The sequence below is a fragment of the Micromys minutus genome (assembly GCF_963924665.1).
Source record: "Micromys minutus genome assembly, chromosome: 11".
NCBI classification, from domain to species: Eukaryota; Metazoa; Chordata; class Mammalia; order Rodentia; family Muridae; genus Micromys; species Micromys minutus.
In genome coordinates this window covers 9535618-9679796 of record NC_137980.1, presented here as the reverse complement: position 1 = coordinate 9679796, position 144179 = coordinate 9535618, and the positions used below count along the sequence as shown (strand labels likewise).

The 144179-nt window shown below is 35.7% G+C and overlaps 1 protein-coding gene and 2 pseudogenes across 3 annotated transcripts; 1 reads left to right on the top strand and 2 right to left on the bottom strand.

The window, feature by feature from the left end:
* Positions 1–47715: 47715 nt before the first annotated feature.
* On the bottom strand, positions 47716–92937 carry LOC308427086 (3-hydroxyacyl-CoA dehydrogenase type-2-like; the record flags this gene model as incomplete). The annotated part of the gene is made up of 2 exons (XM_080925103.1): positions 47716–48501; positions 92788–92937. The coding sequence occupies 2 exons, from the start codon at positions 92935–92937 to the stop codon at positions 47716–47718; spliced, it is 936 nt and encodes a 311-aa protein (XP_080781229.1).
* Positions 92938–93026: 89 nt separating this feature from the next.
* Positions 93027–100445, top strand: LOC308427085 (UDP-N-acetylglucosamine--dolichyl-phosphate N-acetylglucosaminephosphotransferase-like; annotated as a pseudogene). Its single transcript has 3 exons — positions 93027–93060; positions 98486–98545; positions 99475–100445. The product of its transcript is annotated as a UDP-N-acetylglucosamine--dolichyl-phosphate N-acetylglucosaminephosphotransferase-like (transcript).
* A 9046-nt stretch (positions 100446–109491) lies between these two features.
* On the bottom strand, positions 109492–110499 carry LOC308427084 (glyceraldehyde-3-phosphate dehydrogenase-like; annotated as a pseudogene). The gene has a single exon. The product of its transcript is annotated as a glyceraldehyde-3-phosphate dehydrogenase-like (transcript).
* Positions 110500–144179: the final 33680 nt, after the last annotated feature.

The following is a 144179-nucleotide window of genomic DNA, read 5'->3' as shown; positions in this document are numbered from 1 at the left end:
GAAAGTCTTGGTGGAGTTCATCTGTAAATAGGGAAACAGAAACCATAATCCATAGCCTTTCTCCACCCCACTGGAGAAGAGCTTCACACAGGACAACAGTTTGACTGATCCTCTAAAGACCTGAACAGTCTGAAGCCCTCCCAGGGGATCTACTATAGCCAGGGCAACAAATCAGCAGCTTCTCTGCTCCCTTTGAAGACCCTCCAGGTGGAAGGTTTCACTGGAGGTCTGCTACAGATTGGGCTACAAGGCTACCAGAAGGCCTGTAACAACCAAGGTACAAAAGAGGCAGACTCCAGACAGAATCACCCAGACCAGCAAACGCCAGGGATAACCAGATGGTCAGAGGCAAGTGCAAGACCATAAGCAACAGAAACCGATCTATGTGGCCATCAGAACCCAGTTCTCACACCACAGCAAACCCCGAATATACCAACATGCCTGAAAATCAGGAAGCTGACTGAAAATCCTATCTCATGAAGATAGAGTCCTTTAAAGAGGATATAAATAACTCACTGAAAGAAATACAAGAAAACTTGAGTAAACAGGTAGAAGATCTAAACAGAGAAACAAATTATTTAAAGAAATACAGGAAAACACAATTAATAGGTGAAGGAATTGCATAAAGTGGTCCAAGACCTAAAAATGGAAGTAGAAACAAAAAGAAAAAAAGAAGCACAAATGGAGGCAAAACTAAAAATGGAAAACCAAGAAAACAGGTCACAAATTACAGGTGTAAGTGTCAACTACAGAAATAGAGGAGATAAAAGATAAAAGAATCTTGAGGGTAGAAGATACCATAGAAGAGATTGACACAACTCTCAAAGAAAATTCAAAACAAAAAATACTCCTGACCCAAAACATCCAGGAAATTCAGGACACAATGAAAAGATCAAGTCTGAGAATAACTGGAATAGAGAAGAATGAAGATTCTTAAGTTAAAGTACCTTAAATTGTCTTCAACAAAATCATAGAAGGAGAATCCCCTAACCTAAAGAAAGAGATGGCCATAAAAGTATAAGAAGCCAATAGAACACCAAAAAAAATAGGACCAGAAAAAAATAATTCTATTGTCAAACAATCAAATCACTAAACCCACAGGGAAAAAAAAAAACGAAAGAATATTAAAAGCTGCAAGGAAAAAGGGCCAAGTCACATACAAAGATAGATTTTTTTTTTAAGAATTACACCAGACATCTCAACAGCGACAATGAAAGCCAGAAGAGCCTGGTCAGAGGTCATGCAGACTCTACTATACTCAGCAAAACTCTTAATCAACACAGATGGAGAAACCAAAATATTCCAGAACAAAATTCAACCAGTATCTATATCTATCTACCAATCCAGCCCTACAGAGGATCCTAGAAGAAAAACTCCAACACAAGGGGACATACAACAAAGAAAAGACAAGATATTAAATATCTCACAACAAAGCCAAAAGAAGAGAACCACAAGCACATTAAGCCCCCTTTAAAAACAAACACAAAAGAAGCCAACTGTCATCTGTCTTTAATACCCCTCCATATTAATGGACTCACCACACCTATAAAAAGACATAAGCTAACAGACTGGATATACAAAAAAGATCCAGCATTTTGGAAACACACTTCAATAACAAAGACAGGCATTATCTCAGAGTAAAAGGATGGAAAACAGTCTTCCAACCAAATGGTCACAAGAAACAAGTTGGAGTTGCTATCCTAATATCTGATAAAAAACACTTTCAACCAAAAGATGATAAGCATTATGGGGAAGGACACTTCATACTCATCAAAGGGAAAATCCACCAAGGGAAAGTCTCAATTCTGAACATCTATGCCTCAAATGCAAAGGCATCCACATTCATAAACAAAACTTTACTAAAGCTCAAAATACACATTAAAACACACACAATAATAGTAGGAGACTTCAACATCCCACTCTCATTAATGGACAGATCATTGAAACAGGAATTAAACAGAGACACAATGAAACTAGCAGAGGTTATTAACCAGATGTATTTAACAAGTATCTACAGAATATTTTACCCTGAAACAAAATAATGCACATGCAAGTTCAAATATTTAAATAATTTCTGAACCAAAAGAAAAATAGAACACGTTGTTGAGAAAAGAAAAACTATACTTTCAGTAACATGTTGGTTAAGTCTCTCATAATAAATGTAGCCATAACTACATGTGAAACTTAGTATTTGACTCATTATTTCCACAGCATGTCTTCTAATTTAACATGTAACCAAGTGAGATTTATATTTCAAATGGAGACAAATTTCACCCCAGAGATGGATCTACTGGTTTTTCCATTTTAAATATGTTCTACAGATATTTTTCATTTATATTAAATAAAAATTCCCATCCCTAAATGTCTTTATGTATTTACAATTAATTACATTCATAGTGAAAAACATTTAGGACATTTTGAGTTCTAGAAAATTTGAGGAGGAAACATGTTCGCAGAAGAATGACTTAAAGTCTGATACAGGAGTTATACTGATGTCTTAAATCCATTGGTCCTGTTTATAAGGTTTCCTGTTTCTTTGTGTTCTTTGATGGCTCATCCTCTGAGCTGCTAACTGTATTTGTAGAGCTGCTACATGGGACTGGGGATTCAAGTAAGAGTTAGGAAGAGGAACAGGCCAAGGAGGAGGCTGAAGAGAGTGAGTAGTAGAAGCTTGGATCATTGGTCTTCCTGTGCTTTTGGGAGACAGTGACAGACTCTTCCCTCTGCTGAAGACGCATTGGGTGTTGGTGAATGGCAGAACTACTGAACCTATTTCCACTCCTAGAGTTTTTCTCATGATCTTTTTCTTTTCATTAGTTTATTTCATGCTTTGTCATAAAAAATAATTCATCTTTTTGTTCTTTTAAAGTTTTATTCAACTCTATTTTCTTATTTACTGATCATTTATAAAGGGCATTTTATTTATTATGTGAAGTCAATATTCCAAGCATTTCTGACACCTTATGTTTTGCTTTTTTGGTTCACCTTGTTTTCAGACAATGGACCAATGCATTGGATTTACTAAAATCTTTCTTCATGATAATGAATTATGAATGGTTTGCTCTTCAAATAAAGAGAACAAATGAGGATCAGAAATAATTAGCTTACAAAGGTCACATCATACTGAACAAATTATTAAAAAGCTTTGTTGAAAATCTTCCATCACAGCGATTTCTACTATTACTCTTACATTATTTAAAAAAAGGCTGATAATAATCAGGATATAAAACTCAGTGGTTCAGGAGTTTGAGTGACATTATGGTTCTGCAGGATGATGTTCCGAATTGAAAAATGATTAAACTATTCAACTACATGTAAAATAAACACATTAAAAAATCTGTAATATGGTTTGATGAGGTTGTTCCTAATTATAAAATGTTATTAAAAATAAAGTAATGACTGAAATGTTTTATAGTGATCTTCAGAAAGATAAATTATGTGAATAAAGTGAGTATGACTAGAAGTTCTAAGTAGTCCTCCCTGAATCTAATTCATTTGACTTATTGACTACTCATTGTACATACTGATATCCATGCTTTATAGAAAATACATAGAAGCATCCCTACAGCAAATTAATGAATAATGGACATCAATCTAATGCATATATATTGATTTAGAATGTTTCTTTTTATATATTAATTTTAAGGTTGTGGCATTAACAAACAGATAAAAAGCAAACAAATGACATATTAGGGTCAAATAATGACATATTGATAGAACACATCATGTTCCAATGTGAATTAATTTAGTTTTCCTTTGGAAATCATCTTAAAATCTTCTGACAATGGCCAGATGGCTTCCATATCTAAATATATGTTGTCATCTATTTACTGAAAAAAGTCACACTATTTCCTACTAAAAATTGTGAAATTATTATGGTTCGTGACAGTAAATTTTATTATTTACCTAAAATAATCCTCATAAATATTAAGGCTGATTTATCATCCAATAAATGATTGGCTTGTACTATTTTTGAAAAGTGATATGAAAAATAGGGCCATAAATTTTAGGGATAGCTGAGAGGGATTTGAAGGTAATCTAAACTTTAAATTTAGAATTATAATAATTGTTCTCTGGGCTCTCATTAACCCTCCTTTTTCTTGTGGTTATATACCACATTGTTTTCCTTCATATATTCTTTATTTTCCATAATATGAATAGCTTAAATAAATATCTATTTTAATAAGCCAATTTATTTTAATAAGACAATTAAACAAATTTTAGCTTTTAGTTATAATTTTCTGGTCCTTATTATTTTCTTCTTTAAAGACTTTTGTCTCTAATCTCATGAGTGTCTAAATAGTAACATTGTAATCTCAATTAAAATTTCCTCATTTATTTTGCTTCATTTTTTGTAATTATTATTATTATTATTTTACATTCCAGATTTTGCCTTCTCTTGGTCACCCTTCCTTCAATTCTTTATCTCATTCCCCCTCCTTTTTGCCTCTGAGAGTCTGTCTCCACCCCACATCCCCTTTTCTTGAGGCCTCATGTCTCTGCAAGATTAATGGTCAGATAAGACAGTCTTATGCTACAAATTTGCCATGGAACTCAAACTAGTTGATGTATGTTCTTTGTTTGGTGGTTATTCTCTGAGATTCAAAGCTTCCAGGTAGGTTAAGACTGTTGGTATTCCTATGGGTTTGCTATTCTATTCAGTCTTTTCCCTAATTCTTCCACTTGGGTCCTTGACCTCAGTTTTATGGTTTGCTGAAAATATTACATCTATCTCAGTCAGCTGTTGGTAGGGCCTCTCAGAAGACAACCATGCTATACTTCTGTCTATAACCACAACATAACATCAGCAATAGTGTCAGGCTTGGTGCACCCTCAATGAGATGGTCCCAAATTGGGCCAGTCACTAGATGACCTTTCCATCTGACTCTGCTCCATTTTTGTTGCAGCATTTCCTTTAGACATGAACAATTCTGGTTCGCAAATATTGATTGTGGGTTGGTAATTTAATCCCTCTACATGGGGCCCTGTCTGTCTGCCAGAAGTGGTCTCTCCAAGTTTCCTCTCCGCATTGTTGGGCATTTAAACTAAGGTCTCCTCCATTAGGTTTTAGAGGTCTCTCACATCCCAGGTCTCTATGACTTTCTAGAGGGTTCATTACATCCCCCACCCCAGAAGTTGCATATTTCGATTCATTGTCCTGGTTCTCTGGTCTTCTATCATGTTCCTCCCCATACCTGGAAACAGAATTCTTGTTGGGTTTAAATTAAGCATAATAATCTTTGAATACCAAAAACTGCCACAAGTCTATTATCATAGCTCTTGAATTATTAGTGATTTAAGGTCCAGGTGTTCCACACTTTGAGAGGGTGCCATACATTTTTTTTTTTCCTAAGAAGAACTGACGCTTTCATTTTTTTTTTTTTTTTTTTTTTTTTTTTTTTTGGCCTTTGTTTTTCTTGAGCTTCATTTGGCCTGTGAGTGTTCAGAGCTTTCTGGGGTTAGTATCCAATTATCAGTAACTGCATATTATGTCTGTGCTTTTGTGACTGGGTTACCTCACTCAGGATGATATTCTCTAGATGCATCCATTTTCTTAAGAATTTCATAAAGTCAGTGTTTCTGATAGCTGAGTAGTACTCCATTGTGTAAATAGACCACAATTTTTATATCCATTCATCTATTGAAGGACATCTGGGTTCTTTCCACCTTCTGGCTATTATAAATAGGGCTGCTATAAACGTTGTGGTGCATGAGTCTTTTTGTATATTGGAGCATCTCTGGGGTATAGTCTTCAAGTAGGACTATGTTCAATTTTCTGAGTAACCACCAGACTGATTTCCATCATTTATAATCATTCCCTAAAATAACAAAGTAACTATAATTCATGCAATGACAGAATCATCCACCTGAATTTATTGGACTGGGATAACAATAATCTTCTTTTTTTGTATGTTTTTTTAAACGACTTTATTTTACAAAACAAAGATAAATGTACAGATTTTAAACATTTTTTGCTTAAAATTATACTTTTTTGTCAGTACTGTTTTTTCAGACATTAAAATAATTTTTCACATAAAACCATGTGAATATACTTTTTTTAGTCAGTACTTGAATTTTTCAAGGGCCCGACAGTACGCATTGAAAACCCAATAGTTACAATAAGCATAAAGTACATGCAAAACAAAACGAAACATGGAAACAGTCAAAGTCTTCTTGTTTGTAAATATATGTATATTTTTTTTGTTTTCTTTATTTCTTGGACTTCATACAGTCTGTGAGTTGTTTCTGGGGGAGTGCAAGCCTCTGGGGTTAGCATCCCACTATCAGTGACTGCATATTATGTCTGTTCTTTTGTGACTGGGTTATCTCACTCAGGATGATATTCTCTAGATGCAGCCATCTGAAATTCAGTTTTGTAGACTGGGCTGGCCTCAGTCTGTTTCATTTATCTCCTGACTGCTGGGATTAAGGCTTATGCCACCACTGCCTGGCTTGTGCTGCATTTTAAAAATTTTTATATATGTGTGTATGTGCCATGTGTGTGCAGGTATGGAAGGCCAGAAGAGGGTATCAGATCTCCTAACTATTCACAGGTGGCTGTGAGCCACGCAATGCTGATGCTGGGAACTCGGGTCTTCTAGAAGAGAAGTGCTCTCAACTAAAGTCTCTCCATCCCCAGGACTTTTTAAGGGGTGGGGGTCAGTAATGAGGAAGCTGTCAGGTAAAGCACCAGGTAAGCCAGGTCCAGAGCCCTTGGAACTACGTAGAAGTGGAAGGAAAAGCTTAATCCACAGAGTTGTCCTCTGACTTCCTGTGCTGTGGCATGCATGCCCACGTGAACTTCATACATACAGGAACAATAAATATTTAACAATTCAACAAGTTAGTGTTACTTGTATTTAGTCCTATAAATCACCTAGAGACTGGGAAGGTTGTATGTAATCCCAGCATGTACTTATTTCTGAAAGAATATTTAAAGCTGTATCTAAAAAGAATTTGGTTAAGTCATTGTTTCTGGTGGCTGAGTAGTATTCCATTGTGTATATGTACCACAATTTTTGTATCCATTCATCTTCTGAAGGACATCTGGGTTCCTTCCAGCTTCTGGCTATTATAAATAGAGCCGCTATGAACATTGTGGTGCATATATCTTTGTTGTGTATTAAAGTGTCTCTGGGGTATATGCCCAGAAGTGGAATAGCTGGGTCTTCAGGTAGTACTATATCCAATTTTCTGAGGTATCGCCAGACAGATTTCCAGAGTGGTTGTATTAGCTTGCAACCCCACCAACAGTGGAGAAGTGTTCCTCTTTCTCTGCAGCCTCGCCAGCATCTGCTGTCATCTGAGTTTTGGATCTTGGCCAATCTGACTGGTGTGAGGTGGAATCTCAGGGTTGTTTTGATTTGCATTTCCCTGATGGCTAAGGATGTCGAGCACTTCCTCAGATGTTTTTCGGCCACTCGGTGTTCCTAAAATGAGAATGTTTTGTTTAGCTCTGTACCCCATTTTTTAATAGGGTTATTTGATTCTCTGGTGTCTAGCTTTTTGAGTTCCTTGTACACCTTGGATATTAGGCCTCTATCTGATGTGGTGTTGGTAAAGATCTTTTCCCATTCTGTTGGTTGCCGTTTTGTTTTCTTGACGATGTCTTTAGCCTTACAGAAACTTTGCAATCTCATTAAGTCCCAACAATAATCTTATAATTGCTTCTTGCTGAACTGGAGAGAAAAAATCCTTTGGGAGGCCCAAAGAATATTGGGAAAACAGATAAGGATAAAAAAGCAAGGTGGTATCATTTCTTGTCCAGTCTCTGCCTGCTGAGAAAGTTCAGGCTTAAGTGAAGTCCTGACTGGATCATTGTGTAAGGCTAGATGACCTGGGGTCATGTTCAGTCAGCAACCCTTACTGAAGCTCTTTTGCAACTAATTCTTACTTGAGGAATGGCATTGAAGCAAACTGAGGCAGGATCAAGCATCCCAGCATCCTTGATGGTGGATTGTCTTAGGGCTGCTTCCTTTCTTGTTATTTTTTGAAAACATTATTTTTTATAAGTAGTACATAGCTCTCTACCAGCAACATATAGAATGTTCGAGGTGCACAATTTAGCCAAAGATGACCTTCTGTTCTCTGAGCAGGTTAAAGCCATCTGTCTTCCTTTTTGAACTAGTTTGACTATATAACCAAACTGAAATGTGTCTATTCGTGCCACCTGAAAGCATAGTATGTACTAATAATAAGTTATGAAAAATGTGTAGCCAACAAGATTTCCTACCCATGTAAGCTGAGGTTATGACTGAAGACAAATACATGTCCTAATCACATTCAGAACCTCATCAGTTAATTTGATCCTTGGATTCTTTTTCCCTTTCTTTCTGTAGCCAAGACCTTCAGGAGGTCTCCAGCTCTCAAATCAATTTTGTCAATTTTGGGGAAATCACTGGTTGTTCTTTCGTTTGTTGTATATGTTAGCAGCTGTGCTATTTGTCTTATTTAACCTTTAACATTATAAAGTCAACAAAGTACACCATCTTTGGAAAATACTATATCCCTGTCCTGTTCTAGGAGCATTTCCTTTAAACTCTTGTTAGGTCTTTATTGTCTTGACCTCTAGGGTGATAGGCTATATTCAAAATAGGCTTAATGCCATAGTGTCCATAAAATCACTGTATTTTATTGGACATACGTGTCAGAACATCTTAAGTTTTAATCTGAAAAGGCATCTCCAAGATATTTATCATCTCTAAAAAATGTGCACTCAGAATCATCCTCCTCAGAACTCAAAGCCATTGGAATTCTAAATAAATATATCAAGTGTATGGTGTATCAACCTATCTCAAGTCTCCAAAATCTATAAAATGAAATACATTCCATCTCGTGGCATTTCTTTAAGTGAGTTGGCCACCATTTATAGAAGTTATGACCAGTTCTTCATCCCAGCCTTATGCTCCCAGAAATAAGACTCAGAATCAAATATATTTATAATTACCTAAGCCGTATAGGTGGACTTTTATCTGATTAGATCATATATATATATAGAGAGAGAGAGATAGATAGATAGATAGATGATAGATAGATAGATAGAGATAGAGCATTTTAATATATTAGATTTAAATTTTAACACGTTTAAACTTTAAGTCCGTGTAGAAACTTCACTCTAGAACTGAGTTTTGTTGTTGTTGTTGTTGTTGTTGTTGTTGTTATTTGTATATTATATTGAAGTTAGAATTTGGATTCCTTTGAGAGTTTTATATTTTGATTTAAAGGTTCTTTCAACTTCTGTTTTTATATTAACTACTCTAGTATCTGTAGGAGGAAGTTCTGATGCTAACAGTTTCTTTAATTGATTCTTGATTGGCCAATGAAGACAGCCTAGGGCCAATTACTCAGCTCAGGGTACAGATGGGACATCCGGGTCCCAGGAAAAAAAATAGATGCAAGGGAAGGGAAGGGGATTTTCTGCCATGTTTTGAAGGAAAAAAAAAAGAACACAGACATCATGTAAGGCTTCAGGGTAGCTGGGGCTGTGTCTTCTGCTATGAGCAGGTGGCCAAAGATGTTTGGGAGGAGGGGTTAAGTGGAACAAGAAACTAAGTTTAGGGCAGGTGTCAAAACAGAGATAATAAATTGGTAATGACATCCATTTCAAGGCTGGAGATATCTGGACCAAGTAATTGTGCCTAGTAGGCAAGTTAAAGTAACAAGGCTGTCTGTGTGCCTTTTATCTAAGAATTCAAGTATCTCAGGAGGGGGCTGATAGCATGAATTCCCCTCCAGGAGCAAAGGTGGATAGAAAAGAAAGCCAGGTAGAAAGGAAGCCAGGTTAGTGGTGGTTGAGAACATTACAGAGCTAAGCTGGTGGAACAAAAGAAAAGAGTGTGGCCCAGTTCCAGGTAAAGGCTGGAGTTAATTTTAAATCTGTGCACAACATATATCTAATTTGTAAGTCTCTTCTTTCTTCAAGTCTATGTTATTCTGCTCTTTTCTAAGGAGGACATGTAAAAAATAATCATAAAAAAATCAGCCATTCATATGCTGACGAGTAAAGCAATTTTCTTTTTTTTTTGTTTTTAAACTTTATTTTAAAAAACAAAGTTAAAAGAAAAAAAATTTTAAATATTTTTGCATAAATGCATACAAATACAATTGTGTCTGTGCTTGGCTTTTTTGTTTTTTTTTTTTAAGGTTTGATACTCTGCATTAAGGTCTTACTATTTACAATGAGCAAAAAGTACAAGTAAAACAGGATGTAACCCAGAATTAGTCAACGTGTTCTTGGTGTGTAAGGATTTAGCATGACTTTTTTGTTTTGTTTTGTTTTCTTTTATTTTCTTTTCTTTTTTCTTGAACTTCACACAGTCTGTGAGTTGTTTCTGGGGCATTCCGAGCCTCTGGGGTTAGCATCCCACTATCAGTGACTGCATATTATGTCTGTTCTTTTGTGACTGGGTTATTTCACTCAGGATGATATTCTCTAGATACAGCCATTTTCTTAAGAATTTGGTTAAGTCATTGTTTCTGATGGCTGAGTAGTACTCCATTGTGTAAATGTACCCCAATTTTTGTATCCATTCATCTAGTGAAGGACATCTGGGTTCTTTCCAGCTTCTAGCTATTATAAATAGAGCTGCTATGAACATTGTGGTGCATGTAACTTTGTTGTATATTAAAGTGTCTCTGGGGTATATGCCCAGAAGCAGCAGAGCTGGATCTTCAGGTAGTACTATGTTCAATTTTCTGAGTAATCGCCAGACTGATTTAGTGTACTTAAGTGACCACAAAAATTCCACCAGAGAACTCCTACAGCTGGTAAACAAGTTCAGCAAAGTGGTGGATACAAAATTAACTCAAACAAATCAGTAGCCTACCTATATTCAAAGGACAAATGTGGAGAAAGAAATTAGGGAAAAGATACCCTTCACAATAGTCACAAAAACTATGAAATACCTTGGTGTGACTCTAACTATGCAAGTGAAGGACATGTATGACAAGAACTTCAAGCCTCTAAAGAAGGAAATTGAGAAAGATCTCAGAAAATGGAAAGATCTCCCATGCTCATGGATTGAAAGATCAACATTTTAAAAATGGCCATCTTACCAAAAGCAATGTACAGATTCAATGCAATCCCCATCAAAATTCCAACCCAGTTCTTCATTGAGCAATTTTCTATGACGCCCATATCCACGGAATTACTATGTATCCCTTGCATTCCAAATATAGGAACTGTTTTACCCTTTTAGTCTCAACACCTCTTTCTAAGTAGTCAGGTTACCAAGTTTACATTTGATGCCAGTTCAAACCCCTGTGGACTTTTATTATGTACTTTGTGTTGCTGCTAGTCCAGCCCTGGCTACTCAGCTCATGGCTATGGGTTTCTCCTTATTTGCAGGCCTTTCCAACCCATAGGACTTCTGCACTGGTCAGGGCTGCCTGGCTTCATACAAAGCATTTTTAAGTGTGCCTTTGATCTTGCTACAGTTAGAATGCTTTGGTCTTTATATATATATAAATAATAAATATAATATATATGCTGTTTTTTCTTTGTTTTTGTTTATGTCTCTTTGTCCTTGCTTTGTTGTTCTTGACTTTCTTTCAAATAAACTAGATTTTTGTCTAGCCAGCCTGATGTTTCTCTGCTTTTCACCCAAGACATTTTAGGCTATAAACTTGGATTCTAATTGCCTTAATTTGGCCACCATTTATAGAAGTTATGACCAATTCTTCGTCCCAGCCCTACGCTCTCAGAAATAAGACTCATGATCAGATATATTTACAATTAGCTAAACCATATAGGTCGGCTTTTCTCTGATTAAATCATAACCTAAACTATCCAATTTATTTTAACTTACATTTTTTCATATTATCTGATTATCTGTGCTCAAATACTATGCATCTATCTGGTCACAATTTACTAGGCAATTATTCCGACCAGTCTCTATACTAGAATATTTCCTGCCTCCCAGATGTCCCAAATTCTATTCTACCATCTGCTATAGACCATAGGTTTTTTAGTTGACAGGTGATGAGTCCATACAATATACAAGATGTTCACTCTATAAAATGTAGTTAACTCATAGAAACTAATTAACAGGATTCTACTCATCCAGCATTTAGAAAGATCTTATACATTATCTAAGTGGTTCATTTCCTTTAAAAAATAAAGCAGATGAAATACTCATGCATTCTATAATAAAATTTGAATTTTTAAAAAAAGAACTGATTTATCAGATGGTACAATTATGAACACAAATAATTTTCTCAATCAATTTGACACTGTGTTTTTAAATTGTTATGTGTACTCATTATAGTTAACACCATAATTAAGACTTTATGGTTGAGCCATCAAAAATTCCTGAATTTTGTTTAAAACAGCACAGAACAGGACAGAGGCTGTAAAATCAAGAGAACGCCTACAATGATCTATATATTGCCATTTTATTATTTGCTAAAATTTTCAACACCAAGCATCTTCTCAATGAATTCCTGAGGCTGTATATTTCAGTCATATATTTAGTGGAGTACTACCTCTGCTTCAGAATTGAGTAAATTAATAATGTACTTTTATATAAGGTGTGTAACAGTCATAAGCAGCCTAGTACTCAGCTTTCAAAGATGCAGTTGAAATCATTGGCTACCTGTTTAGATTAGGCCCCTCTATGAGATTTTAATCAGTGCCCCTCATTATTTAATTGATCAAGAATTTAAGTTTAAGTCGGATAATTCTATTGTTCCACTAAAAGAACACAGTAAAAAAATTACTTATAGCAACTTTCTGCTACATACTTAGATACTCTTCCATCACTGGAAACTTCAGTTTTTAGTAGATGGGAACTAACAGAGAGATCCACATGGAAATAGCAGAGGATGAAATACTTTGGAAAACTCATTTTAATTGAGATATCCTACCAAACTCTTCCCCATGGGTCTGTGAGCTCTGGAGAACAAGAAAAAGAAGGAGTGTAACAGCCATGGGGAATCCATGACAGGCAAAGGAAGTGTCTCCTACATACAATAGGACTCCCGCACACCTCTGTTTATGGAGAAGTTGGCAGCATGTACGGTTCTAAGCCAGATGGAGTCCCAGTGCTAAGGAGGGGGAGGGAAGAGAATATAAACTCCTGTTTCTAAGAATGAAGTTCTTTCTAACTATGAATCGCTTGCAAATAAAAACTCTTATTAGTTTTTTCTAATGAAGGTTCATATTTGAGAGTAGGCAAATAAACCATACTTAAGAGTAAGTCCCATGCACAGCAGCAATTAAATCCCACATTACTTTTTTTTAAAAAAAAAAACAATGCATTGGTCTTTTGTTTATTTATTATGACTTTGTATTTTCTATTTCTGTGTTGTGTGTGGTTCTTGTGCTTTTAATTTCATTTTGATTTGAATATGTTTTGGAGAGATAAACAAAAAAGAGAGAAAGTTGGATGGGTGTAGAAATAGTGAGAATCTGGGAGGAAATGGAGAACAAAAACTGTAATGTAATACAATATATGGAAAAGTAGTTTTTAGTAAAAGTGAGGAAAATAACTTGTATATTATGGAGTGAAAGAAAGTATCTCTTGACATCAAGGCCAAAAGTCCATCTTTATGTTCTTCCTTAGCCCTTTAGTAATACCTGTGAACTGCAAATTAACCTGTGTGACTTCCTCCCTTGTCAAAGTAACAATGACACAGTATTTAAGTAAAAAAATATAAGATAAAAGATATAGAGCTTAAGAGATGGAAAATGGGAAACATAAATAATGTTATTAAACCTCAATTAAACATTAAAATCAGATTACAGAGACGTAAGGGAGAGTGGATACATCCTATCCCTAAACATCAGGCTAACTCTAGCTGATGACAACTTGCATGCTGGTAACAGGTCTCTAACCCTAGCACTTTGTGAGATAGAAAGACTATAAGAAAGTCAAACCAAACGCAATAATGGGAGATACTTTCATATTCAGTGTAAGACGTCAGTTGCGCAGTGAATTGAAAAATGTCTATGCTACAGAGATGGTGTCTCAGGAAAGCAGCAATTGTTTTATACTGTTAAATGAGTAAAACTTTATGATTCACAGTTATGAGTCAATAAGTCTGAAGTCTAATTTATACTTACAAAACAGCTTTGGTTTTTTTAAGATCTTTTTTTTTAACCTAAAATTTTGGGAAATGTTGTTGAAAAATATATTATCATTTCTAAAATATCTCAGTGGGCTCTTATTATTTATGCATTGAAGGAAATTAAGTCTAATGACATCATTCACATGTTTACATTTATTGTTCTACTCAACACAATAACCAAGAATTAAGAAAATAATTTAAGTGTCATCACTGATGAGTGAAAACAGAAAATTGATAAATACGGTGGGAAATTTCCCGTTTATGAGAACATGGGATAGGATCTCTAATGACAGTCTGGACTGAACTGCTGATCTTTGTTTATTTAAGAGCTACAAAGCGAGCAGAGAGATCTCTGCGGAGTGCACATGGAAAGTTTAAAAAAAATACACACAAATGAGGAAATACTTCCAATACAAAAGGCAAATGAAAAAAAAAAAAACATTTTTTGCTTAAAATTATACATTTTGTCAGTACTTTTTTTCAGATTTTAACAATTTTTACATAAAACTATATGAATATATTTTTTAGTCAGTACTTAATTTTTTTTCAAGGCTTGATAGTATGCCTTGAAAACTTAATAGTTACAATGAGCATAAAGTACATGTAAAACAAAATGTAACATGGAAATAGTTAAAGTTTTCTTGTTTTGTAAATATTTTTTTGTTTTGTTTTGTTTTCTTTATTTCTTGGACTTCATATAGTCTGTGAGTTGTTTCTGGGGGAGTGCAAGCCTCAGTTTATTTTTAATTTACAATAAAAATGTGTTGAAATCGCCGAACAATTAACAGCTCTGTAATGAAAATTAACTACATACATGAAATTTTAAAAGATTTTTTTCCCAAAATAGTGACATTGTCCATAAATATACAGGAGAGGTGGATTTAATAGTAATATATAAGTTCCAGAAATTATTTCATGTTAAGAACTAATTAGCAACACCAGAACCCAGCTCTCCGATAGTAGCAAACATCGGAATTCCAAACACTCCAGAGAAAGAAGACACAGACCTGAAATCATGGCTCAAGACACTGATAGAGTTACTTAAACAAGAAAGGGAGGAAAAGCAAAAAGATTCAGAAGCTTTTAAAGAAGAAACAAGAAAAACACTCAAAGAACTCAAAGAACGAGACGAAAACAGAACCAAGGAAATAAAGGAATGGAAGAGGGAAATTAAAACAGAAATTGACACAATAAAAAAAGCGCTAAAAGAGATAACCCTAGAGTCAGAACACCAAAAAAAGAAATCAGGAGTCACAGAAGCAAGCATTTCCAACAGATTACAAGAGATCGAGGAGAGAATCTCGGGGGCAGAAGACAACATTGCAAACATAGACAAAACAGCCAGAGAAGATGCAAAAAACAAAAAGCTCCTAACCCAAAATGTCCAGGAAATACAAGACACAATGAGAAGACCGAACCTAAGGATAATAGGAATAGAAGAGGGAGAAGAGTATCAACTAAGAGGCACAGTAAATATCTTCAACAAAATCATAGAAGAAAACTTCCCTACCCTCAAGAATGAGATGACCACGAGCATAAAAGAAGCCTTCAGAACTCCAAATAGGTTGGACCAGAAAAGAAATACCTCCCGACACATAATAGTAAAAACATCAAGTGCCCAAAGTAAAGAAAGAATACTAAAAGCAGTAAGGGAAAAAGGTCAGGTAACTTATAAAGGCAGACCAATCAGACTCACACCCGATTTCTCAGCAGAGACTATGAAAGCTAGAAGAGCCTGGACAGACATCATGCACTCCTTAAGAGAGCACAAGTGCCAGCCCAAGCTGCTATACCCAGCAAAACTATCAATCACCATCGATGGAGAGACAAAGATATTTCAAGACAAATCAAAATTCACACAATTTATGACCACAAACCCAGCACTACAACGAATTACAGGTGGAAAACCCAATACAAGGAGGGAAAATACAGCCTAGTAAAAACAAGAAAACTCCTAAACAAGAAAACTAAAAAAAGAAAAAAAACACGGACACAACTCAACCCAAAAAAGCAAAAATAGCAGGATACAGAAGCAATTATTCCTTGATATCTATTAACATAAATGGGCTCAACTCCCCAATAAAGAGACACAGACTATCAGACTGGATACATAAACAAAATCCAGCCTTTTGCTGCATACAGGAAACTCATCTCAGAGACAGAGACAGACACTATCTCACAGTAAAAGGGTGGGAAAAAAACTTCCAAGCAAACAGCTCCAAGAAGAAAGCTGGAGTGGCTATTCTAATATCGAATAAAGTAAATTTCCAACCAAAAGTTATCAAAAAAGATAAAGAAGGACACTTTTTACTCATTACCGGGGAAATCTGTCAGGAGGAACTCTCAATCCTTAACATATATGCTCCAAATAAAAAATCACCCACATTCATAAAAGAAACTCTACTAAAGCTCAAAAAATACATTTCACCCCACACAATAATAGTGGGAGACTTTAACACCCCACTCTCACCAATGGACAGATCAGGGAAACAAAAACTGAACAAGGACACTGCAAAACTAGCAGAGACTTTGAACCAACTAGAATTAATAGATATATACAGAACATACTATCCTAAAGTAAAAGAATACACCTTCTTCTCACCACCCCATGGCACCTTCTCGAAAATTGACCACATAATTGGACACAGAACGAGCCTTCATCGATATAAGAAGATTGAAATACTCCCATGCATCCTCTCAGATCACCATGGTCTACGGCTGGTCTTTAACAACAACAAAGACAACAAAATGCCCACATACACATGGAAACTAAACAACACTCTGCTAAAGGATAGCAGGGTCAAAGAAGAAATAAAGAAAGAAATTAAGGATTTTCTAGAATTCAACGAAAATGAAAACACAACATACCCAAACCTATGGGATGCAATGAAAGCAGTATTGAGAGGAAAACTCATTGCTCTAAGTGCTTCCAAGAAGAAACTGGAGAGAGCTCACATCAGCAACCTGACAGCACAGCTAAAAGCCCTAGAAAAAAAGGAAGCAGAATTACCCAAAAAGAGTAGACGGCAAGAAATAATCAAAATTAGGGCAGAAATAGACCAAATAGAAACAAAAAAAACCATTGAAAAAATCAACAAAACCAAGAGTTGGTTCTTTGAGAAAATCAACAAGATTGATAAACCCCTAGCCAGACTAAAGGGCAAAGAGAGAGTATCCAAATTAACAAAATCAGAAAGGAAAGTGGTGACATAACAACTGAAACTAAGGAAATTCAAGAAATCATCAGATCCTACTACAAAAACTTATACTCCACAAAATTGGAAAATCTGGAGGAAATGGACGAATTCCTAGACAGATACAAGGTACCAAAGTTGAACCAGGACCAAGTAAACCATCTAAATAACCCTATAACACCTAAAGAAATAGAAGAAGTCATCAAAAGCCTCCCAACCAAAAAAATCCCAGGTCCAGACGGGTTCAGTGCAGAATATTATCAGACATTTATTGGGGATATAACACCAATATTCGCCAAACTATTCCAAAAGATAGAATCAGATGGAATATTACCCAACTCATTTTTTGAGGCTACAATAACCCTCGTACCTAAGCCACACAAAGACCCTACAAGGAAAGAGAACTTCAGACCAATCTCACTTATGAACATTGATGCAAAAATACTCAACAAAATCCTTGCAAACCGAATCCAAGAACACATCAAAACCATCATTAATCATGACCAAGTAGGCTTCATCCCTGGGATGCAGGGATGGTTTAACATAAGGAAATCCATCAATGTAATCCACCATATAAACAAACTTAAAGACCAAAATCACATGGTCATCTCACTAGACGCTGAGAAAGCATTTGACAAAATCCAACACCCCTTCATGTTAAAAGTCCTGGAAAGAACAGGAATCCAAGGCCCATATTTAAACATAATAAAAGCAATATACAGCAAACCAACAGCCAACATCAAACTTAATGGCGAGAAACTTGAAGCAATCCCACTAAAATCAGGGACTCGACAAGGCTGCCCACTCTCTCCCTACCTATTCAACATAGTACTGGAAGTCCTGGCTGGAGCAATTAGACAGCAAAAGGAGATCAAGGGGATACAAATCGGAAAGGAAGAGATAAAAACATCACTCTTTGCCGATGACATGATAGTGTACTTGAGTGACCCCAAAAATTCCACCAGAGAACTCCTACAGCTGATAAACAAGTTCAGCAAAGTGGCCGGATACAAAATTAACTCAAACAAATCAGTAGCATTCCTATACTCAAAAAACAAACATGTGGAGAAAGAAATTGGGGAAAAGGTACCCTTCACAATAGTTACAAAAACTATGAAATACCTTGGTGTGACTCTAACTAAGGAAGTGAAGGACCTGTATGACAAGAACTTCAAACCTCTGAAGAAAGAAATTGAGGAGGATCTCAGAAAATGGAAAGATCTCCCATGCTCATGGATTGGAAAGATCAACATCTTAAAAATGGCCATCCTACCACAAGCAATCTACAGATTCAATGCAATCCCCATCAAAATCCCAACCCAGTTCTTCATGGAATTGGAAAGATCAATGTGCAATTTCATCTGGAATAACAAAAGACCTAGAATAGCGAAAACCATCCTCAACAACAAAAAAACATCAGCGGGAATCACTATCCCTGACCTCAAGCTATATTACAAGGCAATTGTGCTGAAAACTGCATGGTACTGGTACAGAAATAGGCAAGTGGATCAATGGAATAGAATAGAAGATTCAGAAATGAGCCCTCATGTATATGGTCACCTGATTTTTGACAAAGGAGCAGTAAACATTCAATGGAAAAAGGACAGCCTATTCAACAAATGGTGCTGGTCCAACTGGCACTCAACATGCAAAAGAATGAAAATAGACCCGTTCTTATCTCCTTGTACAAAGCTCAAGTGTAAGTGGATTAAAGATCTCCACATTAAACCTGATACACTGGAATTATTAGATGAGAAAGTAGGGAAAACCTTAGAACACATAGGCACAGGAGAAATTTTCCTAAACAAAACACCAATGGCTCAAGCTCTAAGGTGAAAGATTAACAAATGGGACTTAATGAGATTGCAAAGTTTCTGTAAGGCTAAGGACATCGTCAAGAAAACAAAACGGCAACCAACAGAATGGGAAAAGATCTTTACCAACACCACATCAGATAGAGGCCTAATATCTAAGGTGTACAAGGAACTCAAAAAGCTCGACACCAGAGAATCAAATAACCCTATTAAAAAATGGGGTACAGAGCTAAACAAATCTTTTTCAGTTGAGGAACTCCGAATGGCCGAAAAACATCTGAGGAAATGCTCGACATCCTTAGCCATCAGGGAAATGCAAATCAAAACAACCCTAAGATTCCACCTCACTCCAGTCAGATTGGCCAAGATCCAAAACTCAGATGACAGCAGATGCTGGCGAGGCTGCGGAGAAATAGGGACACTTCTCCACTGTTGGTGGGGTTGCAAGCTAATACAACCACTCTGGAAATCGGTCTGGCGATACCTCAGAAAATTGGATATAGTACTACCTGAAGACCCAGCTATTCCACTTCTGGGCATATACCCCAGAGACACTTTAATACACAACAAAGATATATGCACCACAATGTTCATAGTGGCTCTATTTATAATAGCCAGAAGCTGGAAGGAACCCAGATGTCCTTCAGAAGACGAATGGATACAAAAATTGTGGTACATATACACAATGGAATACTACTCAGCCACCAGAAACAATGACTTAACCAAATTCTTAAGAAAATGGCTGCATCTAGAGAAGATCATCCTGAGTGTGATAACCCAGTCACAAAAGAACAGACATAATATGCAGTCACTGATAGTGGGATGCTAACCCCAGAGGCTTGCACTCCCCCAGAAACAACTCACAGACTGTATGAAGTCCAAGAAATAAAGAAAACAAAAACTATACATATATTCACAAAACAAGAAGACTTTGACTATTTCCATGTTGCGTTTTGTTTTGCATGTACTTTACGCTTATTGCAACTAGTACGTTTTCAATGCATACTGTCAAGCCCTTGAAAAAAATCAAGTACCGACTAAAAAACATATTCACATGGTTTTATGTAAAATTTATATTAATGTCTGAAAAAACAGTACTGACAAAAATGTATAATTTTAAGCAAAAAATGTTTAAAATCTTTACATCTATCTTTGTTTTGAAAAATAAAATCGTTTAAAAAAAAAAAAAAAAGTTGAGAACCATGAAAAGGCACAAGACTTAGGACTTCGGTGTTTGACACTTGTCGTTCATCAAAGTTGAAATCTCTTTGCACAGACATTCAGAGATGGGTCCTTTTTTGTTGATGACAGCTCCTGAAGACAGCGGATAGTTCTTGAGAAACCTGTTCTTAGGTTGCAGAAGTCGCAAGAGGCTTGCAGAATGTTTATAGGTAATAGGGGCAGTTTAAGAATTTACAACTGTGTTTTCTAAAACAAATTTTCTAAGCATAGTCAAAGCACATGGTGATGAAGACACTTATGGAACGTCAGCCAAGCTGAGGATAACTTAAGATTGCCTGAGTCGGACACCTTCTGCCCATATACTCAAAATGGACATTAAAGTCATATCCTCAAGAAGTGCAAAGGCATTGTTAGAATTTGATTTCAGTGATTGAATTTGAAAATTTAATTTGAGAAGAAGCAATTTCTTTTTATGAAGTAAAATTATACTTACAGTTTAAAACCCCCTTCCATATATTCTGGGAATTCTTGATTCTATTTTTATCAGTATTCTATACAATTCTAATAAATGATTCTAGCATATTGGAAAGTTACTAATTTTTATGTTGTGTTTACTAATATATTATTTTTAGTTATTCTGAAAAATAACTGACAATAACAACCAGCACTCTAGTGTTAGTCAAACAATAGATTTAAATAAAAAATGTTTAAATTTATTAACTGAATAATTTATTTCATAAGCATTTGTGTGTTGTCTGAATGTGTGTCCATGTGGCTTTTGCATGCCTGTGCAGACCAGAATATGTTAATAAACCTCCTGGAACTGGAGCTACAGATGTTTCGGGGCTATACTCTGAGTGCCAGAAATTGAACCCCAGGTCTTCTGGAAAAGCAACCAGGGCTCTTGATCATTGAATTATCTTTCAAATCTCTATGCAACGAATTATGTCTAGTTTGTGACAAGCTTTAAAGGTTAAGCATCAAAGCAACAGTATATATGTTTTACTGACTCTTCAGTTTTACTTTATAGGTTATTTTCTTAAAATTTTGACTGGTAGAGAAAGTACTATACAGTTTTTATTTTAGACGCAACATAGTCATATATTTTTCTGAAGATACAAGAAAAACTATAGATGCTAGTCTATGAATTCTGATATTTAAATAAATGCAATAAAAAAGAAAGATATGGTTGTTTTTGAGATTAAAAAAAAAGAACTAATTATTTAACAACTGTACATATTTTAAATCAGAACCATTTCATGTAATGAAAAAGAGCAAAGCTACAAGATTTATTAAGTAATGGATATATCTAACTGATTGTGGTTCCCTTTTCAATGGCTTCTTTTGTTAGTGTGGTGACCTTAGTTAAATGGTTATCAAGTTTTACTGGGTTATGTCCTAAAGTTATATTCTATATCTTTCTTGAGTATTTATACTCTGTAATTGTGTGTATTATTAATGGCCTTTTTTCAGTATAGTAAATTCAAGTCCTTGGATTGTAAAGCTTTGAACTTTTAATTTTACATTTTATTCCTATCATCTGACACCAGTGTAAGAAAAATGACAGTTTTAAAAGGCACTTGTTTCAAGCATCTCTTCTTGTTTCAGCTCCTTTTCTTAACTGTATCTACATCAGAGAAAAAGGAAGAATTATCAATTGTAGGATTTTGAAAACCATAAAATATATTCTGAGAAACTTGGTCATTTTTCAGTAGCTGAAGTAGAACTACCAGAGACATTTAATATACCAAATAAAAGTGCAGATAAAGTGAAAGCAGTATCATGGTAATATATAACTAGAGACTAATATCTCCATGATTTCTTCATGTACTGAACCTAACATCAATGGAAGAAAAACGATCTTAACACCTCATCAGGCAGCTAGGAAAGGGAAATTTTAAAAATAATCTTGTACATCATTCTCCGGCATTGGGCTATTAATAAAATCACAAACCTATCTCAGAATGAAAGAGATTCAGAAAATGATGTATTTAAAAGCAAATTGGTATTCAGGTTTCATTATTAACTATTTTCTGCCCCACTCTCAGCCTGCACACTTTATAGTATGTTATAAAACTTGTATCTTTAAAGGCTCTTACTCCAATTTTTTAGAATGTGTGGGGGGTAAGACAGAGACAGAGAGAGAAACAGATAATTTAATTACTTATGTATAAAATTTGGGAACCATATTTTCTTTAATAAAGTAATAAAATTGTGAGTATATTTTAATTAAAGCTATTATTACATTAGATTATGATATATTTTGTGACTAGATTTTGAATTTATAATCCTAAATTATTTATTGAAACACTGATAAAACAATGCAATATTTTATTCTCATCCAAATAAATGCAGATTACTTAATTATTAGCTTATAAAGAAAATTTTTATACATGTTTATCACTTGTTTTTCTCCAATTTTTTCCAAATATTTACCAGCTGCCTATGCAACTTCACTTTCTCTCTCTCTCTCTCTCTCTCTCTCTCTCTCTCTCTCTCTCTCTCTCTCTCTCTCTCTCTCTCTCTCTCTGTCTCTCTCTCTCTGTCCCTCTCCCTCTCCCCCTCCCCCTCTCCCCCTCAACCTCCCCCTCTCACTCTCCCTCTCCGTCCCTCTCTCTCTAGATAAAAATAATTTCAAAAATTAGAACAATGGCAAAAAAAAAAAAAAAACAGGGCATACATACAAAAAAATCAAGATGGTTTGAATTAAGCAGTAATAACAGAACATGTGGGTTTCCTTGATGATTAACATCCTCATGTTGACTTCTGTCTCCATCTACACCTTAGAGCTAAGTCTGTCCCATAGCTCTTGATACCCAAAGCCTGTAGAGAGAGAGCTGGTCTCCCAAGAGTGCTCTCACTCCTAAGATCACGCAGTCACAAACCCTTATGAGATACAAGCTCTAGTTATAGACAGCAAGTCCAACTAACACCAGAAATAACCTGATGGCAAAAGGCAAACACAAGCTCCAAAGCAACAGAAACCAAGGCTACTTGTCACAATCAGTACTCAATTCTCCCACCTCAGTAATTCCTGGATACCCCAATACACTAGAAAATCAAGATCTAGATTTAAATTCATATTTAATATGTACTTCAAAAAGGACATAAATGATTCCCTTAAAGAAACACAGTGGAACACAGGTAAACAGGTTGAAACACTTAGAGAGAAAACACAAAAATTCCTTAAAGAAATACAGGAAAACAAAACAAAACAGAGGAAAGAAATGAAAAAAAAAACTTTCAGGATATAAAAATGGAAAGAGAAACAATAAAGAGGTAAAAAAAAAAAAAAAGAAGACAAACTGGAAGGTATATAGTAACTTGATCTTTAACACAAAGCTAAAACCATCCAGTGGATAAAAGCCAGCATTTTCAACAAAATGGTGTTGGTTCAACTGGATGTCAGCATGTAGAAGAATGCAAATTGACCCATTTTTTACTCTTTATACAAAACTCAAGCCCAAGTGGATTAAAGACCTCCAAATAAAACAGGACACACTAAAACTAATAGAAGAGAATGTGGGGAAGAGCTTGAACACAAATGCACAAAAGAAAGTTTCCTGAACAGAATACCAATGCCTTATTCTCTAAGATCAAACATTAAAAATCTGAAATTGAAAGTTTCTGTAAAGCAAAGAACACTGCCCATAAGAAAAGACAGCAACCAACAAATTGGGAAAAGCTCTTTACCAATCCTTTATTCAATTATGGGCTAATATTGAATATATACAAAGAACTCAAAAAATTAGACACTGGAGAGCCAAATAGCCCCCTTAAAAATGGGGTACAGAGCTCAACAAAGAATTATCACCTGAGGAATATCAAATGGACTTGAAGCACCTAAAGAAATGTTCAACATACTTACTCATCAGGGAAATTCAAATCAAAACGACTCTGAGTTTCCTCCTCAAACCAGACAGAATGGCTAAGATCAAAAACTCACATGACAGCAGATGTAGAGGATGCAGAGAAAGAGGAACTCTCCTCCACTGTTGGTGGGGTTATAAGCTAGTACAACCACTCTAGAATTCAGTCTGGCAGTTCCTCAGAAGATTGTACATAGTGCTACCTAACGACACAACTATACCACTTCTAAGCATAAGCCCAAAAGATGCTCTAACATATAACAAGAGCACATGCCTTCCTTCAGTGATGATCAAGCATCATTGTGGAAATGTAAACTGAAAACAGCCCTGTCCTCCTGTCCTGTGTGGGAAAGGCTGTGTCATTGTCATCACTCACTACTTCTCGCTCTTAGACTCCAACTTTCTGTGCTACATAAATGCCCAAGCTTTGCAGGCAAGAGTATAATAAAGACATACGATTTATGGATGAATCCTCCAATATCTCTCCCTGTCTTCTCAGTATCCATGTTTTAGCTTCTGTGTTAATTACCAACAACTGGAAGAGGAGGCTTCTTTTATGAGTTTGGATCAATAAACTGATCTATGCACATTGCAATATGCCATCAGAAGTCATTGCATTTCTATTTTTAGTTGCAGAATAATAACAGGAGATTTTAGTTTGGAGTCCATGGACTATCTAGCCTCAGGTTTTGGCTTTGGTGGCAAGGTCGGGTATAGATTTCATCTTCTGTAATGGGCTTTAAATATTAAAAAGTGATTGGTTACTTCCATTGTTCTGAATAACTATGGTGTCAGTACATGTTATAGGTGGTTTGCTATGTTACATCATGAATTTGAAAGCTGAGTGATATTAATGATTATTTTTCTCCTCTAGTAGAGTTAAAAGGGCCTTACAGCACTCAAAATGCTAATAAGTAGCATTAGTGAACCTTATTTGACACCAGTTTTCTTCATGTTTGAGAACATATGTAGTTAATGTCTTTAGCAACAGCATCTTAGCATCATGCTGCGGAGGGTAACTAATAGCTTTGACAAATCCTATAATGCTGAGTAGGAATTTATGTGATGCATTTGCTCATAGCACTGTAGTTTATTCCCCCCTGTTTTGGAGTCTCCTCATAATCCCTAATCACAGTGATTAACCTAAATGAAACATGCATGTGTAAAACCTAACATCAATACACAAGAGAAATCACAGAATTTGTATATTTTGGAATCTGAGTTACCTCACTCATGATGATTTATTTTCTATTTATATCTATTTATTAACAAATTTATTTATTTTTTATTCAGGGGTGGACCAGGTTTTCATAGATCAGACTAACCTTGAACTTCCAGAGATCCTCCTTTGCCACCTGACTGCTGAAAATAAAGATTTATGTCACAATCACCAAGCTTATTTCATATTTTTCTTAAGAGATGAATAATATTCAATGTGTAAATATAGCATATTTTATCTAATTATTCACTGTTGGGCATACATGCTCTTTCCATTCTCTAGCTATTATTAATGAAGCAATCAAGGACCGTGATAAGTATATGTTTCTTTAGGAAAAAAAAAAAGATTCCTTTGAGTATATGTCTAAGAATAGTATCTTTTCACCTAGTGATAGATGTGTTTTCTGCCTTTAAGGAGACATCCACACATGTATCAGATTTTACCCCTATAGAAATGAATACATCTTCTTTTTCCCCTTCAATTTCACTGTTTTTCTTTCTTTTTAAAAGTACTCTTGGCTATTCTGACTAGAATAAGATGAACTCTCAAAGAAATTTTTATTTGCATTTCCATAGTTGCTAAGGATGTTGTACATTTTAACGTTTGGCTCAGATTCTCATGCTTTAGAGAACTCTGTTTATTTATATATCCTGTTTTAAATGAGGATTAGATTAGATTCCACACTATCTCAATGTTCTTTTGGTTTTGGTATATTGTCTTGCTTTTATGTTTAGTAGTATAGTCCTGTGCCTGATGTATAATTGGTTAAAAATTCGATTTTATGGGCTGCCACTTTGTTCAGATGATAAAGTACTTTGCTCTAACAAAAAATTTTAGCTTCATAAGACCCCATTCTTTGATGGTTGTTCTTAATGATTTAACTCTTGGGTTTTTATCATTTATATTTTTTATTAGACACTCTCTATATTTACATTTCAAATGTTATTCCATTTGCTTCCTCACATCCCCCAGCCCCATCCACTTGTCTCCACAAAGGTGCACTTTCTCCCAATAACCCACTCCACCTCAATGACTTGGCATTCCCCTACGTTGAGATAATACTAGACCAAATGCATCTTCTTACATTGATACCAGACACTGTTATCTTTAACTACATATACTACTGGAGCCATACATTTTTCCATGTGTGCTCAATGGTTGGTGTTTTAGTCCATGGGTGTTATTGAGGGTGTGGTTGGTTGATCTTCCCATGAGGTTGGAATCCCTTTCAGCTCCTTCAGTCCTTTCATTATCACCTTCATTGGGGTCCCCGTTTTCAGTTCGATAGTTTGGTGCAAGCATGCTCAGCTGTGCCTGTATGACTCTGGCAGAGCCCCGGAGGAGACAGACATATCTACTTCCTACCAGTAAGTACTTCTTGGCATCAACAATAGTGCTTGGGTTTAGTGACTGCATACTGGGTAGATCCCAAGGTGAGGCAGACTGAATGATCTTCAATATCTGATCCTCTATTTGACATTGTATTTCTTCTTGTGAGTGTTTGGTTTTCCCTTCTAAGAGTACTGAGGCATTCCACATTTTAGTCTTCCTTCTTTTTGAGCTTCATAAGGCCTGTGAGTTGTTTATTGGCTGTCCAGAGCTTCTTGGGTCTAGTATCATCTTATCAGTGAGTATATACAATGTGTGTTCTTTTTGTGATTGGGTTACCTCACTGAAGATGATAGCTTCTAGTTTCATCAATTTGCCTATAAAATTTCATAAAGTCATTGTTTCTAATAGCTGAGTAGTAGTATGTTGTGAAAATGTACAACAAATTTTGTACTCATTCCTTTGTTGATAGACATCTGGGTTCCTTCCAGCTTCTGTCTATTAAAAATAAGGCAGCTATGAACATGGTGGAGTATATGTCCTTGTTATATGTTGGAGCATCTTTGGGATATATGCCCAGGAGTGGAATATACTGAGTCTTCAGGTAGCATTTTGTCCAATTTTCTGAGGAACCCCCAGACTTATTTCCAGAGTTGTTGTACCAGTTTACAACCCCACCAACAATGGCAGAATGTTTATCTTTCTCCACATCTTCGCTAGCCTCTGCTGTCATTTGAGTTTTTCATCTTAGCCATTCTGACTAGTATAAGGTGTAATCTCAGGGTTGTTTTGATTTCCATTTTCCTGATGACTAGAGATGTTCAGGATTTCTTTAGGTGCTTCTCGGCCATCTGTTATTCCTCAGTTGAGAATTCAAATACCTTGATGTGAACCCAACTAAGCAAGTGCAAGATCTGTATGACAAGAACTTCAAATCTCTGAAGAAGGACATCAAAGAGGATCTCAGTAGATCAAAAGATTGTTAGTACTCATAGATTGGACAGATCAACAATGAAAAATGGGCATCTTGCCAAAAGCAATGTACAGACTCAATGCAATCCCCATCAAGATTTCAACTCAATTCTTGGTAGAGTTAGGAAGAGCAATGTGCAAATTCATTTAGAACAACTATAAAGCCCAGGATAGTGAAAACTATTCTAAACAATAAAATAACATCCTTGGAAATCACCATCCCAAACCTAAAGTTATATTACAGATCAATCATGATAAAAACTGCATGGTATTGGTACAGAGATAGGAAGGTAGAACAACAAAACAGAACTAAAAACCCAGATATGAAATCACATCCCTATGGTCACTTAATCTTTGACAAAAAGTTAAAAGTATTCAATGGAAAAAAGACAACATCTTCAACAAATTGTGTTGGTTCAACTGGTAGTAAGCATGCAGAATGATGCAAATTGATCTATTCTTATCTTCTTGTACAAAACTCAAGGACAAGTGGATCAAAGACCTCCACGTTAAACCAGGTACACTGAAACAAATAAAAGAGAAAGTGGGGAAGATCTTAGAACACTTAGGCACAGATGAAATTTCCTGAACAGAACTTCAATGTCTTATGCTCTAAGATCAAGAATTGTCAAATGGGACTTCATGAAATTGCAAGGCATCTGTTAGGCTAAGGATACTGTCAAAAAGACAAAACAGCAGCCAACAGATTGGGAAATGATTTTTATCAATCCTACATCTGATAGAGGGCTAATACCCAATTTATGCAAAAAACTCAAGAAGTTAAACTCCAGAGAATCAAATAATTTTATTAAAGTGTGGGGTACAGAGCTAAACAAAGAATTCTCCACAGAGGAATACCAAATGGCTGAGAAGGATCTAAAAAATTCTTCACATCCCTCATCAGGGAAATGTAAATCAAAACAACCTTGAGATTCTATTTTATACTAGTCAGAATGGCTAAGAACAAAAACTCAGGTGACAGCAGATGCTGGTGAGGATGTGCAGAAAGAGTAACACTTCTCTATTGTCAAAGGGACTGCAAGCTGGTACAACCATTCTGGAAATCAGTCTGGTGGTTCCTCAGAAAACTGAACATTGTACTAGCTGAGGACCCACCTATTTCACCCCTGAGCATGTAACCAAAAGATGTTCAAACCTATAACCAGTATATATGTTCCACCATGTTCATAGCAGCCTTATTTATAATAGACAGAAGCTAGAAAGTACTCAGATGTTTTTCAAGAGAGGCATGAATACAGAAATTGTGCTACATTTTCACAATGGAGTACTACTCAACTATTAGAAACAATGACTTTAAGAAATTTTATAGGCAAATGGATGGAACTCAAACCTATCATCCTGAGTGTGGTAACCCATTCACAAAAGAACACATATGTTATATACTTACTGATAAGAGGATACTAGCCCTCTTAATCTTAGAATACCCAATCAACAATCCACAGATCTTATGAAGCTCAAAAAGAAGGATGGCCAGAATGTGGATGCCTCAGTCCTTCTTAGAAGAAAGAACAAACACTCACTGGAGGAAATGCAAGGTCAAATAGAGGATCAGGAATTGAAGAAAAGATCATTCAGAGGCTGCCTCACCTTGGGATCCACCCAGTATGCAGCCACCAAACCCAAGCACTATTGTTGACATCAAGTAGTGCTTACTGGCAGGAACCAGATATGGATTCCTTCTATGAGGTTGTGCCAGAATCATACAGATTGAATAGAGGATGTTTGCAGCTAACCATCAGACTGAACAGAGAGACCACAATAAAAAAGCCAGAGAAAGGACTGAAGCACTGAAAACATTTGCGACCCAATGGGAAAAACAACATTATCAACCAAGCAAATCCTTCAGAACTCCCAGGGACTAAAACACCAACCACTGAACACACATGATGAGACCTCTGTCTTCAGCTGCATATGTAGCAGAAGATAGCACTGTTTGGCATCAATGTAAGAAGATGCATTTGATCCAGTAAAGGCTTGATTTTCCAGTGTAGGGAAAGCCAAATCATTGATGTGGTGAGGGTGACTGGGACAGGGAGTATCTTCATGGAAGCAAATGGAAGGGGACAAGGGGATGGGAGTAGGCAGAAAGGAGATAACATTTGAAATTAAATACAGTGAATGTCTAATAAAATTGTAAATTAAAAATGTATGAAAAGTTTGCTTTTAAGAGTATGTTAAATTAATCATTATTTTCTTAATCTACCTCAAATGTTTACAAACTGCCACTCTTCAAAAAATTTACACCTATTGCAGATATATGCAAAGTGTTATAATTTAAGTATCCATATTTTTCAGAAAAAAAGATTGGAATTATTTAGGAACATTTCTATTTGGTCAAGATAGTTACTGTCGCATAATTTCAGAATCTCTATCTAGTCATTTTTATTTTCCTTGTAGTTCTGCACAGTTCGACACTTGGATATCTACCACTTTTCCTAAAACGCATTCTCCAGGGACCCTTGCACAAAGAGATAAGTTACATATAAGGATAGTCTATACCCACACAAGGAGGATCACTTTTTATTGAAACAGAATATTTTGAACTATCTAGATGTTTACTAATTGGAATTGCCATTATAATTGTTTTACATGAGTATAAATATAAATTTACTTATAAAATCAAAAGTGAAAATGTCCTTCATATTAGAAAATAACATGATTAAAGAAATAAATTGTTCATAATTACCTACAATATAAAGTACAGATCCTTATAAAAATGGATTTCAGACCCTCTTATAAATCTTTGTTACCTTTCAAATTTGTGATTGCCAAATTTGTAAGTTTGTTGGGAAATATAATCATTAACTGAGAAATGACATTATAAGTTGGTCACATGTTACCTATATAAAGTTCCGTGTAACTATATTAAGAATTCAAGATGTTTGTCCAGTAAAATTTGTGATGCATACATATTTATGTATTTTATGAAAATTCTGTATGATGAAACTGCTATTTTTTATGTTTTTAAATTCTAAAATAAGTTAAATATGAATCTAAAATAGTTTGCATTCCAAAAATTATTGTTTCCTGCCTGTATATGTAAATAAATTTCCCTTTTTTTAACCAAGCCTAGCAGAGTAGTCATCAAGATATCCTAGTAAGGCAAAATTAGTAAGCAGTTTTTTCTCATTTAAGGTTTATCCTGATATACTCTAAAACCTGAATAAAGGAACTTAATTATGTAGGTGGGTCACATATTTTCCTTTATGTTCTCATATTCAAATTTTTGCACTAAATGTTTAAGCAAAACTCAAATACATTAGAATTTTCAGAAATTTTAGCACCCACATAATGAATAATATAAATTTAGTGGATTGAATTCATCATAATTTATATTTCCATTCACGGTTGCTTGGAATTAATGCCAGTTTGGTGATGTGAGAGCCCAACTTTTAATTTCTATGGCGTGCATTTTCACCTAGTGAAGGGGTAGCTATACTACCTGATTCTTCTTTATGAAGGTCCTAAATCTCTTTAAGGTTTTCTTTCATACTGGGAATCTAGTTTTCTTCCAAAGTCCCTACCCCCAGGGTATTGAAATTTTAACATATGAATCTTAAGATCCTAAGGTGATATAGTGGCTTACACATACCATGAAAATAGCAACTTATATTTATCAGCTTCTCATACTAAGAAATGTGAGTGGAAGAATAATGGGTGAGTTCTGATTCTGATAAGTTTATTCTGATGCCTCCCATATCATTTTTTTATGCATACACCCTTCTTGGCTATAAAAAAATTCAATTTAGAAAGACTCTATCTCATATTTTAATGAAAAATGTGAGCCAGGGCTTATAGTTGCTTTATTCAAAAAATTATCTGCTAGCTTCTTAATAAGAAAGGTTAATTGACTTATAGCCATCAATGTCACCAAGACTAGTAATGATAAATAAATTAGGAAAAGGAGAATATTTATTTTAAATTATAAAACAAGTAGCAAGAAGTATAAATAAGGTTATTACTGGACAAAACATTCCTCAAATGCTTTGTTACCTTGATTTATTCTACAGTGTCCTAGGTAATTTTAAGTAATTCTTTAAGTTAATTGAAATGCTTAACGAGAAGTACACATGCATAAATTATTTTACTTGTAATGATGAGGCTCAAATACCTAAGATGCAAAATTAGTATAATAGCTACTAAATTTTTGTCTACAATCAGAATAAAATTAAATATGAACTTTGAAGTACTTTTAGGGTAAGTTATGATAACAAAACTGCCAGGAAACCTTATACATCACAATTTTGTATATAAAAACATAAATTATAAGCATTTACATTATGCTTCTTAAACTTAAAATGAAAAATACATCACATAAATCCAGTATTTCTACTACAATATCCATGGAGGAAGGGGAGACTGGGTTGGGATGTAATCACATGAGAGAAAAATAAATTTGTAAAATTAGTTTGTAAATAAATATTTCAAAGTTCAAAACATTCTTCATTTTCTTGTAAGCATAAAAGGGTCTCTTGTAATTCAGACTTTCCTCAAACTCAAATATACAAAAATATTAGCTTGAACTGATTGTCTTGTCTCTATTTCCAGGTTCTTGGATTAATGAAGTATATTAACATACATTGTTAGCAAAAAGGCCTGTTATCAGGAATCTACTAACTGCCTATGCTATTACTGAACCCCACACTGTGACTGTCTCTTTGTCTCTGAATCTCTGTCTCTCTGTCTCAGACCTACCTCCCTGATTTTTCCAGTGTTTGGTGCTTCTCTCTCTCCCCTGTCTCCCTGCCCTCTCTGCCTTCTCTCCTTTGTTTCTTCCTTCTATTTCTCTCTACCTGTCCTTTTGCCCACCTGTCTGCCAAACTGTCTACCTCTATCCCTCCCTCTTGTGTTCACTCTGAGATAACTTTTGTTTTCTCCTCTACCAACAAACCTCTTACAAAAGATCTGTTTATGACATAATTTCTCAGGAGTACATCTTGTCATGACCTGTCACTCCATTCCTCCCTCATTCTCATTTTTATCCTATTATATATAGTATTAATTGTTAATTTTACAAACATTTTTATTATAAAATAATTATTTTTGAGCATATATTGGCAACCACTGGTTCTATGGTTTAGCAATGGTAAGTGGAAAAAAATGAGCATATGTTTGATAGCATAATGGTTTAGAAGTAAGGAAATGATTCTTTTTGCTTCCTACTATCAGTATAGAATACTATGAAAAATACACAGACAAAAAAAAACATGAGGGAAAAATAAATTTTGTCTCCTAGTTCATCATGGCAAGCAGGTCGTGGCACATGATATTTAGGTTTTGGTCCCATTTCATTTAAAATCAAGACACAAAGTTTGATGAGTTCTTAAACTCAGCTAGCTTTTTTCTTATTATAAGTCTTTGGAATGCTGCTGCTTTTCCAACTCAATCTAACTGAGAAAATTCTTCTTGGGCAAGCTTAAGAGCAAATCTGATTTAGATCCTCTTCATAGGCATGCATGAGACTAGCCTGATCTAAACAGTCTATCATCGGCTATATATGCCCAGAAGTCAGTTGACAATGACTATTAGCCTTCAACATGATTATCCTTCATTCCCAGTTTTGGTCCCAAAATAATATAAAGATATAGTACCTTTAGTTTCAAGGAAATAAGAAAAAAATATGATGGCTGTAACCAACAGCTCTCTAGTTGGTGTGAAGTCTTCCTCAACAAATGGGAAATAATGTTTTATACTGGCAGATGAGCGAATGGCTGAGTATTAGTGAAGTTATATTATTGGAGGAGAATACATAACCACTAATTTACAAAACCAGCATAATTCCCTAAAGCAATCTAGTCAAAGGTTTTTCAATACCAACCGATTGATGTAGTCTTTACCCAATATCAAAAACTTTGTTTTTACAACAGAGAATATTAGCAAAAACCAACACATTATAATGCTGAGATGTGGAACCCAATCCAAACTGATACATCTGCACAACACTCTTGTATCTAATGCTCAAGAAACATTGTAAAAGAGGAAACGTGCAAAAAGACAATAAGAACCAAGGGATCAAGGACTTTGGTGTGAGATAATGTCTCCCAATAGCATCAGAAGCTACAAAAAATTCTCACCAGCATGTATGTCAGTGTGTGCTAAGCAAGGATCAAAGCAACAAAGATGTGGAACTGACTGGGGGGGAAACACACCCATGAGGGCTCAACTCTACACAAAGAATGACTGTTAACTGAAGAAATGCAAAACAAGAGGGGTGACTGTTCCCAGAAAAGAGCAAATCATTTTGTTGGCCAGCACCAAACAGTCATTCCTGAAAACATACCTAAGTTGAAAGTAAACCAATCTAAAGGAGAAAAACATTTTGTATATCTTGAAAAATAAATTTCTAAAAATATAAAATATATGTTCAATATATGTCATCACTAGATGTGATAAAGGGATGATTAAATGTTCATTATGTCATAATATGTTCAATACAATAATACTATAACACACTAAGAAAATTCTGTGTGCTACAAAAGTTACTTCATCTACTTAGATCATTTGCCAATACTACATTTTGATTTTATAATCAGAAAAGGAAACATCTTAAGGTACAAATTTAATTATTCTCATTTTGCTTTGAAGGAAAATTGAATACATTAGCCATATAATACCTTACAAGGACATGACTAGGCAAAATAAAAGATTTTATATTAAGTTCTCATTATTTCTAGTATTTGAAGTTTGCTTTTAAAATATGTACAAAGAATTACAAGTGTATTTTAATGGGAATGGTCAGCCTGCAATATCTTAAGACCATTACAGCTCCTGAGGTTATTATCACTGCTCAAATCACCACAGATAACAGGATAATGTTCTATTTGTGCAGATACAAGAAATTATTAAATAAAAAAAAATAACTCAAAGTAACTCAAAATGCTTTTTAAACATTTAAGTAACTAATCAATTACAGGTGTAAGGGACAGGTGAGATGACAAGTAGGTAAGAGTTGTGGGAGTGTGACTCCTTGAGGACAGATCTCAGCATCCACATAAAGTGCTACCAATGGAATCAAGCACTTATAACACTAGTGCTCTATGGCATAGAGAAAAGAGAATCACTAGGGATCTTTGATGGCTGCTAGCTTAGCTCTAATTTTACTGGGTGACCCAAAGTAGGAACTATATGATGCAAATACTGAAGAGCCGTCCTCCACACACACTGACATGTACACACACACACACACACACACACACACCACAAACATGCATACACATAGCTACATGTATAGGCACAAACATACACAGAGGGAGAAGAAAGAGAAAGGAGACTCACAGAGAAACAGAGACAGAGAGACAGAAGCACTAAACTTTGTGTCAAGAATCAGACTGTTGTGATATTTTAACCCAGCAACATTGCTGCTCTGCATCACATCCAAAGACCTTCTTTATCTATGTGACCTGGCTGAAATGCAGACATGCTCTAGATGCGGAATGATCTAGTTAATACGCCCATAGTGTATACACAAACAATACTTCCACACAATGATGATTAATTGAGGAGCAAAGTAATGAATCACAGAATGGTTTGATAAATCGAGTAAGAGATATGATACAGCCAACTCTCACAAGAAACTGTGTAAGCCACACAAGGAAAGACAGTTATCTAGAAATCATCTGAGTTCAGTGCAGTGAAGGTGAGCCAGTTCAGTGCAATCAGTTGAGATCTGGTGATTTCAGTTCAAATGCAGGTTTACTAATAAATAATAAATAAATAAATAATAGTAATAATAATAATAGAATTTATTTACTCTCCAGCAATTACACCCTACCAGTCTCCCCTCCCACAGTTCCTCATTCATTTCCTCCTCCCCATTACCTCTGAGAGGCTGTAACTCCCCAACAGACCTCCCCATTTACTAGGGCCTCAAGTGTCTCAAGGTTTAGGTACATCTTCTCCCACTAAGGCCAGACTAGTTAGATTTCTAAAACATATGTGCCTGGGGCTTCAGACCAGCCCATGTATGCTACCAGGTGGGTGGCTCAGGCTCTGGGAGCTCCCTGGGGTTCAGATTAATAGACAGTGGTGGTCTTCTTATAGGGCTGCTCTCCCCTTCAGCTTCTTTCATCCCTCCCTTAATTCAGCTATAGGAGTCCCCAACTTCAGACCAACAGTTGGGTGTAAGTATCTGCATTTGTCTCAGTCACCTGCTGGTAGGACCTCTCAGAGAACAGACATGCTAGGCTCCTATATGGAAGTAGATCATAGCATCATTGACAATGTAAGACTTCTAAATGGGATTTAAGTATCTTCACTTGGGCCCTTCTGCTTGTTAAACTTCCTAAAGTACGTCAATTGTACTCAAGGCATTCTCTATTGTAATGTGTATGTATTAGTGAATATATGTCACATGCATGTCCTTATGGGTCTGTGTTACCTCACTCAGTATGATATGTTCTAATTCTGTCCATTTGCCTCCAAAATTCATAATGTTCTCAATTTTTAGACCACATGGTATAGGGACAGATATAGATAGGTTGAACAATGGAAATGAAGTCCCTCAAATAAACCCATACATGGACACTTGATCCTTGACACAGAAACCAAAAGCATACAGTTGAAAAAAAAAGCATTTTAATAAAATGTGCTGATAAATACTGGTCAGTATACAGAAGAATGAAAATAGGACCATGATTATCACACGGTACAAAGCTCAAGTCCAAGTAGATCAAGGACTTCAAAATAAATCACTGAATAAAACACTGAATCTAATAGAAGAGAAAGTTAAAGAGAGCCTCAAAGTAGAAAGTGCAACAATTTTCCATAGGAAAATACAATCAAACAGAAACTGAACAAAATGGTCCAAGTCCTGAAAATGGAAATAGAAACAAAAAGAAATGGAGGCATCCCTGGAGATGGGAAAGCTAGGAAAGAAATTAGCAGTTACAGATGTAAAAACCACGAACAAAACACAAGAGGTGGAAGAGAGAATCTTAGGCATAGAAGATACCATAAAAGTTATTAATTCACTGATAAAAGACAATACAAAGTCTGAAAGTTCCTAATCCAAAACATTCAGAAAGTTGAGACACAGTGAAAAGACTAAACCTAAGAATAACAGGAAAAGAAGAGGAGGAAAATACCCAGTTCAAATGGACAGAAAACATCTTCAACAAAATCATAGAAGAAAATTTTCTTAACCTAAAAAATGGAGATATTCATAACTATACAAGAAATCTAGAAAACATTAGAAATATTTCTGACTGAAGACCCAGCTATACCATTTCTGAGCATATGCACAAAAATGCCTCATCATATCACAAGGACTCATGTTCCACTATGTTCATAGCAACTGTATCTGTAATAGCCAGAAGCTAGAAACAGACCAGATATCCCTCAATGGGAGAATAGATACAAAAAATGTGGTTCAATTATACAACAGAACACTATCCAGCTAATAAAAATGAGGACATTATTAATTTTGCAGGCAAATAGATGGAACTAGAAAATATCCTGGGGAAGGTAACTCAGACTCAAAAGAACATTCATATGTATTCACTAATACATGGATTTAATGCAAAAGTACAGAATAGCCATAATATACCCCACAGATCCTAATTAGTTAAATAAGATAAAAGGCCCAAGTGAGGATGCTTCCAACACACATAGAAGGGGAAACAAAATAATAATTGCAGGCAGAGAGAGGGAGAAAAATGGGTCGGAGAGAAAGTGGGGGCAGAAGCAGGTATGAGGAGAATTTAGAGAAGCTCAAATAATTGGGAAAGTAAATGAAAATATGCTGCATCTTGAGGTGGTGGGAGTGAGGGCAACCTATAGAAAGTCTCAGGGACCTAGGATTTAAGAGGTTCCAAGGTACAACCTTAGCCGAAATGCCCAATGTTGGGGATGGAACCTGAAGAGATCACCACTAGTAGATAGGAGCCCCACTGGAGGGATAGTAAACTGAACCCACCTGCAAAATTTTTGGCACAGAATTGTTTCTGTCTAAAAGAAATGCAGCAGCCAAACAGAACAGCAGAAGCAAAGGCCATCTAGCAACTGGCCCAACTTTGGATCCACTCCATGGGCAGGCACACAACACTGACACTATTATTGATTGATGTTGTGTTGTACTTATAGAAAGGAGCTTAGCATAGCTGTCCTCTGAGAGGTTCCACTAGAAGTTGACTGAGACTGAGGCAAATATTTACAGCCAACCATTAGACTGAGGCACAGGATCCCTATGAAAGGATTAGGGAAGATATAACAAGGATGGTAACTTATAGAAAAACAATGTCAACTAACCTGGACTCCTGTAACCTCCCAGAGACTAACTCTAACCAAAGAGCATATCTGGGTTTGTCTGAGGTCCCAGGAGCATTCTCAGTAGAGGAATGCCCTTTCTCGTCCCAGTGGGAGAAGATGTGCCTATTACTGTAGAGACTTGATGTTCAAGGCATAAGAAATCCTTCAGGGAAGAGGTAAGGGAAGAGCATCCTCTCAGATGCAAAGTGTTAGGGTAATGGAGTGAAGAATTTTAAGAGTGGGTCCTGAGAGGGATGCAAAAATCTTTATGTAAATAAGTAAAATAGTTCATTAAAAATAAAATAAAACTGCATTCCCATGTCTATTATAATATAATTATAGTAGAAAGCATTAATAGTCAACCTAACACTAGTGATATATACATTGTTAAAATATGATCTATGAACACATATTTATAAATAACTGTTTTTTTAAGTAGAGAATCAGATTATTTATAAAATTCATTCTTGCATGTAGAAAACAGGTCCAGTGACATGAATAAAATGCAGAACACAAATACCATGTGTCTTCATGAGAATAAAATAACAATTACCAGAGGTAGGTGGGAATGGAGAAGAGTTATTAGTAAAATAACACAAACATGATTAGATAAAATAAGAATGAGTTCTGAAGATCAATCATACAACATAGTGACTGTGCTTAAGCCCTTGATTCTGTAAAGGCTCGTTTCCCCAGTGTACCTGAATACCAGAGTGGTGAGGTGGGAGATGGTGGGTGGGAGGGGGAGTACCCTCACAGAAGCAGGGGAAAGGGGATTAGAGTGAAAGAAGAGAAAACAGGGATAGAGGATAACATTTGAAATGTAAATACATAAAATATTGATAAAATGCAAAGCATAAAATTTTAACAATAGGTTTTAGATATATGATGATTTGCATATGCTCAGCCCAGGGAGTGGCACTATTAGCAGGTATGGCCTTGTTGGAGAAAGTGTGTCACTGTGGGGGTGAGCTTGGAGACTCTCCTCCATGTTGTCTACTGATGCTCAGTCTATTCCTCGCTTCCTTCAGCTGAAGATGTAGAACTTTCAGCTCCTCCTTTTCTATACCTGGATGCTGCCATATTCCTGCCTTGATGATATTGGACTGAACCTGTGTGCCTGTAAGACTTTCCCAGTTAAATGTTTTCCTTTATAAAACTTGCATTAGCCATGATCTCTGTTCACGGCAGTAAAACCCCAACTAAGACAACATATATTCAGCAGAAAATATTAAAGAAATTTGTGAGTAAAGCCTGTGATATTAATTAGGTTATATTATAAAATGAGTACACATTCCAGAATTTGTGATATATGGTATAATTGTACAATCTATCAATAAAAATCAAAATATAGTTAGATTATCCTGTTATATCTACTAATATGTTAAATAGATAACATTTTCTAAAATAGGTAAAATCATTTTGTTGATTTTTGAAACAAATATTTTCTGATGATTCATCAAATGACAAATACAATGTTCTTGCATTAACATAACTAAAATGAAGTTGGGTTAACTATCATGAGTATAAAAACATTTATCCTGATATTTTTAATGTCACAAAGATTGAACAAGTGAAGTTATTTACATATCTTGCAATTTATTTACCAAAACAATCATTTGGCATTTCTTTGTGGCTTCAGTTTCTGTTATCTTTCTTTTGTGTGAAATATGTGACATTGCTTAATATTTTCTTGTGGTAAACACATAACTTGCTGTGTTTTATTAGTTAAATATGGTAATTCCTAAACCAATTAACAAGCTCTGAGTCATTTTTGCTGCTGAAAACTGCAGCTGAGTCCACAGTGTTTTGGAAAATAGAAGTATAATAATCATCAATCAAGAAGATCAGTGTTCACATTGTTGCTTGGCTGTTTTATGCATTTCTGAAAACTTGGCAAGCATTATTTTTTTTTAAATATCATGAACTGTATTTTTGAAGCAATGTGAAATGTGCATTACCATTTGCTCCTCAAATCCACAGGGTCAACCAGAGGAGAATTACATTGAACAACTCATTGATATCAGGGAAGGATCGCAATTCCTCTTGTGTCTCATAAGTCAAGATTCAGCAAATGATGACAGTATATATATATATCCAAGTTCACAATACAAATTAGTGCATATGGTAGGGTCAACAACTTTGTTTCCGATGGCTGGTCTGTGCTATTTCTCTCACATTGTAACCAACAGGATGATAAGTTAATCACGATGAATATGAAATTTGTAACATTTTTTTTCTTTTTCCTATATTTGTGATATAAAATTTACAATCTGTTTTAGCCATATACTACAATTTTAAGTTCAACTTTAGACTTCAAGTTGTGTATAATTTGAATATTTCATTTAGAATATGTTACCTGCAATATTTTTACAAAGTATACCAACTGAATAGATTATCAAAGATAAATGGCAGATTCTGAGTCTCTATCATATTTCATTCTGTGTGAAAACAACAAGAATCACTTTTACTCTATTATCTAATGGCAGTATGTGTGTGTGTGTGTGTGTGTGTGTGTGTGTGTGTGTGTGTGTGTATGTGTGTGTGTGTAAGTGAATTAATTACATACAAAATGCTGTCTAATCTCTCCATCCTTCCCCCAAGAGCTGAGAAAATATTTTTAGTCCTTTTGTTTTAATCAGTTTTTTGTTCCTTTTATAATTCCTGGCCCATAAAAGGGCATAATTGTATGACATTTCAAGATCTCAGTACTTGGAGTTTCTGATATGCTTGTAAGGATCTGACCTAAAAGTCAGCTATATGGGTAGTTAAGCATGTCTACATGACTGAGTTTTAACTAATTTCCAAACAACAAAATTTTTATAACCTTCTCAGTTTGTAAACACTGACCAAATATTGCCATACGTCATGTTGAGAAATGTGAACCCAGTTCTCAACAACACTGGAAAGTAAAAACCAGGACTGGAATGTTTGAATAATAACATTCCTCCTGAATCATTTTGTTTTTGTTGGATTTAATCTGTGTCCTCTAACACTGGAGCCGTGTATGTAATCGTTCCCAATGAGTCCTGTGAATTTAAACCGGCAGATGTTAATTGAGATAGTTAAACTCGCAGTTCCTATCAGAAGTGAATGAAATCTTGTATACTGCTCAGTAACAATAAAACAATATGGCCAAATGTATGTACATGCATTTCAATAATATGAATGTTAAATTCACAGAGAAGAATTGCACCTAGCTATCTGTTTATATCATTTTCAGCACTAGGGGTGGAACTAAAGTCAATGTGAAATATCAACAGTTATTCTGTTCTGAAAATAAATTCTCACATCATTGAGGAGGATGTTTACATCAAATTTGCTTATTTTTATCATGGAGAGAGATTTTAAATTACAGGATTTAGACTGTCTTCTAAATATGTTATGTTTTTACCTTCTAAGGGGTAAATTCTACCCAGGTTTTTTTTTTAACTTTTCTCTTTTCACATTAATTAATTAATGTACCGACAGTTCATTACCTTCCTCTCCCTCCTCTTATCTCTGTTCTTTCCTCTCCCCTCCCCTACCTCTATCTCTCGCTTTCTTTCTCCTCAGAAAATGGGAGGCCTCCCGTGGACATCAACCCTCCTTGGCATATTAAGTTTCAGTAGAACTAGGTGCATCTTCTACTGAGATTAAGCAAGGCAGCCCAGTTAAGGAAAATGGATTCAAAGGAAGACAACGGAGGCACAGACAGCCCATCTTCTCCTGCTGTAAGACCAAGCTATGCATCTGTTATATATGTGCAGGGGGCCCAGATTCATCCTATGCATGCTATCTGGTTGGTTCAGTCTCAGTGAACCCTTATAGACTCAAGTTAGATGATTCTATGCCTTTGTTTGTTTGTTTGCTTGCTTGTTTGTTTTGCTTTGCTTGGTGTCCTCTCTCTCTCTCTCTCTCTCTCTCTCTCTCTCTTCATGTGTGTGTGTGTGTGTGTGTGTGTGTGTGTGTGTATGCCCTTGAGCTCTATGTCTCCTTCAAACCTTCCTTCCTTCTCCAGAAAACTTCTCTGAGCACCATATAATGCTTGGTTGTGGAATTCTCCATCTGTTTCCATCAGCATCTGGGTGAAGGCTCCTTAGAGGACAGTTATACACTAGGCTTCTGTTTCACATTACAGCAGGATATCATTAACAATGTCAGGAGGTGGTGCTCTCTAAAGGGATGGGTCCCAAGTTGGCCATTATTGGCCATTTCTCTCAATTTCTACTCCACCTTTACCATGGCACATCTGATAGGCACCATAAATTGAGAAACTAGGGTCATATTGGCTGGGCTGGAGTTCCATCCCTCAACTGGACATTTTTCTTGGGTACAGAAGGTGGCCATTTCAGTTTCCATATCCCCTCATTGCTAAGAATCTTTGCTAGAGATATTACAGAATGCTTATGCAAATCACAAGTGTCAAGTATTCAGTCCTCAGAATTACAAAAAAAAAAAAAAAAAAAAAAAAAAAAAAAAAAAAAAAAAAAAGCTAAACTAACTGTGGGTACCATAGAATAAATATAATCTTTCAAGGAGAGAAAGTTGATATAAGATTTCAGTTGAGGTGGTAATCATTTCTGAAAACAGTAGTTTTTTTGTTTTTATTTTTGTTTTCTAGAAAAATAATGATAGCAAGACAAGTGCTTTAAATGAAAATTTTCAATACTATGTGAAATTTTTAATCAAGGCAAAGCTGTAAGCATTCATCTGGCAACTTGAAAAAGATTTTAGGACATCTATATTCTGCTTCATTTTCTTGGTGTGAAAGCTACGGATAGTAAACATAGTTTATAATCAATTTTAACCCTTCATATGTATATCTTAATTCCTTTAGTATAAACTATGCTTATAACATTTTATGAAATATGTATTGCATTATATTTCAAATAATTATAAAGGCTTTAAATTTAAAGCATATGCAAAATATAAAGGTATTCATGCTTCCATTTTGAAATTAAATCAAACTTTTTAATGAATAAACCACAACCTGTTCTTTCACCTGTTATTTTCTTGGATCACGATTTTAGCTCCTTTGTTCATCACAATAGTCACATAAGTCATTTTAGTTTAAGAACTAGAAATCTAGAAAATATCATCCTGAGTGAGGTATCCCAGTCACAAAAGAACAGACATAATATGCAGTCACTGATAATTGGATACTAACTCCAGAAAGCTCTGAACACCCCAGAAACAACTCACAGACTATATGAAGTTCAAGAAAAAACAAAGGCCAAAAAAAAAAAAAAAAAAAAAAGAAAATGAAAAACCATTATGCTTAATCTTTACACACTAAGAAAACTTTCACTAATTCCAGGTTACACCTTGTCTTACATGTACTTTATGCTCAATGTAACTAGTAAGATTTTAATGCACACTATCAATCCTTTAAAAAAATCAAGTACTGACAAAAATGTATTAATATACTTTTATGCAAAAATGCTTAAAATCTGTACATTTATCTTTGTTTTTTTTTTAAATAAAGTTGTTCAATTTTAAAAAAGAAAGCAAAAGTATGGCTAGGGAGGTGTTTGTCAAACAACATAAAAATTTATGAAACTTACAAAATAAATACAGGCATGAACTTTACAATAAAAAAAAAAAAAACTATAAATGTGGAGGTTTCTATGTCCAAAATAAATTTATCAGTTTATTGTCAGGTAGAAACAAACTTTCTTGTAAAGCTGTAAACTTTGTAATGACAAATGGCTATGAGGTGACCATTTACATATTCATTAATCTAGATCTAGGCATGAGGTGTAGTTTCTGTATTAATACTACAGGCATATTCTTGGAATTTATTGTTTCTTAGAAAAAACAGCATAGTTATGACCTAGGTGACAAAATAATTGTCATAATTGAATAATGAATATGTTTCTGTGATATTAATAATCTTGGTCACAATCTTAACATTATATTATTAACTCTGTCAGCATTTATCAGAACCCTTTTTGTCATTATTGCTGTCAGTTTTGACCTTATAATATGAAGTTTAGTTTTAGAAAATGGTAATTAGCTTAAACACATTTATTTTTAAATCAGTGACAAAAAGCTTCCTATAAACAACTACTTTTTTTGTATGGCCTCCTTATTGTACGTGCGACCCCATAATAATAATAAGTATTTCATTTGGTTTAAAGTCACAAAGTACATAGCACCCAAATTACACGTAAACTATCGAAATGCTTATCCAATAAGTTAGAGAAAAATTACTGAAAAATACATTTGGTTAAAAAGAAATCAAAGATTATTGTTCTTATATCCAAAATATTTGCTTGTGATTATAAGATTTTGGTGTTCCCTACATTATAAAATAAAAATCACAAAATATACATTTTTAATTACTTAAGCTCAGAAGATTCATTTTAGTTTTGTATATTTCATGTATTTACATCACATTTTACAGTAGCCCAATAAAAATGTGTCAAGCAATGGTGTTTTCAAAGGAATATCATTATTTCAGGCCAAGCGGGTGTCAGTGTGTTTTACGATGCATAATTCTACCACTTCATCCTTGATTGAAGAGTCTCAAAACTTACCTGTTTGGCAACCCTATTCCAGGAGATAGTTTACATTATTCAAGAGGGGCAATTGCATTCTGAAATGACTTGGAAGTGATACCTAAAAATGTGCTGCCTACAGCTCATTATCTTTATACATTCTGTTGTTACAAATACTTACATTTGTATATGCATAGTATTTTTCCCTCTATAATTTGGTAGATTATCTTTCTTTCCTCTAGCATATTCATTTTTAATTGATATTACATAAGTTTTAGTTGAATAAGACATTCTGAACTTCTGAATATACTATGTTTAGATTCCATTTCATTTTGGCATTCTAAACAAAAAAAAAAATATTTACCAAAGCAAAATAGTACTGGCTTAAATAGGAAAATATACGAGAGATATAAAGTTTTCTTTATTAAATATTCTTTTTAACGTCATCAGAAATCATTTATTGAAAATCAAAATATTATTAAATATATATAATTATTAGTTATTTATTTGCAAAATTTTAATAATGCTTGTATATTTATCAAGGAAACATAGAACAATAATTCAAGCCATCCTCTATTTTGATTAGAGAAAATATCTATGTTCTGAGTCACTTTTTACTTTAAAATGTCTGCATTGAAAATTAAAGTCAAAGTGAATTAGTACTATAACAGCACTGAGCCAATTTGTGTGGTGAAGACAGAATCAAATGACCAGGGCCATTGGTCTGTGAAAATATGAACTCTAACAGGAAAGTACTATACTAGCTCAGTTTTTCACAAATTCAATATATAACTTATTATAAACAAAATTTTATAGAAATCCATATATGAAAAGTCGTATGAAACAATTATTGAATTAGTCTGACTTGAGGAAATTATAAAACTAAATAAAGATACAGATCCTATAACAGCAGCTAATTTTAAAATAATATTAATGGTGCAAAGAGTGTAATACTCTAAAATAGGTTTTATTTATAAAATTGTAATTGTGTCATGTCCACATTCTCTTTCTTCTCTCCAAATATATGACCCATGCACTTTAGTACATACTCACACACACACACACACACATATATATACATATATATATATACATATATATACATCATATATATAAATATATATATATATACATACAAAAACATGTGCATACACATCATGGCTGACATTATGGTATTAAATACAATTTAGAAGACATAACAATTCAGGGGAGACCTCTTTTCTCCTGTTCTCAGCATTCTTCATAGTTCTTTGTCTAAGGTTGACACCACACTATCTTTCACACTATATTCCCCATGTTTTATTGTCCACTGGTGTAGCTGTTATTCAGAACTTGTTTATGTAGCCATGTTAATGACATTTTATGGGACTAGCCTCTGTTAACATTTCTAGGTGATCAAATTTTACAGAACCTTTCCTGTTCTCATGTTCTTGCCATCCCCCCCCCCAACACTGTGATTCTTTATATTTAGGTATAGGAGTTGTGATTTACATTTATCAGCTGAAAGTAGACACCCCAAGCTGTCTAGAGATTTGGATTTGTTGTATTTTCTAAAATTGTCTCCATTAAAATAAGAAGGTTCTATGGAGGAAGAATATACTTATTTTTGAACATAAAGACAAATATTTAGAATTCAATATAGGACTGGGATTAGTTTAATAAAGTTCAATGTGGAGGTTCTTTTCCAAAATATATTACTCACTAACCCCAGGTGATTAGACTTCCAGTACTAAGAATGGTTTCCCTATTGTTGAGTGGTTCTTAAATGCAATTATAGAGCGATGGGTTCCTATCTCGGTTAATCTTATGTCAACTGGACACAAGCTCAAGTCTGTGTCCTTATGAGGGGTGTGAAGTATAAATAAAAACAGACCTGTATAAATGGGGCCACGAGTAAACCTGCAAGGCATTTACCTAATTAGTGATTAATCAGTGACTGCCCAGCCTACTGTGAATGGTGACACACCTGGGTGTTGGTCATGGGTTCAAAACAAAAAACAAAACACAAAAAACAAATAGAGCAAGCCATATTCAACAAGCTAGCATTTTTTCTTTTTTTAACTTTATTTTAAAAAACAAAGATAAAAGAAAAATTTAAACATTTTTACATAGATGTATACAAATACATTTTTGTCAATGCTTGGGTTTTTTTTTTTTTTTTTAAGGTTTGATACTCTGTACTCAGGTCTTCCTAGTTACAATGAGCAAAAAGTACATGTAAAACACGATGTAAACCGGAATTAGTCAAAATTTTCTTGGTGTGTAAGGATTGAGCATAATGTTTATTTTTTGTTTGTTTTGTTTTCTTTTTTTTTTTTCCTGAGCTTAACAAAGTCTGAGAGTTGTTACTGCGGCAGTCCAAGCCTCTGGGGTTAGCATCCCACTATCAGTGGTTGCATAATATGTCTGATCTTTTGTGACTGGATTATCTCACTCAGGATGATATTCTCTAGATGCATCCATTTTCTTAAGAATTAAGTTAAGTCATTGTTTCTGATTACTGAGTAGTACTCCATTGTGTAAATGTACCAAAATTTTTTATCCATTCATCTACTGAAGGACATCTGGGTTCTTTCAACCTTCTGACTATTATAAATAGAGCTACGATGAACATTGAGGTACATGTATCTTTGTTGTATATTGGAGTGTCACTGGGGTATATGCCCAGAAGTGGAATAGCTGGATCTTCAGGTAGTACTATGTCCAATTTTCTGAGGAATCGCCAGACTGATTTCCAGAGTGGTTGTATCAGTTTCAACCACACCAACAGTGGAGAAGTGTTCCTCTTTCTCCACAACCTCCCCAGCATCTTCTGGCAGCCTAGTTTTGGATCTTGGCCAATCTGACTGGTGTGAAGTGGAATCTCAGTGTTGTTTTGATTTGCATTTCCCTGATGGCTAAGAATGTCAAGCACTTTCTTAGATGTTTCTCAGCCATTTCATATTCCTCAATTGAGAACGCTTTGTATAGCTCTGTACCCCATTTTTAAATAGGGTTGTTTGATTCTCTGGTGTCTAGCTTTTTGAGTTCTTTAGTACTTTGGATATTAGGCCTCTATCTGATGTGGAGTTGGTAAAGATCTTTTCCCATTCTGTTGGCTGCCGTTTTGTTTTCTTCACAATTTCCTTAGCCTTACAGAAATTTGCAATCTCATTAAGTCCCATTTGTTAATCTTTGACCTTAGTGCTTAAGCCATTGGTGGTTTTTTTTTTTTTTTAGGTTTGAGAATTTATTAGGCACAGAGGGTGAGCAGAGTTACAAAGTGGCTGCTAGGTTTCCTTCAAACTGAAAAGGAGCTGGTGGTTTTCCTGCCTTGGCCCTTTAAGGCTGCATTCGAATGGCCCCATCAAGCCGGATGACTTCTCCATTCAAGAATGGGTTCTCGATTACAGTCTGCACCAGATGAGCGTATTCAGCAGGGTCACCTAGTCGGCTGGGAAAGGGTACCTGGCTGGCCAAGAAGTTGCGTACTTTGTCTGGCAGGGTCGTAATCAGTGGGGTGGCAAACAGACCTGGAGCAATAGTCACCACACAGATACCTATAGGAGCCAGATCTCGAGCAATGGGCAGTGTCATGCCCACTATGCCCCCTTTGGATGCAGAGTATGCAGCTTGCCCAACCTGGCCCTCAAAGGCAGCCACACTGGCAGTGTTAATGATAACTCCATACTGGCCTCCTTGGTCTGGTTCATTCTGGCCCATCTCACCAGCAACCAGGCAGATCACGTTGAAAGTGCCTATGAGATTCACATTGATAACCCGCTGGAAGTCCTCCAAGGTATGGACCTTGTTCTTCTTTTGGTGGTATGTCTTAATGGCCACTGCAATACCTGCACAGTTGACAGCCACATCTATAAGACCAAATTTTTCTTTTGCTAGAGTCAAAGCTGCTTGTACCTCCTTCTCAGAGGTCACATTTGCTGGGGTAAATATGCAGCTTTCTCCTAAGTTCTTGGCTTGGGCTTCACACTCTGAGTTAGGTACGTCCAGAAGTACAGTTGTGGCCCCTTGTCCCACCAGTCTTTTTGCTGTAGCCAGGCCAAGGCCGGAGGCTCCTCCAGTTATTACTGCGACCAGGCCCTTCACGCTCCGACAAGCCGCAGCCACCTTGTATTTTGTTCAGAAAATTTCATCCTGTGCCTATGTGTTCTAAGGTTTCCCCTACTTTCTCATCTAATAGTTTCAGTGTATCTGGTTTAATGTGGAGATCTTTGATCCACTTACACTTGAGCTTTGTACAAGGATATAAGAAAGGGTCTATTCTTATTCTTTTGCATGCTGAGTGCCAGTTGGACCAGCACCATTTGTTGAATAGGCTGTCCTTTTTCCATTAAATGTTTACAGCTCCTTTGTCAAAAATCAGGTGACTAGATATGTGAGGGCTCATTTCTGGATCTTCGATGCTATTCCATTGATCCATGTGCCTATTTCTGTACCAGTACCATGCAGTTTTCAGCACAGTTGCCTTGTAATATAGCTTGAGGTCAGGGATAGTGATTCCCGCAGATGTTTTCTTGTTCTTGAGGATGGATTTTGCTATTCTAGGTTTTTGTTATTCCAGATGAAATTGTGCATTGATCTTTCCAACTCAATGAAGAACTGAGTTGGAATTTTGATGAGGATTGCATTGATTCTGTAGATTGCTTTTGGTAGAATGGCCATTTATAAAATGTTGATCCTTCCAATCCATGGGCATGGGAGATCTTTCCATTTTCTGAGATCTTCCTAGATTTCCTTCTTTAGAGGTTTGAAGGTCTTGACATACAGGTCCTTTAATTGCTTAGTTAGAGTCACACCAAGGAATTTCATAGATTTTGTGATGATTGTGAAGGGTATCTATTCCCAAATTTCGTTCTCCACATGTTTATCCTTTGAATATAGGAAGGCTACTGATTTGTTTGAGTTAATTTTATATCCAGCCACTTTGCTGAACTTGTTTATCAGCTGTAGGAGTTCTCTGGTGGAATTTGTGGGTACACTTAAGTACACTATCTTGTTATCTTCAAAGAATGATGTTTTTACTTCTTCCTTTCTGATTTGTATCCCTTTGATTTCCTTTTCCTGTCTAATTGCTCCACCCCGGATTTCCAGTACTAAGTTGAATCGGTAGGGGGGGATTGGGAAAACTTTTCAAGTCCCTGATTTTAGTGGGATTGCATCAATTTGCTCACTGTTAAATTTGATGTTACCTGTTGATTTGCTGTATATTGCTTTTATTATGTTTAGGTATGGACCTTGGATTCCTGTTCTTTCCAGGACTTTTAACATGAAAGGGTTTTGGATTTTGTTAAATGCTTTTTCAGCATCTAGTGAGATGACCATGTGATTTTGTTCTTTGAGTTTGTTTATATGGTGGATTACATTGATGGATTTCCTTATATTAAAACAATCCCTATATCCTAGGGATGAAGCCTACTTTGTCATGGTGAATGATCGTTTTGATGTGTTCTTTGACTAGGTTTGCAAGGATTTTGTTGAGTATTTTTGCATCAATGTTCATAAGTGAGATTGTTCTGAAGTTCTCTTTCCTTGTAGGATCTTTGTGTGGTTTAGGAATGAGGGTTATTGTAGCCTCAAAAAATGAGTTAGGTAGTATTCCATCTGATTCTATTTGTGGAATAGTTTGAAGAGTATTGGTGTTATTTGTGCAATAAATGTTTGATAAAATTCTGCACTGAACCCGTCTGGACCTGGGCTTTTTTAGGTTGGGAGGCTTTTGATGACTTCTCCTATTTCTTTAGGTGTTATGGGATTATTTATATGGTTTACCTGGTCCTGGTTTTGCTTTAGGATCTTGTATCTGTCTAGGAATTTATCCATTTCCTCAGATTTTCCAACTTTGTGGAGTATAGGTTTTTGTAGTAGGGTCTGATGATTTCTTGAATTTCCTCACTTTCAGTTGTTATGTCCCCAATTTCCTTTCTGATTTTGTTAATTAGTATAGTCTCTCTTTGCCCTCTAGTTATTCTGGCTAATGATTTATCAATCGTGTTGATTTTCTCAAAGAACCAGCTCTTGGTTTTGTTGATTCTTTCAATGGTTCTTTTTTGTTTCTACATGATATATTTATGCCCTAAGTTTAATTATTTTTTGCCCTATACTCCTCTTGGGTGTATCTGCTTCCTTATGTTCTACAGCATCTAGCTGTGCTGTCAAGTTGCTGATGTATGCTCTCTCTAGTTTCTTTTTGGAAGTGCTCAGAGCTATGAGTTTTCCCCTCAGTATAGTTTTCATTGCATCCCATAGGTTTGGGTATGTTGTGTTTTCATTTTCATTGAATTCTAGAAAATCCTTAATTTCTTTCCTTATTTCTTCTTTGACCCTGCTATTATTTAACAGAGCATTTTTGAGTTTTCATGTCTATGTGTGCCTTTTTTGTTTTATTTGTTGTTGTTAAAGACCAGCCATAGACCATGGTGATCTGAGAGGATGCATGGGAGTATTTCAATCTTCTTATATTGATTGAGGGTTGCTCTGTGTCCAATTATGTGATCAATTTTCGAAAAGGTGCCATGGAGTGCTGAGAAGAAGGTATATTCTTTTACTTTAGGATGATATGTTCTGTAGATATCTTTTAATTCCAGTTGGTTCCTAGTCTCTGCTAGTTTTACAGTGTCCTTGTTCAGTTTCTGTTTCCATGATCTGTCCATTGGAGAGAGTAGGGTATTAAAGTCTCCCACTATTATTGTGTGGGGTGCAATGTATTTTTTGAGCTTTAGTAGGGTTTCTTTTATGAATGTGGGTGCTTATGTTAAGGACTAAGAGTTCCTCCTGCCAGATTTGCCCTGTAATGAGTAAAATGTGTCCTACTTTAACTTTTTTTGATAACTTTTGTTTGGAAATATGCTTTATTCGATATTAGAATAGCCACTCCAGCTTGTTCTTGGGGCTATTTGCTTGGAAGTTTTTTTCCCACCCTTTTACTCTGAGATAGTGTCTGTCTTTGTCTCTGAGATGAGTTTCCTGTATGCAGCAAAAGGCTGGATTTTGTTTATGTAACCAGTCTGATAGCCTCTGTCTCATTATTGGGGAGTTGAGTCCATTTATGTTAATAGATATCAAGGAATAGTGGTTGCTGTTTCCTGTATTATTGCTTTTGTAGGTTGAGTTGTGTCTGTGTCTCTTTCTTTTTTGGTTTTCTTGCTTAGGAGTTTTCTTGTTTTTACTAGGATGTAATTCCCCTCATTGTATTGGGTTTTCCACCTATACTTCCTTGTAGTGCTGGGTTTCTGGTCAGATATTGTGTAATTTAGATTTGTCTTGAAATATCTTCATCTCTCCATCTATGTTGATTGATAGTTTTGCTGGGTATAGCAGCTTGGGCTGGCACTTGTGCTCTCTTATACTCTGCATGATGTTTCACCAGGCTCTCTAGCTTTCATAGTCTCTGTTGAGAAATCAGGTGTGATTCTGATTGGTCTGCCTTTATATGTTACCTGACCTTTTCCCTTACTGCTTTTAGTATTCTTTCTTTGGTTTGTGTACTTGCTGTTTTGACTATTATGTGTCGGGAGAAATTTCTTTTCTGGTCCAACCTATTTAGAGTTCTGAAGTCTTCTTTTATGCTCGTGGTCATCTCATTCTTAAGTGTAGGGAAGTTTTCTTCTACAATTTTGTTGAAGATATATACTGTGCCTCTTAGTTGATATTCTTCTCCCTCTTCTATTCCTATTATCCTTAGGTGTGGTCTTCTCATTGTGTCCTGGATTTCCTGGACATTTTGGGTTAGGAGCTCTTTTGGTTTTTGCATCTTCTCTGCCTGATTGTCTATGTTTACAATGTAGTATTCGTTCCACTGAGATTCTCTCTTCCATCTCTTGTAGTCTATTGGAAATGCTTGCATCTGTGACTCCTGATTTCTTTTTTAGGTGTTCTACCTCTAGGGTTATCTCTTTTAGTGTTTTCTTTATTGTGTCTATTTCCGTTTCAAATTCCTTCTTCCATTCCTTCATCTCTTTGGTTCTGTTTTTCTCTAGTTCTTTGAGTGATTTTCTTGTTTCCTCTTTAAAAGGTTCTGATTCTTTTTGCTTTTCCTCCCGTTCTTGTTTAAGGATCTCTATCATCGTCTGAGGTAGGATTTTAGGTCTGTTTCTTCTTTTTCTGTAGTGTTTGGCATTCCAGTGTTTGCTGTGATGGGAGATCTGTGTACTGGTGTTGCCAGGTTGTCTTGGTTTCCTTGGGATATGCGCTTTTGCTTTCCTCTTGCCATCTTGTTTTCAGTGATATGTTTTTGCCTTTCTCTTGTACCTGGTCTGTGTCCCTAGATCTCCACAGTTCCAGGTGGCTGATGGTTCAAGCCCTGTTCTGGGCTCCAAAGCAGCCAGGTGGAAACAAAGTTCCCAATGCTGGTGTCCTGGTCCCTGGATCAGGCAGGGCAGGGGAATGCTTTCCGTGTGCACTTGACAGAGATCTCTCTGCCCCCTGGCTACTCAGATCAACTTCTCACTAGGCCTGTACCTTTGGGAACCTGATAACATTTTTCAATGCCCTCTGCATTAGCTTCTGTCTGCAGATTCCTTCCTGCCCTTGTTCTCTTTTCCCAACACTGACATTGTCCTTTGGGTTTGGTTAAACAATTGAGAATATTAATTTTTAAATTATTATTGAAATATATGCACTGGTTATAGTCATTATTGTGCTTATTTTCTTGTTATGTTCTCAGTAGTAATTTATTTTATTATATCTTTATTTTTCTTTCCATGGTCTCTCTCTTTTCTACACTTGTTCCACTATTCTCTCCAAAATAAATAATTCTTACTATATTTTATTTAGGATTGTTGATTGGATATAAATTTTTATGCCGTTTTTATGATAAAAAGAATTTTCCTCTTCCCCTTCCTCTTCCCCTTCCCCTTCCCCTTCTTCTTCTTCCTCTTCCTCTTTTTCTTCTTCTTCCTCTTCCTCTTCCTCTTCCTCCTCTTCCTCTTCCTCTTCCTCTTCCTCTTCCTCTTCCTCTTCCTCTTCTTCTTCTTCTTCTTCTTCTTCTTCTTCTTCTTCTTCTTTTCTTCTCCCCCCACAGAGTGTTCCTAAGTTGATTAATTAAAGTTGGATGCTATCTCAGAGACTTGCTTCTAGAACAGCTTCAGGAGTGGCTTCTAATCCCAGGTGGCCTGGGTTCATCCAGCCCTTCAGATGATTCCATTCAAGACTTCAGTTAAGCCCTGAACTTTCTCCACATACAGAAATTGCACACACACACATACACACACACCCACACACACACACACAATGCTACTGTTAGCATTTTCCCCTAATTTTATTGCCCTTCCCCACCCACCTCATGAAGACATTTGAGACTGTGTACTAATTATTTAGTTTATAATTTTTCTTTTCTACTTGAATATAAATATAAACTGATTAACTTAAAACTAGCTATATCACTGCTGAAAAAAGAGAGGTGAAGTTCTGTTATATCTTGAAAACAAGTGTAAAAAATGTTTTAAGATGCTATCTAAAATATTCATTTGAATATTAGGTGTTTTATGATTTAAATATTTAAAAAGTACTTTATTCCTTCAAAATAAAAGTTGCAATAAATGTGAAGTAACAATGCTTTTCTAAAACAACTGTCAGGATATAGATAGAAATGAATAAGTATTTATTTATGTACCTTATGAGAAAAGGCACTTTTGTTTTGCAAGTGTACTTAAGTACAATATAAAATTTAGCTTTTCAACATAGTTCATTCAAATTTATATATTTATTATATCTGAGTTTATAATTCAAATAAAGGCTTCTTCTATAACTAAATCAAGTTAATGATTTTTAGAAATGCTGAACACTCTTATGTGGTTATATAGGGTGAATTAGAAAAACATATAAAACTACACTGTCAATAATTCTCATCTTACAGTAAAAAAACAAAGTAAATACCTTTTAATGTACTTATATTTTCCCAAAGAAGTCTTTGTTATTGCTGACATAAATTTTAAAGCATGAATTTTTATGAAATAATTAAATTTATAAACATGTTTGAGAGCTGCAAATTACACAGTGCTGTAGAAATACTCTAGAATCTGACTCAGTTGTCCATGTAACAGGTACTTTAAGTTAGCTTTAATTGGCTTACATCACAAAATTGTGAGGAATTTTTTCCACAGACATATTTTCAAATTTGAATCTGCCATCAAATATTTAAAAATAATTAGTTTACCTTTGCTTAATATTTTTCAATTACTTTTTAAAAATATATTTTGATAAAATTGGACTACCAAAATTCTTATTATAGTGATTTATAACAAATTTTAAAAGATATTTTTAACTTTTCCACAAATTTTACTTGCAAAACTTACCATATTTTCTTCGTAGAATATTAAATTACTCTTAGCTCTCATTTTCATAAATTTACCTATACCAGTTAATAATTTTTGTGATGTATTGTAGAAATATTTAAGTCAGTGAGCCTTTGACCATTTAGTTCCCGGATAAAAGACATACAGAATTTATATTTATAATAAGCATTATTCATGTCTATTTTACAGCTGACTTGCAGTGTCTCATTTTGGTTACCCTTAATTTCAATTTTAATTAACTAATACATACCACATGACACCTTCTTCTATCTTTAATTTCCTTCTCTTTTTTTTTTCTTTTCACCTTGTGCTTCTCCTCAAAGCCTGAGAAAGCTAAACACTGCCTGTGTCTCTTCTGCCTAGCTATTGGCTGTCAGCATGTTTACTCACCAATCTCTGCAACTTGGGGGAAAGGGTGCAAAGCCACAGCATTATGTAGATCTACATGTGGTCTCTGGGAGCAATTGGTATTTAGGATAACAAAAGAACAAACCACAAGAGTGAAGTGCCTCTTAATCTCTTTCCCTGAGGAAGTGTCTCAGAATTTAGTGTTAAATATTTTTGTATAATAAAAATATGTTTAATATACTAAGAATTCCCTACCACCTTACTGTAAGTTATATATTGATGTAATTTATACATTAAATCAATGGGTCTATGTAGAAACATCCATATGTATTCAAAAAATACAAGATCAATTTATCCAAATAAAAATTCAAAAATAAATAAAAATACATTAAAACATGAACATCAAAATGCACATATGTATATTGTATACATCTGTGTATAATATTGTGTACACATGCATATATGATCATGTTTCAGTAATATAAAAACTACATATTAATAAAATCAGTGTGTTTAATATAATACCCAAGAAAAGGGTTTTTGCTACTGATTTAAATACTATATAAATTTTTCTTTTATATACTCTACAAATAAGACAATGAAATAAATATTCTCTGCTGAGAACTTCATATTATACAAGGCCCAGTACAGCAGGAAGCAATCTGTATTTACTAAGCCTTCCAGCATCATAAAAGGACAGAATGTGGATGCTTTACTGACTGTAGAGTTTACATTGCATTAATTCTAAAGGGCTATGTGGATTGCAATTGGACTATGTTCATAGTCATTCATTTTCATGTTTATCTATTTACCTACATCAAGCTTAGAAGCTTTAGGATGAGTAGTGATTTATATCTGATTGTCAAGTGGAAAAAATAATGTTACTCAGGAGTGTGTTTGTGTCCAGTTAGTGTTTAAGGCAGAATTATCTCTAGTTTTGTTTCAAATTTAAATATCTAAAAATTTCAGTAAATTTGTTGATTTCCTTAAGATGGTTTGTGTTAACTGACATCAGAAAACAACATTTTGATAAATATATAAATATAAGTATATGATCAAGGACAACAAGGATAGACATCTTTGCTATGTTCTAACTTTTCAAAAGATAAACAAAATCATTTTTCATTAACTATTTATGGGTTTAAGAAGCATTATATTTTCAGATGGGTATCTTTTAATAAAATATCCATAGGTATTTAGAAGTTATACTGTACTACTATGGTAATAAGAACAACTCTGTATTAGAACTGAACATAAGACTAATATTCTGAAGCTGCTAGAGGGAACTACAGAGAGTCACCTTTAACTTAGAAGCACTAGTAAAGAATTTTGAAATAAGAATGATGGTACAGGAATAAGAACAACAATCTGCAAATGATATGCTATGAAATTAAAATTTCCATGTATGAGAAACTGTGATGTGAGTCAATAAATACATAATCCCTACGATGAGAAAAAGGAAATCTTTGCTGGCTACTCATTTGGCAGAGTATTAGTGCCTAGAATATGCAAGAAACAACAAAAACAAATATAAACTTTAAAACCAACTCCCTGAAATCTCACTCAATATTAAGAAAATAAGCAAACTGAAAAGAAAATACTTAAGAAAAGATATACAAATGACTATTGAAAAATGTTTTAGAACCTGGTCAGCATTTAGTCAGAAGGAAATGCAGATTGAAACCACTTTAGATTCCATTTCAGATTAATCATAATAAAAACTGCATGGTACTGGTAATAAGACAGGCAGGTAGATCAATGGAATAAAATCAAAGACCCAGAAATGAACCCACTCACCTATGGTCACTTAATCTTTGACAGATGAGCTAAAAACATTCAATGGAAAAAGGACAGCCTCTTCAACAAATGATGTTGTTTCAACTGGCAGTCAGCATGCAAAAGAATGCAAATCAATCCCTTCTTATCTACTTGTACAAAGCTCAAGTCCAAGTGGATCAAAGACCTCCACATATAACCAGGTACAATGAAACTAATAGAACATAAATTGGGGAAGAGCTTAGAACACATAAGCACAGGGGGAAATTTCCAGATCAGAACACCTATGGCTTATGCTCTAAGATCAAGAATCAACAAATGGGACCTCATAAAATTGCAATGCTTCTGTAAGGCAAAGGACACTGCCAAAAAGAGAGAATTGCAATGTCCAGATTTAGAAAAGATCTTTACCAATCCTACGTCTGATAGACGGATAATATCCAATAAATATAAAGAACTCAAGAAGTTAGATTCCAGAGAATCAAATAATTCTACTAAAAATGGGTTACAGACCTAAACAAAGAATTCACAACTGAGGAATACCAAACGATTGAAAAGTACCTAAAGAAATGTGAAACATCCCTAGTCAGGGAAATACAAATCAAAACAACCCTGAGATTCCACCTCATATCATTCAGAATGACTAAGTTCAAAAGCTCAGTTAACAGCAATTGCTAGCAAGAATCTGGAGATAAAGGAACATTCCTCCATTGTTCGTGTGATTGTAAACTGGTACAACCACTCTGGATACCAGTCTGGAGGTTCCCCAGAAAATTGGACATAGTACTACATGAAGACCCAGCTACACCACCCTGGGAAATATACCCAAAAGTCACTCCAACATATACCCAAATGTCGCTCCAACATATAATAATGACACATGTTCCATCATGTTCATAGCAGCCTTATTTATAATAGTCAGAAGCTGGAAGGAACCCAGATGTTCCTCAACAGAAGAATGGATACAGAAAATGTGGTGCATTTATACAACAAACCATTAGAAATGATGTCTTTATGAAATGCCAAGCAAATGGATGGAACTTGAGGCTATCATCCTGAGTGAGGTAACCCAGTTACAAAAGAACACTCATGTATGTACTCTGAGAATAGGATAATAGCCCCATAGAGCTCTGAATACCCATGAAAAATTTCACAAACCTTATGAAGGTCAAAAAGAAGTATGGCCATAATGTGGATGCCTCACTCTTTTGTAGAAGGGAGAATAAAACACCCATGGGAGGAAATACGGGGATATAAAGAGGAGCAGGAATTGAAGAAAAGATCACTCAGAGGCTGCCTCATCTGGGGATTCACCCTATATGCAGCCACAAAATCCAAGCACCATTGCTCATGCCAAGAAGTGCTTACTGACAGGAGTCTGATATAGATGTCTCCTTGGAGGTTAGCAGCTAAGCTTCAGACAAAAAATGGGGACCCCAATGAAGGAGATAGAGAAAGAAATGGAGGAGCCTAAAGGGTTTGCAACCCATGGGAAGAACATTATCAGCCAACAAAACTCCCCAAAGCTCCCAGGGAATAAACACCAACCAATGAGTACACATGGAGAGACCCATAGCTCCAGTTGCATATGTAGCAGAGAATAGCATTTTCTGGCATCAGTGGAGGAAGATACCTCTGGTCCAGTGAAGGCAGATTTTCACAGTGCAGGGGAATTCCAAGGCACTGAGGTGGAGAAGGTGGTTGGGACAAAGCACACCTTCATGGAAGCAAAGGGATTGGGAGGGCAGATGGAAGTGGGGGGGGATAATATTTGTAATGTAAATACAGAGAATATCCAATTAAGAAAGAAATATTATATTGACATATTTAAAAAAATAAAAAAAAAAGATTCCATTTCATCCACATTTATCCTATAATAGCCATCACTAGATTTAAAAAGGACAGAAAACATTGGCATGGATTTGGTGAAAAACAAACTCTTATACTGTCTTGGTGGGACTGTAAACTCATGCAGTTAACATGGACCAGCAGCTACTTCAACAGTGTGAGAGATGTAGGGAAAGTATAGGGGTGCGACAGATAATGAGACATTAAAGAAAATAGAAAGTTGGCATCAGAAAAATCTTGCAAAAGCTGTCTGCTATTCCAAGCAAATTCACTCAGAGTATAACATCTTGTACAGAGTTTCAGGGTTATAAATGGAAAAGTCAGAAGAAAACTATCAAAGTAGAACAACATAAAACAAAGTGTAATCACACAATCTTGTACAAGGCAACCCAGTATATTTTATGGGTACACAGACAGAGCACACGAAATCATCAGGACTTATAAACAAGGTACTTTACAAGAGAAAGGTCAGTTTTGTTAGGATAATCATAAGCCACAGTTAGCCTAATTTGATGGCCTTAAAAGCATGTTCCTACTTTTAGAAATGACACCCCATTTCTTCTCTGTATATTAGGACCACAGGGAAAGATTTGGACCAGCCTTGCTCTCAACAGCAGCCATTTTCAAATTCATTGTGGAAATTTCTTGAAACAAAAAAAATTACAAATAAAACTGCCATATGATACAGTTATGTATATGCCATTCCTGGGTATGTACAGAGAGGGTTTTATGAAGTACGAAAATGAGACTTACATATTCATTTGATTTTCTTCATTTCACAAAAGCTAATAGAATCTACTTAGCCTTTTTTTTTATTCAATAGATGAAAGCATAAGAAAAAAGTAACACCGTGTTTACAATGTTATTTTACCCACGTTAAGGAAAAGTGAAATGTGTAGATCAAGGGATGGAACCCTACAAAGTCAAATATTATACACTCTTTCTCATATGGGTACTAGATTCAATGTTTTTGTTCTGTTTCTTTAACTTAGAGTACAAGTGAAAACCAGAAAGATAAAATCCTGACCCTCTTTGAAGGGATATATTAGGGGGAAAGGCAGTCCACTGACAAGTAAGGTACATTCAGAATAAAACATTTCAAAATGTTTCAAGAGATGTAAGCAAAAATAGGTGGACAACGTTGATCCACAATACAAGCATTGTTAAATAAAAATCAAAATACAAGTCATAAGATATGCGGTCCCTCCTACTAGCTGTCTGTAAATGCTGATTCTTCTCCTAACTGACCGTGATAAAGATTTAGAAATCTCAGCACCTTTTCCATCATCACCTTCCTGTCCACTGCCATGCTTCCTGCCATGATGATAATGGGCTGAACAACTGACCCCGTAAACCAGTTCCAATTAAATGTTATCTCTTATAAGAGTTTCCTTGTTCATGATGTCTCTTCTAAGCAATGGAAACCATAACCAAGACAACGACCCTATTGCTTTAGATACCACAAACTTTGGCTGAAGCCATATATAATCATATTTCGTTATGTAACTTTGAAATTCTTAAGAAGAAAGGAAAAATAAGGAATATATAATTTTATTATTTAAAATACTAATCTCAACAAATATCTAAATGAATTTGTATACCACCAAGTAACCCATGTTTATCTCTATTATAAACTCTTTTCTGCTAGATTTTTATAACTCTTTATGAATAAGGAATATGAGAGTGATGATTTGTGTGTGTGTGTGTGTGTGTGTGTGTGTGTGTGTGTGTGTTTTCTATTTACACAGTACCCTCTCCCTCTTTCTTGGGGCCTCATTGTTCTCTGAACCCTCTAACAACACTGCCCCTCTCAGAATCTATCAGGAACAGATCTGTGGGCCACTGGGCAGCTGATCCTCCCCATACCTAAAATGAAAGAGGGAAACTCTGAGGAGGGGAACACACAAAGGGCTGGTGGCAGCTGCTACACTATTTCTAATAGCTTACAATTGAAAGAAACTTAGAGATAAATGATAACAAAGCTACACTCTTAGAACCACAGAGAGTAGGTATAGAAAGGGACTAGAGGGAACAAATAGAACTTGTGTTTAGCAAAGGAAGAGATAGCTGTGGATGGTGGTGGTGACTGGCATGGGAGGATCAATGAAGAAGGGAAGAGAGATTGTAGGAAGAAATACATGGAGAAACAACTAATATCAAGGGAGGAAATCTACCACAGCATAATTTATAGACATAGAAACAGATAGGAAGAGAGGATCCGAATGAGATCACCACGTAATGGGTAGACAGAGCCCCGGGTAGAGATCTTTTTTTACCAAATGAAAATACCTTGCAACAAAATGAAGCTCCTAATACTGGAATTGGCTTATTTCCAGTTGAACTGTTTACCAAAGTGAACGACAGGAATCACCAAACTACCCAGAGTATTGCCAAGAATGTAAGTTGGTCTTGACATACTGACCACAAGGTATCACTGCTGAAGACAACACACACACAAGCTCGGTAAATAAGGAGATTTAATTTGGTGCCTATATTGAGTCTTTACGCTTATGTTCCAGGATCTTTGGTACACAATGATACTCTGCATGCTCTCAAAAGGGAAACATAAACACCAAGCTAACTGCAGCTCCATTATATGTAATGAAATGCTGACTGTAATATATAAGCCAACGATGGCCCAAATATTGTGGGAGTAACCAATAAATGACTGATGTCTTTTATTTAAGTCACACTATTGATAATGCTTTGGTTATCACAAACATGAGATTAAATATCCCATGCACTTAGGGTAAAACTGAATACCACTATTTGAAAAATAGAAACAAATTGGTAATAAATGACTCCTAACAACATTCCGCTATACTCATAGGCAAGTTCCTTGTTCAGCTATTATGAGAGAATCTTGCTCCTACACCAAGATGGGAACAAATTTAGAAACATAGAGCAGATTTTATGCACTGGATAAAAGATCTTGCAACACTCATTCCTACGTGGGATATCTCCATCATAATACCTCCTCTTTCCCAGATCTCAAAAAACCCCACAGAAGAAAAGATAAAAAGAATATAAAAGTCAGAGTGGATAAAGGGCACACACACACACACACACACACACACACACACACACACACACACACAAACCCTAAAACAAAACAAACAAATAACAACAACAAGAAATGACCAAGGCCTCCTAAATCCATATTAGCAAAGCTCATATAAACTCAGGGTCTGAGGCAGATACAACACCTCCACATGGTCCTGTATTATGACTTCCAGTTCAGTGTTTTAATGGGATCCATGAGTACACGTGAGTGGGTCTCTGATTCCTTTTGCTTCACTTAGATGTTTTTTTTTTTCTTTCTCTTAGATTGTCTTACCCAACTTTGATGTGATATTTGGTTTTATCTCATTATATTTACTTCAATAAATATTTTTGAAAATGAATCAATAAATGAATGAATGAAAACATAGGCATTGCAGTAATGTTTTCAATTCCCACAGACTCTACATCTAGATTTGTCCTATTTCAGTTAGCACACCACTCAAATTAAAACATAATATCTATTAGGGAAATATTATTGTGAAAATAATCATGTAAAGATGGCCTTTACATTATTCACATTCAGATTTCTGTGCTGGCAGAGAGTTAAGTGTGGCTGTACTTTAGTATTATTATTCCCTAGGCCACATCATGCTTTGTAAATACTCCTCTCACCTTCTGGAAGTTGCAATAAAAGTTTGACGGCTTATAGCAGAGGATGAGAGAATAACTGGGACTTCAGCAAAGATAGAAACTGTGGGAAAGAGTCAGGCATGGAGAATTTTACCAGTAGACAAAGAGAAAGAAGAAGACAGTGACTTCAGGGGAAGTAACTGATGAGACACATGACAGTACTTAGATTAGAATAAACAAGTTAATTAAATTATATAAGCTATTTGGGACAAGCCTAGTTATAAGGCCTGGGCATTACTGAATAAATATAAGGCTGTGTATATTCATTCCAGAACTGGTGGTCACAAAGAACTTCCTGATATAAATACCTAAGACAAGTAGTATATTCATAAAATTCTATTTCTGGAACTGGAGTACATCCAGGTGTATCATCTGTCATTACTGGTTTATAGTCATTAGTCAAAGAAGACTTCCTGCCTTTTCATAAACATAATAGCCACAAGACTAGGCTATCTCAAAATCTGAGATTATGATTTGCACTGGAGAAACAGCTCAGCTAATATATGGCACCTACTGTTGGGATTCTGTAAACCCCACCCCTCAGTTAACTGGCAGTAGTCAGGTTTGCTCTGTCCCAGTGACCTGACACTATAAAAGGGACTGCTTGCCCCTTCCTCTCTCTCTTGTCTCTTGCCTCTCTAGGCCTCTTGCTCTCTTGCAGCCTCACTCTCCCACCCCTACTGCTCCTCTTCCCCTTCCCTTCCCTTCTCTCCCTCCACATGCTCATGGACAGCCTCTACTCCTCTCTCTCTCTCTCTCTCTCTCTCTCTCTCTCTCTCTCTCTCTCTCTCTCTCTCTCTCTCTCTCTCTCTCCCTCTACTACCCTCTTGATTCTCCCATGACCTGAATAAACTCTATTCTGTACTATACTGTTGTGGGGCTGGTCCCTCAGGGGGAAGGGATTCCCAACATGGGCCCCTCAGAGGCATCTCCCTTGCCCACAGGTCTCACCACACCTCCATGGGCCATATGCCTCCACTCTCGCCATCCTTCCCTTAACATTGGTCCCGAAACCCGGGACGTCTTTTTACAACACTGGTGCCCGGTGATTTCTTTCAGTGACTTTTCCTTTCAGTGGTGCCCCGTCATCTTTTCTTTCACCAACTATCACAGTGAGCTAATTTTCCAATTCTGTTGCAAGTCAAAATCAAAACAATAAACAAACAAAAAGAAAAACAAACAAAAAACAATAAAACACAAAACAAAACCAAAAAAAAAAAAAAAGTTTTTTTTGTTTTTTTCTGGTCCAAATGCTTCATTTATACCAGATCTGGGTAGTACAGGTTTTAGGACAGTCCTAATACCAAGTTTCCCTAACCTGGCAATAAGTTGTATACTAAATTTCCATAGTTTTTAAGGGAGTGGGGTTTTGCTTCATTCTATATTATTTAAGTTTGGGGTAGTGTTTATAAAAACTATCTCATGGTTGCTTAAACATATGATAGGGTGCCTGAATCTAATAGCATGAATAACCTTCATGATTTCACAATCACAGAGAGACCCATCTGAATCTCTAAATGATCACTTCATGTGATTGATGTCTTGGGCCCTGTCTTGTACAAGGGCAAGCATCAAGATCTTTCAAGTCGCAGTGCACCAGTAAAAATGTGTTATTATGAGAAATAAAAAAAAACCTAGATGAGTCATTCCTTGGTCATCAAGTTAGATTATAAACTGTATAACATCTATGTCCAACTTCATGGATTTATACAATGTTAAGAGAAGGTAGGCATGAATCCAAAGATAATGATATGCATTGGTTATTTCAAGGGGAAAAAGATATGTGACAAGGTATGGCAGTATGTTTGGTGATATCTGAACATGGAGTGGGTGTGGGGCCAAGGATTGCAATATGGATGCTGACATCAGAATCCAACATGGGTGGGGCATTGGATGATAATCTCAGTCTCTGCTACCAGATGAAAGATCCCTGGCAGATGCTGGGAATAGTGGAGAACAGTGGTTCTCAGCCTTTCTAAAGCTAAAAACCTGGAATAAATTTCTTCATGTTGTAGTGACACCAACCATAAAATCATTTTCGATCCCATTTTCCAATCTCCAACCCAAATAAGCCTGTGCAAGGAAAACACAACTTATTTATGTAAATACAAGCTGTGCGCCTAGACTGGGCAGATCTATCCTTACACTACTGTAAACACCTTCTCTGAAGGTGAATTCCCTTCCTTAGTTTTCCTTCTATTTCCTTTTCTGCTTTCTCTCTCTCCTTCCTCTCCTCATCTCCCCTCCTATCTCCACCTCTCCCCAAAACCTTATAGCTCCACTTTCCCTTCCACTGCCCAATCACCAGCTCTAACATTTATTTTTACAAATTACAATGGGGAGGTTTATGTGAAGTCACCAGAGTATGTGTCTCACTCCACAACAGAGGCAGCCCTCTTGGAGAAGCAGAATTTGCATTAAAATACAAACAGCTCTGTAAATATCTATTAATTCCAGTAGGTTCATAGTCTCTGCTACTTTTACAGTGTCCTTGTTCAGTTTCTGTTTCCATGATCTGTCTATTGGTGAAAGTGGGGTATTAAAGTCTCCCACTATTATTGTGTGGGGTGAAATGTATTTTTTGAGCTTTATTAGGGTTTCTTTTATGAATAAGGGTGCTTTTGTATTTGGAGTATATATGTTAAGGATTGAGAATTCATCCTGACATATTTTCCCTGTAATGTGTAGAAAGTGTCCTTCCTTATCTTTTTGATAACTTTCGGTTGGAAATATTACTTTATTCGATATTAGAATAGCCACCCCAGCTTGCTTCATGGGGCCGTTTGTTTGGAAGTTTTCTTCCCAACCTTTTACTCTGAGATAGTACCTGTCTTTTTCTCTGAGATGAGTTTCCTATATGCAGAAAATGCTGGATTTTGTTTATGTATCCAGTTTGATAGCCTACATCTTTTTATTGGGGAGTTGAGTCCATGTATGTTAATAGATATCAAGGAATAGTGGATGCTATTTCCTGCTATTATTGCTTTTGTAGGTTGAATTGTGTCTGTGTCTCTTTCTTATTTTAGTTTTCTTGCTTAGGAATTTTCTTGTTTTTACTAGGATATAGTTCCCCTCATTGTATTGAACAAAATCACATGGTCATCTCCCTAGATGCTGAGAAAGCATTTGACAAAATTCAACACCACTTCATGTTAAAAGTCCTGGAAAGAACAGGAATCCAAGGCCCATACCTAAACATAATAAAAGCAATATACAGCAACCAACAGCCAACATCAATCTTAACGGTGGGAAACTTGAAGCAATCCCACTAAAATCAGTGACTCGACAAGGCTGCCCACTCTTCCCCTACCTATTCAACATAGTACTGGAAGTCCTGGCTGGAGCAATTAGACAGCAAAAGGAGATCAAGGGGATACAAATCGGAAAGGAAGAAGTAAAAACATCACTCTTTACAGATGTCATGATAGTGTACTTAAGTGACCCCCACAAATTCCACCAGAGAACTCCTACAGCTGAAAAACAAGTTCAGCAAAGTGGCTGAATATAAGATTAACTCAAACAAATCTGTAGCCTTCCTATATTCAAAGGACAAACATGTGGAGAAAGAAATTAGGGAAGAGATATTCTTCACAATAGTCACAACAACTATGAAATACCTTGGTGTGACTCTAACTAACCAAGTGAAGGAACCGTATGTCAAGAACTTCAAACCTCTAAAGAAGGAAATTGAGGAAGACCTCAGAAAATGGAAAGATCTCCCATGCTCATGGATTGGAAGAATCAAAATTTTAAAAATGGCCATCTTACCAAAAGCAATCTACAGATTCAATGCAATCCCCATCAGAATTCCAACACAGTTCTTCATTGAGTTGGAAAGAGCAATGGGCAATTTCATCTGGTATAACAAAAGACCTAGAATAGGGAAATCCATCCTCAACAACAAGAAAACATCTGCTGAAATCACTATCCCTGACCTCAAGCTATATTACAAAAAAAAAAAAACAAAAAAACAAAAACAAATTAACTCTTTTGAGAGTGGAATTCCCAGGCATTGCATCATCAAGAGCTTGCATGCCAGTCCTTAGCCTAAGAGTGTCAGTAGCCTGGGGAAGGAAAGGGGCGCACCAGGAGCTCTGCATTCTTTAAGTGCCAAATAAAAAATAAAAATCACACATCTGCTCTATGGTAATGGAGAATATGTATGCACTTGTGTTTTTACCAGACACCATAAATATATCACTTTCAAAGAGCTGAGAAACCCCAGTTCAGTCTAGACAAGTCCAAGGTAGTGCAAGCAGGTAAGGCTATTTAGGAAATCCTGGAAGTGTGGTCTCCCAGCTTAAATCTAGAGTTAACAGGCACAGACAGGTGTGTCTCTGACTGTGGAAGCCATTCCATTTGGATGTAATTTTGTGTATTTTACATGGTTGGCTGGAAATGGAATGGGTCAATTCTGTGTTTAATGGGAACATTCATTATTATTGACTAGGTACTACATCCAAGTTCTTGGCAGTGCCAGACTGTTAGGATCTTGTTGCTCTGATGTTGTTCTATACTCTGCTGATCCGGGGAGACCTCCGTGAAGAACAGACTTCAAGAGCTGATGTAATCCTTTGAATGAAAATGGCTCTCATAGGTTCACAGTGAGTAGCACTATTGGGAAGTTTGGACTTTTTGAATTGATGTGATCTTATTGGAGCAAGTGCATCACTGGGGCTATGCTTTTGATATTGCAGAAAACTCTAGCCAAGCTCAGTGGGTCACTCTCTCTTCCTCCTGCCTGATAATCAAGATGTGGAGCTCTCAATAACCTCATCAGAACCATATTTGTCTGTGTGATGCCATGTTACCTGACACAATGAGAATGCATTAAATCTCTGAAATATATATAAAAATAAAATAAAATAATAAAAAAGGACAGTAACCTAGCATGACACTTAATGTCAACTTCTGAGTTCATGAATATGCCCATTATCGTGCACATTCATATGTATATGCACAAACACACACATACACACACACACACACACACACACACACACACATACACACACACATATACACTATCTAAATAATGCTCTTTTGAGGAAAATTTAAGAATTCTATATTACCTAAGGCTTCAGTTGAATGAATTATTAGTATATCTATAACATAATAGTTTGGAAAATATTTCTTAATTTACTTTATTTAGTTAGTGACTTTTATTTCTTCAAGAAATAGAATCCTCATTTTATGGCACTACAGGCACTCCTGCAGTTCTTCTAGCGAAGCTCCTTAAGAGAAAAAAATATCTCTTCATACAGAGAAGCACATGCTATTTCTAGTAATTGGACTACAAAGCAAACATGATACTATTAAAAGCAGGACCAAGTACACTTAAACCACAAATCAGATTTCTATTTCAAAAGTTAATGAAAAGCCATACAGATAAATCACATAAGTATATTCAAGAAAAACTAATCCTTTTAATGTCCTAGATGGACCATTCTGTTTGAATTAAAGAAATAAGCAAGATGCCCAAAGACAACTTTGCCACTTGCTTTAAGGAGTTCTGAGGTTTATTTCAGCCTAAAGATATTGCAAGTAACTTGGCTTTGTGAGCAATCTTCCTATATAAAGGAATAAATTTCAGAGGTTACTTCTGGCTTTTATTTCTAATCAGATGCATTGCCTGTTGCTTTCCAGTGATTCAAATAATAAGAAGAAAGATTATGCTCATTTATCTTCCTAATGACATTTGCCTTCTGGGCCATACCCTGCATCTCTAAGTTGATTTTTTTCAAATAGCAAACAATTCAATATGGAAGTGACCTTTCTAAAGGAATATTCCTATGCAAGATAAGTTGTGAGATATTAATTTCTGATATCTCACTATATCTTTATGATTTCTAGCTTTCTCTGCTGTTTGCCTTCTGAAAGATGTGCAATACATTTCAAGATTTTTACTCTTAAGTAAGATTTACTGATGCCAATTGAAAAGAATAGATTTTTTTTTGAAGTAAAGAAAAGCCAGTGAGAATAAGGAAGAAGCGAACAATACATATGGGAAGAAATTCTTTCATCATATTAATAAATATTAGTATAGATGATAACCATGCCATACTTCATGCCTTAAGCAATAGAGAATTAAGAAGTGTATGTAAAGATATTTTTCCACTGAGGTAGAATGGAGTAGTGTGGACTTGCAAGAAAAGCTTACAAGTTTCATGATAGATATAACAGATGTAAGTATAAATCTTCAGAGATAAAGAATTCTAATTGGCTATAGCTATATATCGATGTGTAAAATGTGTATATGTGCAAAAGGCAGACATGAACTGAATATTGTGTGTGGATGAAATAACTTTATAAAATATATCATCAATGTCTCCAGAAGTTTAATCACTCTAGTACACAAGATAAAATACACATTGAAAATCTAAAGGTCATTCCTTTATTAATTCTGTTAATCTCCCCCCTTTCTCACTCTGTGTGTGGGTGTATGTGTGTGTGTGTGTGTGTGTGTGAGAGAGAGAGAGAGAAAGAGAGAGAGAGAGAGAGAGAGAGAGAGAGAGAGAGAGAGAGAGAGAGAGTGTATTTGAACTTGTCTTTCAAAGCAGCATCAATTTATCCATCTTTGACTATTCTGACTAACTTACATTATTATTCTTCTAATTTATGTCATATTAGTAAAATTATCCAGCAAATACTCCTAAAACTAGAAATCAAAATTTAGAGAATAAGAAAATATTGAAATTTTGTATAAGGACAAAGTTATCAACACAAGAAGGATATTGCTAAATATTCTGCCTGTGACTATACTGCTAATAAATCTTGAAACTAGATGTTCGGAGGATTAGAAATGCCAATATACAAGAGCCTGCTATGGCTGTTTTATGAGAGATTCTGAAAACTCATGACCATTACAGATGCAGATACTCATAGCTAAACATCAAAATGAGCCAGAGAACCCCAATGGAAGAGCTAAGGGAAGATTTAAAGGAGCTGAAGGGGATTGCAATCCCAGAAGGAAAATCGTATCAACTAACTAGACCACTCAGAGCTCCCAGCCACTAAATTACTAACCAAAGATTATACATAGAAGGAGCCAGGACTACAGATACATATGTTGCCAAAGATAGCCTTATCTGAGCTCAATGGGAGGGAAGGATGCTTGAGGGTTGAGGTAGGAGTGAGTGAGTGGGTGGCAGAGCACCCTCACTGAGGCAAAATGGAGAGGGAGATAGGGGATGGGTTGGTTACAGAAGGGGTAAATGGGAAGAGGTATATAAAAATGATTAATAAAAAGAATAATAAAAACTGTACATTTTGGTTATTTTCAAAAATATATTTACCACTCCATCAAATCTCTATGTTTATCAAACAACACAAACAATGAGATTGAAAGCTATCCTAGCATTTTGATTTAGTTCTGAATAAGTGAATAAAGCTATTAACTGTAAATTCAATAAAAGAAGAAAGCATGAACTGTATAAATCATAGCTTTGGTAAGTGGCTGGATTGTAGAAAAACAAAAACTATGTTGTTGATTATAGAAAAACAATTGCTAAGATATGATAGACTCAGTATAAAGTTTTGACCACAAGAAAAGTCAATCAGTTGAATTTACTTGGCAGAGGTACAGTGGCAGACTGGGGGGGACATGTGCACCTAGCTAATAAAAAGAAAGAAGATGGCATAAGATTAAAAGCCAGGGTTTTGAGACCTCATATGTACAAAAGATTTTTTTCTTTGATATAAAGGGAGTAGTGTGTACTTGAGAGAAAAGATTACAAGTTTCATACTGGATATGGTAATAAATCTGTAGCATATATAAATTTAAATTGTCAGACATAAAGAATTCTAACTGGCTATGGTCATATGTTGATTAAGTGATTAAAATAAAATAGAAAGTATTAATTCAAAGAAGAAATTTGGAGAGTCAAAAATGTAAAGCATCTTTAACTGGCATAGTATTTTAAACATTACATTATTTATTCTTAGTTTGATTTTTATTATAAAATGTCATAATTATAACAGCTTTACTAACATAAAATTCATGGTACTATGTTTTGCATTTCTTTCATTTCATGGAGGCCAGTGTTTTGGTACTGAACACACCATTTTTCAGGAGCCTGAGATTGGTTGTTGGTGGCACCTAGCTGTAATTCTTCGTCGGTGTAATCAGTCTTTACATATCTCAGTGCATCTTGAATTCTTTCATTCACATTCACTTCTTATCAGTTTCAGTCCAAGTCAAGCTACCATCAGTCCATATCTCTTCACCCAGGTATGCAGATGAATAAAACATTTTAATATAACCCTGATAACTATTTCATTAATATGAAAATGCAAATCCATCTGTAATCACATTTAATATTTCCAAGTTATTTTAAAATTTATCATTCGAAATTAGAAGAGGCTCATACTGCCATAAATAATGTTGCCATCTAATGTCTTGTATTTTTATTGAAGATAGATTATTTTTTCATTGAGCACACTCTGAAGGTTTCCTCTCCCTTCACTTGCCCCTGCTCCCTTCTACCTGCATCCCCTCTTCCCCAGACCAACTACCCCTTTTGCCTCTACTCAGAAGAGAGCAATTCTCAAGAGACTACAAAACAAGATAAAACATAATTGTCATGGCAAGTCTCATACCCAAGTTGAACAAGGCCACCCATTAGAAAGAAAAGAGTCCCAAAAGCAACCATAATGGTTACACTCCCAATTCACACAGTTAGGTAGAAGTCCCACAGGAAACTTCAAGCTAACAGCCACAAAATATATACAAAGATCCTTATGCAGATCATTGCCTGCTGCCACAGTCTGTGAGCCCATATGTTCCTGCTTAGTTGATCCACTGGTTATGTTTCCAATACACTGGTAATGTATTCCATCCCCTCTGTCTCCTACAAACTCTCTTTATCCTCTTCTGTGGGATTCTGGAAGCTTTAAGGAAAGGTATATTATGGAAGCATTCAGTTTAGAATCCCTTCCCACATAATATCTGGCCATGAGTCTCTGTATCCTCTCTCATTTGCTGCCAGAAGAAACCTCTCTGATGATTACTGGACATAGAATAAATCTCTGAATATAGCAAAATATTAATAGAATTTATCTCATTTTTAAACATCAGTTGTGTTTTGTTTTACTGTAGGTGTCTGAGCTTCCCAATCTCTGGTTCCTGGGCATCCAAGCGGGGACTTGAATGGGTTCCCTCTTAAGGTGTTGTCCTCAAGCCAAATCAAACAGTGGTTATCCACTCCCAGAATTTTGTGCCATTGTTTCCCCAGCACATCTTGCAGGGCTGACAAATTGTAAGTCCAGGAGTTTGTGTCTGGGTTAGTATTAACATTTATTTTTCAGCATCCTTCACAATACCTTTTAGCATTAAGAAACTGGAACAGAAGGGTTGGAGGCTTCAAGCATGCACCAGATCAACTTCTCTACATTCAGTGAGTGGCGTGGATATTGTCCATGGAAATGGGCCTGTGCTCAGTTTGCAGAGAGTGATATCTTACCCAGCATTAGTCAAGGTTCTGGGGGCCTAAGTCTTACTTTTAGCCTTAGGAAACCGAGTGTTACTACACATAGATGATGATTTCCTCATAATTGTCAGTGCCTATGGTAATAAGCACACATTTTCTGACATTCCTGATTATAATGGTAGATTATTCTATTTCCAGAAAGGTGAGTATTTACATCTGGAAACACTTAATAATGGTCAGAATTGCATGTTAAGATTCATAGATTTTCTTTGTGAGAAGAAAAAATTAATTGGACAAAATTTAATCTGAGTAGACCATCATTAGTTAAATTTGTTATTTCTCCAAATGAATGGTACCTATTATTCCAATTATGGATAACATTTTATCCATGGTACTTTAGTCTATATTATGTGCTTTCTGGGCTTTTTTTGGCAAAAATGATAAAAAAAGAAAGAAAGAAACTAGTTCATTTTCAAAGAGGCAACCTCAGTTTCGAAAATGCCCTAATAATTAGGCTTCACAAGTACATGGTGAAACTTTTTTTGATTGATGACTGAAATGGGCGAGCCCAGCTCAATGTGGGCAGTATCACCCCTCAGTGGATGATACAGAATGCTATAAGAAATAAGGCTGGTCCAGCCAAGCCAACATCCCAGCCTGCATCACTCACTCATGTCCTCTGCATCTGTTCTCACCTCCTAGTCTTTCCCTTGATTTCTTTTTTATCCTGATTTCCTTAATTTAGGACTGTTACCTGAGATGTGAGAACTGTATGCTAGAACAAACCTATATCTCCTCAAATAGTATTTAGTTATAGTGTTTTATCACAGCAATAGAAACACTAACTAAATTATAAATTAAAAATCAACATTTTAAAATATAAATATCAGACCCTGCTGGGAGAGAGCCTCTCACAGGAGAGGTGACCTATCTGAGAACACAGGTGAGACCACCACCTCCAGTGCTACAGCTCTCTTTATCCAGACACCACTGAGAGAAAGATGTTCCCCCAGAAGTGCCAACACACCAAAGAGCACAGGTAAGACCAGCACTGCTGCTCTGAGAGACCCGCCCTGAGCATTCAAGACAAAGAAATTGAGATGGTTGGACAGAATCCTTCTGGTTTCTGTCTGCACCCTGTGCTGACCCTACGTTACAGCTCTATCTACCCAGTTGGACCTTCATAGAAGACTTAATTTCTTTTATGAAGCAACAATTATACTTATACCTAAACCACACAAACACCCATTAAAAGGAAGAAAACTTATACCAATTTATCTTTAAAATATAGAAGGAAAAATACTTAATAAAATTCTTGCAAATCAAATCCAAGAATATATCAAAATGATCATCCATCACAATCAAGTATGCTTCATATATACAGAAATCTACCAAAGTAATCTACTATACAAATAAATTTAAAAAAATAACAAAGACAAAAAAACAAAAAAAAAACAAAAAAAAAAAAAAACTTCACGATCATCTCATTAAATGTTGAGAAATCATTTGACAAAATCTGCAGCCATTCAAGTTAAAAGTCTTAGAAAAATCAAGAATTCAAGGACCATACCTAGACATAATTAAAACAATACACAACAAACCAGTAGCCAACATCAAACTAAATGGAGAGAAACTTGAAGAAATCCCACTAAAATCAGGAACTAGACAAGGATACTCACTCTGTACCTTCGTCCTATTCAATATAGTAATTGAAGTCCTGCCCAGAGAAATTAGACAGCAAAATAATTTCAAAGGAATACAAACTGGAAAGGAAGAAGTCAAATATCACTATTTGCAGATGAAACGGTAGTATATTTAAGTGACCTTAAAAATTCCACCGGAGAACTCCTACAGCTGATAAATAACTTCAGCAATGTGGTTGGATATAAAATTAACTTAAACAAGTCAGTAGCCTTTTTTTACTCAAAGGATAAACAGAATGAGAAAGAAATTAGAAAAATAATACCCTTCATAATAGTCATAAATAATATAAAATACCTGGGTGTGACTATAACCAAGCAAAAGAAAAATGTGTATGACAAAAACTTAGTCTCTGAAGAAATTATTCAAATATCTCAGAAGATAGAAAGATTTCCATGCTAATGTATTAGCAAGATTAATAAATTAAAAATGTCCATTTTGCCAAAAGCAATCTACAGATTCAATCTAATACCCATCAAAATTCCAACTCAATTCTTGGTAGAGTTAGAAAGAGCAATTTGCATTTTGAATAACAAAACCCAGGATAGCAAAATCTATTCTCATCAATAAAAGAACTTCTGGGATAATCACCATCCCTGATTTCAAGCTGTATTACATAGAAATAGTGATAGAAACTGTGTGGTACTGGTGCAGAGAAAGGAATGTAGAATAATGAAATAGAATTGATGACCCAGAAATGAACCCAGAGATCTATGGTCACTTGATCTTTGACAAATGAGTTAAAACCATCAGGTGAAAAAAGAAAAAAGAAAAAAGAGTGATAGAAAGAGAGAGAGAACGAGAGAGAGAGAGAGAGAGAGAGAGAGAGAGAGAGAGAGATTTTAAACAAATGGTGCTGGTCCTACTGGTGGTCAACATGTAGAAGAATGCAAGTTGATTCATTCGTATCTCCCTGTACAAAGCTCAAGTCAAATTGATCAAGGACCTACACGTAATACCAGATATACTCAAACCAATAGAAGAGAAAGTGGGAAAGAGCCTCAAACACATGGACTCTTGGGAAAATTTCCTTAACAGAACACCAATGTTTTATGCCCTAAGATCAAGAATAGACAAATAGAAACTGAAAATTGCAAAATTTCGGTAAGGTAAAGGCAACTATCAATAGGACAAAACAGCAAACAACAGACTGAGAAATGATCTTTGCCAATCCCTTATCTGATAGAGGATTAATATCCAATATATACAAATAACTCAAGAAGTTAGATTCCAGAGAATCAAAAAAACCTTATGCAAAAGTGGGGGGTGAAGCTAAACAAAGACTTCTCAAGTGAGGAATATCCAATAGCTGAAGAGCTTCTAAAGAAATGTTCAACATCCTTAGTAATCAGGAAATTACAATCAAAACAACCCTAAGGTTCCACCTCAAATTAGTCAGAACGGCTAAGTTTGAAAACACAGGTGACAGAAGATGTTCTGGAGGATGTGTAGAAAGAGCAACACTTCTCCATTTTTGGTGGGATTGCAAGCTGGTATAACAACTGAAAATGTATTTGGAAGTTCTTTAGAAAACTAGACATAGTACTTCCTGAGAACTCAACTATACCACTACTGGTATATACCTAAAAGGTGGCATATACCTAAAAGGTGGTCCAACATGTAATAAGGACACATGCTCCACTATGTTCATAGCAGCCTTATTTATAATAGCTAGAAGCTGGAAAGAATCCAGATGTCCTTCAACAGAGGAATGGATAAAGAAAACATGGTACATTTACACAATGGAATACTACTCAGCTGTTAAAAACAATTACTTAATGAAATTCTTAGTCAAATGGATGGTACTAGAAAATATCCTGAGTAAATTAACCCAATCACAAATAGACACACATGGTATGTACTCACTGATAATTGGATATTATCCAAAAAAGCTTGGTTTACCAAAGATATAATTCACAGACCACATGAAGTTTAAGAATTAAAACCAACATGCAGTTTCTTTAGTCATCTTTAGAAGAGGGAACAAAAATATTCACAGTAAGAAATAAGCAAACAAATCTTGAAGCAGAGTATAAAGCAATGTCTATACATAAACTACTCCACCTGGAGATCCAGCCCATATACAGCCACCAAACCTAGACAATATTGCTAATGCCAAAGAAGTTTATGCTGACAAGAGCCTGATACAGTTGTCTCCTTAGAGACTTTGCCTGAGCATGACAAATATAGATGTGGATGCTTGTAGCCAACTATTGAACTGAGAATGGGGTCCCCAATGGAGTAGTTTGAGAAAGGATTGAAGGAGTTGAATTGTTTTGCCACCTGATAAGAACAACCCCAGATCCCCCAGGGTCTAAACTACTATCCAAAGCGTACACATGGACAGACCCATGGCTCCAGCTGCACATGGAGCAGAGGCTAGCCTTGCTGGGCATTATTGGGAATAGAAGTCCTTGGTCCTGTCAAGGCTTGATGCCCCAGTGAAGGGGAATATCATAGTGCATGGTGGGAGGATGTGCAGGGGGAACCCTCATAGAAGCAGGGGAAGGGAACAGGATAGGGATAGGGGAGTTACAGTTGGAAAATGGGGAAAGGGGATAACATTTGAAATGTAAATAAAATATATCTAATTAAAAAGGAGTTATAAATAAATAAATAGATAAATAAATAAATAAATAAACAAATAAAATTTAAATATACCCTGGTTATTTGATATGACATGAGATGAAAGGAACTTAAGTCAGAAAGGTGGTACTTGAGATCTAAGCTTGGCAGACTGTTTATTGGCCTGGAGAAAACATTTTAATAGAATGTAAAGGCAATTTAATATATGACAGCTACAATGATAAGTACAGAGATGTGTATGGTAGTTTATTACCTCCTTTCTACTTTTTTTCTGTTAGAAACTTCAGTCATGGAATGACATCACCCACATTGGGGTAGCATGTCCCCACTTATTTACATCCTCATATACACACCTAGATGTATGATTCTAAATTCAGCAACATTGAGGGTGGATATTATCCATCATACATGTGCCTGTTGCATATTGTCATCAAAATATATCTTTTTCAGTGCTAAGAATTGACTCCGGGTGTCTAAAGTTTAATTATCAGTCCTCGATGCAAAATACATGTCCAAAACTCCAGAGGTTTTCCTGAGGTCCAAGTTATTCTTTTTGTTTTGTGTCCCCCACACACTTTAATTATACAAGTCCAATGTATGTTTATTAAGTAAATGATCTTATTATAAAAGTAATCATTAGGAACAGATAAGAAAGGATCAAACAGATATGATACTAAATCCAAGCAGGAAAAGAATGGTAAAACACAAACAGTGCAGATCCAGAATAATGACCTGTTGTTCATAATGCAGCTATGTCACCTTGTCAGCTTCAACATACTTGTTCTTGTAGATCTGCTATGTGCAGCGTACACCCCTTCTCTTCTATACTGCTGTACTCTTGGCTTTCAGCTTTCTTCAAAAGATCCTAAAGTATTCACAACTGCATGGACTCTCCATTTCACCTTAACTTTTCCCTTCAAGCATCTTTCTGTGTTACACATGTCCTCTCTATTGTGGCATTCTAGAGTCTTGGTACAGGCTACGCAACTATTTCACTCTTGCACCTTTCTTGTTTGCTAAATTAGCACAAAAATAATTAATGATGTCAGATATTTGGCCTTCTCAAGAAGGAGCCCTCAGATTACCGTTTCAGAGGTCGTCATGTGCTAATCCTTGGAGACTGCATCCCTGACTGTTTGTGAGATAAAATGCTATTAATTGATATTCTCAGTTATGGCTTTCTCCTTTCCAATCAAGTCCATAGGTTTTCTAAAGATTGAACATTCTTTGCATTTGGTCTTACCACCATGGTACCTGTTCTATCAATCCAGAGAAGAGCATGATATTTCTATTTAGTGTTGGTAATGTCTTTAAAAATTACAGTAACCATTGTCTACACTCTTGCCTTAGTTAAGAGTTTTACTGCTGTGAACAGATATCATGACCAAGGCAAGTCTTATAAATGGCAACATTTAATTTGAGTGGTCTTACAGGTTGGAAGGTTCCGTCCATTATTCTCAAGTCATGAATATGGCAGCATCCAGGCAGTTATGGTTCAGAAGGAGCTGAGAATTCTACATCTTCATCATAAGGCTGTGAGCAGAATACTCACTCTCAGGCAACTATGATGAGGGTTTGAAAGTCCACACTTACAGTGACACACATACTCCAAAAGGGCCACACTTTCTAATAGGGCTGCTCCCTGGGCCAAGCATATACACACCATCACAACTCTCTTTACCTGCAAATTAAATTTTTATGCCTATGCTCTTCAAAGCCCTAAATTTTCACATCTTAACTTTTATTCAGTGTATATCAGAATAAGATCATTTATAAACTTCCACATCATAGCTGAATACTCCACTAAATAACTTACCTACATTCAATTTACATACATTCTCAGAACACAGGGATAATTATGCCAGATTCTTTCCCATGAATGTCCTCTAGCCTATTTCATTGGAGAGTCCTGTTTGTCAAGACACCAGGTTTCTGTTGTGAGCTTTTAAGTCTTGTTAATAAAAACATTTAGAAAAAGAGTCAGAAGGTGGCTAGCAATTGCTGCTGGATTTTCAGAAAAGCAGAGCAAGCAAGTCTTAGATTTCAGCAGTTGCTAGGAAGATGAAGGGAGAAGAAATAGACAAAGTGTAATCTTTTGGATAAGAATCCAAGAAAGCATACAGGTGCAGCCATTAAAGCTGGCAAGCAGTTGCTGAAATTGAAAAAGTGGAAATTGTCTTTAGGAACCAATGAGACATCTACAGGTATTAGGAAAAGGAGGCTTGGGTTTTGGGCCAGTATCCAAAATTGTGATAGAAAGAAGGAACAAAATGTTTTACTTTTTAAGTCATATATAAAAAGGGACAGGGTTATTACTGCTGAGATTAAAACAGTCCAGGAAACTGTATGAAGCCCCCATCATCTTAGAATATACCCATTTAAATCAGCTGTGGAGTGACTTCCCAGCTAGAAGACTGATGTTCTCAGTGGGGTTGATGATTAATGGAGACACTTAATACAATATTCTAATCTTAGGGCATTAGAATGTAATGTCTCCACTGAAGGCCAAATTCTATTCTCTTGACCAAGAGATGGTAGCTTTCCACAAAGGGGATTTGATGAAGAAAGTCAGGACATTCCCCACTTTTTCACATGCTATGTTAAATCATAAGGTAAGACAGAGATTATGTCCAGGGAAATGGGAGAGAGGGTAGAAGCTAACAATGAGGGCATGGTCTATCCCATATAGCATCCCAGTAGTCTGATCCCTGTCTAAATAACCAATGCCCATTTTTTTCTTTTTTTATTTTATTACTTTTTAATTATTTCTTACTGATTCATTATAAAAAGAGGGATACATTTACAGATTCTAAAGACATTTTGGCATAACATTATATGAATAATTTTGTCAGTACTTAATTCTTTTAGAGTTTTGATAGCATGCATAGAAATCCCACTAGTTATCATAAGGATGAAGTACATGTAGGAGAGAATGTAACATGGAAACAGTTTTCTTGTTGGGTATAGATTAAGCATAATATGCACCTGGACCCAATGCCCATTTCTTAAGAAAAAATAATCATAAGCCTCCTACATTTATTTCAGCATTTCGATCTTTGATGCTGTGACTTGAATGATGGCTTAGCTCTTTTCATAGTAGTTTGTCTTCTGTAACTTGCACATTTATATGGAACAGTTTCAAAGACATATGAACCCAGGAGTGACCAGGTTTAGAACCAGCTATATAGACAATTGGCCATTCAAGTACTTCTGGTGACCAGGTGGCAACTATTTATATTAGCTACAGTTCTCACTAGTGCAGGAAAAGCCAGAATAGAACAAACTGGGTTAGAATATTAGGAGAGGTATGTCTCAGACCAAGAGCAAAATCCAATCTATTTTGCTGAGAAAAGCAGAGTAACAGAAGAGCACTGTGGGTGATCACAATCTGTCTGCAAGTCAGAGAGCACAGACATGTTCATGGAGCTGTCGGCCATTCTTTTGTGTTCTGTTCCAGTCACGGGATGATTTTACCCTTATTGAGAGTGGGTATATTCTCTTTATTTAAACTTTCTCTAAGTAGCCTTATGCTTCCATGACATAATATTCTGGGAATACCCTGTTTTTTCATGACAATATAAATTCAATTAAATTAACCATTAACATTACCCAACATACTTACATTAAAACCAACATGTTTACAATAATAATCACATTTGAAAACTTATATCACCTTCTTTTTTCTTCTTTGCTCTAAAGATGGTCTCAGATGTAGCTATGAAGCATAACATACTGAAATCTTTTGATGATACTGTAAATTATTATAGCCATTAAAGAGTATATTATGGTAGTTTCTCAATAGAATTAATAGACTATCTAGCTATCCAATTACTTGTCATATCTATATATCTATATATCTATTTACTTATCTATATCTATATATCTGTATCTATATCTATATCTAATCCATATCCATATTTATATCTATATCTATATACTCTTTTATACTATAAACAGTCCCATGTCTACTAAAATATATTATGCATTGCTTTTTTATTATTATGCTCCAAATGACTTCAAAGAAAGAATTATTTATCTGGGCTCAGAGTTTCAAATTCTGGACAGGCAAAATTCCAGGAGAGTGAAATTGTTGTACATTTACACAATGGATTTACACATTTACTCAGCCATCAGAAACAATGACTTTATGAAATTCTTAAAAAATGAATGCATCTATAGAATATCATCCTGAGTGAGGTAACCCAGTCACAAAAGAACAGACATAATATGCAGTCACTGTTAATTGGATACTATCCCCAGAAAGCTCTGAACACCCCAGAAACAACTCACAGACTATATGAAGTTCAAGAAAAGAAAGAAAATAAAAGAAAAAGAATATTGTGCTAATCTTTACACACCATGAAAACTGATTAATTCCAGGTTACATCTTGTTTTCCATGTACTTTATGCTCATTGTAACTAGTAAGATCTTAATGCACACTATCAAACCTTAAAAAAAAAACAAGCACTGACAAAAATCTATTCATATACTTTTATTCAGACATCTTAAAATTTGTACATTTATCTTTGTTTTTTAGAATAAAGATGTTCAAAAAAATTTTAAAGAATTAAAAAAAAAAACCTGTGGGGGAATCAAAGGGAGGGACATCAAATGAAATGACGTACAGTGGGGAGGAACTACCTCCAGTGGGGACAGTGCCTGCCTCCAGCAGAAACACAGCACATCAAGTGAGCAGTTGGGTTGCAATCTCACAGTCAAAACTCTGACCCATAGTTGTTCTTGCCAGAAGAACTGCAGGTACTGAAATGGAGAAGAGCCTGAGGAAAAGGAAGTCCAATGGCTGGCCAAAAGTAGGATCCATCTCAATGGGAGACCCCAAAGTCTGACGCTATTACTGAGCCTTGGGAGCACTCACAAAAACGGTCCTATTATGGCTGCCCAGAAAGACACAACAAGCAGATGAAAGAGTCAAATACAGATATCCGTACCCAATTAATGGACAGAAGCTGCTGACCAATGTGGTTAAATTAGGAAAGAAGATAGAAATAACTGAGAAGCAGGACAACCCTGCAGGAGGACCAGCGGCCTCAACCTGAACCCCTGAGATCTCTTAGACAATGGATCACCAACCAGACAGCACACACCAGCTGATACGAAGCACATACACATGTACAGCAGAGGACTGCTGGGTCTGGACTCAGTCAGAGAAGATGCACCTAACCCTCAAGAGAGTGTAGGACCCAGGGGGCTTAGGAGGGTATAGGAGAGGGGTGAGAGGCCATCCTCGTGGAGACAGGGCGTGGGGAGGACGTATGGAATGGAGAACAATTAGAGGGTGGGCCAGGAGGGGCATAAATTCTGGAGATAAAAAAAGTAAAAAATAAAATATTTTCCTGACTGCGATCCCAAGAGAATTTATCTAGCACATGTTTTTTTATGGAAAAAATGCTTCTACTCAATTTTTCTAATATAAATTATTCTACTTTTATTCATGTTATTTCCAAAAATACAATAAAATATTAATATATGTAGATTAATGAGAATATCCTTATTAAGGGTTTTTAAATTACTTTTGATTTCATTGTATTAACTCTAAATAGATCTATATATTTCTTTTTTTTAGATCTATATATTTCTATACATCTGTAATTTAAAATTATTTCACGTTTGAAAGCAGAATTTCTGTTAATATATAAATTAAATACTATGTATTTTTATAAAATATATTAAAATAAAATAGATTATTTTAATATAATGGCATTCATTGCCTATTGGTAATATTTTCTGTATAGTTGAGGCTCTGTGGGCTTTTTCTACAACTTGGCATTTGGCATTTCAGTTGGTTGTCGTTTTCTGTATTTGATTATATATATAAAAATATATAATAAATTATATAATTTTAAACTAAATATATTTTATTTATTTTATATATAAATAATGAAATATAAAAATTTATAATTTCTTATATATTTTATATATGTATAGGTTTAGCCCAAGCTCCAATGCTTTACTAAATCATATTTTCTTTATATTTAAATATTATAACAGTTCAAATTCTTATCATCAAATCAATGAGTTGATAAATGTTCCTTCCCTGAATATCCCTTGCTCCTCAGATTCTGACATAGTATAATAAGAATTTGGTACATACCTATTGCATGACAGAGAAAATTAAGCTGATATTTTTAAAATTAATTTCAGTGCTCTCTATATTTCACACATCATATTTAATTTATTAGGAGACATAAAACACATTTTGTTTATAATTAATTCTATGTCATTAAAAAATGAGCATAATTTTCACCTTTTTCCTTAGTGCTATAATCCTAATAATATTTTTAGTTTGGGGCTATTAATGAAAATTTTATATTCCATTTTAACATAATTATTTTGGCATAAAAAGAAATTAATAAATTTCTTAACAATCCATCTTTTATGATTTAAAAATAAAAAGTTGTACCCTTATATTCATATTTGTACATTTACATGTTACTTTTCATTAAAAGATTAAAAATTAAAAGTATTAACTGAATTTTGAATTTTAAAAAATATATTTATTAGTCTAGGAGCCAATTCACTGGTAGAATGCTCACCTGTTTTGACTGGATCATTACATTTTGAAATGTAATTAGTTAGTTAATTAGCGTGAAGTCCTAAATGTAGCTGCCTTGAATACTTCAAGTCATGGATTAAATAATCAGCTCAGCCCTCAAAATTCTTTGAAATAGTAATCTCATGATTTTGTTTATTAAATTTGTAATAGAATTTTTGGGAGATATTTGCATTTGAATGGCTATACATGAAAACATATAGTATATATATAACATAGATATATATTAAAAATATTTTAGCTGAAAAGTTCTCTTTCTCTTCTTAATTTTAGTGTCAAGTTGTTCAACTGAAACACCAACACTATTTCTTTTAACAGATTTTATAATTTACATGTTTTGTTGAAAAGTTAATTTTGAGGCCAGGTTAGAAGGCCTTCTGGCCAGGGTGCACAGAGGTCTCTGCGAAGCGAGCGGAAAGTTCGCCCACCTGCCACCTCAGCCCCCCCCCCAGCTTGGTTCAGGGAATCAGTAACCCCACATTGGGCTATTCCAGGTGGAGGACAATAAGTGCAGAACGGGCAACTCATATTATCTCCAACCAGGAACAGCAGAGATCCAGGGACAAATGCCTGAAGAGAAGGTGTTCTGAGTAGTCGGGGATCAGAAGATCCAGGGACACAGGCCAGGAATGAGGAAGAGACAAGAACCAATCACTGACAACAAGATCACATATAATCACAGACAACAAGATGGGAAGAGGAAAGCAAAAGAACTTTTCCTAGGGAAATCAAGACAACTGGCAACACCAGAACCCAGCTCTCCCATCACAGCAAACAGCAGAATGCCAAACACTCCAGAAAAAGAAGACTCAGACCCGAAATCATACCTAAGACTATGATAGTCATCCTTAAACAAGAACGGGAGGAAAAGCATAAAGAATTAGAAGTTTTAAAGAGGAAAAAAGAAAAACACTCAAAGAACTCAAAGAACTAGAGGAAAACAGAACCAAAGAGATGAATGAAGGGAAGAAGGAATTTAAAACGGAAATGGACGCAATAAAGAAAACACTAAAAGAGACAACTCTAGAGGTAGAAAACCTGAAAAAGAAATCAGGAGTCAGAGATGCAAACATTTCCAACAGACTACACGAGATGGAAGAGAGAATCTCGGGGGCCGAAGACAACATTGAAAACAGACAAAATAGTCAGAGAAGATGCAAAAAAATCAAAAAGCTCCTAACCCAAAATGTCCAGGAGATCCAGGACACAATGAGAAGACAAAACTAAAGGATAATAGGAATAGAAGAGGGCAAAGAATATCAACTAAGAGGCACAGTAAATATCTTCAACCAAATTGTAGAAGAAAACTTTCCTGCCATTAAGAATGAGATGACCATGAGCATAAAACAAGCCTACCGAACTCCAAATAGGCTGGATCAGAAAAGAAATTACTCCTGACACATAATTGTCAAAACACCAAGTGCCCAAAACAAAGAATAAATATTAAAAGCAGTAAGGGAAAAAGGCCATGTAACATATAAGGGCAGACCATAAACAATCATACCTGACTTCTCAACAGAGACTATGAAAGCTAGAAGAGCCTTGACAGACATCATGCAATTCCTAAGAGAGCACAGGTGCCAGCCAAAACTGATATATCCATAAAGACTCTCATTACCATAGATGGAAAGAATAAGATATTCTAAGACAAAACTAAATTTACACAATATCTGACAAAAAACCCATCACTACAACAAATTATAGGGGAAAACCCAATACAACAAGGGGAACTACATGCTAATAAAAACAAGAAAACTAAGCAAAAAAAACAAAAGAAGAAAGACATTCAGGCACAATTCAACCTCCAGAAGCAAAAATAGCAGGAAACAGCAACCACTATTCCTTGATATCTGTTAACATAAATGGACTCAATTCCCCAATAAAAAGATATAGGCTATCAGACTTGATATATAAACAAAACCCAGCAATTTGCTGCATACAGGAAACTGGTCTCAGAGACAAAGAGAGACAATATCTCAGAGTAAAAGGTTGGGAAAAAAAAAACTTCCAAGCAAATGGCCCCAAGAAGCAAGCTTCAGTGGCAATTCTAATATCGAATAAAGAAGATTTTCAACCAAAAGATATCAAAAAAGATAAGAAAGGACACTTTTTACTCATTACAGGGGAAATTTGTCAGGAGGAACTCTCAATCCTTAACATATATGATCCAAAATCAAAAGCACCGATATTCATAAAAGAAACCCTACTAAAGTTCAAAAAATATATAGCACCACACAATAATAGTGGGAGACATCAGTACACCACTCAAACCAATGGAGAGATCATGGAAACAAAATCTGAACAAGGACAGTGTAAAACTAGCAGAGGTTATAAAACAACTGGAATTAATAGATAACTACAGAACATATTATCCTAAAACTAAAGAATGCAACTTCTTCTAAGCACCTCACAGCACATTCTCAAAAATTTACCACATAATTGGTCACAAAACAAGCTTCAATAGATATAAGAAGATTGAAATACTCCAATGCATCCTTTCAGATCACCAAGGTGTAAGGCTGCTCTTTAATAAGTACAAAGAAAACAAAAAGCCCATATACACATGGAAACTAAACAATGCTCCATTAAACCATAGCAGGGTCAAAGAAGAAATAAAGAAAGAAATTAAGAATTTTGAAGAATACAATGAAAATGAAAACATGACAAACTCAAACCTATGGGATGCAATGAAAGCAGTACTGAGAGGAAAACTCATAGCTTTGTGTGCTTCCAAGAGAAAACTAGAGAGAGCATACACTAGCAACTTGACAGCACAGTTGAAAGCTCTAGAACAAAAGGAAGCAGATACACCCAAGAGGAGTAGCAGGCAAGAAATAATCAAACTTAGAGCAGAAATAGACTAAATAGAAACAAAATGAACCATTCAAAGAATCAACAAAACCAAGAGTTGGATCTTTAAAAAAAAACTAACTTCATTGATAAACCCTTAACCATACTAACTTGAGGACAAAGAGAGAGTATCCAAATTAACAAAATCAGAAAGAAAACTGGAGAAATAACAACTGAAACTGAGGAAACTCAAGAAGTCATCAGAACATACTGCAAAAGCCTATACTCAACAAAGCTGGAAAGTCTGGAAAAAATGGATGAATTCCTAGACAGATACCAGAAACTAAAGTTAAATCAGAACCAGGTAAACCATCTAAATAATCTCAGAACACCTAGAGAAATAGAAGCAGTCATCAAAAGCCTACAAACCAAAATGCCAAGGTCCAGATGGGATCAGTGCAGAATTTTATCAGACATTTATTGACAACATAATGCCAATACTCTGCAAACTATTCTACAAAATAGAATCATAAGGAACACTACCTAACTCATTTCTTGAGGCTACAATAACTCTCATACAAAACCACACAAAAACCCTACAAGGAAAGAACTTCAGACCACTCTCACTTATGAACATAGATGCAAATACACTCAACAAAATACCTGCAAACCGAATCCAAGAACAGATCAAAATGATCATTCACCAAAATCAAGTAGGCCTCATCCCTGGGATGCAGGGATGGTTTAACATGTGGAAATCCAGTAATATAATCCATCATATAAACAACATCAAAGAAAAAAACCAAATGGTCATCTCACTAGAAGCTGAGAAAGCACTTGACAAAATTCAACACCTCTTCAGTTAAAAGTCTTGGAAAGAACAGGAATCCAAGGCCCATAACTAAACATAATAAAAACAATATACAGCCAACCAACAGCCAACATCAAACTTAACGGTAAAAAACTTGAAGCAATCCCACTAAAGTCAGGGACTCGACAAGGCTGCCCACTCTTCCCCTACCTATCCACCATAGTATTGGAAGTCCTGGCTGGAGCAATTAGAGAGCAAAAGGAAATCAAAGGGATACAAATTGGAAAGGAAGAAGTAAAAACATCACTATTTGCAGATGACATGATAGTCGACTTAAGTGACCCCACAAGTTACACCAGAGAACTCCTATAGCAGATAAACAAGTTCAGCAAACTGGCTGGATATAAAATTAACTCAAACAAATCAGTAGCCTTCCTCTACTCAAAGGACAAACATGTGGAGAAAGAAATTAGGAAAATGATACCCTACACAATTGTCACAAAAACTATGAAACACTTTGGTGTGACTCTAACTAAGTAAAGGACCTGTAGGACAAGAACTGCAAACCTCTAAAACAGGAAATCGAGGAAGACCTCAGAAAATGGAAAGATCTCTCGTGCTCATGGATTGGAAGGATCAATATTGTAAAACCAAAAGCAATTTACAGATTCAATGCAACACCCATCAAAATACCAACCCAATTCTTAATTGAGTTGGAAAGAGCAATGTGTAATTTCATCTGGAATAACAAAAGACCTAAAATAGTGAAATCAATCCTCAACAACAATAAAATATCTGCTGGAATCACTATCCCTAACCTCTAGCTATACTACAAGGCAATTGTGCTAAAAACTGCATGGTATTGGTACAGAAATAGGCATGTGAATAAATTCGATAGAATAGAAGATCCAGAAATGAGCCTTCACATATATGGTCACCTGATTTTTGACAAAGGACATGTAAACATTCAATGGAAAAAGGACAGCTTCTTTAACAAATGGTGTTCGTCCAACTGGCACACAACATGCAGAAGAATGAAAATAAACCCTTTCTTATCTCCTTGTACAAAGCTCAAGTATAAGTAGATCAAAGATCTCCACATTAAAACAGGTACACTGAAACTATTAGATGAGAAATTTGGAAAACCTTAGAACACATAGGCACAGGAGAAATTTTTCTGAACAAAACACCAAGGGCTAAAGCACTAAGGTCAAAGATTAACAAATGGGACTTAATGAAATTGCAAAGTTTCTGTAAGGCTAAGGACATCGTCAAGAAAACAAAACAGCAGACAATGGAATGGGAAAAGATCTTTACCAACTCCACATCAGATAAAGGCCTAATATCCAAAGTACACAAAGAACTCAAAAAGATAGACACCAGAGAGTCAAACAGCCCTATTAAAAATGGGGTACAGAGCTAAACAAAATGTTCTCAGTTGAGGAATATCGAATGGCTGAGAAACATCTAAGAAAGTGCTAGACATCATTAGCCATCAGGGAAATGAAAATCAAAACAACCCTGAGATTCCACCTTACACTAGTCAGATTGGCCAAGATCAAAAATTCAGATGACAGCAGATGCTGGCGAGGTTGTGGAGAAAGAGGAACATTTCTCCACTGATGTTGGGGTTGTAAACTGATACAACCACTCTGGAAATCTGTCTGGCGATTCCTCAGAAAATTGGACATAGTACTTCCTGAAGATCCAGCTATTCCACTTCTGGGCATATACCCAAGAGACACTCCAATATACAACAAAGATACATGCACCACAATGTTCATAGCAGCTCTATTTATAATAGCCAGAAGCTGGAAACCACCCAGATGTCCTTCAGTAGATGAATGGATACAAAAATTGTGGTACATTTACACAGTGTAGTACTATTTAGCTATCAGAAAAAAGTACCGTATAAAATTGTTAGGACAATGGAAGCATCTAGAGAATATCATCTTGTGGGAGCTAACCCAGTCACAAAAAACCAGATGTAATATGCAGTTGTTGATAATTGGATACTAACCCCAGAAAGCTCTGAACACCCCGGAAACAACTCACAAACTATAAATTTCAAGAAAAAAAATGAGAGAACAGAAAAAAAACCATTATGTTTACTCCTTATGTCCTATAAAACCTTGACTATTTCCAGGTTACACCCTGTTTTACATGTACTTTATGCTCATTGTAACTAGTAAGATCTTAATGCACACTATGAAACCTTATTTTAAAAAGGCCAGCAATGACAAAAATGTATTTGTATAATTTTATGCAAAAATGCTTAAAATTTGTAAATTTATTTTTGTTCTTTTTAAAATAAAGTTCTTCAATTAAAAAAATGAATTTGGTTTGGAACAGTTAAAAAAAAAAAAAAAGGAAAAGTGAATTTTTTGAGATGGTCACTCTGTATAGTATCTGCTGTCCTTGAACTTACTTTGTAAACCAGGGTGACTTTCAATTTACAGAAATCCTTTTGCCTCTGTCTGTCTTTGAATATTACAGATTTTTTGTAGATTTAGTTTCATTCATTCATTTTCTGAGAGATGATTCAGACATTACATAGGTTCTCTCTTCTATTAAAGGTATTCCCATTTAAAGATTAGAGTATTTAACAAAACTGAAAAATTGGAGTTGTGTCATAAGGAAATACAAAGATTTACAGTGTGCTGACTTTTATGTAGGTAATATTTTAAAGCTCACAGTTATTGAAAGATGGTAATAAAAATGGATAGACCACATTTTTCCACATATGGTATTTTAGTTTATTAGTTAAAATAGTTCGTTGGAGGTATAATTGAACAAAGTTGTTAAAGACTACATTAAACAACCCATTTAATAATGACTGCACAACTCTGGAGTAAATGCTTGATGACATTCTTAATATAAGCGAAGCTCAAAATAGCCACTTGTAAAAGTAAACTTAAGAATTACTTCAATAATTTTCCTATTTTCTTTAGTATATACGTTTTTCATTTTTATTGCATATTTTCTGCATTTACATTTCAGATGCTATCCCTTTCCCACAATCCCATCCCTCTCCCCCTCTCATTGCCTCCATGAAGGTGCTCCCTCTCCCAATCACTCTCTCCCACCTCAGCGCCTTGGTGTTCCCCTACACTGGGAAAATGAGCCTTCACTGGAAAAAGTCCTTTTCTCCCACTGATGCCAGAGAATGTATCCTCTGCTGCATATTCACCTGGGGCCATAGGTCTCTTTGTACAAACTCATTTGTTGGTGTTTTAGTCCCTGGGAGCTGTGGTGGGTTTGTTTAGTTGATCATTTTGGTTTTCCCATGGGGTTGTGAGTATATACATTTTAATGCAAGTATGACAATTAGGTAGTCTGTTCAGTAAACTTTTATTTGCAGCATTTAGGTGTTAGTTTTTATATTTCCTTATTATTTCCTGTAAGTTCTTCACCACTCAAGTATTAAACCCTTATTTTATAATTTTCATTTTTATTTAAAGTTTTTTTCTAATGTTTATGTCCACATTTCTCTGGAAGCACCCAAAACTTGCTTATTAATTAGCTAAAATATTTTCTTTGTAACATCTCATTCATCAGCACTACTTCTGTGCATTTCTCCTGGTTATTTTACCCACAATGTGTTGCTCATTTATGTCACCAAATATAGTTACTTAGAGATGACAAGTAATACTAACACAGTTTTTTCCTATCTCTATTCTTCACTTTCTCCTTCTGTGAAGTGGATCATTGCTTCTTTATGGGCTTTTCTTTTCCTCAATTTTTGTCCACCTGCCTACCCAGTTTCACCCCCTATCACTAGATAAGAGAGAAAGGATAGTGGAGGACAGAGTGATGGAGACAGAGACAGGAGGAGGATAGAAGGAGGAGGGGGAGGCAGAGACAGAAACAAACAGAGACAAGAAGATACAGAGACTCATAGAGAGGGAGATATAAATTTAATTCTTTTCATTTCTTCTTAGAGCACTGACTAATAACAAATTGAAATATTCCCCTAAACAACCAGTAAGCACCAACCCCATTTCGCAGGATGCTAGCAGATATATTCTCTCTAAAAACCTCCCAAATATCAGTCTGTCAGTTTTCCATAGTCCCTGCCTCTCTCCCTTTTATTTTATTGCCTCTGTTCCCTTCCTGACTTACATTCCTTTGACTTTACCTCCGTCATTTCTATTCTTCTTTACATTTCCAGAGAAATCAGGTTAAAAAAAATTCTCAAAATCAACAAACCAAAAACAATGATCAGAGAGAAGTTTATGCAGAAAAAGCACCTGATTACACATTTGAGACTCAAAATTCACACAGAGAATGTGGTGATTTGATTTCTACAAGTTATATACACACACATTCTCTCTCTCTCTCTCTCTCTCTCTCTCTCTCTCTCTCTCTCTCTCTCTCTCTTTCTCTCTCTCTCTCTCTCTCTCTCTCTCTCACACACACACACACACACACACACACACACACGCACACACACACAAATAAAAGGTATTCTTACATGCAGTAAGAAAAGAAATAAACAATTCTTTCTGGGTTTGTTGTCATTCTGTCCATAACATCATTTTACTAAAAAAAACTGAGAATTTTAATTGGCTTTACTCTGCTTTCAACACCATTAATAAGACTTTGAGATGTTGTCTGTAATGTCATAAAGTCAAAACTTTCAAATTAAGACTTAATTTTAAAAGCAAAGACAATTTAACTATTTCTCCTGAACTTGTCGTCACCTTAAATGGACAGAAATTGGCCGTAATATACTTGTTTTTTAGTTGTATGGAAAATAGAAAGTCTTTATCCAAATTCATTCTTCAAGGATATAGTACAAAAGTTCTGCCTCCAGGACTATAACTGTGATAGGTAAGTTCATAGATGTGAATATGTGGATACTAATGAGATATCCATTTCCTTGCAATCATACCTGTGCCTTATCATTCTAACCATGGCAAGCAGCAGGCAGAGCTGTTGTTTTCTGTGTAGCCAGCAATATCTACAAGAGGTAAATCTTTAGAGAACACCTAAGATCATCTTCCCAGGTGACTTGACCTTAGAGGAAGCACTAACAGTCGGTGACCTCTGAGGAAGGTAAAGAGACCAAACCAGGAAAACGATTTTCAGGTGAAAAGGGGTTGCTCTGTTCTCAGCACTGTACTGCACAGAACAGATCTTTCTTCTCTTTTTTTCTGTTTTTAATGACCACATCTGTCCATTTCTGTTGACATGGTAATAGTCAACACTCAAATGAAGTTATTTAGAAAGAAATTGTGTATTTAAAATTTTTAAGTTAACATTTTTTAAAGAAGATAAATATATGTTTTAATTTATTCTTTGTATGCAAATGGTAGGGAAAATAATTGATAGGTTCCAGCCATCAATTGAAATCTGTAAGGCTATTCCTCATTTTCAATATTTAGAGATTATTGATGCTCATGAAGTAAGTTACTGTTGGACTGACAAATTTCAAATCTGAGAATAAGACAAACTTAGAGATGTCTACAGAAATTATGCATAACTTGGCAGCTCAGTTTCTAAGAATCTCTGTTTCTTAATCTCTAAAGAGTCAGTAACTTTTTTATGGAAAGAAACAAAATTTAAATGGCCCAAAATGACTGTGTAATCAGTGTGAACAGTATAAATATAATTGCTACAATCATAAAACAAAAGATAACAACTATTCTTCATAATTAACAACTCACTTGGTTTAATTCCAAAGCCTTCAGAAAAGACTAAATATGGAGTACTTCTGATTACTCTTGCTTACATAGACACATCTACTAGATGACTTACTTCTATTATTTAGAACGTTTTTAACATTTTAGAAAAAAAAATATGGGATTAATGTGACTACCTGAGACTAGATGCATCACACACAAATAAAACATTATTTTATTGGTGTCAAGTCTGCATGTTTTTAGAATAGAGTATGCAAAACAGCTCAAACAATGAGCAAAGAAATCAAATACTGGCAAAGTCCTCAGGGCTTTTATGTTATCTGTCAAAAGTATTAAAACCTGATCATTTTTTCATTTCTTATTATTATGACCAATCTTTTACAATGTCAGATAAATAAAAGCAATATAAATCAAAACTATAAAGAGTAAATCAGAATGCACATATATATATATATATATATATATATATATATATATATTATTCAAATTATTTTAAAAGTATGAATTCTAAGTTCTAATATTAGAGCAGAAAACTATGTATGGCATATAATAAAAAATACTAAAGAATTGAAATTCAAAATCCATTAATTTTGGCCTTTAAAATAGAGTAAAATAGAGCAAAGTGGTTTGGGAAGAAAAATAGGCATCAAATGATTTTATAAAACAAACACAATGAAAAACTACAACTCTGTGTGAACAATAACACATCCCTAAACATGAACAAAACCAATGGCTCCAAGATTGAAAACACTCACATGATAGTCACTGCACACACTTTCAACTTTCATTCCCAGCAGTGGAATCAGACATCAAAAATCAAAATCTGCCACTAGAGCTTCCTGACTATACATACTTACATATATGTGCATGTAAATATATATGTAGGAGACATATAAATAATACCTGCTCAGTACATAAAATGTTAAATTTCACACTGGAAAACCAAGTAGTGTGCTCCTCTTCTCTGTAATTCTTTGGATAAGTTTGAGAATGCATGTGCTTTTTCTCCTTCAGTTTGCCTTGTTTCTTGGTGTCATCTGTATTCAACCCCATTTTGGCAGTCATATTGTTGAAACTTTATGTTAGAAGACACGTGTCCATGATCCCAGGGCCTTCACAATCGTCTTGACCTCTCTTCCACAATGTTACATGAGCCTGAGGTATATGAGATGCTTTGTAGGTAGATTCACAACCCTCTGTTTTGATTGGCTGTTTTTTTTTTTTTTTTGTAACTGTCTTTGTTGCAAAAATGTTTCATTTGGGTGAATATAACTTATGTCTGTGGTAGGAATTTTCTCACAGACATTTTCATTTGTTACATATATATGCATGCATACACAAATATGTATTTTTCATATGTGTGTGTGTATATATATCCTATATAGTCCATATACTTTCCACTATTATGTATTTTTAAAGGATATTTTCTTTCCTTAAATTTTAAATGTTATCTTCTTTTCTGGAAACCCCCTCTCACATTCCCCCCCCCCAGTTCCTTAATGAGAGTGTTCTCCCACACACCCACTCCCTCCCTCCCACCCCCTGCCCTGGCATTCACCAACACTAGGGTACTGAGGCTTCACAGGGACAAGGGCCTGTTTGTTGATGGCAGATAAAGTCATCCCCTGCTACACATGCAGCTGGAGCTATGGGTCCCTCTTCATTTAGTCTTTGGTTGGTGGTTTGACCTGTAGGAGCTCTCATGGGCCTGGTTGGTTGATGTTGTTCTCCTGTGGGGTTGAAAACCCCTTTAGCTCCTTTAGTCCTTTTACTAACTTCTCCATTTGGGACCCCCGTTCTCAGTTCAGTGGTTGGTTGAGAGCATCCAACTCTATTTCTAAGGCTCTGGAAGAACCTTTCAGAAAACAGCTGTAACACACATCTGTCAATATGCATGTCTTCACAACCACAATATTGTCTGAGTTTGGTGACTGTGTATGGGATGGATTCCCGGGTGGGTCAGTCTCTGGATGGCCTTTCCTTCTGTCTCTGCTCCACACTTTGTCGCTGCATTTCTTCCTGTAAATATTTTGTTCCCCCTTTTAAGATGAAACTTGAAGCTATCATCCTTAGTGAAGTAACCCAGTCACAAAAGAACACTCATGGTATGTACTCAATTATAAACGGATACTAACCCAAAAAGCTTGAATACCCAAGAAACAACTCAGACAACTCAAAAAAAAAGGAAAGCCAGAGTGTGCTTGCCTCAGTCCTTCTTAGAAGGGAGAACAAAACACTCATGGGAGGAAATAAAGGGAAAAATAGATGAGCAGGGTCTGGAGAAAAGGTCATCCAGAGACTGTCTCACTAGGGGATTCACCCCATATGCAGTCACTAAACCCAAGCACTATTGCTGATTCCAAGTAGTGCTTACTGGCAGGAACAAGATATGGACGCCTCCTCAGAGGCTCTGCCAGAGTCATACAGATACAGAGGAGGATGCTCACAGCTAACCATCAAACTTAACAAGAGAACCCCAATAAAAGAGCTAGTGAAAGAAATGAAAGAGCTGAAAGGATTTGTAACCCCATGGGAAGAACAAAATTATCATCTAACCAAACCCATCGCAGCTCCCAGGGACTAAAACACCAACCAATGCCATTGCAAAGAGAGACCCATGGCTCCAGTTGCATATGCAGCAGAGGATAGCATTTCCTGACATCAGTGGGAAGAGAAGCCTTTGTTCTAGGGAAGGCTCCTTTTCCCAGTGTAGGGGAATGACAAGGCACTGTGGTTGGAGAGGGTGGTTGGGAGAGGAAACACCATAATGGAGGCAGTGGGAGTGAGAGGAGGATGGGATTGGGAAAAGGTGATAAAAACTGAAATGTAAATGCAGAGAATATACAATAACAAATATAAAAAAGAACTGAAGCACTGTGGATTTTTTTCATCAGTTAACTGTATGCAATGCATTTATGTGAAAGATCATACATAGTACTTAAATCTGAATTTGAATTTCAAGCATTAAATTTCATTGCCTTATTACCAGACTGCATAATAACACAATTAAAGAATCCACTTTATTGTGGCTTTCACATCAGTAGGGATATTTAAACAAAAATAGCATAATTAAACAAACTTTAGTGGTATCTTTCTACTTTCTCTGGTAACACAAATATATGTATAATTTATGCTGTCAATTATAATAAAAATTATATAAAAAATTTTAAAAAAATGGACTGAAGCATCCATTCTTTGGTCTTCCAAATTCTTGAGCTTCATGTGGTCTGTGGATTGTATCTTGGGTATACCAAGCCTTTTAGCTAATATCCACCAATCAGCGAGTGCATGCCATGTGTTCTTTTGTGATTGGGTTACATCACTCAGGATAATGTTTTCTTGTTCCATTCATTTGCCTAAGAATTTTATAAAGTCATTGTATTCAATAGCTGTGATATAGTTTATTGTGTAAATGTACCGCATTCAATGAACTGCATTAACACACTCTTTTGATTATACTTGCTCTCTAAAACTAGACATCTCAGGCTTTATTTCACAAGATTGAAGCTTGGGTATGCGGCCTCTTGTCTTGAAGTCACAGCTCTCTTTATGAGCAGGCACTCAAAGCCTCTATGTAGAGCTTCTAATCTGCCTAGCAATTACAACCTCTGTTATAGCATAAGATTGGCTTAATAAACTCTCATAGCTCACATTTTCTCTCAAGCTTTAAATTTTTTAAAATTTACAAATATTCTGTTTGAATATTTCATCAATAGTAGATATACATTATAAACAATAACTAAGCCAGAAAATCAACATTATGCTATATTGAAATTTCATCCATCAAACAATTTAGATAATTACTTTATAATTTAGTCTTATTCAAGTACTCAACCTATAGAAGTATATAAGCAGCCAAAAATTTTTGCCACAATATCACAGGAATGGCTTCTAACCTAGTTGTGAATATTATCTTTTTTTCATGTTGTAATTTATTTATTTATTTATTCATTTGCTTTTATTGGATATTCTCTGTATTTACATTTCAGATGTTATCCCCTTTCCCTTTATCCCATTCCCCTTCCCACTCCCATTGCCTCCATGATGGTGCTCCCTCTCCCATCCACCCTCTCACCTCAGCAACTTGGGATTCCTATACATTGGGAAAGCAAGCCTTTGCTAGACCAAAGGACTCTCCTAGAATTGATGCCAGAGAATCCTGTCCTATGCTACATATGCAACTGGAGTCATGGGTCTCTCCATGTGAACTCACTGATTGGTGTTTTAGTCCCTGGGAGCTATAGTGGGTTTGGTTACTTGATAATTTTGTTCTTACTATGGGGTTGCAGACCCTTTCAGCTCCTTCAGTTCTTTCTCTAGCTCCTTCATTGAAAGTCAAAGACAACATTCTTGCACTTCAAAACAACTTGAGATAGCCTTCAATTTCTCTTATCCCAACTGTCTTCCAGTCTCAACAAGATGACCTTGCAAGCTGGTACACCACTCTGTAAATCATTCTGACAGTTTCTCAGAAAATTAGACATAGTACTACCTGAAGATCCAGTTATTTCACTCCTGGGCATATACCCCAAAGATGCTACAACATATAATAAGGACACCTGCTTCACCATGTTCATAGCAGCCTTATTTATAATAGCCAGAAACTGGAAAGGACCTAGATGTCAGTAGAGGAATGAATAAAGGAATTGTGGTACATTTACACAATGGAGTACTACTCAGCTATTAGAAACGATGACTATATGAAATTCCTAGGCAAATGGGTGGAACTAGAGACTATCATCCTGAGTGAGGTAACCCAGTGACAAAAGAACAGACATGATATGTAGTCACTGATACTAGCTTAAGAAAGCTCTGAATACCCAAGAAAAAACTCTCATACCATATGAAGCTCAAAAAGAAGGAAGGTCAAAATGTAGAAGCTTCAGTCCTTCTTGGTAAAAATAGTGTATAGCACTCTTTCAGAGTGTGGTACATTTAGACCTTAAATCATTAATAATTCAGGAGCTAAGAATCCAGTCTTGTGGCAATCCTTAGTATTTAACAATCATTATGTTTAATCTTTACATGCCAAAAAGTACTTTGACTATCTCCATGTTATGTTTTGTTTTACATGTACTTTATGCTCATTGTAACTAGTAATATTTCAATATCAGACCTTTAAAAAAATGAAGCACTGACAAAAATCATTTCATGCAAAAATGCTTTTAAAATTTGCAAATTCATCTCTGTCTTTTTAAAATAAAGTTCCTTAATCAAAAAAAATAAAACTTTTGCTTAAAGCATTCAATAACTGTTGTAGTCCAAATTTTTAAGGTCTTGAAAATTCCTTCAAAAAACAAAAAAAAAAGAGAGAAAGTATTATAAGAAGGAAAAAGAAAGAAACAAAGAAATGAAGAAAGAAAGTTTCCATGGACAGCTTCTTCATAGCAGCAGCTCATTCTCCGTACTAACTTCCATATTTTTACTTATATTTCTGTTGCTATAAAAAAAAAAACTGCAGGCATGATTAAAAGCTGCTTATGGATAACCTGGATTTCCTTGGCTTTTAGTTCATAACGATAAGAGTTCATCTTGGCAAACAAACACACATGGGTAGGCATTGTGGCTAGAGCAGGAAGCTGAGAGCTCATGCTAGAAGCACAGAGCAGAAGCACTGAAGTTGTGTGAGTCATTTTCTTTTCTCAAAGCCTGTCCCCAGGGATGTACTTCTACGAAGCTTGTACTGCCTAATCCTCAACAAGTAGCACCAAAAAATGAACCCAAACTTATGGGAGGCTTCCCTATTCAGACAATGACTGACCCTGTAAACTACCCTATAGACTACCCTAATCTGTTTCAGTAAAACACACACAAAAGAAATAACCGATTCTTACATTCCAAGCACATTGACAAGCATATTGGAATAAAAATTAGAGACACAAGCCTATTCACAATAGCTAGAGAAATAAATAAATTGAACACCTTAGTGTCAACTCTTTAAAAAATTGAGAGATATCTAAGTTCCTAGATAATTGGGCTTAAATGAAGTCCCCTTGTTTGTACTCAAACACTTTGAATAAATTACATAAAAAGCAAAAAACAATTATACAAAGATTCAAATTATGGTATATGTAATTCGTCCTACTTGAAATGTTTTAGTATAGTCATTGATTTAGTATACTATTCCATGTCCTTTATATAAGACTTACTATCTCAGTTACATTTCTATTTCTATGAAGATAAATCACAAAGATTTCAATCTTTATGAGAAAGTACATAAGCGTAAGTCTGCTTAAAGACTCAGAGGGTGGATCGACAGCCAGGATGGTCAGGATCATATACACAGGCACAGGTTGTCTACTAAAGCAATAGCTGAAAGCTAACATTTTGTTCACAAATAGCAGACAGAAAAACAGAATGAAAGAAAGTCACAGTTGGAGGGACCTGAGGCAGACATTTTCTTTTGAAGCTCATTGCTCCTTCTCAGTGACATATCTCCACTAACAAGGCCATACATCCTAGTCCTTTTCAAGACAGTTCGATCAACTATGACCACGCATTTAAATATATGAGGCTCTGAAGCACCCTCCCTGTCATTCATACTACCTCACAAGCTCTGAGGACATTGTGACAGTGTTTAAAATTCTTGTGTGCTTTTTAGTTCAAAGTTCCGTGTTAAACTTTACTAGTCCCGTTCTTCAGATGAGTAAAAATGAGAACAGTGAGATTAATACTTTGCCTCAAATATGAATCAGCAAAGGACAGAATGTTGCTTTTCTTATGGCTATTTTTAAAGCTGATGCATTTTCACTTTATGATTATATTCAATTCATCTATACGGCAACAAAATGCTGCTACAGAAATGCTAATTTATCTTCATTTTTTTTCTATGCACTGCCATATGTCAAAATTTACGCCAGCCAGTCTTCTGTCACTATGATAAAATACCTGATAGAAATCTAAATAAAGGAAGAAAGATTTCAGCTCCCTAAACTTTAAATATCCAAATCGTTGATCACTTGGTTTTAATGTTTTCTGGCCAGTGGTACCATGGGTTGTCATGGCAGAAAGAAAATGATATGCTGATGCTACTCGCTTCATTTTTTCTCTTGTCTTTTTAAAATTAATATTTATTTATGTTACATTCTGATAGATGTCCACCCCTTGCCACAATCTCGCCCTATATCATTCCCCACTTCCATCTCTCTGTCCTCACGTCCTCTCTTGCTGTATCCAGGAGCAGCTGATGTAGGAGCATCTTCTCCTGCTATGGCTAGGCAAGGCAGCCCAGTTAGAGGAAAGGATTCCAAGGGTGTTGTTACTCAATCTATAGTATCTAGGAAAGAAAAAGCAAAGAGGGTGCAAATAAAAAGAATCGGAACCCGTATTATCCATTGACCTCTACCTCTGAATACTACTTCACTGAGTATCAAGACTTACTCGCTTCAGCTTTGGAAGGGTAGTTAAGACCCAGATAATAGATCTGCATGTAGGGAGCTGCACTGCAGGCTGCAGAGGCTTGAAAATTGTTCCTGGCTTACCAGTTAGTTGAGGAAGTGGTGGAGCAGCGGCCCCTGGAGGGTCTCCATGTGGACCTTCCCAGAGTTCCCACTGCTGCTAGCCACTTTATCACTGCGCTTCTGTGACCAGGACCTCAACAAGCTCAGCCGGCAGTAGATTTTGTGGCCCTGATAGGTGCAGTCCTTGCTATCTGATCATTATCTTCCTGGGGTTTGCTAATGATGTACTCAGTCTGCGATGGCGTCGTAAGCTGATGCTGCCCACAGCTGCCTCACAACATCCTCACGGTTTACTTCCCTAACTTTGGAAATACAACCATCTTTGTACCCAAGCCCTTCCTCTGGATCTTGGCCTGCATCTGGATTTGGGAATCCTGTACTACGTCTACACGGGACTGCTTTCAGTGCCCTGTACCAATGCCATCAACATCCTAGCGGGACTTAATGGCCTGGAGGCTGGTCAGTCAATAGTCATCTCTGCTTCTGTCATCGTCTTCAACTTGGTGGAGCTGGAAGGTGATTATTGAGGTGATCTTTTCCGTCTACTTCATGATAACGTTTTTTGTTTGTTTGTTTGTTTGTTTTTGTTTTCTCCACCTTGGGATTGCTGTACCATAACTGGTATCCGCCTCAGGTATTTGTGGGAGATACCTTCTGTTATTTTGCTGGCATGTCCTTTGCCGTGGTGGGAGTCTTGGGACACTTCAGCAAGACCATGCTGCTTTATGCTACAAGTGTTCAACTTCCTCTGCTCACTGCCTCAGCTCTTCCAGATCATCCCGTCCTAGACACCGACACCGTAGGCCCAGACTCAATACGAAGACAGGGAAACTGGAAATGAGCTATTTCAAGTTCAATACCAAAGTTCTCGGGCACCTTTATTTTAAAGGTAGCAGACAGTCTCTGGCTCGTGACAGTTCACCGAGGCTAGAGTGAGAATAGTGCCTTCACGGAGTGTAACAACAGGACCCTCATCAACTTGCTTCTTAAAGTCTTTGTGCCTACACATAGAGAAACCTCACACTGCCCTTGCTGTTCCTGCAGGTCCTGAGCGGCGCCCTCACCTTCTCTATCCGATACCAGCTCATCCCACTCTTCTGAGATGTCTGGTCTCCCTGAAGACCGCTCTGTACCACACATTCTCCATTGGAATGGACCTCAGTCTGGGACAACCTCTGTCTAGTCCGAGACTGCCTTCTGCTCCAGGTCTTGTTGATAGTTTTGTTCTAGCTTCTGCTGCCATCTGTGACTACTGACATCCTGGATGGACACCTTAGTGGACTGGAAGTTCACTAGTTGGACTTTACCTGTGGCTTTCTTCAGTTTGCTGCTCCCTCCCTTTCTGCCTCATCTGTAGCCCTGCCAGGTGGGCACGGAGCACTCCAAGGTAACCTCACGTTTGACTATCAAATTAAGTGTGTTCTGATTAGGAAGAGCAGAGGCAGGACCATGTACTCAGAATGGTGACAATAAAAGATTGCTTTTTTACATGTTTTTAAAAAAATCCAGGTAATGCCAAGTAAGGACTTTTAAAAATAACATATTCCAGTTACTATTTAATATTACTGAGAATATGTTTAATCTATACTATTTTCCTGGACGATTAAAGTTCACTAATGACAAGCAACAACGTAAATTACTGTTATCTGAAAGAAGAGGAAAAGACTCACTTTGTACATTTTTTTTTATTTAAAAGGTCATAATAAATACCTTACGTTTCACTAAAGGAAGAGATAGTACTCTAGGGCAGGATTGATTTTCATTGGAATGCTTCAGACAAAGACCATTGTCTTTAAGTTCCTTATACAGTTTCTTTCTTTCTACTATACAACTTTGCTAGAGAACAAATCTTTCTTGTGCCTCCTGGTAGTAATCTCATTATGTAGAATGACTATTTTAAAGATAAAAATAGTAAAAATGTAACCTACTTAGTATAACTCACAAGCAAACATTCAATAAAATTATGGTACGTTAACAGTCTATAAATTAGTATAAATATTCCATCTTTGAAAATAAAAGTTCATTAGGTCGTGTTTGCAGTCATTATTTTTCTTTTGGCTTATTTTGGAAAACAAGCTAAGAACTGAAGGGTGTAAACCGCATCAGAGTTGAAGAACACAGCGTATTACACAGAGAAGGAAAGATGGGAGGAGCTCAAGGCAGCTGCTGGCTTCCACAGTCAGACAATCATGACAATGATGAATGCTGATGCTCAATCATTTTGTGCTTTTGATCCAGCCCAGTACATTATCCCATGATACTGTCCTATTCATATTTAGGGGAGATCATTTTACCTTGATAACCCAAAAGCAGAAAATTCCTCATAGCCATATTAAAAGGTCTGCTTCTTTGATGATTCTAAATGACATTGAGTTGAAAATCAAAATGAATTATGAAATACATATTCATAATCACAGTGCTTGGACAAATTATATAAGAAGAGAGAGTTAAGATGAGCTTGTGTTACATAAGGAGACTGCCTCAAAACAAAAATCTAAACAAAACCAACCAATAAAACAAGCACACAAACAAAACCAAACAAAAAGGAAATGTTTTTCTCCTCCTAATCTTTATTCGTTGTTCTTCTACTTTCTTCAGATAATTTAATAAACTGATGTGAAAGACCATTGCCACTATTCATCATAATTAATTTTATATTTTGTGAACAAAGACTAGTTTGTACCCATCTGTTCAAACTTTCCCTTTTGAAGTCTTTAACCGTTAAATATTTTACTTTAGTGGAGGGGAATAAAATTCTAGCCACATAGAGGAATCCACTCATCTACTCAACATTATTTTAATGAGTGCCCAATATGCATAAGAACCTGCTCATATGCATGAATTGCAAAGATAATAAGGCCATTCAACTAATTAGTGGTTAACTTCTGCTTTTTAGAAATCCATCGGTTCCCACATTAAAACTGAGGAGAAGCGCTACTTTTCAAGTGGGTGTATGTTTTGTTTCAAGCCTTACTCTCTGTTGAATCCGTGCACTCCCTTCAACATGGGTTTAAACTGCCTAAGGATAAGAACTTCTGGAACATTCTTAATAAACTTATTTATTTTAATGTCAGTATAAAATTGATTTAGAACCTTCCACTTATATTTATGTGAATAAAACTATTTTGTGGTGACTTGTAATTTTCTCAAGCAAATTACCTTCACTAATCAAATGATTCTCAGTATCCAATTATTCTTTATAAAGTTGCTTGTCTTTTGAAAATAATTATTTTTATGTGCATACCATTTTGTTACATATAAGAATATGCACCGATTTAAGCCTGGTACCCAAAGGCCAGAATAGGTTGTTGCATCCCCTGGAACCAGAAAAGTACTTTCTGAATGAGCTGGTGCAGCTCTGCTCTCAGCCTCCATTTTTCCTCGAAGCTTCTTTGATCTCTGTGCATATGTCTCCTCATTTCTTCCTCAACTCATTTATTATATAAGAAATAAGCGTGGGGTTGGTTGGTTAATCTTCATAGGAGTTTCTTGCACAGAAGCACTTTCAGGTAAATGTCATCAGGCATTACAAGGAAACTGTGATTTGTATTCTTTGTGTATACTATTTTCAGCTACAGTGTAACCATTCATCTACATGTATCCCAAGTCCAGGGGGGAAGCATTGGAATTCTGCTGGGCCTGTTCCAGTGAAGATCTTTTTATTTCCATGAGTCTGGGACATTGGCTTCTTTGACATGATATATATATATATATATATATATATATATATATATATATATAAACAATATATGGTCACTTACGACTTTAACCATTCTCCATAAATATCATCATTTACTAAGCATATTAGGAGTCAGCAATCCATATTCCCCATTGAATCAAAAATTTGCCCAGTTTATTCACGTAGGAAAAATATTTGCTAAAACTGTATATCTTTAACTAAAACATCCTAATTCTCCAGACATTATTTTTTATTCCAACACCAAAATTTGTGAAATTATCTGATTACAAGGAATAGACTTTCTCTCTTCTCATTCAAAGTTTGTCCAGACGAGCGTGACACCCCACTGCCACGCTACATATGAGTAGCTTAGCAACTACTAAATTGCCAATCTCAGAATAAACCACAGTAGATCAAAAACAGGCACTAATCTCTCCCTACATATTCTTTTGTCTTTTCTGACAGATTACCCTTCCTTTACTCTTACCTTCTTGTTGTCTTCAGAAAAGTTAAATGATTATGACAATATTTTCAATAAAGTATTAAATTTCTTTACAGAAATCTGTTCTAACTAAATTTTAATATCAATTATGGAATAGTCGAGTCATTAATTATTTAAAGCATTGTAAAGGTTTTGAAAGGGGAAAAGGACAGCCATAACTTTATTGTCAAAAGATATATCTATTTAATTTTACAAATGCACACACGGGTGCGCGAGCACACACACACACACACACACACACGCACACACACACACACACTCACACACACACACACACAAGTGGACAGATAGCAAAGAACCTTTCAGTTTTTTTACTAGTACTGAATCTTTCATTATTTTCCTAAATTTTATTTTTATTTGTTTTAATTTTATTTTTTAATAGTCTCTCATACTACATCCTGATTACATTTATGCTCCTTATTTTCCCCAGTACCGCTTGCCTACCTCCTGTATCTTCCATATTTCATCTCCTACTACTCAGAAAAGAACAAGCCCCCCCCCCAGAAAAGTCAGTTTATCAGTTTCTCAGAAAATTAAGAAAGGACCTACCTCAAGACCCAATTATACCACCCCTGTGTATATACTCTAAGGATATGCCATCCTACCACAAAAAAACACTTTATTTAAAATAGCCAGAAAGTGGGAACAGCCTAGATGTCACTGAACAGAAGAATGGATAGAGAAAATGTAGTACATTTACATAATTAAGTACTTCTTAGCTGATAAAAAAAGCAATGGTATAGTAAAATTGCAGGCAGATAGATGGAACTAGAAAAAAATCACCTGAGTGAGGGAACCCATAACCAGAAAAATAAACTTAGAATGCATTAATTATAAATGGATACTAACTGTAAAGTAAAAGACAATCATGCTATGGTCCACAGACCCAGATAAGTAACAATGCAGGAGAAAGAATCTCCATGAGAAAGAAAATAACATAGATTTCATAAGTGGACTGGGCACAACTGTATTGGAAACAAATGATCAGGTAAGAGTGAGAAAGGGAAAAATGCTAGAATTTGGAGTGTTTATTTAGGGCAAGAGGCAGAAACTTGGTGCATTTGAGACATGGAAGATACACATGTAACACTAGCCAAGTCTCCAAGTAATGGGGAAACTGAGCCTGAACAAGACTATTTCTATAACCCAGAAAGACCTGAAGTGTAGGAAATGGCCCACCAACCCAGCCATAAAATTGTAAACCTACAGTTTGTCCTACCCACAGAGTGTTCTACAATTATAATCTAATAGAATCATTATTAAAAAGACCAGACAGACTTCATGCAGCAACTGATAGGAGCAAACCACAACAAAACATTAGACAGGGCTCTGAAAAGACTATTCTTATAGTTTAACACTTCAAGTCTCAAAAAATATTTTTTCTGTAGGGAAAAAGTAAAAAAATTAGGAAAAAAGAAAGGGAAATAGGGAGATAAATTACTGCAGAAGGGACTTAGAACAAATTTTAACTCAGGCTGAATCTTCTTACCCTTGTGGCAGTAAGAGAGAATCAACTACAGAAAGTTTTCATTTAACATCTACATGCATGTCTTAAAGTTCAGAAATGCCTGATTCATTGAAATTTGTGTCCTCCATCAGAGCTTCTTAGATTTTATTTGGGCATCACAATTTTGATTTTGAAATGGTTAACACACCCAAGTTCTTTTTTTCTTTCTTAGAAATTACATATCAATAAATCAAACGTGACAAAATTACAGATTATAAAATTTTAAGCTAAAAATAAAGTGATCATTTTCTCATGTCACCTTATCTATTATTGAAGAGATTCAAATATTAACATTTTTAGGATAAGGTTAAAACATACAGTTTCTGTGGAAGTGATTTATAAGAGAATTATGATTCTAATAAACTTGTTATGGAAGAACCTACAGGTCTTGAAGGAAAAAATATCCAAACAAAGATATTATCAATTCGGAAATAGCTTGTACTTCAAAAATGCACTTAAGGGACAATTTAGGACATTAATTATTCAGCGAAAGTTATTATGCCTACTGGTAAAGAAGGTAGACATTCATTCTTCCATTACAGTTAGCTTTCAGATACATGGTACTCAAGAGAGTTAAATTACAATGAATTCCGACTCTCTGTCTAGGTAAAACATCTAAACTATTAAAGGGTTTTCCTCTGAGCAAAGCTCCTGATATGAACAGCTAGGAGGTTGCTAGTGAAGCTGTGCACTGAACCACTTCTTACATCAACAGGTTGAAAAACAAATAAATATGAATAAGCAGAAAAAGAAACACAGTAAAACTATTGACCAATGAACATAGAACACGACTGTAGCCTGCAGCTGAAGTGTTATTCCCAAGTTGGATTGTAACACAAAAGATATTAAACTCAAATCAAGGAGAAGTAAAGGAATAGCATAAAAAGGAGGAACTCAAAGATTTAAAATAAAAACTTAATAGAAAGATGCAGTTTATCAAGATAGAAAATGGGACTAAAGAATATTTGAATATCTAAATAATGCATTTTCAAATAGAGATCGTAAAATAATATATTGAAGAACTTTTATTGATGTCTGGTTCTCTAGTAAACAAATATGATCAACTCTACACAGATTTTAGAAGAAGATAAAGTACCCCCTATTAAATTTATCCTATAGAGCCAATAACTGACCCTAAAAGTAAATAATTCTATGATATAAAGTTCCAGTCAATCTCATAAACATACAAGGAAATAAATAATTTTCAAATGATCCCAGTGCCTAAGACATCACTAGTTTTGTAGACACGGCTATGCTTTCAGCAACAGCCATAGTTTCCTTTCTGGTGGGAAGGTAATATACAGAAAGCAGTTGGTTACTTAGGGCATGGAGCACTGCTTAATACACCTTTAAAGATATTTTATCATAGTAGTCATTGACATAATTCATTGGTGCTGAGGCTGTGAATGGGGCTTTAATTGCTTTCACTCTGTTATCAGATTGCTAAGCAGCCATTTGTAAGAGTGCAAGAAAAAGGCTTTTCATGAGGGATACACCTTGTATCATCTAATTCTTGCACCACAAATGATCAGTGTCTGCAGCAATAAAGACCCACACACACATTACCCTGATTATAGCCCATGGAACAATAAAGAAGATCCTCAGGAAAGATTATAAAACCCAGAAAACCATGAAGTCTCTTATGAAACAGTCCTATTAGTGGCTGCTTAACAGCAAAAGAGCAATATCAAGCTGTATGCTAACACTGAAGGGATGTGTTCATTGGGTCCAACCCCAACACAAAAAACTGAAGAAAACTAAGGACTACTGAGAGAAATTTTCATTTCTCCTAGGGATGAGTTCCCTTATTCATTGCTCAATGCAGAATTGTTAGTCTTGAGACCATACATGCACACCTACACACACACACACACACACAAACACACACACACACACAAACACACACACACACACACATACACACACACAGACACACACACACACACACACAAACACCATGTTGTATTTATATGTTTATGTATAAATATATGTATATGTGTCTACATGTGTACATGCAAGAATAATAATCAAAGAAGTAGAGGATATCAACTTGAGAGTGGAAGAAAGAAAAGGTACCTGAGATAGGTTAGGGGGAGAAAAGCCATGGTGGGAAGTGATATAATTTAGTTTACTTAAAAGCACATTTTAAAAATGGATGTAGGAATATTTCAAATAAAATTTGTTGGTGTATTTTTTGATCTACTCTACTGGATTCTTATATCCACCATCCTTCCAACTATCCCAAACGGGGTGTGTACCTCTTTAGAATCATTCCTAAAGAGAGGCTTTATGTTTCTATGACAAGTACAATCTTTGCCTTCAGGATATGCAACAATCTAGCAATCCACCAATCCAGCCAAAGCAAAACCACACTCCAACAAACACAAGAGCACTAACCAGAAGCAGCAGTGATCAGCAACAGTGGGAGGGATATCCACGCAGGCCATAACGGGGCTCTCCCATTTATACCCTCTCCGTAGTCCTCAGAATTAAAATATCTGGAGCTGCCTAGTATATTAGACAACCCAGAATAAAATAACCTGCTCTGAGCAGCCTCTAGTCCCATACTAAGGATCAAAACAGAACCATATTCACATAACATATTTGAGGTTTGTTTGCTTATTTTGTTTTTATATACAAAGATTTTGTAAATTTACATTTTAAATATTATTCCCTTTCCTGATTTTTCCTGCTCTAACTCCCTATTCTTTCTCCGCTCCCCACTGCTTCTATGAGGGAGCTCCTGAACCCACACACTCACTCCTGCCTCATCACCCCATCATTCCCCTATGCTGGGATATCTAGCCTGCACAGGCCCAAGGGTCTCCCCTCCCACTGATAAGGCCTTCGTCTGCTACATGAGCAGCTGCCACTATGAATCCCGTCATGTGTACATGTTGATTGGTGGTTTAGTCTATGGGAGTTTGGGAGCTTATACTGTTGTCCTTCCTATGGGTCAGCTCCTAGAGTCATTTCCCTTACTCCTCCATTGGACTCCCCATGCTCAGTCTGACAGTTGGCAGGGAGCATCATCCTCTGAATTGGTGAGACTTTGGCAGAACCTCTCAATGGACAGTCATACCAGCCTCCTATCAGCAATGGTTTCTTTGCATCATCAATAGTATCTGGGTTTGGTGTCTGAAGATGGGATGGATTCCCTAAGGGGGCAAGTCTCTGAATGACCTTTCCTTCAGTCTCTGTTCCACTCTATGTCCCTGCATTTCCTTTAGAAAGGAACAATTTTGTATTAGTATTTTTGAGGTGGGTGGATGGTCTTATCACTCAAACAGCACTCTAACCTCTAGATACGGTGTCTACAGATTCTCTTTCCTTTGTTGGATATTTCAGCTAATGTCATTCCTACTGGGTCTTAGAAGCCTCTTGCTTTCCTGACATTTGGGACTTTCTAGTGGCTACCCCAATTCTCTATCTTTACTGCTCCATACCTCCATTCAATTTCCTGAACCTCTGTACTTCTCCCCACCCAGTCTCCTCCTAAACCTAATCCACCCTTCCTTCCTCCCTCCCTGTTTCTTCCAGGTGCCTTCCTCCATATCCCCCCTGTGATTATTTTGTTCCCCCTTCAAAGTAGGAATGAAGCATCTATATTTTTGTCTCCTTCTTCTTGAGCTACATATTGTCTGTGAATTGTACCTTGGGCATTCCGAGCTTTTTGCCTAGTTATCAGTAAGTACACCCAGTGTGTTCTTTTGTGACTGGGTTACCTCACTCTGTGTGATATTTTCTAGTTCCATCTATTTGCCTAAGATTTTCATAAAGTCATTGTTTTTAATTGCTGAGTAGCACTCCACTGTGTAAATATACCACATTTTCTATATCTATTTGTCTGCTGGGTTGTATCCAGGTTCTGGTTATTATAAATATGGCTGCTATGAACATAGTGGAGCATGTGTCTTTGTTTTGTGTTGGAACTTCTTTGGGGTATATGCCCAGAAATGCTGAGGCACCTAAAGAAATGTTCAATATCCTTAGTCATCAGGGAAATGCAAATCAAAACAACCCTGAGATTCCAGTTCACACCAGTGTGAATGGAAAAAAAAACAAAATACAAAACAAACAAACAAACAAAAAAAACCTCAGGTGACAGCAGATGCTGGTTGGATGTAGAAAAAGAGGAAAACTTTTCCATTGCTGGTGGAAATGCAAACTGCTACAAGCACTTTAGAAAACAGTCTGGCAGTTGCTCAGAAAACTGGACATAATACTAATTCAAGGTCCAGACTTACCTGAGGATTTGGGGGGGTGGTGCAGCGAAACTTTATTGATGGTATTCAAGAGAGTAGGGAGGGTCTGGGCCCCTATTATTATGGGGGTCTGGGATGGAAATCGTGAGGGAGATGCTCAGTGTTGGGGGCCGAGTTGGGATGGGGCTCCTCAGCAACTGAGGGCCTCTCTCTTGCTCTCATTGTCCTTGCTGGGGGGTGGGTTCCAGAGTTTCTTACCCCTTAGAGGCCATGTAGGCCATGAGGTCCACCACCCTGTTGCTGTAGCCGTATTCATTGTCATACCAGGAAATGAGCTTCACAAAGTTGTCATTGAGAGCAATGCCAGCTCCAGCATCAAAAGTGGAAGAGTGGGAGTTGCTGTTGAAGTCACAGGAGACAACCTGGTCCTCAGTGTAGCCCAGGATGCCCTTTAGTGGGCCCTCAGCTGCCTGCTTCACCACCTTCTTGATGTCATCATACTTGGCAGGCTTCTCCAGGCGGCATGTCAGATCCACAACAGATACATTGGGGGTAGGAACACGGAAAGCCATGCCAGTGAGTTTCCCATTCAGCTCTGGGATGACCTTGCCCACAGCTTTGGCAGCACCAGTGGATGCAGGGATAATGTTCTGGGCTGCCCCAGGGCCATCACACCACAGCTTTCTAGAGGGGCCTTCCACAGTCTTCTGAGTGGCAGTGATGGCATGAACTGTGATCATGAGCCCTTTCACGATGCCATAGTTGTCATGGATGACCTTAGCCAGGGGGGCTAAGCAGTTGGTGGTGCAGGATGCATTGCTGACAATCTTGAGGGAGTTGTCATATTTCTCATGGTTCACACCCATCACAAACAAGGGGGCATCGGCCGAAGGTGCAGAGATGATGACCCTTTTGGCCCCATCCTTCAAGTGGGCCCCAGCCTTCTCCATGGTGGTGAAGACACCAGTAGACTCCACGACATACTCAGCACCAGCATCAGCCCATTTGATGTTAGCGGGATCTCACTCCTGGAAGATGGTGATTGGCTTCCCATTGATGACAAGTTTCCCATTCTCAGCCTTGATTGTGCCATTGAATTTGCCATGGGTAGAGTCACACTGGAACATGTAGACAACATAGTTGAGGTCAATGAAGGGGTCGTTGATGGCGACAATCTCCACTTTGCTAGATCCTGAGCAGAAGGAAGCCCTGGTAACTAAGCACCCAATGCGGCCAAATCCATTCACACTGACCTTCACCATCTTGTCTAAGGGATGGGGCTGGCACTGCATGAGAAGATGCAGCTGTCTGTAGAACAGGGAGGGGCAGAGAGACTTTTTTTCTTTTTTAAGAAACCAAAATACTATAGTTATTAATCTGATATTAAGTTATTTGAAAAAAAATCTAAAGCTGTTTAACACTTGAGAATGAACTATATACATTGAGTAAATTAAAAGAATAGTGTTAGTAGGAGATTTAAACTATGTATAAAAATTTATACATCACATGTTATTAAAACAATAATAAATGCAGAGCTAAATTTCACTATCTTCATTTACAGACTACATTTAAATATACGTCTGTCCCTTAAAGCCTGCCCATCAGCTACAAACTGCACTCTATCCATTGGGCTACATATTCTAGCTCTCAGTTTCAGCAGCATTTTTTTCTGGATGCTACCACTATACTATGGATCCCAGGTAAGGTGTAGTTTGCTGACTACTAACTCTTCCTAAAACCACCCCAACAGCTCCCAAAGACCCCTCTCCCCTGTGCCCCATATTCTGATCTCCAACTTGGGATGATGATTCTTCCTTTACTGGAGCTCATGATTTCCTAGGAACTACAGGGTTCAGGTAGGTATCTGGAACCACAGAGGCGACACAAGTACTTGGGTCTCAGAGACAACGCTTGCACCTTAAACACCTCACACAGGTCACAAAACCCCATTAGAGACACCTTACTGGACCTAAATACTTGCTGGTTACCAGAATACCAGGCCATAAAGGCCAGAAGGTAAGAGAGAAAATATGAATTATGGGGAGAAAGTAACTATTTAAGAAAGATAAACTCAGAAGTCAGCACCTAGACCAATAATAACCCCAGAATTCGTTGACTAGAGGCCCCATAGGAACACAGTGACAGCCAGTGAAGGAAGCCATTCCTGTGTTCTGGATTGTCCTGCAGCTGTTTATATTTTGATGTTAATTCCACTTCCCCAAAAAGCGCTACCTAGTCACTTACTCGGGCGACTTCGTTAGAATCTTTTTTCCCATTTTAATTATTAAAATAAAGGTGAGAGCCAGTGATTGGGCAGGGGAAGGGAAGGTGGAAAGTGGTTCGGGGGAGAAGAGATAGAGAAAGGGACAGAGGAAGATCAAGATGGAGCTGAGGAAGGATGAGCAGGATCCAGGTGGACTTAATTAGCATTAGGTACCTATGAATGTTTTATGGATTTTATAGGTCTTTTATCTTATATGGAAGGGCAGTTTGTATCTTTGTCTATGGGGTGTAATATTGCTGTGTAGAGGGTTTGTGGATTGAGAATTGAATATATAAACCTGTATAAAAAGCTTTCAAGACTAAAGTCATCTTTGTGTAGTGCGTCGGGGTAAAGAAGCTCGCTGGGGAGGTAATTCCACCCGTGGCGGAGGCAGTGGGGCAGGCAGAATGAACCGCCAGAGAAGCTAACCATGCAGAGGCTTGCAGACCGAGTGACAGAGTCCGTGCGCCTGGCTCCATACTAGAAGCAGTGCCTGTGGAGTGAGATCGTGGGGCCGATAAAGAGATAAGTAGTCTAGTTTTTAATATTTACTGCAACATGGCATATCCTATTTTCTGTTTCCCTAGACCCTCATCCTCTCGTGTATGGCTCTTTCCCAGAATCCGTTTGCCTATTGTACATCCCGCTTTCTATTTTCTGCTTCAGATAAAATCCAATTAGATTTAATTGACAAGTGTTGCATTTATACAGTACACAGATTTTTCTCTATATCATGATAATGTCTTAATTCTGAACATAGGTGCTATAAGTGCAAAGACACCCACATTTGTAAATGAAACCTTAATAAAGCTTAAATAACATGTTAAATCATACTCAGCAATAGTGGGAGATTTCAACATCCCACTCCCAGAAAACAGTAAATCAAAACTAAATATCAACAACAGCAACAACAAAAATAGCCCATAGAATCATGGGAACTGAGCAGCTCTACTGGTGACTACTATGTAAGTGAGGAAATTAGAGATTTTCTTGAATTCAATCAAAATGAAGGCACAACACAGCCAAACTTACAGGAAAGATGAAACTGGTGATAAGATGGAAGTTCATTGCACTAAGTGCTTTCATAAAGAAATTAATGAGATCTCAAACAAGCAACTTAGTACCACACGTGAAAGCTCTAGAATAGAAAGAAGTAAACACACACAAGAGGAGTAGAGGGCAGTAAATAATCAAACTTGGGGCTGAAATCAATAAAATAAAACCAAAGAGAATACAAAGATGAAACAAAGAGGTGATCCTTGGGAAAATCCTTATGTAAACTAATGACAAGGCAGAGAGAGAATATCCATAGTGACAAAATTGAAAACAGAAACAGGAACATAGAACATAACAGCAGAACTTTAGAAATTCAAAGAATCATTATGTCACACTTCAAAAACCTGAACTCCATATCATTAAATAAAATAAAATAAACAGACATTTTTCTTGATAGATATCACATACCAAACGTAAATCAAAATGAAATAAAAGTTTAAATAGGACAATCGCTATAATGAAATAGTAGCAGTCATCAAAAATCTCTTAATCAAAAAAAAAAAATAAATAAAATCTCATAGCCAGCCAGTCTTATGTCAAAATTCTACCAGCCATTCAAAGAAGCTGTAATCTCAATACTCTTCAAATTATTCCACAAAATAGAAACAGGAGATACATTTCCAAATTTAATTTATGAAGTTTCACTCACCAAGATAGTCAAATCACACAAAGACTAAACAAAGGAAGATAATTAGAGACCAGTTTCATTCAAGGACCTTTGATGCAAAAATAATAAAGTGGTTGCAAAGAAAATGCAAGGACACACACACACAAAAGGAATCAGCATAATTACGTATCCTTCATTCCAGACATCCAGGCATGATTCAACACAAAAAAGCTGTTTGTGAAATCCACCATATAGGCAAACTGGAAAAAACCCTCATCATTTTTCACTGTAAAAGCCGGAAAGAAAAAACTTGACAAAATCCAACAACCTTTCATAATAATAGTCTTGGAGAGATCATCAATACAGTGCTCATATGTAAAGTAAACCCAATAAAGGCAATATACAGCAAATCTATAGCCAACATCAATACCAATGGAGAAAATCTCAAAGCAACTCCACTAAAATCTGAAACAAAACAAGGCTGTTTACTTCTTTCACGTGTATTCAATATATTTCTTAAGTTTGAGTTAGGGTAGCAAGACAAATGAAAGAGATCAAAAATGTACAGATTAGAAAGGAATAACTCAAAATATTATTATTTACAAATAATATGATGGGATGCAGATACATGAGGGACCCTAAATATTCTAGCTGGAAATTCTACAGCAAAGAATGAACCAGAAGCCCAATGAATGGAATATATTTTTGCCAATTTCATATCTTATAGAATAATAAGCTTATAGAGGAATTATAGAAGACATAAAAAAATAAAAAAAAGACTTCAGAAAAGGCACATCAATAAAATAAATATATTGGAGTTAGACATTGGGTTTAATTATAAACAGTGCTCAAAAGAAGACAGTCAAATGGCTGAAAAACACTTAAAGACATGTTTAACATCTTTAATCATCAGAGAAATATAAATAACGTCTATTTTGACATTTCATTTTCCACCAGTCAGACTGGCCCAGATCATATGAGGGACAAAAAGGGGATAGATGCAAATGAGAGAGGAGGAGCTTATCACGTGGAAATCATAATTAGGACATCTTTTGTGAAAAAAAATTAGTTTTCAGTAAAATAAAAATAAGGACAGAAGTATATTCAGGCTTTTGGGAATTTTTAATGGAAAACATGTTACATTTCTTTTCCTTGGTTTTGTTTTTATTTTTGACTTTATTTTTCTATTTGAAATAAAATTATATAGATAATTCAGGCTTATTTCAAATGTAGAAGTTCCAAGTGCTAGTGTATGTGCAAGCCTGTGCACATGTATGTGGAAGCTAGAGGTAGAGTTTCTTCACCCTTTCTTTTCTTCCTTCCTTCCTTCTTTTCTTTCTTTCTTTCTTTCTTATTTATTCATTTATTTATTTATTTATTTATTTATTGAGAGAAGATCTCTCTCAGAAGCTGTAAGTTTGTCAATTTGATGCTATTTGCTGGTCAATTAAATGAAAGCTTCTACTTGATTCAGCATCTTTACTACTGGAATTACAGACACATATTACAGTATCTGGATTATTATTTAATACATGAGTGGTGTGTGTTTGTGTGTGGGTGTATGTTGTGTATGCATGTATGTGCTGTTGGTGGGGCTGATTAATCTGATCTTTTGTTCTGGTGATTTTGTGACAATGTATCACTAAATCAGATATATCCCCAGTCTTTCACCATAATATTCTAGAAGTTTCATTAGAAACCTACATATGTGTTTCTGCTTTCTAGCCTCAATTAAGCTGTTTTGGTTCCTAATTGGATGTTTTATGAGATCTTGCTTGGACAGAAATTAAAAAGTTACTTAATTAAATTAGTTAAGAAACAACATTGATATAGTGTGTAGAAAAATAGTTTCTAAACTATTGGAAAATTAATTATCTGTATTTGATATTTTTCTCTGGAGACTATAATATATGAAAGAAATTTTTACTGAGAATTGTGATTTCTGAGTTCTTTTATTATAGCACAATAATCTTTTAAAAATCTGTTTAGCCACAGCTTAGGAAGAAATCATTTAAGATAAAATTCAAGTATGTTAATCAGCAATTCCAGTCTGATTGTTACTCTAGATAATATACCAGGATTGATTATATGTTATATTGATTATATGTAACCATAAATACAAGACATTATTTTTGCAAAATAGCTAAAGATTAAAATCTTTAAAATGAATTAAAACCCACGTTGTGATTATTTGTAGATATCTGATAAAGTATCTTATAATTTTAAATAATACAGACTATTTTTTTCTAAACCTTCAGTGAATTTCCTATGTGTAAATTCACATCAAGGTATACATATTGATATTTATTTTCTATCTCTTAAGATAAAGGCTTTAATTAACTAATGCAATAAAAGGCAAGGAATAAATCCTGCATTTCATTCTATCTGATATATTCTATTCTACTTATTCCCAATGAGTTTCATTTAATAAATAATAAAGAGAATATATATATACACACAAACATTGTAATACTGTAAATTTTGAGCGACTAGATTTTGAAGTTTTCAAAGATATAATATTAAGATGAGACTTGCTTTTAAATGTTTTCTTCTGCTTCCATATATTCAGATGCTAAACTAAAGGCAGAATGCAAAGTTTGTTCTTTTCTTTCTGCATCAGAGTTTAGCACATTTTATAATGGGGTTTTTGAACTTAGTTTTCTTTAAAGCCTTCGTGTTCATTTATCATTCATTCAACATTTTCCCCTTTGCTCACAAAGTAGCAAACTCAATTTCTATGATGGTTAATGTAACTTTTGACAATTTAATGAAGAAACTTCTCAAGAGTCAGAGGGTAGGAAAAGAGATGGTTTTTTCCTCATATCAGAAAGCAGCACAGAAATAGTAAATGTGTGGTTTTATTTCGGTTCTTAGCACTGTAGCCTGGCCTTCCTGCCCTTAGTTTAAAATTGGTAAGTATCTCAGAGAAATCCCTATACAATAACGATTTTTTCATGATTTACTACCTCTATGAAGTAGAAGTAGGATGTATCCACAGCTATATGGAAGCCGATTTTATGCTTTCTAACATCTGTTTTCTCTTCATGGAAATTCATTTGAATAATTAATTTACACACCAACTTAAATCTACATTTTACTATATTGGTAAAACATGGACCAGAGACATAACCTGGGATAAATAATGGTGGGGATTGAGCTCAGTCCCTGTTCCTTCATAATTTTATTTAAACATAGTGAGTTTTGAAATGGTACTCTATATCATTCTACAATATGCCCCAGCCAGGCTCAATTGTCTAGACAAATCCTGGTGTAATAAAAGGTAATATCCCAAGTCTCAGAGCAATGTTTGGTAGTGACCTGAAAGCACAGGTTAATTACAGTAGCTATAACTACATAGTAAGAATGATTCTGAGTACAATATCTAAAGAAGTATGAAAAAGGCATATTTCCCACTCTACTAGAAAGTCACTATGACAAAAAAGCTGATGTACTCACAAACCTGCCTAAAGAGAGCTAGCATCCTTCAGAAGGACCTAACTAAATGACAAGTTTAAAATACTAATCATGAGCTGGAGTTTCATGCCTTTTCCCAATTTTTTTGGGGGGGGGGGGTGGAAGGCAATCATCTCAGAATGGCGTTAATACATTTTTGTTTTAGGTATATTATACAATTTTGTGAACCCAAATTTTATCTTATGTCACTGGGTCTTCTCTCTTCTTGTCAATATATATATTTTCTGAAGATGATCTTGTTTAAAAATGGAAGGAAATATTCCCTATGATAAACTGCAAGTACCAGTATGTTAATTCATCTGGAGCAATAAAATTATCTACCATTTAGATCCATGGTAAGTGTGTATTTCTCATTCTAGAAATGTACAACATTTCAGAATCTTCACTATTCTCAGTAATTAAGAAAAACTATGATGATTGCTGACATTAACCTTGGTCTACGTCAGTCATAACACTTTTGGTGTGTCCAATGACCCTTTCACAAGGGTATTCTGCATGTCAGATATTTACATTCCAATGCATAGCATTAGCTGAATTACAGCTATAAAATAGTAATAAAAATAACTTTACTGTTCGAGTCACCAAAACATGAGGAACTGTATTAAAACGTCACAACATTAGGAAGGCTGAGATCCATTAGACTATATCTTGGTCTCAGTTACATAATCTATATGATGCTTTTATAAGAAACAAAAACTTATTCTCCACTAAATTCAAAACAATAAGGCAAAACACTCATGGGAAAGAATATCCTTAATGTTAGTTGAAATTTATCTATGCCCATGGTATCTTTGTTTTTAATAACTTAGTAGTATTGAATTGTATAAATGAATCTATTTTTTATACACACCAGTTGAGGGATATCTAGATTGCCTTCAGTTTCTGGCTATTATGAATAAAGATTCTATGACGGAGTAGTCCAGGTGGCCTATTGAGATTGTGGATTACTTTTTGGGTGTATGTCCAAGAGTAGTATAGCTGGTTCAAAAGGTAGAACTGTTTCCAGCTTTCTGAACAAACACCAAACTGATTTCCTGAGTGATTGTACACGTTTCTACCCCCACCAGCAATAGAAGACTCTTTCCTCTTTCTCCACAGTCTTTCCTGTGTTTACTCTCCTATTATTATTAATCATTTTGCTTGTTTACATTTCAAATGATATCCCTGTCCCTGGTGAACCCTCCACAAACCCCCAGGGTAATCTCTCCTCTCTCCCTTGCCCTTTGGGATTAGTACTCTGTTGTGTAAATATACCACATTTTCTGTACCCATTCGTCTGTTGAAGGACATCTGGGTTCTTTCCAGCTTCTGGCTATTATAAATAAGGCTGCTATGAACATGTTGGAGCATGTGTCCTTGTTGCATGTTAATTTCTGTGTATATGCCTAGGAGTGGTAGAGCTGAGTCCTCAGGTAGGATTGTGTCTAATTTTCTGAGGAACTGCCAGACTGATTTCCAGAGTGGTTGTACCAACTTGAAATCCCACCAACAGTGAAGGAGTTTTCATCTTTCGACACATCCTTGCCAGCACCTGCTGTCACCTGAGGTTTTTATTGTAGGCATTCTGACTGGTGTGAGGTGGAATCTCAAGGTTTGGTTTTCCATTTCCCTGAGGAATATTGAACATTTCTTTAGGTGCTTCTTGATCATTCAGTATTCCTCAGTTGAGAATTCTTTGTTCAGTTCTGTACCCCATTTTTTGATATTGGGTTCTCATTTTTAATATTCTGTTCTCTGGTATGTTACTTCTTTAGTTTTTGTATAAATTAGATATTCACCCTCTCAATAGAGGAATCTTAAATGACAAACACTTCAAAATTGTTTTCTACTTAGTAGTTTGCTTTGAATTTTTTGTTTGTTTGTTTGCCTTTTATCCTTTTTTTTCTTACAACTTTATTTAAAGAAGAGAGATACATGTACAGATTTTTAAAAGCATCTTGGCAATTCTTTTGGAGGTTTGATAGCATGCACTGAAATGTCACTCTTTTCTGAGAGATAATAAAACAATATGAATTTCGGTGTGTAAAGATTTGGGATTCTGGAAAGATTTGTGTTCATGATCAGGGTCTACTGACAATAAGAAGAAAATTAACATAAACAAGACACATTTTGATATTTTATAGAGAGAATTCCATGACTTAAAAAAAAATTTCTTTATACAGTACAATTTGATAGTTTTACCTCTCTGTCACCTCCTTCTAGATCCAGCCCAAATCTTTACCTACCCAGCTACGTGTTCTTTTTCAGTCTCTTAAAAATTTTAAAAAATAAAAACTCAAAATCAACAATACAAAATATGAATAAAACAAAAGTCCTCAAAATCATAATTTACTTTATTTTGTATATTTGAGTTACCCATATGAATGGGACTTTTCCTAGAGAGTGTTTCATATAAACTGTGAAAGTCCAGTGAAGAAAACCGATTTTCTTCTTTCTGCTGGTTTTATCAACCGCAAAAAGCTCTTTGGTTAGGGATAAGACTTTCTGTCCATGACCCCTTCTCTACACTAGGGCTTTAATTGGTCTGAGCCTGTATAGGTCTTGTGAGCAACCCAGAGTTTCTGTGAGTTTGTATGTGTATCAGTCTAACTGGGAATAGATTCTGCTTTTTATCCTTGACAATATTCTCCAACTCTGCCTCTTATAATCTTTCTGCTTTCTTTTCTGCATCAATTGCTGAGCTTCCAGAAGATAGTTGTGATAAAGACATCTTTTCTTTTCATTTTATGGGCATATTGCATTTACTTTTAAAGACAAAACTTGGCCCTCAAAGGTAAGCAGACATATGCAGTTACAGAATAAAAAGCTGAAGGACAATAAACATGGTCTTGAAGAACAGTATGGGGCTGTTTGTCTCAAGCATCCAGAACCCTTCTCAGTATTAACAGAGAGATGAGTACTCCTGAACTCAATAAAGTGGACACTGATTGCAGGTGGACAGCTCCACATGACCTGGGCTTCACATAAAAGTTTTCATTTCTAGCTTCCAAAGTCATAGACTAAAACAAAATAATTTTACTTAATTATATAAACGATACTGAAGGAAGCTAGATCGGCTCAATTAAGTTTATATATCCTTTAATTTTTAAGGCAGAAATTCAAATTTTCAAGTCTATAATATTGACATCATTTTTTTTTTCAGTTTGCAATAGTTCTAATTTTAAAACTCTGTCTTTCAATAAATTCTGAATTTCATTGTCAATAAAGGTTGAGTAATCTTCCAAGAAGCTCAAAGTGTTAAAAATAAAATAAAATGCTATACACTATATCACTGTTAGATGCTATTATAGTAACATGGTTTTAGGTAAACCAACCTAGATAGAAATGGAAGGGTGAAAACATGCCCAAACTGCTCATATTTTCCTCCATCCAACTTCTCTAAATTGTCATCCTCTACCTGATACATTTTTTAATTGAACAACTTTGTTTTAATAAAACAAAGATAAATGTACAGATCTTAAGCATTTTTGCACAAAAGTATATGAATACATTTTTGTCAGTACTTGATTTTTTTTTAAAGGTTTGATAGTGTGCATTAAGATCTTACTAGTTACAATGAGCATAAAGTACATATAAAACAAGATGTAACCTGGAAATAGTCAAAGATTTCTTGGTGTGTAAAGATTAAGCATAATGGCTTTTCATTTTTTTTTTTTTTGGCCTTTGTTTTTCTTGAACTTCATATAGCCTGTGAGTTGTTTCTGGGGTGTTCAGAGCTTTCTGGGGTTAGTATCCAAATATCAGTGACTGCATATTTTGTCTGTTCTTTCGTGACTGGGTTATCTCACTCAGGATGATATTCTCTAGATGCATCCATTTTCTTAAGAATTTCATATTTAGGACTGCAGGCTTCAGGTTTTTGTTGTTGTCCTTGTTATTTGTTTTTTTTTGTTTGTTTGTTTGTTTTTCTGTCATCACAATGCCCAGGTTTTGGTTTCTGTATTATTTACAGTTTACCAAAAGAAACTTCACTGATGGTGACTGAGCAATAAACTGATCTATGAGTGTAGCAGTATGCTATTTGAATCATTTTGTTGCTCTATTCCATTAGCAAAGTAACATAGTGTATTTTCCCTCTTCCCATGACCTAGTTTAAGGTTTCATATACTTGGCCACATTTCTCATGTCAGATATGAGTTCCATTTCACAGTTTGAAATTAAATAAGATGTGCCTAATTGCTCCCATTATATATTTGACTTTGTTGCTCTGTTATATCTCATGAGCTGGTCTCTGTTGGAGGTTTCTGGGTTTGTATGTGAGTGATCTTGATGGTGACTTTTCTCCGTGGGTAGGCAACAAAGTAACTTTAAGTATCATGAGTGCCAGTCAGTAGATGTGAGCACCAGCCAGCATTCTTTATATTTCAAACTGTAACTTGTCTCTTTAGCAATAGGGGCTTACGTTTATGGAGAATAACTAATACATTTGGAAACAGACTGTGGTGTTGCGTGGTTAGGGAGCCTGTGGTATGCATTAGACAAAGGCTCAAGAAAAGGTAAGACATGCCTGGTACTGAAGGCTTCACTTGGTGCTATGACTTATTGGGGCATTGTCCATTATGTGGAGAGTACTTTTAACTTATTTTATATCTGTATTTACTAGGAGGTTTCTACAGTAGTAATTCCATGTGTGTTTTTTTTTTCAATTTTATTGGATATTCTCTGTATTTACATTTCAATTGAGGTATACCCTACCCCACTACTCCTCTTCTCTCCTCGCCATCAACAACTTCCATGAAGGTGCTCCCTCTCCCAATCACCCTCTCCACCTCAGTGCCTTGGCTGATAATGATGTTCTTTAAGAGGCATTTAGTGCTTGTTGTCACTCTTCATATATCTTCTTTACCCTGCTATCCCAATCCCTTCCCTACTGAATTTAAGATTTTTCTTCATCTCATGAAAAAACTATACTGTTTTCCACTCCTTGGATTAGCCCTTCCTTCTTTTACTAGTAACAAAACTAGTAGCTGTTTAAACTTAATCACATATATACAACTTAAGAGTAAAATCCACATATAAAATAATATTTGCATTTCAAGGTCTGATTTACTTCACTCAGTATACCTGTTTGTTGCTTCATTCATTTTCTTTCAAATTTCATTTTTCTTATAGTTGAATAATATTCTCATACATGTGTGTACCATATTTGAATTATCCGTTAATCATTTGAGAAACATCTACATCATTGCCAATGTCTGAAAAAAAAATCACAAATGAACAAAGCTGAGAATGAACACAATAAATAATATGCTTTTCAGTTGATTCACTAATATTTGAAGTCTGAAAGTGAATCATAGTACATAAATAAAAAAACAAATATGTAAAATAGTGAAAAAATGAATTTGTTTACAACTAAGCTCCAGTTATTGTTTGATGAGAAGATATTTGTATAATCTGTATTTTATTAGTAATTTTATTTTTGTAGCTGTTCCTAATATGTTTGTTCCTTAATGAGATAAATAAGTAAGGTGCTTTTTAGAACATATTTATATTACATGTCCTCCTGCTCAATCCAAAACTACACATTTCACTATGGCTAAGATTTAGAATCCATTACTTAAGATTAGCCTGCTAGTTTTTCATTTCCCTTATGCACACCCTGGATCATTTTGTACTGGTCTCTGTTCGAGAAGCAGATGATAAATATTGACTTGTTTTACGGATCAGTGCTCTCTACCTATGTAAGCACAGAGTGTTATTTCTACTAAATTGTCACTCTGTTTCTGTATAAGATTTCTTGTCTACCTAGTGGGACACACACCCTCGTAATGTCAGAGGCAGCCTCTCGTAGCTAAGAGCAGCAAGACATACTGTGCACAGAAACTGTGCCCTGCAAAGATGAAGACATAATGAGAGCTGGGTAATGAGCAGAGTAACAGTGTGCCAACACAAGACAAATTTTCTTCCCCTGGAAGCAATGCCTACAGAGAATACAAATGAGAAAACACAATACTTCAAACTGCTTGGCTGGGATATATTTTCTTATCAAGCAATGCATTTCTTATCATGATGAAAAAGAAAATGGATCCCTGGCTAATGCTGATAAGTTAAGAGCGATAATGTGATGCGGTAAACATTAATACATCATCCTCTGCTAAGTCACAAACAGAAATAAGATAACAAAAGAGAAAACTATAAAAACAAAACTATATGCCCTTCATATGAAAGGGACCAAATGGAACCAACTGCTGACAATTGCTCATCAATTAAAAGAGATTCAAAATCAACTTCACAGAGTCAAAAATTCTATGTTTTTCCCTAAATCACCATCCGAATTATTTAATAAAGCTAATAAATAACAGTTTAGCCAGGCAAAGGAATGATATGGGCATTATGGTGTCCAATAATAAACTGAAAAGGGAAGTCGAAATTTTCATTATCAATTTTTTTCTGTTTTGATTATGTAATTTATTTATTAAAATAATGTTTTCTTAATGACTATCAGTGATGATACTATAATGTTCTATTGCTGAGAGTTTAGAGAACTTTTGGGGTGTAGTTAGTTAGAAAGCATTAGCATTGCTAATATTCACTGAACCTACATGGGGAGATCTCAACCTAAATCAAGAGAGCTGCACCTGTTATTAGATGTCCAGTTTGAAGAGGTCATTATCCAAATCCTGCTCTCTTATTTCAGCTCTTTCTGGTGTCAACCAGTTCATATTGAGATCCATTGTTTGGTTTTGCTTTTAAATTATTTTTGTTTACTGAAAATAGATTTTTTATAGTAACACAATTGTTGTACACATCATGAATCCCAGCACTTGGGAGGCAAAGGCAGGCAGATCATCAGTTGGAGGCCAGCCTAATATATAAAGATACAGAAATCGCACAGAAACTACAGAAGCCACACAAACAAATGGAGAGCTACAGACAGTGAACTGTGACTTCGTCTTCAGAAGCCAACAATCATGTTTTTAGGTATATTTGCTCTTTCCTTTTGATTCTCTCCCCCTATAAACCGCTCTTCTTAAAAGCTATATTAAAATGTCTTTTAAGAAAAACTACCCCTGATTTACACTAGCATATCTCGAAATTATTATTTTTTTCATTTGTGGAGAAGTCAAGAGTGTGGCTTTATCTACTAATATCAATGTGAAGCAACTGAAAAATTAGGTTAATCCTCATAGATATGCCATCAAAGAAAATGCTATCTTATCATTTCATTTACTTTAAATCTAAAATATGTCATTTCATATAATTTTCAGTATATTTAATATTTTACATGTTATTGAGATTTGATTACCTAGGGGCTGATGATTGATTAATTCAATGTTCCAATTAAAGTTCTCTAAGCTGTTCAATTTCACTACTTTTAAATATTTATATTACAAAATTCATTAAGAATAATATCCTATGCTAATTTAAATGTGTTTGTACACTTATTAATTGTTTAATTATATCTTACTCATGTGTACATAATTTCATTTTGGAAATTTATATTAGCTGTATATTTAATTAATTTAATACTTATTTAATTTGCCTTGCATAAGAAAGGCTACACTTTGTTCTATAAATCAGTAAAGTGGCATTCTTAAAAATTAATTCAATTATACTCCAAAAAAACTCATAGCTATTAGAAAATAATTATTTGGTTAATATTTAAATGAAATGAACAATTTAAATATCTTAACATAATTACCCTTAAAGGGCTAAATATTGGAATCATCTTGCTATCTTGACAGGTAAAGGTGCTTATGCCTGAAGATGTAAGTGTGCTATGAAAGCTTTGAGTTTCTGAGTACCATCCTTGCAAGCCAAGTTAATACTGATTCAGATAAACAATGTGCACAGCTTTGTAGATTTCTGTTAAGGTGATACATAATTGAGCAGTGGAGAGGTAGGCAGAGAAAAGGCTAGGGAAACTGGAGGAGGAAGGAGAAAACATATTCAGGAGAAACCAAGATGCAGCTGGAGAAGGAGGATCTAAATCCAGGTGGTCCTAATTGGTGATAGGTAGGTATGAATATCTTATCTCCTGTAGAAGAGCAGTTTGTATCTTTTTGCATTGGATGTAAGCTTAATGTTGTATAGAGGGTTTGTGGATTGAGAAATTTATACACACAAACACACACACACACACACACACACACACACACACACATGCATACCTGCTTGATAAGCTACTGGCTTTAGAGTCATGTTTGTACCAGGTGGTGGAGAAAAGGAAAATGCCAAGGCTGTCATATTCACCCTGGACAGAAGCAACAGGGTGGGCAGAGTGAACCGCCTAGGATAGGAGCACTGTGGAGTGGGGTGGGCAACCTTCTTACTGTGTGACAGAATATGTGACCTTGGCTCCACAGTAAAGCAATTTCCATCCACTGAGTGAGTCTGAGACCATGGGGGCAGATTAAAGCTTAAACCATCCTTTTCCTTTTTTTAAAATTTGATATTTTCTGTATTTACATTTCAGATGTTTTCCCCTTTACCCCAATCCAATCTCCCCTTCCCCTCCCATGGCCTCCATGAAGTGCTCTCTCCCTCAAACACCCTCTCCCACCCCAGCATTCGCCTACACTGGGAAAACAAGCGTTCTCTGGATCAAATGCCTCTCCTCCCATTGATGCCAGACAATGCTATCCTGTGCTGCATATGCACCTGGAGCCATGGGTCTCTCTGTGAACTCTTTGGTTGGTATTTTAGTTTCTGGGACCTGGTTGGTTCATCATTTTTTTTTTCTTTTCATGGGGTTTCAGACCCATTCAGCTCCTTCAGTCCTTTCTTTAGCTCTTTCAACGGGAACCTTGTGGTCAGCTGCAAGTATCCTCCTCTGTATCAGCATGGCTCTGGCAGAGCCTCTGAGGAGGCATCTATATCAGATTCCTGCAGTAAGTACTACTTGGCATCAGCAATGGTGCCTGGTTTTAGTGGCTGCATCTAGGATGGATCCTCAGGTAAATCAGTCTCTGGATGATCTTTTCTTCAATTCCTGCTCCTCTATTGTCCCTTTATTTCCTTCCATGGGTGTTTTTTTTCCTCTCTTCTACGAAGGACTGAGGCATGAACCTTCTGGCCTTCCTGCTCTTTGAGATTTATTAGTTCTGTAAATTGTTTCTTGGGTATTCCAAACTTTTCAGGCTAGAAATATGCAGCTTCCGGAGTTGAGAGATACAGGGAACCTCTAGAAAGTCTTGTAAACCTAGGATGGGAGAGGCTCCCAAAACTCTGTGTAGGTAATCTGAGTTGAAATGACTACCAGTGAAAGTATAGCACCTTAAGAGACAACTACCCTAGTAGAGGGATGGGGACACCAACTTGCCTCCAAAATTTTCAACCCCAAATTTTTCCTGTCCAAATGAAATGAAAGACAAAAATAGAGCAGAAAGAGAAGGAATGGCCTACAGGGGAGCAACCCAGCTTGGTATCCATCCTATGGGCAGGAACCAAACCCTGACACTATTACTGATACTATATTGTGCTTGGGGATAGGATTCAGTATGGCTGCTTGCTGAGAAGCTCTACCAGCAGCTGATGAAGACAGATGCAGATACTCACAAGCAAACATTGGACTGAGGTTAGAAACTCTATAGAAGAGTTAGGGGAAGGACTGAGGGAGCTGAAAGGAAAGGAAACCCCATAAAAAGACCAACATTGTCAACCAACCCAGAACCCTGGGAGCTACCAGAGATTAAGCCACCAACCAAAGAGTGTACATGGACTGGTCCATGGCCTCTGACACATTTGTAGCTGAGGGCTGACCTATCTGGCCTGCGTAGGAGAAGATAAGTCTAATTCTATAAACTTGAAGCCACAGAGTGGAAACATGCCGCAGGAGTTGGGGAGATACCTTTCAGAAATGAAGGGGAGGGGGATGGGTAGAAGAACTCTGCAAGGGGAAACCAATGAGGAGGGGAGGCAACATTTGGCATGTAGATGAATAAATAATTAATAAAATCAAAAATGAATCACGAGGGAAAAAATGCTAAGATTGCATCCAGATCCACAAGTGGAAGCTGCACTCACCTGATTCAGGTTTGCTTCCTTGACTTACTCTGTTTGCTGCTTTATTGGCCTCTGAATACCCTACCGTGGGATGAAACCTTTGTATATGGGCTTATTTGTCTTGAGTCTGTGTAAATGTTACAGAAAATATATGTTACCCAAACCTATCCTATTTAAGTCCAAATTCTTCTATGATTGAGTCTCACTGAAGTTTATTCTAGACTAAACTCACTCATGAACAATGATAAAGACATATCTGAAATAATAGAAGTGTGTACTCTGGGGAGATAACTGGCACTCTTCTGAGGACTACATTTTAAGTAATAGCACAGAGAACTAGTGTCTTCACCAAAAATCTGACTGTTTCCATGTTGCATTCAGTCCTACATGTACTTTATGCTTTTGGTAACTAGTGGGATTTCAATACATGCTATCAAATCTCTTTGTTTTTTTAAAATAAAATGTTCAATTTAAAAAAAGTATTAAGTACTGACAAAAATATATTCATATAGTGTTAAGCCAAAATGCCTTTAAAAATCTTTACATGTATCCCTCTTTATTTTAAATAAAGTTGTAAGAGAAAAAAAAAAAAAAAACGAAGAACTGGTGTCTTTCTTTTCTGTAAACCATTTCTCTTTCTTTTACCATTAATTCTAACACATGGAAGTTGCCCACTAACTGTTTTCTACCCAATTGATCACTGATTATATTAAACGTTTCATTTCCATTCTTACAAGATTTAACTCTTAGTGTTCTCACAATATAATCCAACTTGCTGTTGCCTATTAAATTTAGTTCCTGAACTCTAAAAACAGAAAGTGATTTGATGTTTTCTTTTGCAATCAAGATGAATAATCATAAATGAGTTGATATGGATGTCTCCTGCGAGACTCTGCCAGAGTAAGACAAATACAGAGGCAGATGTTCTCAGCCAACTGTTAGACTGAGAACACAGTCCCTAATGGAAGAGTTAGAAAAAGGACTGAAGGACCTTAAGGGGTTTGCAATCCCATAGAGAAACAATATCAACCAACCAGATGCCCCAGAACTTTTCAGAGACTAAACCACCAACCAAAGAGCACACTCCAGCTGCATATGTAGCGGAGGATGGCTTGTCAGGCCATCAATAGGAGAAGAGGCCCTTGGTCCTGTGAAGGCTGGATACTGCAGTGCAGCTGAATGCCAGAGTGGAGAGGTGGGAACAAGTAAGTGGGTAGGTGGAGGAGGCAGGAGATGGGGAAAGAATAGGGTGAATTCAGAGTGGAAACCAGGAAAAAGGATAAGATTTGAAATGTAAGTTTAAAAAAATTCTCATTAAAAAGTTACTATCTATTGAAAAGTTACAGAAAACCCCAAACTTACAATTTTATAATAAACTGTATCTTAATACACTCTAAACCCCACTTTCTTTATAAAACTAAAACATTATTATATTTTATAAAGGATTGAGAACAATAGTGATGGCATAAAAATGAAAGAAAGGCACTGATTAATTTAGATGTGATATAAGTGTAATCATCTATTAATACTCAACATCATAACATATATTAGAATCCAGTCCACAAAAATAAAATAAAACTACAAAGAAATGAAATTTTGGCTGTGTTTTTAGAAACTTAGTGATTAAAGATTTCTGAATAAATACTGCAGTTTTGGTTTGTGTTTAAGATTTTGGAGACCAAAGTATGCAATCTTGAAAGTTAAACATGCATACATAGCTGAAAGTTCTGCCATTATCACTTAAAAGCTTACACTCTTTCCATATAAAGTTCTATATCACATGCAATTCTACTTTCTGCAAGTATTTACTACATTCCATTCTTTCTGAAAAGTTACACTTGCTTTATAAATTTATTAATATAAAGTAAAATGATGGATGTCTATGACTACTGGTAGTTGACTCATCTACAAAAGCAAGTTACATTCTATAACAAGGTAGTTTATGTGAAAAATTTGTATATAAGTGTGTGTGTGTGTGTGTGTGTGCGTGCATGTCTGTGTGTATCTGTGTTTGTGTGTTTTCATCTATATCTAGATATGCAGAGCAGCAATAGCTTTGTACAGTAAGTATATACAATATTTATTTAAGATAGTCCACACCTCCTTCTTTGAGAAAATTAAGTCAATGCACCCAAAGTTGGCCTCAAACTCACTATTCATCTGTGAATTATTATTAATTAATTCTTTTGCTTCTGCTTCTTGTAGAGGTAAAAATAACAGTCTCTTCCCACTGTGGCTGATTTATGCATGTGAAGCCAGCTAAGCACCATATTCTGTCCAGTAGGTCCCCTTTTGTGCATTCATTATTTTTAGACAAAAGTTGCATGAAACCAATGAGTAACAAGGAGTTCTATCAAACAGTCCAGAGTGCTATATTTTGATTCTATGTGAAATAAAGCCAAATAAAACATATGGTTTAGATATAGGTAATAAAAAGTTAACTTCACCATGAAAAGTCAGGCTGTAAGGTAATTCAGTTCTTTACCAGTGAATCGTTATTAATAAATCATGATTGTGAGAAATAATACAATCTTAACATATTAAACAAATGAAGGATAGTATATCAGTGGCTACTCATGCCTCATGAGTTTCATGCCTGAGATCAAATTAAACAAATATTCTTATTTTCAAATGTTAAATAATGTTTTTGTAAACTAAAATTTGAAAAGCTTAATATATAGGCTACAGAGTAAAATGAAAGAAGTTTAATGTTTTCTATAGAAAAGACTATAAATATGAAATTATCAAGTGAGAAAAATAATTCTAAATCATTTATCTTGTCACACAAATAATACATATACAAAAAAAATACATATACAAAACTCCCTAAAAGTGATGATAAAAACATTATAGATAAGTAGCAATAGGTAGTGACCACACATGCTAGCTCCTATAATAATTCTTTGTAAACAGGAAATAATTTACTCTTCAGAAGAGTGCTTGTGAGATGGTTGAGCAGGTATACACGCTTGGTCTACAAGCCTAAACATCTGAGTTGAACCCCTGGAAAAAAAGGTAGTTTCATTAAAGAACTGACCTCTAATAGTTGTTCCTAACTGTTGGCATTTTTCTAGGTTCCATTCCACAGTTACCTGACAGTAGCCAAGTATGCCTGACTCAGTATGAAAGGAGTTTGTCCCCTCCTCACTCTTTTGCCCACTTACCCTCTTAAGTTCTCATTCTTTTCCCTCTCTTGACTGATGTAGGGTGGAATTTCTGGGTTATTTTGATTGGCCTTTCTCTGATAACTAAGGATGTTGAACATTTCCCCTGTGCCCACGTGTTTGAGGCTCTTGCCCACTTTCTCTTTTATTAGGTTCAGAGTATCTGGTTTTATGTGGAGGTCTTTGATCCACTTGAACTTGAACTTTGTTCAAGGACATAAGAGTAGATTGCTTTGTATTTTTCTACATGCTGACCAGCACTTGAACAACAGCATTTGTTGAAAATCCTGTCTCTTTTTCACCTAGATGGTTTTAGAAACTTTGTCCAAGATCAAGTGACCATAGATGTGTGGGTTCATTTCTGAGTCTTCACTTCTATTCTATTGATTTATATTCATATCTCTGTACCATGGAATTTTTTAAATTACTGTTGCTCTGTAATACAGATTGAGGCCAAGGATGAATATCCCCCAAAAGTACTTTTATTGTTGAGAACAGTTTTTGCTATCCTGGGTTTTTGTTTTTCTAAATGAATTTGAAAATTGCTCTTTCTAATTCTGCAAAGTATTGAATCTGTAGATTGTATTCAGCAAGATGGGGATATTTACTATATTAATTTTGCCAATCCATAAACATGTCAAAACTTTCCAACTTCTGAGATCTTTGATTTTTTTCTTCAGAGACTTGAAGTTCGTGTTGTACACTTGCTTTGTTAGAGTCAAATCAAGGTATATTATATTATTTGTGACTATTATGAGGAGTGTTGTTTCAATAATTTCTTTCTCATCCCCATTTATTCTTTGAGAAGATGAAAGCTACTGTTTGAGTTAATTTTATATCCAGACACTTTTCTGAAGTTGTTTATCATATTTAGCAGTTCTCTAATAGAGTTTTCAGGGTCACTTACATTTACTATCATATCATCCAGAAATAGTGGTATTTTGACTTCTTGCTTTCCAGTGTGTATGACTTTGAACTCGTTTTGTGGTCTAATTGCTCTGGTTAGCATTTCCACTACTATGTTGAATAGGTAGGGGAAGATTGGGCAGCCTTGTCTAGTCCCTGATTTTAGTGGGACTGTTTCAACTTTCTCACCATTAAGTTTGATGTTGGCTGTTGGTTTGCCGTATATTGCTTTTATTATGTTTAGGTATGGGCTTTGGATTCATGTTCTTTCCAAGACTTTTAACATGAAGGGGTGTTGAATTTTGTGAAATGCATTCTTAGCATCTAGTGAGATGAACATGTAGTTTTCTTCTTTGAGTTTGTTTATATGGTGGATTACATTGATGGATTTCTGTATGTTAAGCAATCCCTGCATCCCAGAGATGAAGCCTACTTGGTCACAGTGAATGATTATTTTGATGTGTTCTTGGATTTGGTTTGTAAGGATTTTGTTGAGTATTTTTGCATCAGTGAGATTGGTCTGAAGTACTCTTTCCTTGTAGGGTCTTTTTGTGGTTTCGGAACAAGGGTTATTGTGGCCTGGAAAAGTGAATTAGGTAGTGTTCCATTTGACTCTATGTTGTGGAATAGTTTGGAGAGTATTGGTATTAGGTCATCAATAAATGTCTGATAAAACTCTGCACTGAACCCATCTGGACCTGGGCATTTTTTGGTTGGGAAGTTTTTGATAACTGCTTCTATTTCTTTGGGTGTTATGGGATTATTTAGATGGTTTACCTGGTCCTGGTTTAACTTTAGTATCTGGTATCTGTCTAGGAATTCATCCATTTCCTCCAGATTTTCCAGCTTTGTTGAGTATAGGCTTTTGAATGAAGAATCTGATGATTTCTTGAATTTCCTCTGTTCCAGTTGTAATGTCTCCATTTTCATTTCTGATTTTGTTAATTTGGATACTCTCTCTTAGCCCTCTAGTTCATCTGGCTAAGGGTTTATCAATCTTGTTAATTTTCTCAAAGAACCATGAAGGCCACCCACATTTGTAAAAGAAACAATACTCATGCCCAAAGCACACTGACCAAGCCAGGTAAAACAAAAGAAAAAGACACTTATAAAACAATATAACATGAGTCCAGCCAGTACTGAGGTTAAAGCAGGTTTATTATTTTTCCATGAAGCTTTAATATCATTTTCTAGGTACTATCAGAGAATAGGGTTAGTTCTTAGATCAAAGACAAAGTTATCAAACAAGGTAATACACAAAGAGATCCAAGTAGGTAGTAATGAAACAAAGAATAAACAAAGTTCCAGGAGTCACTGGGTCTGGGGGCTTTTCAGGATCACCAAGATAAAAGGAAAGTGACACATTCCTTGGCTGTATCTACCTTAATCCTAGCATTAACCCAAATGTGAATATTCTTACCTGAGTCTACTTTCTTGAGCTCAGTGACAAGTACCTGCCAAACTTTTTACTTTTTTTTAATTTTGTGATATTCTCACAAAAATGAGATATATTTCATTTTATTTTTTTAATTGAACAACTTTATTTTAAAAACAAAGATAAATGTACACATTTTTAAAGCATTTTTGCATGAAAGTATATGAATACATTTTTGTCAGTACTTGATTTTTTTAAAGGTTTGATAGTATGCCTTGAAATCTTACTAGTTAAAATGAGCATAAAGTACATGTAAAATAAGATGTGACCTGGAATTAGTCAAGATTTTCTTGATGTATAAAGAATAAGCATAATGATTTTTCAATTTTTTTCTTTTTTTTATTTTGGCCTTTGTTTTTCTTGAACTTCATAAAGTCTATAAGTTGTTTTGGGGGTGTTCAGAGCTTTCTCTGGTTAGTATCCAATTATCAGTGACTGCATATTATGTCTGCTTTTTTTTTTGTGACTTGGTTATCTCACTCAGGATGATATTCTCTAGATGCATCCATTTTCTTAAGAATTTCATAAAGTCATTGTTTCTTATAGCTGAGTAGTACTCCATTGTGTAAATGTACCACAATTTTTGTATCCATTCATCTACTGAAGGACAACTGGGTTCTTTCCAGCTTCTGACTATTATAAATAGGGCTGCTATGAACATTGTGGTGCATGAGTCTTTGTTGTATGTTGGAGCTTCTCTGGGGGTGTATGCCAGAAGTGGAATAACTGGGTCTTCAGTTAGTACTATGTCCAATTTTCTGAGGAATCGCCAGACTGATTTCCAGAGTGGTTGTATAAGTGTACAACCCCACCAACAGTGGAGAAGTGTTCCTCTTTCTCCGTATTAGTTCATTTCTCAAATGAACCAAGTAGAAGTAAAGAAAACTATACAAATAATTAACAAAACTAGGAGCTGGTTCTTTGAGAAAAATCAACAAGATAAATAAACCCTTAGTCAGACTAACCAGAGAGCAAAGAGAGAGCAAAATTATCTTATGTGTTTATGTGGTCTTACTTTTATGAAAAAAAGAGAAATCATTACATAGTTGTTTAAAAAAAATCAATGCTTTATCAATTTCTATTGGTTTCATATTTTATTTGATGTATTCACAGAGCTATTCAGCTTTTCCATGCTTGGTTTTCTACTTGAATATGATGTTTGCCTTTCTGTCTAGGCTGGCTAGACAATGAGCTTCCAGAAACTACCTGTTGAGGGGTTATAGCCATGCAGTCAGTCATATTGTTTTTTTTTTTTTTAATATGGATGCTGGAAATTTGAACTCAGTAGCAATCATCCTTACTCATGATAAAGACATCTCTTTAGTCCCAATCAGAAGCATTTTAAGTTGTGAAACCTTAAAAAAAAAAAAAAGTACCTGATGGAAACACACTGTGAAAAATTATAATAAGTTGTGGCATTTACCAGCTGTCTAACTGGACTTAAGTCCCACTCAACAGGACAGAAATTGTTTCTGGTACAAAAAAAGACAGCAATTTCCCTGGCCTAGTGCAATCTTGGATCTTAGAAGAGATTCTACTACCACTTTACCAGAACATAGTTTCTTACAACATCCTAAATATTGCCATTATACCCAAGATAAATATAGCTAACACCCCTCATCAAATAAGACTCTCTATCAATCAAGTGCAGATTATTCAAACAAAACAAAACAAAACAAAAGCTACAACCCAATATGGTACAAAGAATAATAATCTTGTGGGAACCAGTCCCTGTAAATACAGCTACACAACAGTTCCAGCTTATATTGCTCAGGAAACATCATTGGAGATTAGATAGGAGGATTAAAGGAATGAAAACATTAGGAAGTTAGCTGTGAAACAGTAACTCTTAGAAATTGCGGCAAATCAAGACCAAATATAGGTAACAGTGGACATGCTAACTCTAAAGGGAGAAACTTTACATTACCCACCCTTAGAAATAAAACCAGGAAACTAATGACTACTAGGGAATAACCTCTAATAAGCATGAGCCCCATATTTATTGGTTGTTAAGTAGAATAATCATCCTTGGAACCATATGTCCATTATGTAAATGAACCACATTTTCCTGATTAATTCTTTAGTTGAGCGACATCTAGTTTTTTGGGTTTTTTGTTTTGTTTTGTTTTTTTTTTTTTTCCCAGTTTTTGGCTATTACAAATAGAGATACTAGGAACATAGTTGACCAAATGTCCTAGTAGGATGGTAGATATTCTTTTGACTGTATACAGAGGAACTCTCCTACATTTCTGGTGGGAGTGCAAACTTGTACAACCACTCTATCAATCAATTTGGCAGTTTATCAGAAAAACTTTCTTGGAAAAAGTTCTACCTCAAAACCCAGCCTCAATATTCCTGGACTTTAGATTTTAATTTGAATGGACAGTGAAAAGGGATATGAGGATTTTTGAATTTGCATTCAATATATTTTTCATTATGATATGGCTGGAATCCTATGAGGGCCAGGGAACTGAATGTGGTAGTTTAAAAGAGAATGGCTCTCATAAAATTACATGCCGTAGATAGGGGTGGAAGATAGTTAATAGGAAAAGGAGAACTTGAACCCATTTAGAAGTAGGTCCTTTGGGTGATTTCAGTCTTTATTCTCTATATTACAGTTTTCTTCCAAGGCAGCAAACATGACTCCTACAATTTTCCTCCCAGTCTTCTGTGGGGTTCCTTTTTTTTTTTTTTTTTTTTTTTTTTTTTTTTTTTTTTTTTTTTGCTTTTATATTTAAAGTGTTTATTTGGAATGGAATCCTGAGTTCTCCAGATTTTCCTTCCACAAGTTTCTTCTGGCTTACAATGCCTGAAGGCAGCTTTAACTTCACCAGCTCACTTTCCACTCTGTCCCTTACTAGGTTTTCAGTTTTTTTTTTTTTTAAACTACTTTATTTTATAAAACAAAGATAAATGTACAGATTTTAAACATTTTTTGCTTAAAATTATACATTTTTGTCAGTACTGTTTTTTCAGATATTAAAATAATTTTTACATAAAACTATGTGAATATATTTTTTAGTCAGTACTTGATTTTTTCAAGGGCTTGACAGTATGCATTGAAAACCTAATAGTTACCATGAGCGTAAAGTACATGCAAAACAAAACACAACATGGAAATAGTCAAAGTCTTCTTGTTTTGTAAATATATATATATTTTTTGTTTTCTTTATTTCTTGGACTTCATACAGTCTGTGAGTTGTTTCTGGGGGAGTGCAAGCCTCTGGGGTTAGCATCCCAATATCAGAGACTGCATATTATGTCTGTTCTTTTGTGACTGGGTTATCTCACTCAGGATGATATTCTCTAGATGCAGCCATTTTCTTAAGAATTTGGTTAAGTCATTGTTTCTGGTGGCTGAGTAGTATTCCATTATGCCTTAAAATATGAATGAAGAGGCCCTTATGGGCTACATAGAAAACACAGTCTTTTGGAATAAGGGAAGTGAATGCTGTGGTGGTTAAATTTAACCATCAACTTGATCATAATAAGAAATGCCTAGAATGTTAGTAAACTACACTCTTATGTTTCTCTGCCAAGGCATTTAGTGAGAGACAAAATGAGAGGGAAAAATCCACCATGAATGAATCACTACTCATGGTCAAGGCTAAAGATAATTTCAAAAGAAGGAAAAATGCTGTATGTTGCCCTGGTGTTGTTTGCATTCTGATATTAATTCTGTTTCCTCCAGAGGAGCTGCTTAGAGGAGATGTGGATCAGGTACTCGGGTGATTTCATATGAACTTTCTCACAATTTTAACTGGTTAAATAAAGGCTCCAGCTTCTAAGTGGAACAGACAGGTGGGGCTTAAAGATTTAGAGAGTAGGGAAAGAGAAAGAGAAGGAGGAGGAAGACAGAGAAAGAGGAGGTTGAAGGAAGATGGAGCTGAACCACAAGGCCCAGAGTAGCCACAAGTAGGAAAGTCTCTCATAGCTGGGAAATAAAGAAGTATAGTGATAAATCTGTCCAGTCTAGTCATGCAGCTTATAAATGTTGTAACTGAATTGTGTGTTTTTATACAGGCTTATGGGGGTCAGAGAATTACTACAACACAAAAGGAGCAAACCAATTATTAAAAATTTTCATTCTTGGCTTTCTGGCCTTGATGCTATATATAGCCTTCTCTGTTCTGCTACAACCTCTGAAACCAATAATAACCTACATTCTTCCTCCCTTAAGATGTATGTGTCTGGCATCCAACACAGTAAGATGTCTGATTAACACAGGTTAGTTTACATCATGTGCATAAATTTAGGAGTATATGGCAGCACACTGTGTCAGTCACCAAGCATCAATCCTTATTGAATTCATGTGACCCATTTTAATAAATAATAACAAGTTAAAAATACAATGTTTTATGCTGAAAACATTTTAAGAGTAGATTGAAATCGTATCAAAAATAAATAAGAATGCAAGTTATACTATCACACAAACATTTTAATCCCTACCTAGCTTTATAAACATTATTAACTTTATAAGTATTCTTATTTGTGAAGAGCTCTGGCTGTGATAAAAGTAAACAAGCATAAATGGAATACCAAGACAGGGAAAAACGTCTGATAAACAGCTCTTTCTGGGATGAGTAGACTTCTCAAGCTGCAGGAAAGAGAAAAAGAAAAAAAGAGAAAGAACACTGCACTAAACACAAATATTATAAACTATAAATGCAGAGCAAAGTGGGTGATATGGGGGGGCAGCAACACACCACACTTTCTTCTCTCTTGTAAGATTTGATTGTTTCTCAATAACTGAAAAACAGCTTTATGTGCAAAATGGAACCATGGAAACTAGCATCAAATATGTAGCAAATACCTGATTTATCACTGGGGGTCACAAGGCATGCACCCACATTTGTGCTTCTATGAAACTCATTACAATTGTCATGCTAAGTGAAATAAGGCAAAATCTGAAAAACAGAGGACACCTGTTTACTTTCATGTGCAGAAGAAAATCTTAACAGCCCTTAATGGAAAAAGAGAGGTCATGAACTTGAAAGTGAACAAGGAAGGGTTTAAGAGAGGCTTTTAAAAACGAAAGGGAGGAATGATGTTTTATATTATAATATCAAAAGTAAAAGAAATTATTTTTTAAAAGAGACCTAAAAATAGAAACAGGTTACTTAATTAAAGAGGAAGTGGATCATTAGGAGAAAAAAAATTACAAGAAATCTTGTTGGTAAATATGATCAAAGTACACAATAAATATGTGAGAAAATGTCATATTGAAACATCTTATTCAGTATATTACACACATAAATACAAAATTATCGTACATGAAGAGTGTTACATGACTTCTTTCAGTTAAAAAACTATGTTTAAATTTAAACAAAAAGTATCCTACATGAAAGAATGTTACATGACTTCATTCAGTTAAAAACTATGTTTAAATTTAAAGTTTAATTTGTGAATGATCCTGCACCTGTGAGTGAGTGTGTGTGTGTGTGTGTGTGTGTGTGTGTGTGTGTGTGTGTGTGTGTGTAAACATGCCCAGTACCATTGCAGAGGTCAGAGAACAATTTTAGGGATAAGTTTTTTTTTTTTTTTCTAATGTGGGTGCAAGGTATTAAATTCAGGTTGTGCACCAATTTCCTTTACTAGATATATGATAATTAGTAAATAAAAGAATGTAAACAGTTCCATACTGGAAACTCAATAAATATGTTTTTCTTTATTGTGGCTAAAATTCATCCATGGATACAATATCAAAGTGAATAAGATAGTCACTATATTAATTTATCTATTTTCAAAACTGTTAAGTCAGTTTTAAAACACTCATCTCTATTTTAAAAGGAGGCAATTCTGTTTTAATATAATACATTTCAGCAGATAATTTTTCTGACACACATAATTAAATACCAAATTATAATATGTAGTGAGTAGAAAATTGATAATAGAATATGCTAGTCAAATCTCTAAGATATTAGAGTATGGTTGTGGGTTCAGTTCAGTTAACAGAATAATTGGATTCCAATCATTTACTCTTGATTACAATTTTGCCCTTTGTTCTCAGGTTCATCTGACATACCCGACTAAGTGAAGCTAGATTTTCAATTTACTACCTCAGCATATATCTGAGCAAAATCCATTATTTGACTAAGATTTTTACCCCGTTTCTATACATTATTTTCAAAGCTTACAGGTACACAGTTGACATGTCACCAAAAGATTTAGCTTCTGTGACTTTATATACAAGATAGCATATCTAAATATCAAAGCATCAATGAATTCTTTGGAGTTGCAGATCAAAATGCTAGATTAAAACTGGAAAGATTTTTCTCCCTCATAAACTTCTGTTTAATATCTATGAAAGACATAATAGTAATCGTTTGAAGACAGTTTCATTCTTTGCATGCTAAACCTTCCACTAGACAGAATATGTTCTCCATATATATACTCTTCAGAATATTAAATACTTTCATTAGCTTCTGAGCTGAAAGTGCATAGCATTACCAAGAGAGGTATTTAAAGTAGTCAGCACAAGGTAAATGGACATATACTACAGGAGCTTGCTGTTGATGAACTGAATTACCTGGTTTTGATCAAACACAAGCTGCTTCCAGCATGCATGTTATACTCTTATCACTATATAAAATATTTTAGAATGTTTTCTGTTTCTGTAGAAAATGTCTGAAACTAATTAGGAATTGAAATAGTTATGTATTCCATAGCTCTGAATGTCTAAAATCAAGACAGTATAGTCATATTGGACAAGACCTTTCTGCTACTTCATGACATCAGATAGTCCCAAAAGCAAGCTGCAGCATTAAAAACTGAAACATGATGTGTAACCCTGCCTTTTGATCCACACTCTGGTAACTGATCCAAGTAACTGATCTTGTGTTTAGAAAACAAGAACACTCCAATATTTAGAATTGTCACATAGACCACCATGAATCTGTGGATGAGCACTAATAAACTAAACACCTCTTAAACATCCCACAACTCTCTCAAAATAGTTACTTTATACCAAACAAATCATAATTTGCTGAACCACTAGATCTAAAGTGAAACAGCAAATGGGAAAAACTTCAAAGCCAGGAAAAGTTTGTGCAAATATTTCCCTATTTAAATTCTCATTGCATTTTCTCCTTTGAACCTATAAATGCCCCCTCTCCCCAGCTTGCTGTACAAGCCACTTTTGAAGAAGTACACAAAACCCTGTCACTAATTCAGCACAGTAATGGACACTTCAATTCTATAAACAGCAGTAATAGGTCATATCAGCATTGATATTAAAAATATTCTTCTAGCTTTCAGTTAGAGAACTATTCCTTAAATGGCTTCTTTTATATATTTAACCATGCTCTGTGTGTATTTTAAGCATACTGCTTTTAATTTTTTTAAAACACCAAACAACCAGTTAGAAAATCAATATATTGGATGTTTTTAGCTATTATTTTTAAGATAGAAGGAAACCACCACAATTTAGCTATGTTAAGTATTTTTTGCTTCCATCCACTAGTTGAATTGTTAGTCTTAAGTGAAGATAGTTGTTGGGGCTAACTTCTCCAGCAATTTTCAAGTCAATTTATAATTTACCTTTATTCAGGTTGTTGGATGAATACAATGCCTTGTGATACTACAAGAGAATACTCTGAGTATTTCTTAGCTGTCAGCTGGCAGTTATGCTAAATTTCAACAGACCCTTAGGTCCTCTCCAAAACCCTGCTTGTACCTTAAAGCACAAGAAGATTTCTCTTCTGGAAGGGCTTTGCTACTGTTGTTATTTTCATTCAAAGAACTTTTATGTCTCTCTTCTAAGGATCTATCTGGTTAGGTAGATTCATAAAGCAGAATATCCATTTTGAAATTCATTTATTTTTACTTATTCACTTTACATCTCCCTCACTACTCCCCTCGAAGGTAACCCCTCCCACAGTCCACCTCCCTTCTTTTCTGCAGCAGTAGTTGCCCCGTGGATATTATTCAACCCCAGCAGTACTAGGTGCATTCTCTCCCATTGATGCCAGAAAAAAAAAAACATCCCAGCTAGAAGAACATATCCTACATACAGGCAACAGCTTTTGGGATAGCCCACGCTCCAGTTGTTCGGGACCCACATGAAAACCAAGCTGCACATCTGCTACATATGAGTAACAAAGCCTAGGTCCAGCCTGTGTATTTTCATTGGTTAGTGGTTCAGACTTTGAGAGAACCACAGGTTTAGGATAGTTGATTTTAATAGTCTATTGGTCTTCCTGTGGACTTTCCATCCCTTTAGGGACTGAAAGCCTTACTTCTATTCTTCCACATGAGTTCCCAAAGCTCTATCCACTGTTTTGTGTATGTATCTGCATCTGTTTGAATCAGCTGCTGAGTAGAGTCTCTCAGAGGACAGCTCCTGTCAGGAAACATAACAGAGTATCATTAATAGTGTCATAGATTGGTGCTTGCCCATGGGATGGGTTTCAGGTTGAGCCGGTAATTTGTTGGTCATTCTCTAAGTCTCTTCTCCATCCATCATGGCCTGAAGAATAAAGCAAATGTGCTATATCTAGCCAATAGAATACTATTCAGGTATTAAAAACAAACAAAACAATCATGAATTTTGCAAGCAAATGGATGGAACCTGAGAATAGCATCACTGAGTCAGGTAATTCTGTCCCCAAAGGACATGCCTGGTATCTTCTTATTTATAAGTAGATATTAGCCATAAAATACAGGGCACACTCCACAGACCTACGGAAGCTAAACAAGAAGGAAGGCCCAAGCAAGAATGCCTGAATCTCCCATATAAGGGGGGAATAAAATCACCATAAAATGCAGATGGAGGGAGGGAGCTGAGACGGAGAGGGGATGGGGAGGAAATTGGGTGTGGTTCAGTATCAGGTCTTGGGAAGGACAGGGAAGATTACCAGATGGTCATGAAAATGAATGGAAAGTCTTCAACTGACCGGGGTGGGAGTTGGTGGGCATCTCCAGGATGAAACAGCAACTTGGGATCAGAGAGGTACCCAAGAACCAATAGAAGTGACATTAGCTGTGACTCACAGCATAGGTGATATGGAACCTAAAGAGGCCAGTTTCTGTAGCCAGGCACGGACCGGTACAACTCACCAACAAAATTTTAAATTCAGAATTTATTCTGTTAACAAGAATAACCATTTGAATTACCTTAGATTCAATTGACTAGGGATTTCCATTATATCTGTAAAGTATTTTCAACTTCCAAAGCCCTACTGTGTGGAAAATAGTACAGACTTCAGTGCACCCAATAGATAGGGAGAATAAATTATTATAGATGTTATTGAAGAACTGGCTATTGTCACCATTGGGAAAATATGCAGACTACATGGAATCATTTAATATAATATTTATCTTAGGGATTCTATTGCTTCAAAGAAACCCCTTGACTGAAAAGCAACTTAGGGAGGAAAGGGTTAATTTGGGTTACACTTTCACATTGCCTTTCATCACCAATGAAATCAGTGATACAAAAGTTCGTGAAGGGGCATTGCTTACTGGCTTGATAATATGGCTTGCCTAGCCTGCTTTTTTAGAATATCCAAGATCACCAGCCCAGAGATAGCACCACCCACCATAGTCTGGGCCCACCCACACTGATGACGAATTGAGAAAATGCTTGGTAAAATGGATCTCATGAAGGCATTTCCCTCAACTGGGGCTTCTATGATGAGTCTAGCTACTACCAAGTCACATAAAGCAATCCAGTATGGTGTTAAATTGTTCTTATCCCTTATGTGTGCATACTTCATTTCCAGACTCATCATAGTAACTCACCATGGATTGCTTAAATATTCATAGCCGGAGCGGCTGGTTTTGTGTCAGCTTGACACAAGCTGGAGTTACCACAGAGAAAGGAGCATCAGTTGGGGAAATGCCACCATGAGATCCAGCTGTAACACATTTTTTTAACTAGTTATGAGGAGTCAGCCCATTTTGGGTGGTGTCATCCCTGGGCTAAAAGTCCTGGGTTTTATAATACAGCAAGATCTAGAAGAACAGCAAGTGCTTTTAATTGCTAAAGCAACTCTTTCAATCTTGAGAAAATACTTTTGAGCTAAAAATAATTACCTAATTTAATTACAGCTATATTGTATACTTGTGTCAAAACAGCACATTTAATTAGTATGTGAAATTATAATTTATCCTTTTTTAAAAATTCATTCATCTCATTATTGCCAGCAGTCTCAAGATGAGGATTTGCAGCTCAGGAAAATTAAGCAGCAGGTCTAAGATTGTCCACCTCATAAAGGCAAAATTGGAGATTATCCCAGGAAGTCTACATCTAGAACTTGTTTGTGCAAATTCCACACTCTGCTCATTTTCACGTAAAATAAAATAAAGTCTTCTTCAAGTTCTTTAAAGTACCAGGAAAAATCAACACTACATATTTAAAATTTTCTTAGATTAAGGCTAAACAACTCAGATTCTTGGTAGATAATCAACAGCTCAACAGTTTGTTTACTGAAATATGTCATGGAACACTGGCTCTTAGAAATACTGAAAATTGTAACAAAACTGATTGGAGTGCCAAACGTGTGGGAAAGCCCATCAAAATTCAAATTGTACCTTTCATGTAGAATTTCTTAGAATGCTTTTAAAAATTCTATGCTTGCTTAAGTAGCAAATGATCCTTCCATTTTCACTGTATAGCTTTGGACAAACAGTGATGTGTTATAAATCTTTTAAAGAAAAGAGTATTTTTATTTTACTTTTTTATTTATTCTTATTTCATGTGTTATATCCTAACTTCAGTCCCCTACCCCAGTCTGTCCCTTACTTCCCCTTTCTTCAAGATGCACTCCCCATCAACCTTCCCTCAGAAAGGGGCATGCATCCTATTGATCAGAAATAATTTCTAACTTCTTTTATTTGAACTTTTGGATAGTTCATTTATCAGTGAATCTGATGACCTCTGCCTGTAGTCCTGCTGAAGAGAAGCAACTGGAATCCCTTAAATGCTATGACCAGCTTTCCATCCAGATTCAGAGGATGATTCATTCCTCAGACCCTAGGAGAAGATTCTTTCCTAATTTTTTTAAAAAAGAAGGATAAATGTTCAACACAGAGAAACACTCCTAACCTCTAGTTATAACAACGGATAACAACGAGACTGTCATTTATACAAGCTGGAATAGGGAATAACAGTTCTAGCCAATGGAGTAACAGAGAGTATATCAAGTATATCCATCACTCCAAAGCAGAACTCTTGTTCAGGAATAGTAGACCAAGACGTTATGGGGTCTACAGGTATGATCTATTGTTTGGTTGGTTAATTTGGTTTTGTGGTTTTGTTTTGTTTATATATTTTGTTGTTATTGTTTCATTTTGGTGTGTGCGTATTTGTGTATTTGTTCACAGTTTGATGGGTTTCTTCGGTTGCTTGGTATTTTGGTTTTATTGTATTTATTTATTTTGGTGATGTATTTGTTTTCTAGGATTTGGACATTTTGTTGTTGTATTGGGTTTTTGCTTCTGTTTGCTTCTTTTTGTAATAGAATTTAAAGTTCTGTGGGTAAGAAGGAAAAGAATTTGGATTAATTTGGAGGATAAGAAAAATATGATCAAAATATATTTACAAACAAATTTGTTTTAAATAACAAAATATTTAAAAAGATTAAAGAGGCACAAAAATTAAAATTCAAAATTATGTGTGTCTATAATATACTTCTAAAAAGATAGTAGCTTTTTCAGCAAAACATAAAAAGGAAAAAAGGAAATACTTTTATTTAATTACAGTTTGAATATTTATAGCAAGTAAAACTTTGCAAAACTGGAGTCCCCAAAATGGTAACACTTTTGAAAACTATAACAATACAGCATGCATAGTAGGTAAAATAAAATGTATTATAAAGTAATGTAGCATAAAATCATTTCCTACTGAATATAAAGAGAGGCTTAGATGTTCCAAAAAAGTCAGTGATACATGACTACATGTGCCATGTGGTACAGTTGTATTCTCCCCAAAAATATGTAAGACTAGGTCAGAAGAGTCAATTGAGACAGGAACACCTGATAAAATTTCCATCTCTAAGTGCTTGTCTCCTGTCCTTATCTCAATCCCTCTACTCCCTATTGGAGCAAACTCTACAAAGATGTCTTTCGTTCATTAGTAAACACATGGCATT